Source organism: Lynx rufus, unplaced genomic scaffold (assembly GCF_022079265.1).
Source record: "Lynx rufus isolate CCGP_SWC_20201006 ecotype Redwood Valley unplaced genomic scaffold, mLynRuf1.p SCAF_17, whole genome shotgun sequence".
Taxonomy (NCBI): Eukaryota; Metazoa; Chordata; class Mammalia; order Carnivora; family Felidae; genus Lynx; species Lynx rufus.
Window position 1 is genome coordinate 3,517,958 of NW_025814831.1, and position 121,896 is coordinate 3,639,853.

General features: G+C 51.4%; 1 protein-coding gene across 2 annotated transcripts; it reads left to right on the forward strand.

Moving 5' to 3' along the window:
* Positions 1–19,072: 19,072 nt before the first annotated feature.
* On the forward strand, positions 19,073–121,379 carry CDC42BPB (CDC42 binding protein kinase beta). Of its 2 annotated transcripts, XM_047080036.1 has the most exons (38): positions 19,073–19,453; positions 60,947–61,038; positions 66,134–66,217; positions 69,257–69,352; positions 71,996–72,144; positions 76,620–76,713; positions 78,323–78,523; positions 80,062–80,310; positions 82,640–82,719; positions 84,403–84,569; positions 84,931–85,050; positions 85,829–85,962; positions 87,325–87,567; positions 89,236–89,346; positions 90,675–90,919; positions 91,026–91,131; positions 91,488–91,612; positions 92,027–92,132; positions 94,532–94,680; positions 96,077–96,171; positions 97,902–97,981; positions 101,623–101,712; positions 102,074–102,151; positions 103,416–103,521; positions 104,377–104,513; positions 105,100–105,239; positions 106,269–106,350; positions 107,852–108,068; positions 108,276–108,338; positions 109,435–109,784; positions 109,887–110,031; positions 113,216–113,313; positions 113,414–113,498; positions 113,603–113,720; positions 113,819–113,936; positions 114,473–114,578; positions 114,662–114,732; positions 121,066–121,379. In XM_047080036.1, the coding sequence occupies exons 1-38, from the start codon at positions 19,279–19,281 to the stop codon at positions 121,195–121,197; spliced, it is 5,037 nt and encodes a 1,678-aa protein (XP_046935992.1). In that variant the 5' UTR covers positions 19,073–19,278; the 3' UTR covers positions 121,198–121,379. The 2 variants fall into 2 exon arrangements, with proteins under 2 accessions (XP_046935992.1, XP_046935991.1); XM_047080035.1 differs by having other exon boundaries at positions 109,435–110,031.
* The last annotated feature ends 517 nt before the right edge of the window (positions 121,380–121,896 follow it).

Genomic DNA, 121,896 nt, shown 5'->3' on the forward strand with positions numbered 1-121,896 from the left:
GCCAGCCCCGCTTCGCCCGCCCTCCCCCGCGCTCTCCGCCCACACGCGCTCGCCCGGCCCCCATTCACACTCAGGCCCCCGGGCGCTTCCGCCAGGCCCGGCCCCAGCTCCCAGGTAGCACCTCGGCCTCACCCTCCCTTTGACAAAACCGTGCCCCCCACAGCCTGAACCCGCTTGAGACCCCAAGCCTCAGGTTGGAGGTTCAGGGATTTGGGGGGGGGGGTCAGAAATCGGTGGGGCCAGATCCATGGAAAGAGGATACCCTCCAGTTTGAAGGAGGAGCTAAGAGAAGGAAAACACCCAGGTAGGATGGCCAACGTGGTGGGGGAGGGGTACGTCCCAGCACCACTTCCCTCTCACCGTCGTCCCCCAGGCTATTCCCAAAAGGGAACAAAACTGGCCTGGGACAATCAGTTTCATTCAGCCTGGAGTGCAGACCTGATACCTGGGGCCAAGGTGCAAAACTTCTAAGCCACACGATGCCCCACCCTTCCACCATCCAGCAAATGACATCCAACCCCTAGCCAGCAGCCACGGCCCACCATTCCGCACCCTCTTATCCAGCCATCATCTACCACCCACCACCTATTCATGTATTTTCTACCATCCAGTCACGGCCAAACCACCATCCAACATTCATTAACCATTCAACCCCAATGGTCAAACCGATCCACCATCCCACATCATTAGCCATCCAACCCCAATCACCACCCACTATCCAACCACCTTGCACCAACCATGCATCCATCCATTCCACCCATACCCACCATGTGCCAAGCATGAACACACCATGAAAATACCCATCAGTCCAACATTAATTCACCATCTACTCACCCACTACCTATCTACCCATCATTCACATTCTAACAGCTTTCCATCAGTACTTAACTACTAGCCATCTACCATTCATTCACCCATCCGCCATATATCTGGTTGTCGTTACTCAATCTATCATCTGTCTACTGCCCATTTATCTGGATTTATCCACCATCCATCCACTAGCCTCCATCTATCCAATCAGCCACGAACGCATCCATCTACAATTCAGTTACCAATCAATTGCCATCACCCCTCCATTCATATTTCTATGAACTACAACATGCCATCCACCCACTCACCAACCACCTACCATCCACCCAACTCTTATCCCTATCCACCGCATATCTGTCCATTCATTGTCCACCTCACAATATCCTCTATCCATCTACTCATCGTCCAGCCATAATACACTATTCATCTAAAACCCATTTGGGGCACCTGGGTGGTTCAGTCGGTTAAGCAGCCAACTTTGGTTCAGGTCATGATCTCACGGTGTGGGAGTTTGAGCCCCACATCAGGCTCTGTGCCGAGAGCTCAGAGCCTGGAGCCTGCTTCGGATTCTGTGTCTCCCTCTCTCTCTGCCCTCTCCTGCTCTCTCTCTCTCTCTCAAAAATAAATAAACATTAAAAAAATTAAAAAAATAAAACCCATTAAACTATCATCTACCATCCATCCGTATTCATCCATTCTGGAAAAATTTATTGAGTGCCTTCTATGTGCCAGCTATTGTTCTAGGTGCTGGAGATAGAGTGGAGAGATAGCAGCGAGCATTCATCCACCATAGTCTGTCCACCATTATAATGCATCTATGATCCATCCATTTATCATCTATACATCAGCTCCCATCCATTATTCACTATCCATTCAATATCCATCTTCATTCATTATCCGATCACCATCCACTTGCCATCTGTCCATCTTCGTCCATCTCTACATTAAATCCTCCATTTACCATTCACCACTCACCACCTACAATCCATCCACCATCTCTCCAACATCTTCCCCTTCACTGTTCACCTTTCCTTCATCCATTTTCCAAGATGTAGCCGCCTGTCATTTAATCATCATCCATTCATTACCTCATCATCGTGTATCCATCAGAATCCAACCATTCATTATCTATCCACCATCCACCTTCCATCTGCACTTCCATAGTTCACAAACCATTGTCCATTGGCCTAGCACCTGTTCATTTATCATCTGTTTCTCCATTCGTGCACCTTTCAGCCTCCTCTACACCAGTCAGGATCCCTCCATCGGTCCCACATCCATTCACATTTACCTGCCATTTATCCATCCCTCCTCTATGGATAGATGCATCAAACCATCCACTCACTATTTATCCACCATCCACCCCCCAAGCATCCACTAGCCACCACCTATTACCTACAATTCACCCTCTGTCTGTACATTCTCTTGGTGCCCATCAATCTGTCAATTTAGTGTCCACATCCATCCACCCTCCACCTATCAATCTCCAGCCTATTTATCTGCTTATCACCTAACCGATTACCATTAGATAAATGCATCTCTATCTCTCCATCACCTGGCATCTCCATCTACTATGCTTCCAGCACTTACTCAACCATTATCTACACACCCACCCACGTCACACACACACATTCTGCCATTGTATCCATCTTTCCTCCATTAGTTCACCTCTCCATCCAGCTCTTCGTCCTCTACCAGCCAGCCAGCTGTCTCATTCATAATTCACCCATCCATCGTCCCGCCATGCATTTATCCATCGTTCTTATATCCTCGTGTTACCCATACACATAAACGTCAGCTGACCTTTCCCACTTCTCTCTAGCACCATCTCCGTCCTTCATCTACCCACCCATCTTCTCACCATTCTGTCACCCATTCACTCATAAACTAAACATTCATTAATAAATACTAATACCAAACATTTATTACTCAGTGTTAGTGCTGGGTTCCAGGATGAATAAGATCCCATCCAAAATTCACGGACTGATGCATTCACAATCTGATGACCCAGAAAGGGGAAACAAGTCCGACAGAGAAGCGGCATTGTAAAGATTCACGTTGTGTCTGAAGCTCAGTGCCTCCACCTTCTGGCCACAGGACGGCTGGCGCTCTGTGTGCAAGTTCCCCTGGAGAAGGATGGTGGGAGGGGGGAGACGTCACGGCAGGACAGCAGTGGCCTGAACTGGGCACGGTGGCTGCAGTTTGGGAGACCCGATGATGTGGGTATAAAGAGGGGTAAGACAGGAAAAAGAGGTTGGCAGGGGTCGTGCAAGGCTACGAATACCCGGCTAAGGGATAGGTGCCCGGTGATGGGTCCCTGGTAACAACAGGGACCTCTGGGAGGGTTTCAGGCAGGTGCCCCGGTCAGCTAAGTTCTGCGAAAGGAGCCCCCCCACCCATCCCCATACCCTTCTCCACTGAAGATACTTGAACCGGAAGGACAGGGGCTTGCCTTCGGGTCACACAGCAATGCCAGAGTGGCCCCTGTGGCTGCACCTGTACCGTCTCCACACACAGACACCCTTGTGTCAGGAAAGTGTGTGCTGGCATGCTCCCATTTCCACCCCTCACCCCCCAAAAGGCCACCCTACCTCCTTTCCACCTGGGCAGGAATTGCTCTCCCTACTTGTTAACGAGGGTGCTAGCTGTCACCTGGGGCGTTGGTTATCGTCCAAGGCGCTAGCTGACGAGGGCCTCACGGCTCCTGGGACTTGCTCCTAACAGGGTTCTCAGGAGGTGCTCGAGGCCTTTGAGGCTCACAGCTCTGGCTGTCTTTAAAGACGAGAGGGGCCCGTATCTGAGCCTACAGAGTCAGCCCAGGGGCCCATCTATGCCTCCGGCCTCTGATTGTGCTTCTCCCCCTCCTGCCTGCCCTCCATCCTGCGCACTTCTCCACAGGAGACGGGCAGGTCTGGAGGCAGGGGCTTTGTGTCCTGGCCACACCCAGCCTTTGCTGTGTGTCCTTGGGAGGCCCTGCCCCTCTCTGGGCCTGTAACTCCTGCCAATGTAGCAGGGTAGAACGGACTACGTGAGAGTAAGGACCCACCATCTCTGATGTTCCCACGGTGATGGCCGCGGTGAGACTAGAATTATCCCCTTAACACCCCCCTTGCCACGCGCACCATCCGAGGCTTGAACGGGGGTGAGGGCAGCCTGCCTAGGCTTGGGAGACTCCGGGTGGGCGGAGTCCTGGGCCTGGTCCAGGAAGGTTTGCTCTGCGCGCCCTCGTGCGGCCACTCTGGGGTAAAACAGCCCAGACTCCCGGATCGCCGCCGCGAAGCAGGGACAACGCAACCAACATTTGGGTGTTAATCCGAAGCATTTAATATTTTGAAACGCGACTTGAGCACCATGTTCCTATGCTTTGTCCTCACGTGTTGATCCGTTAGGAGAAGCAGGTCCAGGACTGAGCCCCTACGGCCCCTGGTCCTAAGGGTCCTAAGTAAATGACCCCGGGAGAGGAGAGGACCTGCCAGGGGGTGGGTTGACGATGATGGAAGAAGGAAGGTCTGGCTAGAGAAAGCCCCCTTCTAATGACTGTCTCAGCTCGATAAAATTTTCACCTGTCTTGCACCAACACTGAATCTTCAGCCCTTAAAGACTGATTGACTACACCAAGTTTCTGGGCATTTCTCTCGAATGCAAATAATCAGATTTCAGAGTTTTTTAAATGCCATCTTAAGAGAATCACACCGACAGAGGCAGATCCAGGGAGGAGGGTGAGCAGGTGGGCGGGCACAGGGCACAGCGTCTGTAGGACCCACGAACCACCAGCCGCCACCACAGCTGGCCATCGGTGTGCCTGGGGCAAGTTGGTGGGACAGGTCCCCTGGGGTGGGGGTGGGGCGGAATCTGTCCTCCCTGGGAGGCTGGAATGAGGATAGGAGGAGGACCCAGGCCTGTCTTCCAGACCTGAACCGCCCCCCTTGGGGAAGGGGGGGGTCGGGGTGAATGGGGACCCCAGGCGACGTGTCACCAGGGATGCCAGACCCACTGCTTTGGGGCTCCAGGGGTCTGGGCCACAGAGCTTAGTTTGAGCACCCCTCCCAGCCTGAGAGACAAGCTGCGATGGCAGGGGAGGGAGGGGGTGACCACGCTCAGACCCAGAGCCTGGGGGCGCCCACCCCTATGCCTCCCCCTCGGAGCTTAGAGTCTGTCCGCTGGTCTCAGTTTCTCTGAGCCCGGGGTCCTCCCCTTCTCCCCGCGGGGGTGGGCGCAGATTCAGGTTGCGGGAGCCAGAGGGGATCTGGTTGACATTCTCTCCCCACTCAGCGCTGCCCCCAGTAGCCTCTACCCCCAGCACAGAGGGTAAAACAGGCTCGAAAGGGTGGGTGGGCGGGCGAGAGACAGAGACGTCCAGGATCCGGGGCACTGGGGAGAGGAAGGGGCTTGCTCCCCATTTCACAGGCCCCAGGCGCCCGCTGGTCCCCTGCGCTGGGAGCTCGACTCAGGAGGCGAGGGCAGCAGGGGGACTCGGGTTCCAGCCCGGCCGGGTCCGATCTGTAGCCCTGTGGTCTGAGAGGAGCTGACGGTGCTTGATTTCCAGCTTGAAGGACAGGTGACCTTGGACAGGTGGGGATGGAAGCAAGAGAGGCAGCCCAAGTGTGGAGGCCCCGGCTAGAGCAGGTGAGGGTGGGGAGGCTGCTGGGACCTGAGGCTGGTCCCACGGCAAGGTTGAATGAGGCAGCAGGGGCGGGGGTGGGATGCGGTGGGGGGGACGAGAGCTGTCCAAGGTCATGCCGCCTGCTGAGGTCCTCCCACCTGAACCTTGCTAGCAGAGAGCTGCACACATCCAGCCCTGGGCCACCCACCACTGGGGACAGTGCTGTCCCCAGCCCTTTCTGCTTCCTCGCCCCAACCCATTCTGAGAAACTGCGGGTGGGCAGGACACCTGGTGGTGAGGTGGGGTGGGGTGTCAGGGGGTTAATCTCTAGAGCCTCCAGAGGTTGGCCCACTGCCAGGAGCAAAGGGCAGGACCCAGCTGGCCGTCCTGGGAGATACCCCAGGTCTCAGCACATATGGCCACCCATCCCCACCCCCACTAAGCTGCGGCTCCTGGTCACAAAGATGGTGACAGTTCCTTCTCCTGGAAGCATTGGTAAATGAGCAGAGCCTGCCGTGAGCCACCCTTGTATAACAAATATAGAGTTTAAAATAGGTGCCCCTGTAATGCACATGGATGTTTGTATAGCATGGGATGTTCTGGAACGATACACTGTAATTCTAGCAGAGTTTATACAGCACTTCCTGTGTACAAGGCACTGTCTGCATGCTTTGCCTAGCTGATTTAACCGTGGGAACCCTGGAAGGATGGTATATTATTATCCCATTCTATGGAGGAGACCAAGGCACAGAGGGGAGGAACCTGCCCAGGGTCACAGGGCTGAGTGAGAGGCGAGGCTGGGATCTGGAGGCGGGATAGGGACTGCTCAGCACGGGGCTGGGCTGCCGCTGTGGGGTGCTGGGGCTAGAGGGGTGAGGGGGCACACCTCTGCCCGTGCCTCCATTTAATACTGGCCACATCCCAGCTGGTCCTCCAGCCCTCACGGCAGCCCTGGGGAGGGGGGCTGTCAACCTCTGTTCCCTGACACAGACTCCGAGAGGAAGCGGCTTGCCCCAGGGCTCACGCAGCGCTGAACTGAGCTCAGGAATCCTGCCTTCCAAGACCTGGGGCCGCAGGCGAACCCTAGAGTCGTCCCTCTCCTGATGCCTGGGGGTCACCGCGTGGGTGTTAGGCCCCGGGGGGGGGCGCAGAAACTGCCCATCCCCCCCCCCCCCCGCAGCCTCCCGTTTAATCATTCGGGCGGTGGGAGCTGGGCTCTAAAACCCCTCGTGTGAACCCCCTGCGTGCTGGGGGACAAAGCCCTGCTGGTGGGCCTGGGGAGGGGCCGGGCAGGAGCCAGATGGCGCCGGGGCAGGAAGGACAGCTCTTGTCCCCCAGCCCCAACTGCAGGGGTCAAGGCCTGGAGCCCGAGCAGGCTTAGAAGCGGGGCCCAGCACCACCACCCCCCCACCCCCCCATCCGGCCCGGCCCTGTGTGCGCTCGGGGAGCAGCCGGGAGAGTGCACGCCCAGGCCCAGGTACTCCCCTGCCATCTGGCACCCCCATCCTGTCCCCTCTGTCCCAGGCGGTCCCCTCCCACCCCACCCCACCCCTGGCAGGTCATTCCACGGCGCCAGACCCCACCAGATGCACGTCGTGAGAGTTGCGAGCAGAGGCCCCCAAACCCTGCACCTCCAGGGTGTGCGCCCTGAGTGGCGCAGGGGTGGGGTGGGCAGGTAGGGAAAGGCTGGAAGAACTCGTGCAGGGGGCAGCCCGGGCTGCAGGCCCTGGGGGGAGCAGACCTTCCCCCCCCCCCCCAGTCAGCAGGGACACCAATGAGGGTCTTGAAGGCCCATTTCAGGAGACTAACCTCTGAGCTCTGCGAGGGGCAGGTGAGACCTGTGATAATAGCAATTCTGGTGATGAGAGAGAAGCGAGTTATGAAGTGCCCTTTAGGCCCACACTGCCCTCTTCTTGCTTCATCCTCAGAAGTGGCGGGCATTATAGCCCTTCAGCAGGTAAGGGGCAATTTGCTGGTTGGTAATCTCCCCCCTGGACCCCGTCAGATGAAGCAGCGGACTGCCCACTGGCGGTGTCCGTAGTAGATGTCACCCAGAAGGTGACCGCGCCCTGGGTTCCCACCCTCTGCTCCCAGGGTGGAGGGGGGGTTAGTGCCACCATGGCCCACCACAGAGGCTCTGGACGGAAACTGGGCATCAGTCTGGAGCTGCCGCTGGGGTTCTCCACGCTGGGCAGACAGCAGAATTGCAGGGAGGCCCCCGCCCCGGTGGTTCTGAGTCAGTGAGTCCGGGGCGCCTTTCCAACGGTCCCGGGGGCTGAGGCTGCTAGTTGGGTCCGGGGACCACACTTTGAGCACCACAAGGCGGAAGGGGCGGCCAGAGGGACAGGAGTGTCCTCAGACTGACCCTCCCAGGCCTCCACGGTCCACGTCTCAGGCAGGACACGTCAGCCTTGCAGCCTGGGGACGTCCCTGTGCTCAGGGGCAACGTTCAGGCCTCTGCTGGCCACACAGACTCAGACCAAGCCCCGACGCCTCCAGTGACTCCCTGGGTGCCCCGTGGGTGGGTCTCTTAGCTACTCGGAGCCTCGGTTTCCTTACCTGCTCGATGGGGAGGGGCACGAGACCGTGTGCAGATAAGCAAGAGCCTACGTGGAAAGCGCTCGACAGATAGAAGTCTCCGGGGTTATTCTTTCCCAGGAGGGGACATCAGCCTGGCGTGGAAGGAGGCCCGTGCTGCACTGACAGCGAGGGGACCAGGGCACCTGAGATCAGGGGACCAGATCAGGGGACCAGAGCAGCAGGCTCTGCCACTCACCAGCAGCCACCTCACTTCCCGAGCCTCAGTTGGCTCTTGTGAAACAGGGGCCGTCCCCGTCCCTGCTTCAGCGGGTTCTCAGCGGGTTGGTCTACACAGTGCCATGCACACAGCGCACAGTGTTTTCAGTCTTTGCTGGGAAGCCTTGGTGTCCTCCCCCAAGCTGCCGCCAACACATGTGCATTCTGATGCCTCCCCCCGACCCCTCGGTCCAGCCTGCAGGCCTGGGGCTTCCGGGAAGCGAGTAGTTCTGTCAGTGTTGCTGCTGAAGGCTCTGGAGCAGAGATCCTAGACCAGGATTTCTCCAAAGGACCCCGTTTATCCCTGAGGCAGTGGGGAGCCACGGAAGGCTTCTGAGCAGGAGAGACGTGGTCAGGGCCAGCCTTTGGGAAGATGCCCCTGGCCATGGAGGAGAGTGGGTGAGGCGGCCAGGTAGGGAGTCCAGCCGCAGTCCAGGTAGGGCAGAGGTGTGCCCAGGGACAGGCCGTGCCGATCACCGCCTCGTCTCACTGTCCATCATCATCGCCGATAGCAGCTACTACCGTTAGTAACCACTGCAGGACCATCCGCGTATAACGTACCCAGTGTGACTGCGGGCTGCGCCCGTGACCTCACTGAAGTCACAGATGCTGCACCGGAGGGTCTCCGTGCCCCTTTCGGATGAGCAGCTGGGGGTCACGGAGTCAGTCTGCCGCCTCTGGTCCGGTCCTCGCACCCAGCCTGCGGAGCATCCCACATGGGCGGCTGCTGGGATGCTCAGTGCTTGCGACGCAGGAAACACTCCCGGAGGCATTGGGGCGTCTCTGACATGCATGGTGGGGGGCGGATCACCAGGGCAAGCTTGCAAACTCACAGTCAGGTCTAGGTCAAGATACCAGGGGAACGGGAAGTAGGGCACCCGAGAGAAGGCTGTCTGGTCCTCCCTCCTGGCCTGCCACCCTCACTGGGCTCGCGGCCTCCATCCTTCATGCACAGACATCCCCACGGGCACTTTCCTGGAGTTCGATCCTGCCGGGGTGCTGGCTCATGCAGCTGACCTTCTAGGTCCTACACGCTGTCAGCCGGGAGGTGAGAAAGGAAGAAGGCGAACCCCCTGCAGGAAGAGCTGTGGCCCAGGGACTCGGGTGGCAGGAAACCTCCGGAACCGCCACCAGGGTCACGGCAGGACCCGGGCGGCGACCGGCAGGGAAAGTGGAACCTCTGCAGGGAGTCCCATCGGCCGCCGCCCCCCCCACGCGTGTCCAGACCTGCCCCCTCTCTGGCGTCTCACACTGGCCACCTCTGCCCTCACTCTGTGCTGGGGGTTTGTCTCCCTGGAAAGCCTCACAGGGCTGCTTTCTTCCGGCTCCCATCTGAGCTGCAGAGGGGCCCCCCTGAGCCCCCCATCTGTAAGGCAGGCAGCCCCTCCCTCTCCACCACCTTGCCGTGTCTGCTCTCCTTGAAACCATCATCACTCTTCAAAATTCTTTCTACTCTTGTGTGCACGGGTCTGTGGTCTGTCCCGGGACTGGAGTGGACGCTCAGGTGTAGTAGGTATTCAGCAGCTTTGGGTCAGTTGAATGAATACTTCTACGTAATTAAAAAAAATGTTTATTTATTTTGAGAGAGAGAGAGCCAAGCAGGGGAGCGGCAGAGAGAGAGGGAGAGAAAGATTCCCAAGCAGCGTTGTCAGCGCAGAGCCTGGCACGGGGCTCAAACCCACGAACTATTGAGATCATGACCTGAACTGAAACCAAGCGTCGGACGCTTAACCAGACGCCCTGGACCTACGTAATTTTTTAAATGGCTACATGGACCGTGATTTATCTATTTGTCTGGTGATGGAGATTCAGGTTTTCATCATTTTAACTGGAAGTAACTGGTAACGACTATTACTGCACACGTGACTGCACCATCAGAGTCCCAGCAGGGGCACAAGAGAGCAGGGAAATCAAGGGCAGCAGAAAAAATGACCTATTCACCAACGTGTGGGCAGGGCCTGGGACCACTGGGGAAGCGTGGGCAAGCTCCCCGGGGCGGCAGTGGTGGGGAGCTTTTACTACCTCTGGGTCCTCCAGGGGCAGCAGGAAAGAGGCTGGCTGGAGCCCGGGGGCAGAGGCAGCAGGAAAGAGGGGTGGCTGGAGGCTGGGGACAGCTGCTCCAAAGGCTGTGGCCGCAGCAACGCGGGAGGGGGAGGAGGGGAATCGATGGCCGTCTGACTCTGCGCCGAGCTCCCCATCCTATGGGTACAGGCCACTTGGAGCACAAAGCAGGAGGGCAGAGCAGACCTGTAGAGGCAGAGGCACACTACCCACCCTCGTGCCCTTTGGCGTCCACGCTGGTCCTACGGGGGAAACGTGTCCTCCACTGATCGTTCTGGGTGATGACGACTGGGGAGTGAGCCATCCTGAGCCTTAGGCTTTGGGCATCAACAGCGCTCTTCGTGTAAGGGGGGAGGGGGAAGACAGGCAGGCAGGAAACAGTCACCAAGGGGCACGCCTGCCGTAGCACCTGCTTCCAGGCACGTTCTTCAACCACTGACCCGCGTCCCTCCCCCTTCCGCAGGCCCGTCAGCAGCACTGTTCTTTTAGTCTTGGCTGGGTGACCCAGACTTTTGTTCCTTCAGGAGCCAAGTCCTTTATGGGCCTGTCATTAAGGAGCTCCCTTCCCTATCCCAGTAAGAACCCTGAATCACCACGGGGACACCTCCGGGCTCCGGACATAGTCCCCCTGGCCCAGCGTGTGGAACAAATTCCAATTCCCTCTGACGCTTGGGTTCGATATCCCAGGCAGCCAGTGACCACTCTTCTGCTGCTGGTTCCGTGGCATGAGGAACCAGAAAGAGCCAGTGGGGGGAGGGGGCGGCCTCGGCTTTAATTCACTGGAAGCATGACTGAGTTTCCTGATAAAGGCATTCCTCTCTTGGACACTAGCCCAAGGTCACAGGAAGGAAAGCAAAAATTCCTCCAGTGTTATTTGGTTGTAGTGAGAGGGGGCACTCTCACCTCCAGCGCGAGGCTCCTGGACCCAGGCGTGCAGGCTGTGGAGGGAGGGTGCCATGTATTGCCTTGGGGGTCAAGGCATACGCCACAGTCTGCAGGACAACGGTGTAACCTTGCAGGGCATTGGCGGTCAGCCAGCACCATAACTAGTCTTCTGCAGACCTTTCTCCCATTCTCGGAAGCCAGCTCCTTTGGGGTGTTGGGGCACATGGTAAGTTCAGGGAGTTTCATGGGCATGGGCTTTCTCTGCCTTACTTCCTTCACCATATAATGAAGCCTTTGGTCTAGGGTGATGTTGCTTGAGTTGCCATGGTGACGGATAAATAAAACATGCTCCCAGTCTACAAATGGCGGTGCCGGTAGACGTGATGTGGCTGTAAAGGCAAGTACTGACCTGAAATATGCAAGGGCAAGTCACTGCCCATTCCGAGATGGAAGGGGTCTAATGTCGTCAACCTGGCCACAGGTTGTGGCCAGTGCCTGGTCCTCCTGGGGAATGGCACCATATTAAGAGCCCCCTGTGAGTCCCTAATGTTGACAAGGGGGGCACTAGCTTGACGGGAGTCAAGTCAGCCTTGGTGAGGGAAGTCCATGTGCCTGAGCCCCTGCAAAGCCTCTATACCTGCCTCCTTGGCCACTTGTTCATGGGCCTGTGATAGGGGAGGAATGAGGCTGATGTCCTCAGAATGGATCATCTTGTCCATTTGGCCTATAAGAGCCTCTTCCACAATAGATGCCTTTTTTAAAAAGACTTTTTTTGTTTATTTATGTATTTTGAGAGACAGAGAGAGAGAGCGAGGACATGTGTGTGCAGAGGTTGGTAGGGGCGGAGAGAGAGAATCCCAAATAGGCTCCATGCTGTCAGCACAGAGCCCCATGTGAGGCTCAAACCCTTGAACTGTGAGGTCATGACCTGAGCCAAAAGCAAGAATTGAACGCTCCAGTAGATGCCCTTTGATGAGCATTCTGTGCCCATCCCAAGAGATCCATCCACTTGCATTTCCCCTAGATCTCCTAGAAGAAGTTTATTCTTTCCAAGTCTCTGATTGGCAGGCCAACCCATTAGCCACTGCCCACGGATCAACACAGAAGTTTTGCCTTCTGGGGGAATTTCTCTTCACCACTGCCTTTCAGGGCTTCCCCTGAGTGTGTCTGTAAAGCAGCAGCCATCCTCCTCTAGCTAGAGCCGGGCAGACCAATCTTTAAATCTGGCCCGTGCCTTTTCAATCCTTTTTTTGATCGGCCACAGCACTTCCCATGAGGGTGTAGCTGTGGATTAAGAAGAGTTGGTAAAACAGTAGGAACAAATACGACAGAGGCTAAGCCACCTACTTATTCATAAAGTTTACTCGTTCTTTCCAGGTCTGCGTGGGCCCAGTCTCATTTTATAATGGACTACTACATGCACATACAATTTTATGTTTTGGTGGATAAGATAACATCTATTTAGTAAAGGACAGCTTGGGTGGCATTGTTTCTTGGTGTCCATGGCCAAGTTTTAAGTCTGTGTAAAGATCCAGCAGCAAGCCAGGAGCTGCCTTTGAACTGGAGAAGAGCTCTTGGCAGAAGAAGGCATGAATTTACTCCAAAACCCTGGGTGTATACACAGTGACTTTCCTATTGGGACTTTCCCCGCCAAGAGTCTCTGCCACTCACACTCAAAACAGGGTCTGCTGGGTCATAAGGCTCAAGTGGCAGGGCGGCTTGCACCAAAGCCTGGACCTGGTAGAAAGCTCATTTGTTCTTTGGGTTCCATTCAAAATTGGCAGTCTTAGAGGGTACCCAGTAATTAATCAGAGAAGCTCACCCGGGCAGTAAATGTGTCCATAAAATCAAACAAGCCCAATCAGGCATGTGCCTCTGTCTTCATGGCAGGCCTTGTTATGTCTGAAAATGTCTTCATCTTTTGCAAGCTATTTTTGCTGGGTATAGAATTCTAGGCTGGCAGTTTTTCTTTTCTTTCTGCATTTTAAAGATGTCGTTCCAAAGTCTTCACATTTACACAATTTCCAATAAGAAATTTGATGTCACCTTTATTTTGTTCTTCTGCTTGTGTCTTTATTCCCTGTTTTTGTTTGTTTGTTTGTTTGTTTTAAGTAACTGGTTTTGAGGAACTCAATTATGATGTGGCCTTATTATAGTTTTCTCCCGCCATGTTTCTTATGCTTGGGGTTTATTGAAATTCTTGGGTGTGTGAGCTTATAGTTTTCATTGACTTTGGAAAATTTTAAGCTATTAGTTTTTCAATTTTTTTTTTTTGTCTCTCCTCTTTTTTGTTCTCCTTCAGGACCCCAATTATCCATGTATTGGGCCACAGTTCACTCATGCTATTCACTTTTCTTGATTCCTTTTTCTCACTGTTTTATTTTAAATAAATTCTATTGCTATGCTTTCAAATTCACTAATATTTTCCTATGTAACGTCTAATCTGCCATTAATCCCATACTGTATGTTTTCAAGAAGTTGTAGGTTTCATTTCTAAAAGCTCTATTACATTAAAAGTTTTTTTTTAAATTTATTTTGAGAGAGAGCACAGTGTGGTAGGGGCAGAGAGAGAGGGAGAGAGAATTCCAAGCAGGCTCCATGCTGTCAGCGCAGAGCCCAATGTGGAGCTCGAACTCACAAACCGTGAGGTCATGACCTGAGCTGAGATCAAGAGTTGGACGCTTAACTGAGTGAGCCACCTAGGTGGCCCCTCTGTTACAGTTTTAAAAATATGTATTTTATGTAATATGGTTATATCAACTGTTTTAATGTCCTTCTCTGCTAATTCTAACATCTGTGTAAGTTCTGGGTTCGTTTATTTAATTGATTATTCTCCTCATTATGGGTTGTGTTTTCTCGCCTATTTGCGTGGTAATATATATATTTTTTTAAGATTTTATTTTTAAGTAATCTCTACCCCTAACATGGGGCTCAAACCCACAACCCCAAGATCGAGTCACATCCTCCCCCAACTGAGCCAGGCAGGTGCCCCAAATGCCTGGAAATCTTTGATTAGATGCCAGACAGTGTGATTTTATATTTTGGGGGATGGATATTTTTGTGATCCTATAAAATTTCCTGAGCTTTATTCTGGGATGCAGTTAAATTTCTTGGAAACACTTTGGTATTTGGGGGTTTTGTTTTTATGACTTGTTAGGCAGATCTGGAGCAGTGTTCAGTCTAGATAGAGCTAATTCCCATGTCCGAGTCACAGCCTTCTTGAGAATTTTTTTTTTGAGGGGGTGGGGTGGGTGGGGAGGAAGCAGAGGGAGAATCTAAGCAGGCTCCATGCTTAGTGTGGAGCCTGATGCGGGGCTCAATCCCACAACCCCGGAATCATAACCTGAGCTGAAACAAAGAGTCAGACGTTCAACTGGCTGAGCCACCCAGGTGCCAAAACCTTCTCGAGAATTCTACCCCATGCTGGTGAATTGAGTTTTTCAAGTCTGGCTGGTGGAAAACAACACCATTCTCAATCTGTGTGAGTACCAGGCACTATTCTCTCTAATCTTCTTGAATGTTCTTTCTCCAGCCTTGGGCAGTGTTCCTCCCACACAAGTGCTAGTCAGTATGCCGCCGGATACTCACTCAAGGGGGACCCTCCGCAGATCTCCAGCGTTCTTTCTCTGTGTAAAGTTCGGGTTTCGAGGGGGTAACAGGTGGAGAAACACAAGGACTGCCCTGCTAAAGGAACAATGACCTTTTCCAGTGTGCATGTTATAAATTTATCGAACACTGAACTGAAATTTTGAGGGGCATCAAGAGACAACAAATGTAGAGCTCTCAAATGAGGTGGAAGATCACCACATGTAGCCTGTCAACGGAAAAGCATGGGAACCTGCCCCACACCCTGGAATAAAATGTGTATTTGACGATGTGGTCCTGCTGGGCCGCGGAGCATGGGGCACAACTCTCTCCTTTACCTGAAGCCCAGTGAGGGTGGCCTCCGGGGGATTTCTCGGAGAGCTTCAAGATGCGGCCCTCCATTTGGGGGCCTTGTGGACTAGGGATGGACTCCCAGCCAGGAAGGGAGGGCTCATGAACTGCTTTGGAGGCGGAGCCCGAAGTGTGCCGCCGTGTTGGGACCTGCCCACTCCTGAGTGTTTGTCAGAGCAAGGGAGGCAAGAGTGTCTCCTGTGGACAGATATGAGCTGTAGGGATGGGTCACCACCTGTCTAGTGGTCCCCATAGAAGGGCAAAGGGTCCCCTGCAGCCACCGGGTAAACACCCACCCAGAAAAGTGACACATTGCTCAGGAGAGGGAGGAAGCAGCAGGAGTCCGTGAATAGTCCCTGGGGCACAAGGAGGAGGGGTCATCAACTCTGCCAGATCAGAGGGGACACTGTAGCTTCCCTCCTCCCTGGTAGTTGCCCACGTGGTCGGAAGCAGGGCCAGGCTGGCTGAGGCTCAACAAGGAGCAAAAATGGCACCAAGCACAGCCCCCGTCCCCAGTTCTTATCTCAGGCCCCCAAGCTGGGTGTGAGGGGAAGCTGTTAAATTAAGTTCCAAGGTTTCACTCTGCAGGCTGGGGCACTGTGATTTCTGACTCAAGACCCCGCGGCTTAAAGTCACCATAAGCCGTGCACATTTCAGGGAACTGGGCGTAAGGCTCTGCTTAGTCTGACTTGCTGTGCTGTGAAGACCAGAACCCGCCCCCCCCCCACCCCCCCACCGGAGCCCAAGCAGGAGTTTATTGTAAGGATACTGCTACGGGCTCAATGTTTGTGTCCCCAAAACGCTTATGCTGAAATGCTAACCCCCAATGTGATATGTTAGGAGGTGGGGCCCTAGGGAGGTGATTAGGTCATGAGGGTCGAGCCTCCACTAATGGGATTGTTGTCTTGTAGGAGGGCAAGGAGCTACCTCTTTCTACCACGTGAGAATACAGCAAGACAGCCCTCTATAAACAGGAATAGGGCAACTCACTCAGAACCTGATTGTGCCGGCACCCTGACCTGAGACTTGGAGCCTCCAGAACCGTTTATAAGCCACCCAGTCTACGGTATTTTGTGATAGCAGACAGAAATGATTAAGACATATACAGCGGAACCTCAAGGGTGCCCAAAGACACTGGAATTCCTTGGTCTGGGGGACCCAAGACTGCTCGATCCATCACCTGGTCACAGAGTCCCCAGTCTCTGAAAAAAGAGCTCCAATGCATACCAGCTACCAATGTGAGCATTTACTATGAGCCAGGCACTGTTCAAAGTGCTCTACGGGGGTTAACTCATTAAAATTGTTTTTTAAGACACAGACAGAGAACGCGAGCAGGGGAGAGGGGCAGAGGGAGAGAGAGAGAGAGAGAAAGAAAATCTCAAGTAGTCTTCATGCCCAGCGTGGAGCCCGACGCAGGGCTCAATCCCACAAAAGTGAGATCATGACCTGAACTGAAATTGAATCAGGCACTTAACTGACTGAGCCATGCAGGTGCCCCTTGTTTAATCCTTTCAGAGACTCACTGAAATACTGGGTAGGTCTTATTGTTATTCTTGTACTTCTGAGGGAACTGAGGCACAGAAAGATTTCTAGTTTTCTGAGAAGTAAGACCCATAAGTACTCACTGTCTCAAGTACTAACGAAAACTACAGGGTGAATCTGAGACCTGATTCAGCCCGGGGGGGGGGGGGGGGTTAGGCAAAGCTGTCCTGGAACGGGCAATGCTGAAATGGCTTTAGGTTGAGCAGACAAAATGAAGGTGGTCCAGGAGGAGCATCCAAGGTAGATGTCTTGGTAAGTGCAAAGGCCCTGAGGCAGGAGGGGGGCAGAATCAGTTGAGGGGCAGCAAGGTCAGTGAGACTGGAGTCAGAGAGTAAAGAGAGTAAGAATAGGGGTAGAGGGTGGAGCAGGGCCAGACAGCCTGCTGAGTCTGGAGACCAGAGAATACACAGTCCAAATAGGGACCCTAGGGGAATGGATACTGTTCTACTTCCACTGGGACAAAGACAAAGAATGGTGACTGTCCCAGACAAATTCAGCCTCATCACCCTACTTAAAAGCCACGGTAGAGGAGCCTAGGTGGCTGGGTCAGTTAAGCGTCTGCCTCCCTCTCAAAAAACCAAAAAACCAAGGTAAAGAATTTGGTCTTTAGCTTAAAACCAGTGGGAAACCTTTGGGTTTGAGCCAGGTGGTCTGCTCAGTCCCACCTCCTCCCTTATAATTTGTACGTTGAAGTATCATACATATGAAGTGCACAAATATTTAGAACGCGGTTTAATTTATATTAATTTATATTAATTTATATACATATTTATATATGTATAGATCTGTGTTACAAGATGGGTCTGGTCAAGACACAAAATGTTCCTAGCCTCCAGTTCATAACGTCTACTCTGAACTCTAACACCAAAAGATGGTTTTTGCCTGACTTTTAAAAATTAAGGGACCGGGTTCCTAGGTGGTTCAGTCCATTGAGCAGCCAACTCTTGATTCTGGCTCAGGTCATGATCCCAGGGTCCTCAGATCAAGCCCCGAGGCCAGCTCTGCGCTGGGTGTGTAGCCTGCTTAGGATTCTCTCTCCCTCTCTGCCGCTCCCCTGCTCGCACACTGTCTCTCAAAAAATTAAATAAAGGTGTAACGTATACAGTGATGCGTACGGTTTGAAGAATGTTACTTATATGTAGTGCTGTATAACCAACACCTCAATATAATTACAGAACACTTCCAGCAGCCAGGATGGCTCCCTCCTACCCCTTCGCAGTCAATACTTCCTCCACAGGGGTAGCCACGATTCTGATTTGTCTCCCCACATTAGTTTTGCCTTCAGTTTTGCGCCTTCAAAGCTCTACCTGCTCTACCTCCGTGCCCCGGATCCACCTAAGCCCCCCACCCACTTCCTCGGGTCAGGGTTCCCACGGCCCTGCACCCTCGCTCCGGCTCTCACCCAGCCCGTGGCCTGTGCCCTCGCACGAGCTCCAGGCGGCCCCTGCTGTCCTGACGCCAAGGGTGTTTGGGTGGGGGAATGCTCCATCACCTTCCTTCTTCCCCCAGCCACCCAAATGCACCAACAATCTCAGGGAAGCAGAGACTCTCCCGGGACACCCAGCCTGGAGACAGCCGGCCCCTTCCTACCCAAGTGTCAGGCTAAGACATTTGTTTGCGGTTGGGGTAGGCTGGACGGCGGAATCTGAAGTGGCCACTGCGGGGGCACCACGAATTCACGAGGTGCAGGGTGGCCCGCTGGGTCGCCGCTCTGCAGGGGCCTCCGCCCAGTCCGGGCCGCGCGGACTCGCGTGCAAGTCAGGCAGGCCCCCGCTTTCCAGGGCCGCTCCGAGCCCGGCCGCGTCCAGGTTTTAAACCAGCGGGTCACTCCGCCGAAGCCCCCTCCGCCCCAGCAAGCAAGGGGTTTCCCCTTCGGGGCCCGAGACGCGCGCGTGCGCGAGCACAGACCCCGCACACCCGGGACCCGTCCACGAAGCGCTGGCGCACGCCTCCCGGGCGCCGTCGGCGCACGCGCGGGCGCGCAATCTCGGCGGCGCACTGGCTCGGCGCTCGCCCCGCCCCCGCCGCCTGGCCTTCCCAGCATCCCGGCCGCCCTACGGCAAGCGGCGAGGTCCCATCCCGCCGGGAGCCGGAGCCGGGAGCCGGGAGCGCAGGGGCGGGGCGGCGCGCTGAGGTCAGCGCGGCGGCGGCCGGCCCCGCCGTGGTTGGCTGCGCCCGCGCTGGCCGCGCCCTGGTTGGCTGCGGGCCGCGGGGCTGGGCCGCCGGGTCGGGGCTGGGGTCGGGGCTCGGGCGCCGGCCGGGCTTGCGCTGCGCTCCGCTCCGCGGCGCTCCAGGTCGGCGGACGGCGGCGAAGGCGAGGAGGGCGCGGCCGCGGGCGGGGCTGAAGGGCGCGCGGCGGGCGGCAGGGCGAGGCGAGGGCGGGCCGCGGCGGGCGGGGCGGGCGGCGGCGCCGAGGGGAGGAGACCGGCCCATGGACCCGCGGGGCCCGGCGCCCCAGACGCTGCGCCGCCGGGACCGAGCCCAAGATGTCGGCCTAGGCCGGGGCGCGACGACGCGGACGGGGCGGCAACGAGGCGCCGCTGCTGCCGGGACTCGCGGCTACCGGGCCCCCGAGGGCTCGCCCTGACGGACTGGCCGAGCGGGCAGCGAGAGTCCGGCGCGTTGGGAGCGGGCCGCGCGGCACCATGTCGGCCAAGGTGCGGCTCAAGAAGCTGGAGCAGCTGCTCCTGGACGGGCCCTGGCGCAACGAGAGCGCCCTGAGTGTGGAGACGCTGCTCGACGTGCTCGTCTGTCTGTACACCGAGTGCAGCCACTCGGCCCTGCGGCGCGACAAGTATGTGGCCGAGTTCCTCGAGTGGGGTAAGTGCGCGCGGGGCTCCGGCCTGCCCTTCCGCCCCTCCGACCCCGGCCCGCTCCTCCTCCCCGCCCTCGGGCTTCCGCTCCGGCCTCTCCAAGCCCCCAGCCCCGCCGCCCCCTTCCTCTAAGGCCGCTCCTCGCGCCCTCGCCCCTCAGCGGCTGCCGATCCCCTCCCTGCCCTCCTCCTCGGCCCTGGCGCACCCGCGTTCGGCCGTCCCGCCCCCTCATCCTGCCCCTGGGAGCCACATCCTCCGTTCCCACCCCCACTCGCTCCCCGCCGCCGGCCATCGCCCGGGCCGCTTCCTAGATCCACCCTCCGAGTCTGGATATCATTTCCTGCAGCACTCCCCGGGAAATCCGCCCCCGCCCCTCGCTCTGGGGTCCGGAGTCGGCGTGGAGGCCCCCTCCCCGCCTCCGCCCCCGCCCCCGCACGCCCTGCTGGCTTGCGGGGGCAGCCGCGCGTGATTTTTGCGTCTGCCTCCTACACCGCCCGGTGGGCCCCCTACTCGCATGTGCATTTCCGGGGAGACCAATTCTAAGGGTGACAGCCAGCCTACACCCCCTTGACGTCCAGGGCCTGGACACCCTTTACTGTGGCACCTCCAAGGGAGTTTTCAGGTTAAAAGCCTTATTTTGCGAGAGCAAATTGATTTTTTTTTTTCATCGTGATTGTGCTAGATTCTTGTAATACGTTGGGCGTAGCTGCAACTGTCAGTATACGGAAGACGTTTAAAAACTTTCTTCCTCAGATCTCTGCGTGCTTTCTGTAGTTTATTCAAGGAAGTCAGGACTGTAATCATTGATCAAATAACGTACTTAACTTTAGTAGGATAAACGTTCGATTAGGCCGTTTGACGATCATAAGAATCCCGAAGATAGCTACAAGCGTCAAGTAAAACCCTTTCACTTCCTCTCTAACGTGGACATCCTGTCAAGACCCTCAGACTCCCCTGGAACGACCTGGTAGGAAGATGCAGTGCTCACGTTCAGGGCAGACCATGCAGACCCTCCCCTTGGGTCACTTGCGTCATTGGGTTGGGGCTGTGCAGTTTGAGCCGGTGATTTCTAATCTTTGGGCCTGACGAAGCTGATAGTTACGTGAAGAAACAAATGTGTTCTCAGGTGAGGCCTCCTACTCTGCCAGAATGGCAACTGGAATTTGGGGTTTTGTTTACTCACAGTACTCAAGTTGAGATATTCTCTAGGCGGCTTCTGTGTTTTGCCCTATAGTGAAACGATGTTTTGTGAGAGCAGAGGCAGAAAGGAGGTCCAGAGCCCCAAGACAGCCCCTTATGCTTTATTTCGGTGGGGACCACCATTCTTGGTTATTTACAACATCAGTGAAATGAGAGTATTTACTTTCCGGGGTCCTTTGTCAGTGACCTGGTTTCCAACCAAATAACTCACTTTCACAGTCTGGCGCTTGGTACATCTGAGCCTTCTGAATATTGTATTTGCCTTGCCTTTCTGAGGCATTTGATCTTGACATCCAGACAGATCGACCGTCAGGTCGACTCGGTGCCGGTGTGTGAGTAAAAGTGGGACTGAAAGAAGGAAGCAGAGGGAGGGCAGTGCTAGTGGAAATGTGTGCTGCAGCTGGCCTCTGGCCTGCGAGCTGAGTAGCGCCCCTGTGGGGCTTCGTCTGAGAGCTGGACAGCCTATACATCCGGGGTTCTTGCCTAGTCTGCACACCACCCGACGGTACCAGCCCCTCCGAGAGCTGGTGGACTTCGCACGAGCAGGCTCTTCTCAGCATGTGGGGAGGTGTTATGAGATTTGACCTTTCCAAATCTGGACAGAAGCCGTGTGCTAGAATTTAGAAATATTTTCAAAATTGGATTCTGGCTTTTTGGAAATTATGATTGCAAATAAACTACATCGTCCTAACAACTCAGCTTGCACAGAAGTGTAAAGCTGAAATTACAGGGAAGAAAAATGGTCTTAAGTTTAAGGTGGCATTTTAATGAATTACTAATACTACTAAACACTACTTCTAGAATAGAAGTATTGAATTTCATGCACGTTAACATCATACACCATTGTAACTCCACAGAGGTGCGTTACCGGTTAAGATTATGTGCAGCCATACTTTAGTGTACTTAGGACGCCTGGTAACTGCCTTTGGAAGGTGAAAAATGGTCCATCAGGTGGAACTGTGGAGCCTTAGTAGGCACCCTGACTTCCAAGAGGAATTACTTCTCCTCTGGAAACAGATAGAAGCTATCCATCCGCCTGGGGGTTGTTGAGTCGTTGGAGTCACCCCCTGCATGATGTTTGAAACTTCCAGTGTGTGGAGTCCTGTTCTGCAGAGGGCCAGCCTCTGCCCACCTCCCAAATCTTGCTAGGTAGGTGTGTCTAATGACAATTAGGTAGAAATCTTGAAACTTAATGAAGAAACACAGCTTATTCAGCCCAGATTTTGACACTTAGGGAGGAATCTTTGGGGAAATTTGGAAAGTACAGGTATTCAAGTTTTTAAGGTTTTTTTTTTTAATTTTTTTAAACATTTATTTCATTTTTGAGGGACAGAGAGAGTGTGTGAGTGGACGAGGGGCAGAGAGAGAGAGAGAGAGAGAGAGGAGACACAGAATCCGAAGCAGGCACCTGGCTCTGAGCTGTCAGCACAGAGCCCGGTGCAGGGCTGGAACCCACAAACCACGAGATTACGACCCCAGTGGAAGTCAGACGCTTAACCGGTTGAGCCACCCAGGGACCCCTCAAGTTCTTAAGTTTTAAAAGCAGACTTCCTGGCTCTTATTTTCTTATTGCCACAGTGGTTGCACGGGACCAGAGTCCTCTTGGCCTTCATTGCAGGTCTTTAATTTTCCCTTGATTATGTTTATAGTTTGATTAGTTTTCCTCTCTGAAATCCTGGACCTTAATTTAAACTTGGAAATACCTTGCTTTGCCTGTGTATTTCTTTAAACTATATTTTAATGCAAATTGGATACCATTTAAAATAGAACACTATGAAGCACTTCGAAATTTCTACAAGTAAACAGCACAAATACGAGTAAAGGAGGTGAAGTTGTTATCTGTTAACTTTTATCTTTGTTATATAAAAATATTTTCACGTGTTAAATTTTTTTTTTTCATGGCTTAAGTATAATGGCTCGTGTTGCAGCTAGATGAAGATGATGTTTGAAGTCCCCGCCTGTTGGCATTGGCTGGACCACAGGGGCCTGTGCTCTGGCTCTCGTGTGGCCTGCAGACCAGGTGGGAAGCCTAGAGCCCACGTCTGGTGCAGGCACGCCTTGTGGGTGCACACCTCAGTGTGGGTTTCCCGATTTGTGGTCCGGGCCACCTTCCTTTACCCTGCCACTGTACTTCCTCTAAAGGAATGGAATTAATCTTTGCTAGCCCTCTTTAATTTCCTCATTTGTGGCTTTTCTCGTTACGAATGCAGCAGTACCTTCCGAGAGCTCTCTGTCGTCCATGTGAATTCCTGTAGCTGTTGGCATGGGGTCCCCAGCCCCAGCTGTGAGTGGGATGGCTCTCCCCAAATTTTATACCAGTAGGCTTAACGGGTGGTGCTAAACATCTCAGGGTACATTTTAGTCTCACTGGTTTCTTCAGGTAGAATGTGCATTGCGTGGGAACGCCTTGAGAAGTAGGTCTCGTGAATAAGATCTGAATTCGAGGGAGTCAAACCCAAATGTTGGGTTTGCATGATAAAAATTAATGTAACTTGTAAGTAGCTATTTGAAACGCACGGTGTTTGACCACACGGCATGTGATGAGGCGCTTGAAACCATTAAACGTTCACAAGCCAGCCTTCCCTTTTTTTCTCCTAAAACCTCATCCACGAATTGGGTGTTGCGGTAAACAGCAGTGTCTGTTGTACGTGTAGGCCTTAAATAAACACACTGGAATTGGAGTGAATTGCTCTCAAACAGGATACCACTGCGTGAGCCCCTTGAGAAAGTCGATGATGTGCAGCCGGTTGCTGGGCAAGCAGACAACCCAAGCGCACCCGAGGCAAAATAATCCACTAGGACGGGCTTGCTGGGGTGGCTCCTCCTGCCTCTGCCCCCTTCATGTTGCAGCGCCTGCTGCCCTCAGAAGTCTGCCGTGTGTGCTGACGTCTGTGATGCCGGATGAACACATGAGCGAACAGGGCTGTTCATTCCAAACTATATTAAGTCCGGCGAAACCGTTGAGTGCTTTTCTTGGTAAAGAGACAAAAAGTATTTTTTGAGACTAATAAGGTAAAAGGATCTTGCTGGAAGAAACCAGATAGAGATTTTTACCTCTTTTTTTTTTAATCAAAAAGGAGAAAAAGTAAAATTAAAGAAATTTTGAAAGAGTTTTTTAAAAACCCACGAAAACTCTAATCACAACATCTAACGAATCCCCGTAACATAACACCTTTTAGTGCCTGTCCCGAGTTTGATTCTTAGCTTCTTAGAACGGTCCAGAATGACAGTATGGTAAGGTTACCTTAAATTTGTGTGAAAAGCTCACACAAATACTCTCTTATCTCTTAGTGAGAGATGGATGAGAGGAAAATAACACTTTCCTTAGATTTAAAATCGAAGGTGTTTTGACCATCTGAATTTTATATATACGGACTTAAAAATCTGCCAGAGACAACTATTTTTTTTGAGGACAGATGGATACTAACTATGAAATAAAGGTCGTACTTTACAGCATGATTTGAACAATCTGTGTTGTATATTAGGTTTTGGGTCAGTTTCACTGACCGGTAGGTAACTGGCAACAAAATTGTTCTCAGATTAAAATTTTGCAAAAAGGATCAGTTGTATCATAAGAGACTTTGGATTTTGTTATCTTTCGTAAAGAATTAGAAACTCAGAGAGAAATTGGAATCGAATCATGTTTCAGTCCAATCCTGTCTTTGTATTGGAGCTGCTTTGGAGACAGACGAACTTACTGTAAGGTTACTCCTAATGTCACTGGGACGCAGTGATTTCTCCAGCCTCCACAGTCAGAGTCCTGGGTTCAAACACTGTTAGGGATTTGAGCGATCACCTGATCTGCCCTCCACCCCTGTCCCTGCTGCCCTTGGGTAACCGAGGCTCTTGACATTTTCCCTGATCATTTCAGAGCCAGCTTCTGGTGGGGGTTCTCTTCTCCACGGGACCACCATTAGCCTGGGACTGCCTCTCAGACACCTGCTTTGAAAACCCTATTTTATCGTAGCTTTCCCCTCGTTCCCATCAGCACCTGCCTCGCTGAAGCTCTCAAGCCCACAGACCCAAATGAATTCCTTTCTTGCTGTAGGATTTAACTCCCTCCACCAGGCATCCTAAAATCCTGCTGTTGGGATGCCCTGGGTGGTTCAGTCGGTTAAGCGTCCGACTTCCGCTCAGGTCATGATCTCGGGGTCCATGAGTTCAAGCCCTGTGTCGGGCTCTGTGCTGACAGCTCAGAACCTGGAGCCTGCTTCGTATTCTGTCTCCCTCTCCCTGCCCCTCCCCCGATCACGCTCTGTCTCCCTCAAAAATAAACAAACATTAAAACAACAAAACAGAACAAAAAACCCGGCTGTTCATTCCATCATTCCCTCGTTTTAATACTTCATACTCTGTTGCATTTAATAAATCAGGTAAAATTGACCAAGAAAGACCCACCTAACCTTAGTTGTAGAAGTTGAGATTGACGGCACTTCCGACCATAGTGTGGAGTGATTTTCTCCAAATATAACGTTACCTTTATTAAAGTAACGCATTTACTTAGTAACTCTGGGTTCGGACTTTCACAAGCAGCCACTTCCAGCCCCTCTGTTTCTGTTTAATAATCCCCTGTCTCAGATCACATTCAGCGGCCAGTGACAACCAAATAACGGCAACTGAACCCAAATCAGGGTGACTTCTATCTCGTGTGGAATTGGCCTGTGGGCAGTGCAGGGTAAGGCAGCAGCCCGTGCCAGGAAGTCTTCAGGGACCAGGGCCTTCTGCCCTCAGCCCAGCATCTCCATCCTAGGCAGTAGGTGCCATGTTCCTGTGGGAGAGAGCAAGCATCTTGGATACTGGTTATTTAGCAAATCTTGCCTCAGATTCCATGCCTCTGTAAAGCGTGCTTGTACTGCTCACTTTCTGACTTCTCCGTTGACTTCTGTTGAGGGAAAGAAGGCTGTAGAACTTTTATATTCCTTCCCTCCCTGCCTGTCCCCTCTCGTCCTTTTTCCAAATATGGTCATATAAGAATTTCTGTTTAAGTTGGTAGTGTTTATGTTATCATTAGGCAAATAAATACCTTAACAACTGAGCCACATGGGGTGCAGTTAGTGCCCTGTCTTGACCGAGACGGAATTATTTCTGTGTTGATTGGAATGCGTTACGTTTTCTCCCTTTAGCTTAGATGCCCGTGTACAGTGCTCAGTACAGGCCCAGCTTTGTAACTGGAGCGCCTCGTCCCCCGCCTCGCCTGTCACCTTCCACCCCTCAAAGCCTTTTGTTTTCCTCTTGTCTAGGCCCATTGCGCTCTGAGCCCGCTGCTTAGCAGTATTCCTAGGACTTCTCTTCATTCCTTATGGGGACTTTTTTGGTGTCTTTCTGTTGAATTCCCCTTTCTGGATTTCATACCCTTTTCCTTTTGGTAGAGCTAGAAGAAGGGCTTCCCTGAGAAAAGGTTCATCAAGAGATCATTTTTTGAGACCTGAAAAGGTCTGCCTGAAAAGGCTTCTTCCTTACACGTGAATGACAGTCTGCCTGGGTGTTGAATTCTAGGGTAGAAGTAATTTTTCCCCAGGAGTGTGAAAGCGTTTCTCCATTACTGTCCACCTTCTGCTGTTGGTAATGAGCAGCCCGACCCCATTGTGATCCCCCAGACTTTGTGTGCCTTGTCTGGAAACTCTCGGTCTTCTTTTCACCAACCTTAGCGCTCTTTGGTGGGTCTTTCGGGTGGGGACACTGGGTCCTATGGCTCTGGAAGCTTTCCATACTGTCTCTTGATGGTTTCTTCTCTGATTTCTCCATTGTAGCCTTTGTGATCTCCTATTATTCAGGTGTTGGACCTTCTAGAGTGTGCTGCTAATTTCCTTTTCCTGCGTTTTTCCATTCATTTATCTGCTTGTTCTGATTTTTTGGGAAGAGGTCCTCAACTGTGTCTTCTAGTCCTTACATTGCTCTTTTATTTCTGCTGTGATATTTTTCACTTTTGCTCTCAGCATTCCTTTTTATAACATCCTGTTTTTGTTTCGTGAAAGGGATGCACTTTTTTTAAACATTTCTTTTTGTTCATTTTGTGTTGATTTCTGTGCACACGTAGATGTTATGTCGACATTTTCTTCTCTTTCCTGCGTTGTCTCTTTCTTCTGAGTTTTCCTTCTCTTTTCTGCTTTGCTCCTTGTCTTTGATGTCAGAACCCTTTCTCTGAATGTCTGCTGATTGTTGGCTGTCTTTTCGTAATTGCGAGTGGGCCGATTGAAAACTCCCCGTGTGCGTGGACAAACTTTAAGTGTGGAGTCTCACCATTAGGAGATAGGACAGGGGCCCACCAATTTGAGAGGTACTACCAGAAGTTGCTAATTTTTTCTCTGGACCTGTCAGTTCCCGCAGAGTGGTGTTTCTGGTCCTGTCTGGGTACTGGGGGGTATTGTGGATATGCCGGCTTTTGGGGAAGGTGGGATAAGGTGGAGAGTTGATGGGGAAGGGACAGAAGGAGTTCTGGGGTGTAGCTGCTGCTCCTATAGATTTGAAGCCAGTCCCGTTTTCTTTCTGTTACCGTTTGGACCCCCAGAGATCCCGGTGCTTCTAATCATTCCTGAGCCGCCTAACCCCTACCTCACGTGCAATAACTTTTGGTTTTCTAGCTTTGCTAAATTAGTTACCACTTGGCCACTTTCTTTTCCCACTGTGCAAGATTACGTTAACATTTCTAGGCTGCTGTCATCTGTCATTCATTCAACAAGTATTTTTTTAAGGACCTGAAAAGTGCCAGGCACTGCCGTGGTTAACGGAATACCTGTTCTCCTGGAGCTCATGTTATCCATGAAGCTGTGTCCCGTTGTAGTCATACGCTGTCATTCTGCTAGGGTTTCCAGATGGTGTAAAGATAAGGTAGGTTTTCTGAAAGGTACCCTATTTTTCATTTCTGTACGAAGTCAGGATAGACTTGGATGTATTGGCATTTCTATTCCTGTACTTACTCATTTATTAGAAAGCTTCTCCCCTAAGTAGAAGGAAGACATGGAAATGTGGGAGGGCAGGTTTTTCTCTAGGAACTGCATTCTAGTGGGACAGGGAGAGGAAGAGGGAAAAGGGATGTGAAGAAACGGGAGTTACATGATGGGGGTGCACTGAAAACAGAAAGAGGGGTGCCTGGAAAATGCTTCTTCAGATTGCTGCTAACCGGCTACTCTACGGTGGGCGCAGGGGTGAAGCCAGGAGGGACCTCTGGAGACCATAGCGCGGAGATGTTTGCAGTTGGGTGTTTGTGACTCGGGCCATGTGCGTAAACTTTGACCTTTCTTTACGTGACACAGAGGTGATTCTGTTTAGCTCCAGGTTCTTGGTCTGTAGGAAGATATCACCAATTTAAAATCAAGAGCAGAAGGAGAAATGTTCTTGCCACTCATAATTTTCTAAAAACATAAATAACAGAAATGAAATCCAAAGGTAAATAGACCTCCTTTACCGTGACACCCAAATTCCATTTTAAGGCTGTTGTACTTTACCCTTTTCCTGTGAAAGAATTAAACTGAAATCATTGGATTTCTCTCTTTTTGTTTAAAAGAAGTAAAATCAGGAAGTTGAATTTATTTTTCAACTTATATATTAAGTATATTATAAAAATATATTTTTAACTGGAAATAGTATTATTTATTTATTTTTAATTTTTTTTTTTTTTTAAAGTAGGCTCCACGCTCAAGGTGGGGCTTGAACTCATGACCCCAGGATCAGGAGTTGCATGCTCTACCGACTGAGCCAGCCAGGCACCCCTGGAAATAGTATTTCTGTTTTTCACTGTTGAGAAAGATGTTGATTTCATAATTAATGGGTATACAGCAATCCTTTAAAAATAATTTTGCAGCTCTGTCACAAATGGATTTGCTCCGTTTTTTAACTCTAAGTATTTGAGATCAGATTGTTGAAAAGTCTGTAAGTGTATTAACAAACCACCTTTTTGATGTGCCTTTATTTTTTTTTTAATGTTTATTTATTTATTTTGAGAGAGAGTGAGGGAGCAGGGGAGGGGCAGAGAGACGGAGAGAGAGAGAGAATCCTAATACCGGACTTGAACCCACCAACCATGAGATCATGACCTGAGCCAAAACCAAGAGTTGGATGCTTAACTGACTGAGCCACCCAGGTGCCCCTCTGATGTACCTTTAAAGTTAATCTGGGAAAATGTCGATGAAACACTGCTTTCGGGTATGTGGGATATATTGTCTAATTAGCAGCAAATTGGGAAATTACCGGGAGTGCTCTATTCCCAGTTTTAGCAGTTAATTCAAGTGTCAGGAATGGCATTTTTATATTAGACTGTATCAGGACAAGAAATGTTTCTGAAAACATCAGCATTGTTATGGTTTTATGTAACCAAAGTGATAAGGCTGGATATGTTTTTTTCTAGAAATATTTATTTTTTTAAAAAGCAAGGTTTGCATTTATGAAGTTTTGATAATCCTTGTGAAATAATATGTTAAGATGGTTACTGAAACAAAAGCTGCTGTCTATCAGCAATATGAGAGAAATTTAAATTACATAGCTGATTAAGCTTACTTTAGTTGGAAAGAAACATTTCTCTGCCTTTTACAATTACCAGATGATTTATTTACTTTTTCTTTCTTTTTTTGGTAACAGCTTTATTGAGATATATATAATTCACATACATTTTACCTGTTTAAATGGTACAGTCCAGTAGACTATATTAATAGAGTTGTGCAATCATCTCTACTCTGTAATTGCAAACATTTTCATCACCTCTGAAAGAAGCCCTGTACCCTTTAGCTGTCACCCCACCTCCCTCCTTTCCGCTGATCTCATCTCATTATATATTAACCTGTTATGGACATTTCACATAAAAATTTTTTTTTAATCATTATTTATTCTTGAGAGAGTGAGAGAGAGACAGAGTGAGAGCAGGGGAGGAGCAGAGAGAGAGAGGGAGATACAGAATCCGAAGCAACTCCAGGCCCCGAGCTGTCAGCACAGAGCCCGACATGGGGCTCAAACCCATGAACCGTGAGATCATGACCTGAGCCGAAGTCGGATGCCCGACCGACTGAGCCACCCAAGCGCCCCCTGGACATTTCACATAAATGGAGTCTTAAATGGAGTATGTGGTCTTAAAAAATTTTTTTTACCTATTTTGAGAGAGAGAGAGAACACGAGCAGGGGAGGGACAGAGAGAGGGAGAGAGAGAATCCCAAGCAGGCTCTGTGCTTTCAGAGATGTGTCTCAGTCTCATGCACTGTCAGATCATGACATGAGCCAAAATCAAGAGTCAGAGGCTTTACCGACTGAGCCACCCAGGCGCCCCAATATGTGGTCTTTTGTGACTGGATTCCTTTTGCTTAGCATCGTGTATTTCGGGGTGTCTCTGTATTTCGTTCCTTTCTGTTCCAGATAACATTCTGTGACACGGATAGTCCACTTGTTTATTCACTCAGCAGTTGATGGATGCGTGGGTTGTTTCCACCCTTTGGCCGTTGTGAAGAATGCTGCTGTGAACATTAATGCACCAACTTTTGCGTGGACATACGTTTTTCATTTCCCTTGGGTGTATGCCTGGGAGTAGAATTGCTGGATCATTCGGTAACTCCGTGCTTAACATTTTGAGGAACTGCCGGATTGTTTTCCATAGAAGCACGTAAAGGTTCCAGTTTCTCCATATCCTTACCAACAGTTGGTACTGTTTGTCTCTTAAATTCTAGTCGTCCTAGTTGGCATGAAGTGGTCTCTCATTTTAGTGCAAGTGAGCAAGGAGCAGAGCGAGAGAGAGAGAAGTGGGGTTCATCTGGGGCTTGTGATCTTTACCCGATGCGGGGCTCGAGCTCACCAGCTGTGAGATTGTGACCTGAGCTGAAGTCAGAGGCTTAATGGCTGAGCCACCCAGGCGCCCTCTCATTTTAGTTTTGATTTACTTTTTTCCCAAAGGCCAATGGTGTTGAGCATCCTTTCTTGTGTTTGTTGGCCATTTCTATGTCTTCTTCGGAGAAATATCTGTTCTTTTGCCCATTTTTAAATCGTGTTGTCTTTGTTGTTGAGTTGTAAGAGTTCTTTGTATATTCTGGATATTGAGCCTTTATCAAATGTATAATTTGCAAATAGTTTCCTTTTTACTGTGGGTTGTCATTTCACATTCTTGAGTTTCCTTTGAGGCACAGAAGTTTTTTTTTTTTAATTTTTTTTTAAATGTTTATTTATTTTTGAGAGACAGAGAGAGAGAGAGAGAGAGACAAAGCATGAGTGGGGGAGGAGCAGAGAGAGAGGGAGACACAGAATCCGAAGCAGGCTCCAGGCTCCGAGCTGTCAGCACACAGCCCATCACGGGGCTTGAACCCGCCAGCTGTGAGATCATGACCCAAACTGAAGTCGGACACCCAACCAGGACCGAGCCACCCAGGCGCCCCATGGCACAAAAGTTTTTAATTTTGATGAAGTTTAGTTTAACTTCCCTTTCGTTGCTTTTGGTGTCATAACCAAGAATCCATTGCCAAATCCAAGGTCACAAAGATTTATACCTGTGTTTTCTTCTAAGAGATTTGTAGCTTCAGATCTTACCTTTAGGTCTTTGATCCATTTTGAGTCAATTTTTGTATATGGTATGAGATAGGGGACCACATTCTTTCTCTTGCATGTTGGTGTCCTGTTTTCTCAGCACCATTTGTTGAAGAGTCTGTTCTTTCCCCCCATGGAATAGTCTTGTCTTCTTGTCACAATCATTTGATAAATGTATTGGTTTAATTCTGGGCTCTCAGTTGTGTCCTGTTGATATTTATGCCTATCCTTATGCCAGTACCAACTGTGTCTTGATTACTGTTGCTTTGTAGTAAGTTTTGAATTCAGGAAGTATGATGCCTCCAACTTTGTTCTTTTTCAAGATTGTTTTGACTCTTTTGGGTTCCTTGAATTTCCATTTGAATTTTAGCATCAACTTGTCAATTTCTATAAAGAAGCCATCTGGGATTCTGATAGGGATTGCGTCAAATCTGTAGATTAATTTGGGGAGTATTGCTGTTTTAACAATATTAAGTCTTCTATCTATGAACATAATGTTTTTCCATTTATCTAGATCTTTTAAATTTTTTTTCAAAAATATTTTGTAGTTTTCATGGGGCATCTGGCTGGCTCAGTCAGAAGAGCATGCGGGTCTTGATCTCAGGGTCGTGAGTTCAAGTAGAGACTACTTAAGTAAATAAACTTAAAAAAATTTTTGTAGTTTTCAGAGTTTAACCTTTTCATATTGGTAAAATACATAAGATAAAATTTTCCATTTTAACATTTTAAATGTTTATTTGGTTGCATTAATTATATTCACAAAACAAAATATAAGGTTTGCACTTATTTTGTTAAATTATTCCTAAGTTTTTTTTAATGCTATTGTAAATGGAATTGTTTTCTTAATCTCATTTTCAGATTGTTCATTGTAAACGTATACAGATACAATTGAACTTTTTATATCGAGCCCATATCCTGCAAAATTGCTGAACTCATTTATTCTAATAGTTTTTAGTGGATTCCTTAGGATTTTTATACATAAAATCATGTCACTTGTGAATAGAGATAGTTTTGCTTCTTCCTTTCCAGGCTGGATGTTACTTCTTTCTGTTGCCTAATTGCCCTGGCTAGAACCTCCAGCATGATGTAGAATAGAAGTGGTAAGAGTGGACATTCTTTTTTTTTTTTTTTTTTCAACGTTTATTTATTTTTGGGACAGAGAGAGACAGAGCATGAACGGGGGAGGGGCAGAGAGAGAGGGAGACACAGAATCGGAAACAGGCTCCAGGCTCTGAGCCATCAGCCCAGAGCCTGACGCGGGGCTCGAACTCACGGACCGCGAGATCGTGACCTGGCTGAAGTCGGACGCTTAACCGACTGCGCCACCCAGGTGCCCCAAGAGTGGACATTCTTGACAAAACGTCTGAGTCTTTCTCCATTAAGTTTGGTTTTAGCTGTGAGGTTTTTTTTTTTCTTTTAGGTTTATTTATTTTGAGAGAGAAAGAGCGCACACACACACACACACACACACACACGCACGCACGCACGCATGCATGGGGGAGGGGCAGAGAGAGCGAGAGGGAGAGAGACAATCCCAAGCAGGCTCTGTGCTATCAGTGCAGAGCCCGACATGAGGCTCAGTCTCCCAAACCACGAGATCATGACCTGAGCCGAAATCAAGAGTCAGATGCTTACTTGCTTGAGCCACCCAGGGGCCCCGAACTGTGAGTTTTCATAAATGCCCTTTATCAGGTGGAGGAAGTTTCCTTGTATTCTAGTTTGTTGAGTGTTTTTTCCATAAAAGGGTGTTGGATTTTGTCAATTACTTTTTCTGGGTCCATTGAGATAATAAGGTGGCTTTTGTTTCTCATTCTGTTGATATATAGTGTATTACATTAACTGATTTTTGTATGTTGAACCAACCTTATGTGCTTGGGATAAATTCCACTTGGTCATGGTGCATGATTCTTTTTCAGTGTTGGCTGGATTTGGTTTACTAGTAGTTTGTTGAGGATCTTTACGTGAATAATCAAAAGAAATACTGGTTTGTAGTTTTTTTCTTTCCTTGAATGTCTTTGGTTTTGCTATCAGGGTAATACCGGCCTTATAGAATGAGTTAGGAAGTATTCTCTCTTCAGGTTTTTTTTTTTTTTTTTGGTGAGAGTTTGTGAAAATTTTGTATTAATTCTTTAAATGTTTGATAGAATTCACCTGGAAATCTATCTGAGCTTTTCTTTGTGGTTAGTTTTTTGACTATTGATTCAACCCCTGTACTTGGTATAGATCTATTCACACTTTCTCTTTCTTCATGAGTCAGTTTGGTAATTTGTATCTTTTTCAGGAATTTGTCCATTTTATCTAGATTAAATTTGTTGGCATAGAGTCTGTTCATAGCATTTCTTAATCCTTTTATTTCTCTAAGATTTGTAGTAATGCCTCCTCTTTCATTTCAATTTTAGCAATTTGAGTCTTCTCTTTTTTCTTGGCCATCCTTAAAAATGGTTAAAATGGCAAGTTTCAGGTTTCACCAACAATAAAAAAGTAACTGCAAGTAAAAGTAATTTAGATCCATCTATGCTGTTAGTTTTTTCTGCGCCCTGTACGGTATTTTATTCATGTATCACAGTTTATTCGTTCACTCTGGATGGCCATCTGGGTTGGCCAGTTTTGGGGCTATTAATGAAGAGTTCTACTGGAAACTGCTTTGGTTTTTAAATTCCCCAGAGAGTTTCTTTGACTCCAATGCATCTATCATAAGTCAGTTTTTCTTTAAAAATTCCTTTACGAACATTTTTTTTGTTACTTTTTGGTAACCTTGAACTCTAATAGTTTGTGGAGGGTGGTCATGGATGTTCCAAGTTACAGTTCTTTGTGATTTAGGATTGCCCCTGATGCCAAGTATTAAAAATCTCAGAACATAAATCACGAAACTTATATTAGGCCAGTGCTATTATTATTTGAAATAGTTTTAAAATTATAAAAATAACATGTGTTCATGATTTAATAAATTGAAACAGTGCAGAATGGTATGCCATAGAAAGTAAAAGTCTTTCTCCTCCTAATTTATATGTTTTTAAAATTTACTTTTAAATTTTAGAGCATATTTTAGACTTCCCACTAAAATTGAATATTGATTTGAAAGGATTTTTAATATCAGAATATATTTCTATTCATAGTTTTAAAATTTTCATGAGAAATTAATGTTGAAATACGGTAATTACATATATCAAGAGGGTTGTGAGTTTTGTCTTAGATAGGCTTAGTTTTTATTGTTTATATTAATATATCTAACGCTAGTGAATCATTCATGCATTCCCAGGATGGAGTAAAGTACACTTAGCCATGGCGTTTTTTTTTTTCCCATAACCGCACAGCCGAACCTGTCGTGTTCGTGTTTTATTAGTTTTAAATTTATATTCCCAGTTGTAAGGGGGGGAATCTGTAGTTAGTGGACTCATGTATAAAATAACTTAATTGCTTTCATTTTCTTTTATCTGTGACATCATTTTGAAATTAATTTTCACTAAAGAGTTAATTAGGGGAATTACCAGTTTTATGTTGTCAAAGCTTATGGCATTTATGTCCTGTTCTGTGACTATGATGAAGTCTTCCTTGTTTTGTCTAAGTTGGTTCTAAGAATTGGAAGCTAATAAATGGCATTTACAGTACAGGCATACCTTATTTTATTGCACTTCACTTTATTACGCTTCGCAGATACTGCATTTTTTACAAATTGAAGGTTCGTGGCAGCCCTGTGTCAAACTAGTCCGTCAGCACCATTTTGTTACAGCATTTGCTCACTTCATGCCTCTGTCACATTTTGCTAATTCCTGCAGTGTTTCAAACTTTTTCATGATTATTATATTTGAGTTACTGCCGTTGCATGGTAAAACTTTAACGGATGAGGAGTTGCTTCTGATGGGTGAGCAAAGAACGTGGAACGTGGACTCTTGAGATGGAATCTATTGCTGGTGGAGATGCCACGAAGATTGTTGACATGACAACAGAGGACGTAGACGATCACATAAACTTAGCTTGATGACGCGGCTGCAGGGTTTGAGAGGATGGGCTCCCATTTTCAAAGAAGTTCTACTGCGGGCCAGATGCTATCAGAGACCATCGCAGGCTACAGATAAGTCGTTCGTGACCGAGAGTCCATCCCTGCGGCAGACTTCATTGTTGCCTTGTTTTCCGAAGTCCCCACGGCCTCCCCAGCCTCCACCCACCGCCTGCCAGGTCAGCAGCCAGGACCGTCGAGGCAGGCCCTCCACCAGCAAAAAGATGACCGACTGAGAGCTCAGATGACGGTTAGCATTTTTTTAGCAACAGAGTATTTTTAAATTGAGGTATAAACACTGACTTTTGAGACATAATGCTAGCGTACATTTAACAGACTACAGTATAGTATAAACGTAACTTTTACGTGTACTGGGAAACCAAAAAGTTCATTTGATCCCTTCGTTGCAATATTCACTTTATTGTGTTAGTCTGGATACCTGCAGTATCTCCGAGGTACACCTGTAATTATGGTTATGTAACTTTTATTCACTGTGAAACCGAGTTGTGTGACTGGACCCAGAGAGAAAGTGCCTGTCTGTGCCTTGAGCAGGAGAATCTAACTTCCTTTGCTGCTGCTGAGTCATATTCTACGATTGTTTATGTTCACCATCACTCTTCATTGGATTCTTTTTTTTTGGTGATTTGCTAGAGACTTTTCATGGTGAGGAGAGGATACATGTGTTATACATAGATGCTCAGTATAGTATGTGTATGTAACATTTTTCTCCCACGTAAGGATCGGGGTGGTGATCTTTCCAAATTATCGAATGTCTAAAAATGTCTTACTGTCTCCTCATTTTATTGGTGGTCTGCCTGAGTATGGAATTCTAGGTTCACAGCGTCTCCCTCTTGAAGAAGATACTGTGTTGTTATGATGAGGTGTTCTGTGGTGGGTGGCTGTGATTTCATCTCTTTTTGAGGCCACTACTTAGAATGTTTTAAAGCTGTCTTCTCTGATTTATCTGTTTCTTGTGGAGTCAGTGCTTTGTTCATCTTGGAACTTTTCCTTTAAATACAGGTAGTCCTTGGATATCCGTTTGTCGTGGATTTTTCCCTAAAAATAATACAGAATTATTAGTCCCTATTGAATGGTGATATTTTTGAGTACTGCTAGATCCTTAGTTGATCAGATTTTATATTTTTTCTTCTCCAGTAGCATTTTTATCACAATTGGTTTGTAATATAACTTCATTGAATACTAAGACTAAAACCTCAAAACACTTACGCCATTCTCAGTTAATATCCACTCCATAGCACCACCCACATCCGTTCTCTTACGGTTTATTTTTTCCCTGCCACCCCAATTCTTGTTGATTGTATTGCAAATTTAATGATGCTGAAAATACTACCTTTATTATCTGAGAAGAATATTTTCCGTTAATGAGCTGTAGGTGTTTTTAAAAATAAACGTTGGGGGGCGCCTGGGTGACTCAGTCGGTTAGGCGTCTGACTTCGGCTCAGGTCATGATCTCGCGGTCCGTGAGTTCGAGCCCCACGTCGGGCTCTGTGCTGACAGATCAGAGCCTGGAGCCTGCTTCAGATTCTGTGTCTCCCTCTCTCCTGACCCTCCCCCACTTGCACCCTGTCTCTTCCTGTCTCTAAAAAATGAATAAACATTAAAAAAATGAAAAAAAAAATAAAGGTTGGTGTGGAGAAATAAACCTTTTTCATTTTGCACGAAGTGTCCTCTAGTGGCGCCATTGGGGCGGAGTCTGTAGGTCAACACTTAGCAATAGGAGGATCTCAATAGGCCTTTTGAAAGCAGAGTCCAAAGTATTGCTCTGCAGTGTGGGTCAGGTTCAGGGTGAGCATCTGTTATGCTCAGTACTGAGACCATTAGTCACGTCAGCTTTGCAGAGTTGGTACAAAATTTTTACCAGCTCGTAAAACTGTTTTACGACCAGAAGGAATGCCAGCAATAAAACAAACGAACTCCTAACAAATCAACTGGGCCCGTAGCAATTTTCAGGTTCGGATATGCTTCCAGTGAGGAAAACTCCCGTGTCGTTGGTGATGAGCTTGTAGTGATTTGGATTTGGTCATTCTGATTTGAGTATTTGTAAATGGAGACTAATTTTTCACAAATGTCTAGCCTGATATCCCACGTCAAGCCTTTGACTGTACTCTGTTTAGATACCATGAAATACTGGATGACCCCTGTATGAAAATGTCACTCCTTTTTTGGAGTGGCTTGAATTTTTCATATGTTGATTGGTTGATTATTTATTTGTTTATTTATTTGTTTGTTTGTTTATTATTGAGAGAGAGAGAGAGGATGAACAGTTGGGGAGAGGCAGAGAGAGAGGGAGACACAAAATCCGAAGCAGGCTCCAGGCCCTGAGCTGTCAGCACAGAGCCCGACGCGGGGCTCCAACTCAACAACAGTGAGAGCGTGACCTGAGCCGACATCGGACACTTCACCTGCTGAGCCACCCAGGCGCCCCTCATGTGTTGATCTTCTTTATTTTCATGATCAGTGTTCATAAAAGTGGTAGCAGTTGGCAGTATTTCCTACTCCAAATTTAAACTTCTTTTATTTTGGGAAATTTCAGGCATAAAGAAGTAGACACTGGGATGATGAACCCCAGTTGAATCACCTGTCAAATCCTGGCCAGTCTACTTCATTTTTATCCCCCTGTTCCCCAAAAGGATTATTTTGAGGCAAATGCAAGACATTTGTGGTTTTAGTTGTAAATACCCCTGTATATACTTTAAGAAGATAAAGACTTTCTTTAAAAACATAATCATAATGACATTATGACATTGAAAAACTAACAGCGAAGTTCTCAGTGTCGTGCAATATTCAGTCATGGTTTATTTATTTACTTTACTTAAAAAAAAAATATTTAGTTTTGAGAGGGAGAGAACATGCGAGTGGAGGAAGGGCAGAGAGGGAGAGAGAGATTCCCAAGCGGTCTCTGTGCTGTCAGCCCAGAGCCCATCACGGGGCTTAACTCACGAACCCGTGAGATCATGACCTGAGGCCAAATCAAGTGTTGAGCCACCTGGGTGCCCCTCAGTCATGGTTTAAATTTCCTTTTTGGTGGTGTATTCAGTTGTTTTACAGGAGCTCAAACCAAGTCTGCATGCGGTGTTTGGGCTGCGCTCATCCTAAATCTTTTGCCCTGGAGGCTCCACCTCCCTCCCCACCCCCCTTTTCAGTTCCTTTGTTGAAGGAACCCGGCCAATTTGCCCTGTCCTGCTTGCACCATTCGAGTGTTTTCCTTACTGGACAAATACAGCTTTTGACAAATCATTATCATACTGTTGGTCCAGTATATTTTGTGGGAAATAGAGCTATTTGGCGTTTATAAATTGTTGTAAAAAATGTGATATTTCTTATTTTATTTGAAATGTTTTTTGTTTTGTTTTGTTTTTGTTTTTTACTGTTGTGAAGTACATTTTTCATCAGTGGCTGACGTGGCTATGATCCTGAGTGTGAGCCGGGTGTTGGGTTAGCTGTGACCGAGGTTGGTGGTTAATGTTCCCAGTGGTGATGCAGGGGCTGGGGTGGGGCGGCGGGGCGGTGGGGTGGCAGGGTGGGCATCGATGGCCTCTCTTCTCAGCCTTGTGGACGTTCTTGTGGACTCCTGAGTGTGGCTGCAGGGATGCCTCTCCTCCCCCAGCCTGCAGGTCTGATTCCCCTCCCCCAGTGTTTCCCCCGTAGGGCATCTTAATGAACCCCAAGCATTTAAAGGGTTGATTAATGTTTAGCTAAAATCCTTCCCTTTTCCCCATACTTCACATCGACTTGTTCAGCTTTTTCCTATTAGTTTCTTTTTTTTTTTTTTAAGTTTATTTATTTTGAGAGAGAGCATGCGTGCCTGCATGAGCACGATGGGGGGGGAGGGGCAGAGAGCGAGGGAGAGAGAGAATCCTAAGCACGTAGTCTGATTCAGGGCTCCATTTCAGGAACTGTGAGATCATGACCTGAGCCGAAACCAAGAGTTGGATGCTTAACCGACTGAGCCACCCAGAGGCCCTTTTCCTATTAGTTTCTTACAGCGCTTTATATTAGGGAAATTAACAACCCCTTTTCTTATATATGTTTTTCTTTGCCTTTTGTGAGCACTTGCCCGTGTTTTGTTCTGAGTTTATGACTACAAGGTGAAGTATAGGGTGCTGGGGTCCGAGCTCTCAAGTGCTGTCCTCCTTTCTAGCTGGATGTCTCCCCTTCTTGGGATGGGTGTCCCCCTACTTCCTGTGCTGGAGAGAATGCTGCGTGGCCCTGGGGTGGCAAGGCAGGGCCTTTGGTTTTCATGGAGTCTGGGTGTGTGAGAACCTCCAGGAGCACGCGGTTCCCCATCCCCAGGGGTGGCATGTGTCTGGCTGGAGTGCCTCCGGGTTGGGGAGAGGGGGCACCTCCAGTGCCTGGGGGTTCAGGGTAGCGCACAGGGACCTGCGTGCAGGATGTGGGTGAGCGGGCCCCGGGGATGCAGTGGTCGGGGGTGGTGAGAGCGAGGACTCTGAACCGTCATCTCGGGCCCTCTGGTTCTGTAACTGAACTTGTGAAAAGTTAGCTCCCTGTACTGACTGGGTGTCTGTGGGTGATGCTGTGCTTTTACTGGTCCCTGCAGTCCAGCTCCCAGACACCTGGTGGGGTGGGCTGTCCAAAAAACACCTGTAGCGTGGCTGAGCCGGGCTGTGCTGGGGGGTGGGGGGGGAGCAGCGGCCGGGCGAGCGCCGAGGCCAGGAGCTGAGTGCAGGTGTGGGTACGTATTCAGTTCGCTCAGAAGCACCAGAGATTCTGGAAAAGTGTGGTTGTGGTCAGATATCGTAGTAGAATTCACTTTCACTGAAGGACTGGTTTAAGGAGAATGCAGTTTTGACCAACCCTTTATCGTGCAGATGCAGACTGCACAAAGCCAGGCATCCTTTTTTGAAGTGTCAAACATTTGCCAGCCTTCCAATAAAGTTTTACTGATTTACAGAAAGCTTCTGTCATTTGCCTTGTTTTTAGTGTGTTTCATCTCTGGCTTACCAGAGGCTTACCAAAGGCCACATGGAACCAGCGTAATTCTTTAAAAAGCCTTGGATAAAAGCAGCTTTCTTCCTATTTATTTATTCTGGGGACAGTGAGTTGAAAGATTCAGGAGGGCATCTACCCTTTCTTCTCTACTAAGTGTCTCAATTATAGTCCTATGTGTCTTATTTCTTTTATGCCCTCATTTTTATATTCCTGAAAAAGTATCAAGCACAGAGGGTTTGTTTTTTATTTTATTTTGACGTTTATTTATTTTTGAGAGACAGAGAGAGATAGAGCATAAGTGGGGGAGGGGCAGAGAGAGAGGGAGACACAGAATCCAAAGCAGGCTCCAGGCTCTGAGCTGGTAGCACAGAGTCTGACATGGGGCTCGAACTCATGAACCGTGAGATCATGACCTGAGCCGAAGTCAGGCACTTAACCAACTGAGCCACCCAGGCTCCCCTTGCTTTCTTATTTTAAAAATGTATCTTAGAAATGCTTGGGTTCAGTTGGATAATGTGACATACCATGTAATGTAGGTAGTGTGGCATCCAACCTGACAGATTTAATTGTTGATGTTTAATTAATTAGCATTTAAATTTTTTTTTTTTAACATTTATTTATTTTTGAGACAGAGAGAGACAGAGCATGAACGGGGGAGGGTCAGAGAGAGAGGGAGACACAGAATCTGAAACAGGCTCCAGGCTCTGAGCAGTGAGCACAGAGCCCGATGCAGGACTCGAACCCACAGACTATGAGATCATGACCTGAGCCGAAGCTGGACGCTTAACCGACTGAGCCACCCAGGCGCCCCCAAGTAATTAGCATTTAAAACGAGGGAAGCCATTTTTATCACATCTAAAGTATTACTGTTCAAACTGTTCAAACAATTTTTATAAGCCTCTTTTTAGGGGAAAAAACCCCCACACAAGCAGGTTCTTCTACACGTTTAGAAGCATTTTTTTTTTTTAAAGGCTAATCTCCATTTATTTTTTTTTTTCAACGTTTATTTATTTTTTTGGGACAGAGAGAGACAGCATTTTTTTTTTTTAAAGGCTAATCTCCATTTATTTTTTTTTTTTCAACGTTTATTTTTTTGGGACAGAGAGAGACAGAGCATGAACGGGGGCATGAACGCGGGAGGGGCAGAGAGAGAGGGAGACACAGAATCGGAAACAGGCTCAAGGTTCTGAGCCATCAGCCCAGAGCCTGACGCGGGGCTCGGACTCCCGGACCACGAGATCGTGACCTGGCTGAAGTCGGACGCTTAACCGACTGCGCCACCCAGGCGCCCCAAGAAGCATTTTGATGAAGCACTGTTTCCACCTTAGCCTTGTTGCCTTGGTCAAGGGCTTTGGAACAATGTGCCTGGAGCACCCGGAAGCATGAGCTTTGAGACTACAGTGGGTGACAGCTGGTGGAAGGTGGTAGCTGGCCCTGGAATAGGGGGTGAGGCTAGGCAGAGAAGCTGGCCTTTCTCCATGGCTCCTTTTTGGAAGGAAACAGGGTATCACTTTGTTTTTAATGGTTTTTTTTCTTTGTCTTTTTGAGACCGAGAGAGCGAGCGAGCCCAGGAGGGGCAGAGACAGAGGGAGACATGGAATCCGAAGCAGGCTTCAGACTCTGAGCTGTCAGCACAGAGCCTGATGCGGGGCTCGAACTCATGAACCATGAGATCATGACCTGAACCCGAGTCGGGCGCTTAACCACCTGAGCCACCCAGGCGCCCCAGGGTATCACTCTCGAGAGCAGCCTGCTGGGTTCTTTCCCCTGGGTCAGAAGCAGTGGCCTGGAAAGTCAGCGAACTGTTTACTGGAATTGCTGGATGCGTTGCCCTTTTGAATCTTCCTTTCCTGCTTGTTTTCATGTCTGGCCACTGGAAACTGAGGACCAGGTTCCAGAAGATTCATGTAATTTTTGTAGAGACAGTCTTTTCCCTTCCAGAGACTTCTATTCCTCATATAAAAATACAGAGCTAGTGGCTAAAGAAAGTAAAATCTAGAATGGATTTTAGGTAAAGGGAAGATTACCTGTAAAAAGGATTACTTTTAACCTTTTTTTTTTTTTTCCCCTTTACACCATAGTATTCCTGGTATATTGACCATCCAGTTCAGTGTGATCAGTGATTGCCACGTGGACTTGGATCGTTGAATATTTAGCTCTGGGTGGCTATTGTGAACATTGGAGAAAATGGTTTTTATACAGAAGGTTTATACGTAGAAGCTTACGTAGGACTCTTCTGGTCTCAGGATGTATGCTAGAATTTTTTAAAAAACATATCTCTGGCATTAATTTGTTTTTCTAGTGTTTTCCAGTCCAGTGAATTTAAATAACAGTCCTTTAAAACAAGAATTCCATATATAGTACTCAGATGAAAGAGTGCTCCGTATGTAAAGGTCATGAGCATGCAGTCATAAGGAAGGGCTTAGATGACGTCGAAGGAGGGTGGGGCTGGGAGGTCAGGGGTTCTTACTCAGTATCCTTAGGGCCAGGCAGGGAGTGTCCCTTCCGCTAAGTGCTGGTGAAAGCAAGTGATGACGACAGGGGCGGGAAGGACTGGAGCAAATGGTAGGCAGCACGGTAGTGGTGGTTTCCGGGCAAGGCCCCGAAGAGGGAAGGCCTGTGTCCTGGGAGAGCCCCAGAGGTGTGGGGTGAGGGACCAGGTGCTGTCTGCCTGAGCACAGGCTAACACCTGAGGCTGCTGGCACTGCAGACGGCTGTCTGTCTGTCCCTGTTTGTTTCTGTGGGAAAGAGAATGGGGGTGAGAAGGGGAGCAGTGAGTTTTCCTGTGATGAGCCGATGATCACAACACGATTCTAACGGCTCTGTGTATTGATGCAGTGAGCACTGTGCTCATGGTTCACGTCCACAGTCTCATTTCGTTCTCCCAGTGGCCCTCAGTCCAGGGTTCTCTCTCATTTCCTGGAGGCTAGACTGGAGCTCAGATGAACTGTCTTGTAACACCAGTGGGGTGGCCGAGTCTAACTCAGGTGCCTGCTCCCAGCCACTGTGTTTGTTGCTTCATTTCAGTAACTTCTTTAAATATTCTTCATACCATTTTTTAAGTATTTATTTTGAGAGAGTGAGCAGGTGAGGGGCAGAGAGAAAGAATCCCAAGCAGAGTCCACACTGTCGGTGCAGAGCCCATTGCAGGGCTCGATCTTACGACCCTCAGATCAAGACCTGAGCCGAAATCAAGAGCTTAACTGACTGAGCCACCCAGCGCCCCACTAAATGTTCTTAAAACCTCTTAAATAAATGAATCATGTACCCAAGTAGGCTCTGTGGTGACCCCCCCCCCCCCACCCCCAGGTATAACCCCTTCTTCTAGTAGTAGCCATTGCTGTGACCAATATCACAGGTTAGTTATGCCTGTTTTTCAAAAAGTTTATTATTGTTTTAAGTGTGCAGAGAAGTGATTCTGATATCACAGATTTGTACAGCCATTACCACTATCTAGTTCTACAACATTTTCACCACCCGTGAAAGAAACCCTATACCCATTAGTAGTCACCATCCCCCTCCCCCAGCCCCTGACATCCTACTTTATGTCTCCATGGATTTGCCTATTCTGGACATTTCATATAAATGCAGTCATAAAATATTTGGCCTTTGTGATGGCTTCTTCATTTAGCAAAATGTTTTTAAGCTTTATCCATGTTGTAGCATGTATCGGTATTTTAATAGTGCTTCATTGTGTGGATAGACAACATTTTGTTTATCCGTTCATCAGTTGATAGGCAGTTGGGTGGTATCTCATTTTTGGCTGCTGTGAATAATGCTGTGAATATTTGTATGCAAGTTTTTGTGTAGACATATTTTCATTTCTGTTGAGTAGATAAGTAGGAATGGAATTGCTGGGTTTGGGGATAAACTCCATGTTTAGCATTTTGTGCAACTACAAGACTGTTTTCCAAAGTGAGCACATCATTGTACAGTCCTCTTAGCAGTGTAGGAGGGTTTCTGTTTTTCCACATCCAGCCAACACTTGTTACTGTTTTTTCTTTTTTATTCTAGCCATGCAAGTGGGTGTGAAGTGACCCATTGTGATTTTGATTTGTATTTCCCTGATGGCTAATCATGTTGAGCATCTTTTCATGTGTTTATTAGACATTTGTGTATCTTCTTTGGAGAAATGTCTGTTCACATCCTTTGCCCATTTTTAAGTTGGCTGATTTGTCTTTTTGGTGAGTTGTAATAGTGTTGTGGTATATTTTGGATATAAGTTCCTTATCAGACATACAAATTTGTGCATACTTGAAAATTTGCACATATTGTCTCCATTCTATAGTTTGTCATTTCATTTTCATTGGTGTCCTTTGAAGTACAAACGTTTTTAGTTTTGCTGAAGTCCAATTTATGTTTAGAAATTTTCTTGCTTGGGTTTTGGTTTCATGTTTCAGAAACTTGCCTAGTCCAGGGTCACAGAGATTTATTTGCGTGCTTTCTTCTAAGGGTTTTATGGTTTTAGCTCTTTTTAGGTCTTTGATCCTTTCTGGGTTACTTTTTGTGTATGGTGTGAGGTAGAGGCTCATATCTATTCTTTTGCATGTGAGTATTAAAGAGTTTATTAAAGAGACTGTTTTTTCCTCATGAATTGTCTTGGAGTTGTGTCTGTTTCAGAGTTTCAGACAGTGGAATCACATAGGATTGTGTAAGTGCTCTCTTTAGCTTCACGCTCTATCTTTGACATTCATCAGTGTTGCGTGCAGCAGTTCCTTCTTTTTTTGTTGATATGCGGTGCCCGTTGCACCAATACTGCAGATTTGTCTGCTCTCCTGGGCATTGGGTTGTTAGCGCTTATGGCGGTTTGAATTAAGCTGCTCTGAACATTCTTGTGTCTTTTTGGTAGACATAGCTGGATCACAGGGTGTGCACGTATGGTAGCTCAAGAGATAACAAATACAAATGGGGAGAATGTAAGGATGATAAATAATCTGTTAGAAGGGTGTGAAAGGATTGTTTACTTTGATTACCAGCTTTTAAAGAATTTGCATGATACGCTTCACCTTTAACCAGAACGATACTGGCTACCAGTGACTGTTCGTGCCGCAGAAGATGTACTGACCATGAAAGCAGGAGCAGCTGTTACCTTACCATGCAGAAGGAAAGCCAGACTTCCCTGATTTGCAGCAGTGGCACACACAGAAAATCTGATAATATACTCCGCCTGGAGGATTCTGTTAAGAACACTAAGAAAAATAAGGGAAGTTATTTTTTCCTCTCATTTTAAAATTGGAAAATTTGTTCTGAGAAATATGAATAATCATATATGTGAGAAATAAAGATAAAAAGAGAATAAAAATACCAGCCATTTATATGAACTTGGGCTTTGTGTTTTCTTAGCTTACTTTATCAAAAGCAGGTAATGATCTCTATCCTGCAGGTTTTAGAGATTGTTTGATGACATCCGTGACGCGTATGAAAACGTTGAGCAACGCGTGGCTGCCGTTAGCAATGGAGTGGATTTAATATTTTATCAAATATTTGGGGTGGAAGAAAGAGTAAAAGACTAATTTACTCAGCCAGGATCTCACTTAAATAGGACCGTGGCATAAGTTTGAATGAAATGGTAACGGAAGGTTGGTGGATATTGTCTGGTTGCTGAAAATTCCCTCAAATGACTGATTACTGAAATTCGGTCACCTTTATTTTGAATGTGTTGATTTGCTGACGGACGCTCTGCAGACTTCCCACTTTGTGATTTTACTCTCCCCACTGCTTGACTCTCAGGTGCAGTGTCCTTCCTGTATACCATGTTTTTACTGTCCTTTGTCTCGAGCCCTGTGACTGTGTCTTCAGGAAATGTGCCAGCCAGGCTCGAGCACGAGATGAGAACCAGGAGGAGCAGGTTAGGACCTACTCTGACAGACTGGTGGCAGGAACTTTGGAGCCCCTCTTCTTCCCTTCCCTTCCACCACACAGAGGTGGTGTAGACACGCCCCCTTCTGGGTTCCCGTCCTTGCCCTTGCCGTTACTCATGCCCTGCTTCCTGCCCCGCTGGTCACAGCCCAGTTGTAAGTGTCTGCGCAGGATGGCTCTGGCCTTGTGCTGGGTAGGGGGGAGGGGTCCGTCCTTGGTTTTCCATCCCCCGGCCCCTTCCTCGTCCTGGTGAGGGCCGAATGACCTGTGGGGCACCACCGTCTGTAGCCATAGAATGCTGAAGGTGAACTTTGTCAGTTATGATGATTCCTGGCTGCCTAGTTAACAAAGTAAGATTTGGGATTACAAAACCATCTTTAGAGCGGCTGTGATACTTACTGCTGAGCTAACAGACTGCACACTGTGATTGTAGGTGGCCTTGCATACCTCTCTTTGGCACACTGTGAAGTCTTTATTATAATGTGTATATATGTATATACACACACACACATATATACTTATAATCTCAGGTGTTGACTTGATAAAGCAGTATGTATGTTCCTAACTTTATTTTCTTTAGCAATATTAAAATTTTTTACTCAGAATTCAATAAAGATCAAGAAAGAAAAGAAAAGCCAGTGAGTAAAATCATTAATTTCTACCAAAAATAAAATAAAATAAAATAACCGCAGAGCGCTGGTGCGGGTACGTGTGGTCGGAGCCCCGTGCGGGTGAGAGGGCAGTCCCGGGAGACACCGCTGAGGTCCCGGCACCGGCCTTGGAAAATGGAGTGTCGTTAACATTCATTGTAAGGAAATGGCTGTATTCTGTGGATTGCTGGTTGAAGCTTGAGACATTTAATTGATAACCCCGGGATTATGGTTTGCTGTTACCATCTAAACCAGTGAAAATGAGCTTTTTGTTGATAACATCTGTGATGTCAGTAACACAGACTCCTCTCCATCCCCGCCCCCATCCAGGAGCCTGATGGGGTTAGTTGATCAGTGAGATGTTACCAGTTTCAGAACGGATCACCTTTACCTCTACCAAGATGAGTAGTCTTCTGTTTTTTGTTTGGTGAAAATGATTTCAGGCATCTAGTCCATGCATTTTTTTGTTTAGCAGCGAAACTCTTCAGAATGGTGCGTTCGTTCTCCCTGTGTTCACTACCTCCTCTCCCGTTCTCAAACTCACTGTCATCAGGCTTTTGTCCCTCAGCGTTCCCTGAGCTGCTGCTGTGTCAGGGCCACCGTGATGTCCACATGGCAGAAAACAGTAGTTAATTCCCAGCTTGTCGCGCGTCTCGATCTGGTTCCTCTTCGAGGCGCCTGGCTGGTTCCTTCTCTTCCCCCCCAGCCTCCTGATATCCAAAGGGCCCGTCCTCACGTCCCCTCCTCTGTCTCTGCTAACCCCCAGGGATCTCATCCACGCCCGTGACTCTGATGCCAGCTGTACACCGAGTACCCACATTCACAGCTCACGGCCGGGCTCGGGTGTCCCGCCGCCTCCCGGCAGACAGGTGCAGCTCACCCCACAGTCCGCTCCATCCCCCCGCCATCTCACTCACTGGCGGCTCCCAGCAAACACCCCAACACCTCGGATAATTCGGATAATGCGCACACTGCATATGCAGCCCTGCAGGAGGTCCTGTGGGCTCCACCTTCAGACTAGAGTCAGGATCCAGCCCCACCAACTTTGCAGCTTCTGTCCAGACCGCTGGCACTGTATAAACTCTCCTTCCTTGCTCTACAACATTCCCAGTTTCCCTGCCCTTTTTCCTTTTTTCTGAAGGATTTACTGTTTTCCACATAACTGCCTGTTCTTCATACGTATGAGGAAGGTAGGGATTTTTGTTCCCAGACCTAGCCACGCTGCCTAGAACAGTTCCTGGCAAACAGAAGGTGCTTAATAAGTATTTGTTTAATTGATTCTGATATATTTTAGAACTTGTAGATAAAACCTTTTGGGTTCTCACCGGTTAGGTAGTGGTCATTACGTCAGGGACGACAAGCGTTTTTATACAGTACTGTGGTTTACGAAATGCTTTCACGTGTTAACCTCATGTCTTCATTTATTCAGTCAACACAGACTTCAGTCAGCGTAACCTCCCCCCTACGGGATCCTGGGGTCCTCGCTGTGGCTTCCGAGTGAGATAAACGAGCCAGGTCTGTGTTCATGCTGGCCCCCCTCGCTTGCTCAGCCAGGTCCTTCTGCCCCTGCAGGTTCTTCCAGATGGAGACAGCTGGTCCCCTTCTCCATACCTTTGCTCACACCGCCCCTCTCAGGCTCACGGCTGCGCGCTCTCACGCACACAGATGCTCCTGTGTCTAATACAAAAGCGGGACTTCAAGGATGACTTAACTTTGACTCATTTTTCCCTCTGTCTTCCACAACCCCCTTCAAAAAATACATTGTCATGTTTTCTCCCTTGTGCCCTCACAGCTGGTTTCTTTTCTTTGTTTTCTCTTTCACTCATACAGCTTGTTCCTTAAAATTCTTTGTAGCCCTCCCCTTGCTTCCCCATGTGCCGTGTTCAGTGTGTTTCTGTCCCTGCTCTCTGCTAAGCCCAGAGGACCCCGAACGACAGGGACGTGGCCTCGGGAGGTGGCCCTGCAGAGGGGGTCCGGTCGCAGTCAGGCTTTCCTTAATAAATAGGGTTTGAATTGAATTTGGGCCAGAGGTCTGCATTGCTCAGATCTTGCAGGGCGTGTCTGAGATGGATAAGAAGCAGGTCCTTACCTAGGACTGAGAACTCTGGGACAAAGCCAGAGGGTCACCGCGCCATGATGCTGTTTACAGCAAAGGTGCGTGGTCAGCTGGTAGGTGCCCATGACCAGCAGCGGTCCACATGGCTGAAGCGGAGGCCTGCAGCCGGCCTCAACCTCTGCTCACCTAGCTGGGCCTTTTGAATTCACCCTCCTGGTGAATAGTTGCGATGTTAAAGCAAAATACCTTCAGATCTGTGGCATTTGAAGATGGTCGCAGGTAAAGGAAGGGTGTGGAGGACTTAGAGCTCGAAGAAAAACTACAGAGGTGGTTGGAAGGCCCTAGGGGGCTGAACAGGACAGAAAGGAACGAGAAGCTGTGCCCGTTCCTGGCGAGGATGAGATGCAGTTTCCCCAAATCTTTGCACTCCATGGTTGGGTTCTTCACCAGCACCTGAGTGAAAGAAATAGACGAGCCACCGCATTAAATTACGATTTTTCTGACTTAAGTTTTGGGATGGGGTACATCAGAGGGTAACAGAAACCGGAAACATTTCTTCTGTCCGTGTCAGCTCGAGTAATCCCAGAGCGAGGAGGTGGCTTAAGGGTCCTTGGGGAGGGGCACTAGAGGGGCGCTTCCGACCAGGCCTCCACTCCATTATCTCAGGCTGCCAGAGGGCGGAACGGCTGCCCCACCGGGACTCAGGACCCTGACCCTAGTGCCCTGAAAAGACACAGACTGGACCTGGCATCAGCCCTGGGTTCAAGGCCTGCAATCAGGGGCGCAGATCCAGAGTTTCTTGCAAGACGAGGATAATGCCACCTCCCACCTGGCAGGGTTGCTGGGTCGGGTGGGCAGTAGTAACATGCATTTGGTGCCAACTCACAGCCATTTTGTGGCCACTCAGATGCTGTGGGTGGCTTCATAGCAGGTGCACCAGGAAATGCTCTAAATTAATGGCTGACTGTTTGACATGCACGCACTGTGCCCTGTACCTGTTTTATTGAGATGAAGTCAAACAGACAAAATAGCTAGAACTCCTATGTTAAATGTTCTACTTAACCACAGGAAAAAAAAAAAAATGAATCCTTCGGAAGGGTTTTGTCCCATTTCGCCCCAAAGGTGGTAACCTGACTGTGCCCTTTCGAGCATGTCTTCAGCTCCTGCGTTTCCCAGTCGCTGCACCGCAGTTAATGACGAGCCTTTGAACAGGTTTGTGGAGCAGCCCCGTCCGGCCTGGCGGGTGTCTGTCACAGGCTGTGCCCGAGGCAGAATTTCCTTCCCCCTCATGTTTTGCACTTATGAAGACATCCTCAATCTGGGTGTCACCGAAGAAAAGGCGCAGGTCAGGTGGGAATGTGAAGGTCACTGAAACGATTCGAGTGCACTTCGCCGCCTGGCGGAGAGTTCCTTGACGGCGAGTCCGGAGACACGCGGCTTCAGTCAGGGATCAGAGGCGCCTCATCCACCGGGGGCGGGGCGGTCCTGAGTGCAGACTGTCTGGGGTGGTTTGGACTCTGCAGGCAAACTTTTCCTTCTCCCCTAATCTAGCATGTCCAGGAGCCTCTGCCTGGGGCAGCCCTGACGTTTAAGGTGTGCTCCTCAAAATAGACCACCCTCTAGGGCTGTATAGGGCCCCTTTTGGCACTTGGTTTGCAAGGCTGCTTAGTGGCGATTATTGGGTACTATTTAGGTGTCATCCGTGTGTAATCGGCCTGGCGAAACTGTTTTGTAACAAGTCTTTATCTTCTTGGTAATTTTGCTGGATTCTAGGATCATTTTGGTGGTAGGTTTGTTTACTTATTGTTAAATATGACATATAAGTAATACTAATGTAATTGATAAGAAAACTATGTCACCCAATAGCCGTAGCTACTGTTTGATGAGAATTTACTATAGGCTAGACAGAGCTAAGTGCTTTGGTGGGGGATGGGGTGTTCTAACACGGTAATTTATAGCATATATAATATAATTCAGCAGTCTCAGTCACTTTTCGGGTAGGCACCATTCATCTCAGCAGGTGAGCAGACAGCCTTAGAGAAGCCAAGTAGCTCTGCCGGGTTCACGCAGGGGCCCAGCGGGTTTGGGTCTAACACCGGGCCCTGGGGTAGTTTGCCCGGTCGCAGGCCCCTTCTGCTCAGTCCTGGAATGGTGATCTTGGAGGAGGTCACCCCAGCCTCGGCCCCTGCCATGTGGTAACCAGCACACGGTCTGTACTTTTGATTTTCCTGTTTCTTAACTTTAGAGTGTACATATACAGCATGCTTCTAGTGACTCACGGAAGAAATGGCCTGAAACTGGCTTTCTTTCTGGTGTAGGCACCAAGGCACAATGCAGTCTTCTGTTTGTGCGTTTGTTGCATTTGTGTGACTTGTGTATATGCCTCACTCAGTTGGCTCTGCTTTTTATATCGTTCCATTGTACCCTAGGATTTTTTTTAAGTAGGCTTCGTGCCCAGTGCGGAGCCCCAGGTGGGGTTTGAACTCATGACCCTGAGATCAAGACCTGAGCTGAGATAAGAGTTGGATGTTGAACCGACTGAGCCACCCAGGTGCCCCACTAGGGTATTATTTTTTATTTAAATGTGTATTTGTATTCGTATCAGTAGGGTAGTTGGCTTTAGAAATCAGACATCTGTTGTGACGACTGCTCACTTTGCATAGGCTCTTTGCCCCAGCAGTTTGTGGGGGAGACTTGTGCTGCTCTCAGGTCGAAAAGACAGTTGCTTCTAAGTTGACACACAGCAGTGAGGCAGTGGGGTTTTAGGTCGGTAATTTACAAAGCAGGGCGGGCCAAAATTACAGTGGTTTGAGAAAAGCAGTCAATCAACAACCGAGTGGATGCAGAGACGAAGGAATGCGTGGCTGACCCAGGAGTCCTTGAACTAGGTCTGAGCAAGGTTAGCCGAGGTGGGGCCAGCCAGCGTTAGTGTGACAGCAGGCTGTTGGAATGAGATCTTTCCTGGTTTATTGTTGACTCCCTGCTACCTCCCCACCCATCTCCCCACCCTGACTTCTCCAATTTCCACTGACTCTGTCTGTGCCTTCCGGGCGTGAGTCAGAGGAGGGGTAAGGGGCTTCTCTTTCAATTCTCAGAAGTCTGAGATTGCGTTAAGTTAAAATGTGATGTTTGTTCATGTTACCACACTGTAATTCCTGATTATCAGCCTACCTGGGTGAGTTCATATTTAGAGGACTTTATCTACAGGGTTCCTTGGAAGATTCAGAACTGGCAATTTATAACCAGAAGGGTTTGTGACGGACTCCCGATGAAGGAAAGTGTTCTGTCATTTAACAAAATTAGGTATTAAAACAAGTAAACCCCATTCGATGTAAGTTAAGCACATTTTTCAGAAACCTTATGATAGGTGTGTCAGCGGTCTGAACTGTGAGAATGAATTTGAAGCAGTTTTGAAACTGACTAAGCTGGTACTTGGAGGAAAGTGTCTGCTTTTCCTGCCCCTTGTTAGATGACAGCCTCAGCCTGACTCTCCGTCCTGCCCTGCTCTCCAGTTCCCCTGTGTGGGCTCATTGGGGTCAAAGTCATGCCTTGCCCACTTACCGTCCCGCCTGTGGCCATACTCCCAGTCCTTGGGGTGTTGTTCTGGCTGGCCCTTTCTCCTCTGTGAGAAACGAGGCCCGTAGAGCACGGGCATGTTCCTGGGACTCCAGTGCCATTCCTGGGCTCCTCCCAGAGCTGCCCCTGTCCTGTACCCAGCCAGCGGTGGGGCCGCCGCTGTGTGCAGCAGCAGGTGTTTGACCTGTGGTCCCTGGATGCGACCTGAGCAGTAGCTGGCAGTTGCTGGGGGAGGACTTCCAGGAGCGGAGCCCCACACCACAGAGTGGAGTGGACTGGCACTGGGGAGGGAGGGGAGCTGTTCCTCGTGTCCCCTTGTCACTTGGCTTTGGGGGCTCCTGTTTCTTCAGTAGCAAATGTATTATGTGCGCTGGGTAATCTGTACGACCGGTTCCAGATGCCTGACCACTGAGTGGCTGAAGCTGCCACAGTGGAGCGGGCGGGTGACGGGGGCGGGCAGTGCGGGTCGAGTCCAGAGGGAGGTCATGGTGCGAGCTAGAAGGGGGCAGAGGGGGACTTCCCGTGTGCCTTCCTGTGGGCTGCTGCTCTGTGACACAGTCCTCTTTCCTCTGACTGTCCCTCCCTGACACTCCTTCCAGCCAGTCTGATCTTATTTCCTCTCCTGATAAACAAACCAAAGGCAGGGTGGGGGGGGGGGGCATTGGTTTCTCATTTCACAATGATTTTCTGTCCGTTTCAGCCAAAGATCCTCCCTCCACCCCCAGTTCTTCCTGGCAAAGTGCTTTCCTGCTTAAAGGGAACCCTGGACTCCAGTTTTTCCTTATAGATGGGATCTCCTGTTGGCTAGCGCTTGCCTTTGGTTGATTAATTCATTGCCTTTTAGGGCAGTAAGAGAGTTCTTTTGGGGACAGTCTTGGGTTGTGGAAGAATGAAGAGATTAGGAAAAGAAAAATCTCTGAATAAACATTTAGCGCTCTAAGGGCTAAAGCTTTGTTCAGTCTTTTTTGGAGGAAGATATCCTAGGTTGTTGAATATACTTTTACCTTAGGAAATATGACACCACTCCCCCCCCCCCCCCCCGCCACCGGAGGAGGTGACCTTTTTCTGACATCGCATCGTCAGGTGGGCATCCAGTCTGCTGTGGCACTGCATCCCCACCGTGGTGCTAGGGCCTTGGGCAGTGGCGGGTAACAGGGCGGAAGTAGCCCTGCCTTCCCGGGCCTTCCGGGCCAGTGGGGAAGACGTCAGTGAGCTGGTGTGGCTCCGAGGCCTACTTCCTGGAGGACTGATGGGCTCCTGACCCGGTCAGCCGGCTGGAGTTGGGGCCACCTCCCACCTCAGGGGTCCCAAGGACGAGCAGGAGCCTGTGGGGGTGAGGGTTCTGCTTAGGAAGACCCAGGCTTGCCTGAGGGCCTGAGCAGCAGAAGGACCTGAGGTGTGGCGGGACCGGGGTGGGGGACGGGGGCGTAGGGGGGCCCCCCGGACGGCCCACACGTGCAGCAGGCTCTGAGCACGCAGGTCTTAGCCCGGAGCCATGCCCAGCTGTGAGGACCCCGAACCGGGGAGGTGACGCGACTGTGTCGGCTTTGGCACAGGTGGTGCCGTGGCCGGAGAGGCTGGAGAGTGGGTGCGAGGGCACAGGCGAGCTGTGAGGTCCCTGCAGAGGGGCGGGGGCACCAGGGAGTGGTCCGAGATGGTGCGCAGGTGCAGTGACGGCAGGCGCAGGGGGAGGTGTGGGCGGTGCACGACCCTGAGCAACCCCACCCCTGCAGTTGCTGGAGCCAGAGTCCCGCGGGGGGCCTCCGGCAGCCGGGCCCACTTCTCTGTCCTGGTGCCAGCACATGGGCGCCCAGCGAGTCATTGCTGAGCTGTCACCTTTTGGTGTTGGCTCATGGGATGTGGAGGAGAGGTAATTTCACCCTTTCCAAAATGTATAATAGTTATGTTTCTCTTACTTCAAAATCTACAGGTTCATTATCACCGTGAAAATCAAACATTTTAAACATTATAGCTGATCTGTTTTCTTCAGGTTACCTGAGATGTCTGTCTTCTCGGAGAACCTTAGCATAAATGATATTTAAAGTGAATCCCAGGGGCGCCTGGGTGGCTCAGTTGAGCATCTGACTCTTGATTTTGGCTCAGGTCATGATCTCCCGGTTCGTGGGTTGGAGCCCCGCATCGGGCTCTGTACCGACGGCACGCAGCCTGTGTGGGATTCTCTCTCTCCCTCTCTCTCTGCCCCTCCCCTGCTCACGCTTTATGTCTTTCTCTCTAAATAAAAATAAAATAAACATTAAAAAAAATAAAAAATAAAGTTTTCATCTTATTTTTTTTTTTTCAACGTTTATTTATTTTTGGGACAGAGAGAGACAGAGCATGCACGGGCGAGGGGCAGAGAGAGAGGGAGACACAGAATCGGAAACAGGCTCCAGGCTCCGAGCCGTCAGCCCAGAGCCCGACGCGGGGCTCGAACTCACGGACCGCGAGATCGTGACCTGGGCTGAAGTCGGATGCTTAACCGACTGTGCCACCCAGGCGCCCCAAAGTTTTCATCTTAAAACAGTTTTTTTAAATGAGCCCCAAATGGTGTTTTAATTGTTGTGGTTTTGCTCTGCATCCTGCATACTTTGAATGGGTGACAAGCTGGGTCCCACCCCAGTGCGCATAATTTCGTAAAATTTTTCCTGGGACATTCTGTATCCCGAAGAGCATCCCAAGCTCTAGATTAAGTCAGTGAAGTAACATTGGCAGACTGAAAAAAGGCTTAAGAAATGCCAGTGCCCGGGCTCCTCCAGGTCGGTGGTCTCCAGATTCCTGGCAGTAGACTGTCCTCCCCTCCCGGCCCCACCTCTCCTCCACCCCCCCGCGTCACCTGGTGCTTCTGAGGTGGTGAGTTTTTGCACGTGGGAAACAGCAGTCGAGTTTTACAAGGTTGGCGTCCTCGCTGCCTTGGGCCCCGCAGCAGAAACAGGGAACGTGTTGATTGCACGCTGCCGTCATTGCTCCCTTCCCCCCCAAACCTCACCCTGGGTCTGTCCCACGGGAGTCAGTGCACCGTCCATGGCCGTCCCCTCAAGTTCTTCCCCCCACGTCGCAGGCCACTGCGCTTCCACAGCCTAACCTGGGTGCGGCCGCTTCCTCCTCCTCTCCCGCCGTGTGGGTGTCGTGTGTTGTCGTCGTCATGTGTCGTTGTCGGCGGTGGGAGGCGGCACCCTCAGCTCTCTCTGCTTCCACACCTGTCCCTACGTTCACCTCCTGTCTCCTCGTGATTACACTCAGGTTATGTAACTTGGGCAGGAAAGTCACAGAAGTGATGCTGCATTTTCTCACTGGGTCCCGTCGGGTGACGGCACAATTTCATTTTGTCACACGGCTGGTGGTAGTGTTCGCTCTGATCCCCTGATTTAGGTAGTGGTGTTCTCCAGACCTCGCTGTAAAGTCACCTATTTCCCTTTGTTGGTAACTATTGTGTTTGGATTTACTTTGAAATTATATAAATACCTCGTTTCTCGTTAGATTTTTAAACTTTCAGATCAGTATGGACTCCTGGTTTCCTCCTTAATGTATGTAGTCTGTGACCATTGGTGTTGATTTTGAGTACCCATGACTCTTCGAGCCCTTCTTTGCTTTCTGGCACAGAATGTTCTAGCGCCAGCTCTGGGAGGGCCCGAGGCGTCCTGGCTCCTTTGCCGGAGGCTGGTATTTAGAAACCGAGCTCGGGCGCTGGATGCGCTCGTTGTTGGATGTTGCTGCCTCCTGGCCTGTCAGTGGACAGAACGAGGACCCTGTGTACGTACCCAGCCGTTCAGGTCTGTGTTTTTGATGTCCCTGTATATCATCATGAGGTCACACTGACACCCCCGATTCTGATCCAGTCCTGCAGGGTTTATTCTCCCTTACTCGTTTTTGTTTTTAATTTTTTTTAATGTTTATTATTTTTGAGAGACAGAGCGTGAGTGGGGGAGGGGCAGAGAGAGGGGGAGACAGAATCCGAAGCAGAGCTGTGAGCACAGAGTCCGATGTGGGGCTCGAACTCACGAGCCATGAGACCGTGACCTGAGTTGAAGTCGGACGCTCAAGCGACTGAGCCGCCCAGGCTCCCCAATTCTCCCTTATTGGTAACTCCCTTCCCTGACAGTGAGGACCCTGGCTCCCGTTATCCTGAGTTTGTTCATTTATTTGATCAGTCCTCCTGGTTACGACCCATCTCCCATCCCGTTGCCCTGCAGGAGCGTCCTCTTGACCCAGCGTCTCCCTGTTGGGGCTCTGACCCCGCTCCCTGTTGGGCTCTGCCTTAAGGGCTCCAGAAGGAGACTGGAGGGGGGTGGAGGAGGGAGAGGGGACCGGGGACTTCCTGCCTGCTCCTCTTTGAGTGACGCCCCTGTAACCCTTCTTCCTCCAGGCCAAAGTGCCTGCCAGTAGTAGCTGCTCAGGACATCCGGGCGTCAGGTGGGCTTCTCTCCCTCTCAGCTTCTTGGGTCCCCGCCTGTGAGCACAGAGACCCCAGTGGCAGCAGCAGCCCACGCTCAGCTGTGCGGAGCCCTTTGCCTAGTTTCCGGAATTCCCTCCTTCGGTTCCCTGACCCCACGGGTAGTCGTGTTGCTTCCTGCGTGTGCGCCTGCTGTGTCCGTGGCGAGTTAGCGCTCCTAACAGTTCTTTACGTGAAACTTTGGTGCTCACAGAGCTGGTGTGCTTCTGTCTCTGGGCTCCGCCCGACCCGGATGACAGGGTCACCCTGGTTTTGCATTGACTCTGGTTGACAGCCCCGTCTCTGCCGTTCACCTGAGAAGTCCCGTGGGATCAGCGTGACTCGGTGGCCCTGCGCGGTGGACAGGGCGGTCTGCCGCCGTGCGTGCTTGTCTTCGTGATTGGTACACGCCAGTGTCACGTTTTCACTGCGTCCTCAGAACTCTTGGGTCTTTTCAAGCATTCATCCCATTTTCCCTGGTTTTCCCGTTCATCTGACTGGCCTGGTGAATTCATGCCCATCCAGTTCGGGGAAATTTGCGCAGAACTGTGTACAAGGCAGAAGCAACAAGACCGTTTGTATCAAAGAGGAGGAGGGAACTCGACGAGGAGGATAAGGTGATCGATGTGGAAAGAACAGGGATGGCCGCGAGGCACTTCGCTCCTACCTGCCTCGGTCCTCAGGGTCAGTGGGCCCCTGAGGTGGGTGAGGAGTCCCGGAGGACGAAGTGGCTTCTCTGGCACGGCTGGCTACCAGGTGGTACACGGAGGAGCTGAAGCTCCAGAATGGGCGCTGGGCCGCTCGCCCCCGACCCCCCTGCACCGTCAGGCCACGCCAACGCGTAGAGATGGTTACAGCTGGAAGTTACGACAAACACTGTATGTTGTCAACGACAGACGAATAATGGGTTATCTATTTTTATTTATTTATTTATTTATTTATTTATTTATTTATTTATTTATTTTTTTTTTTAACATTTATTTATTTTTGAGACAGAGAGAGACAGAGCATGAACGGGGGAGGGTCAGAGAGAGGGAGACACAGAATCTGAAACAGGCTCCAGGCTCTGAGCTGTCAGCACAGAGCCCGACGCGGGGCTCGAACTCACAGCCCTCACAGACCGCGAGATCATGACCTGAGCTGAAGTCGGCCGCTTAACCAACTGAGCCACCCAGGCGCCCCGGGTTATCTATTTTTAAAAGCCGTTTAGCAGAAAGTAGGATTGAAGGTTAGATCTTTAAAGAGTGGATAACTTTGTAGGCTCTAATAGTGAAATGACGAAGGAAAAAAATGAATCAGTTCCGTTTTGTTGAAAATATTTTTATGAAAAGTAATTTCTGTAAAGTAAAAATAGCATAATTGAGATGAAAAGCAGGAACCGAGCGGAGGCGTGGCGTTTACAGGTAGCATGTTTCACAAAGTCAGAGTAAAGCACTTATGCAGTAGGTTAAACAAGATTAAGACGTGATCGGTGAGCAATTGTGATGAGTGGGTAGTCCTCCCCGTAGGGCTTACGAGTAGACTCGCCAGGCCTCAGGGACAGTTCAAAGGCAGGTGAACCATCCGTGTATGGTGTTGGGGGGCGGGGTGTGGTGACAGATTAGGAACCACAAAAAAAGTTAGTGCCTTTTGGAGAATCCTGGAATTTCATCCTAAAATTACTTTAAAATAGTAAAAAAGCTTCTGTGCATGCAAAGGTTCATTGCAGATTTATTCACCATAAAGAAGGTACTGATTTTCAAAATTAAAAGTTTAACTTGTCTGTTCAGTAGACACATGATTTACAATTGTTGGTGCACCAACTTAGTGAAATAGTATGTGCATCTGTTAAAATGATAATTGAGTGGTACAGAAACATGAGACATCTAAAAAGTAAAAGAATACAGACGATATGAAACATGGAATATGCCTATGAGCAAGAATGGCACGGGGTCACGGGCAAATTAAAAGTGGCTCATTACGGGTAGGATTCTCTTTGATTTTCATGAATATGTGTTTGGGTTGTACATTGAAAACAGTGACTGCCACCTCTCGTGAGTCTTGGGGTTTTGTGGAACAGTCCAGAATGTTGCATTATGCCCCTGCCAGAGCGAGCATCTCTGCGGTGTGCACTCGAGTGTGCTCTGTGCCACAGTTTGTTCGTAGCGGGTCAGCTCTCTTTCCTCTCCTACGCTCTCCCTTCTGGTGGTAAAATACAACAGATGAGATTTGCTGGGATCGTTTTTTTTCATTGTACAATGAACGGTACCATGCGGTTCCCCTAGAAGGTACCAGGAGAGGTTGAGGTTTTTGGTGGCTGTTTGAAGTACAGATATCTATTAGGAGTTTTGGGAATGGTTGTTTGGGGGTGATATGTGAAAGAACTAAAAAGCCGTAGATAACCTTTCAAGTGCTAGCCCAAGGGTTTTCTGTAGCCTGGCCTTTTGTTTTTTGTGGTTTTTTTTGTTAAATCAGTCCCCATGTGTCCTATTTCCTGATCTCTGTGCTGATGGGCATTTGCACTGATAGTGGTAACAATTCACTGTCCTTAGGCACCAAGAACCTTGTGGTGCTCTGGCTTTTGTTCCCGTGATCACTGAACCATGGTGACCAAACCTTAATGGTATTTATTAAGCAGCTATTTAAGGAGAAAAACTGCAGAATTCAGTTAATAATATGGAGCTCAATTAGAAATCCGGAAAACGTCAGATGGCAGGTTTTGGCTGCAGACCGTTGGCTGTTTTTGGAGACGATTGCAGATGCACATGTAGTTGCAAGAAATAACACAGAGCCTTGTACATTTTGCCCAATGGAAACGTTTTGCAAAACTAGTAGTGGGGAATTTGAAAGAGAACTGTGTGAAGGTCAGTGTAAAACGTGGATTGGGGCCTGAAGGTGAAAATGAGAACAGCTGTAAGAGATGTGACGCATGGTGGTCAGGAGTGCACGGTCCCTGGAGTCGAACTGCGGGACTTCTGTCCTGGTGCTGCCTCTCGCTCCGCTCCTGGAACGAAATTACCCGCGGTCTCTGGAAAGGTTTCCTGGGCCGCGGTAACAAATTACCATAAACTGGGGGGGCTTAAGACCACAGATATTTTCCTCTCACAGTTGGGGAAGCCAAGTCCAAAGTCAAGGTGTGAGCAGGGCTGTGCTCCCTCTAGAGGCCCCCGGGAGGACCCCTGTCTCTTCCAGCCTCTGGCGCAGTTGGTGTCCCGTGGCTTATGACTGCATCACTCCAGTCCCTGCCTCCCATCTTCCTGGGGCTGTTTCCCTTCTGTGTCCAGATTCCCTTCTCTTAATAAGGACACCAGTCCTTTTGTGTTTAGGCCCCATCTCATTCGTGTTTGTGACCTCAACTTGACTACATTTGGAAAGACCCCGCTTCCAAATAAGGCCACAGTCACAGATGCTGGGTGGACACTACTGATTTGGGGAGGGGGGAGGAGACCCTGTTCAGCCCAGCACGCTGTACACAGAAACCTGGCTCAGTTTTCTCCTCCCTACAACGTGGATAACAAAAGGATGATTATTCTGTTACCTGTGCGTGCGTGCATGGAACACGTGAGTGCTGTGTAAAGTGCTTCTGCCCGTTTCTTACCGAGGTCACTGCTAGAGTCCCCACGTGATTAGCAAGGATGGTTACGATGTCCGGGAGCACCGCCTGCACTTCAGAGATGGCCGCCGTTCTGCGAGAATTTTCTGTCTCGTGTTCCCCCCACCCCACCCCACCCCGGGCTGCCCTGTGGCTCCACGGAGCCTACTCACCTCCAGTGTACCTGCTGCTTGTGTTCACGACCAGCGGCAGCGGACCTCTGTGTGGCAGCATCTGTCACAGCAGATGCTGAAGGACAGGGGCTAAGGATGAACATCTGCGTAGTTGAGCGCAGACACAGACTTCCCAACACCTGTCAGATACCAAGCATTTTAAAAAGTAAACCTTTGGGGGGCCTGGGTGGCGCAGTCGGTTAAGCGTCCGACTTCAGCCAGGTCACGATCTCGCGGTCCGTGAGTTCGAGCCCCGCGTCGGGCTCTGGGCTGATGGCTCAGAGCCTGGAGCCTGTTTCCGATTCTGTGTCTCCCTCTGTCTCTGCCCCTCCCCCGTTCATGCTCTGTCTCTCTCTGTCCTAAAAATAAATAAAAACGTTGAAAAAAAATTTTTTTAAAAAGTAAACCTTTGTTTCCTGAAAAAGCTGTGTCATGTAGTGGAATGCCCCAGTCAGGTTGTTGAATTTTTATGTAGTACCAACTTACTAGAGTAAATTGTTGATTTCCTTTTTTTGAATTTATAGCCAAGCCGTTTACACAGCTGGTCAAGGAGATGCAGCTTCATCGAGAAGACTTCGAAATAATTAAAGTAATCGGAAGAGGTGCTTTCGGTGAGGTAAGATGAACTTGTGTTTTGCTCATTTTGCCTAGAACGGGAGAGCAGCCGCCGCCACCAGGCGTCTATAGGACCCTGTGCATCGATCTGGGGGACGGGTCGTTGTCACTGTCACTTGGAGAGTAGTTCTTGGTGGGCGGAACCTGCGGGGTACAATTAAGAGGAGAAAAATAAAAACAAAAGCTGGTGGCCGGTGAGTTACCCTGAATATTGTCTGGACCAAAATCGTCTCTTTGAGACAAAGAAGTTTATTAAAAGTCCACTTGTTAATTGAAAACATCCCGGCAGTCACCTTCTGCAGAATGCGGGGAGGCCACAGCGGCCGCGCCCGTCACCAGCAGCCTGCCCGCCGTCGGTGCTCGAGCTGTGCCTGGGCGCGGCCTCATCCCGCCTCCGGCCTGGCCTCTGCAGGGGGCGGCCCGTCCAGGCTCCGTGTGTGCAGCGGGCGTCGTGCCCCCGCCGAGGCTCCGGCCGCGGCTCCCCCCGCAGACTGGGATCGGTGGGTGTACGCTTAGCACCGAAGAGCCGAGCCTCCTAAGCTTCTGGATGCGCTGACCCCTCCGCTTAAGCTTTCCCCTTAGCTCTGCTGCTGGAGTGTCACATGTGGGGCCCAGCGGTGACCCGCCCTGTCCCGTCACGCATGCTCTGCCTGACAGTGACCCGACCTGCCGTGACGAGAAGGTGCTCCAGAATACTTGGGACTTGTGTGCAAGGCGTACGTTTCCTCCCGTGTCCAGGTCTGGTTTTGTTGTCTAGTGAGGAGAAAGAGACCTTTCAAAATTGAAACCCGATTCAGCGCAGCATGTACTTTTGCCGACTGTCTCCCTGGCAGCAGGACCGGGCCCGGGCCCTCGCGGGGATCTGCGGGGACGCCGCACCCCTAGCACCGGGTTGGGGAGGCGCAGGGGTGCCGCGGGGCAGGGGAGGGTCGCTCTCCAGAAGAGGGGGAGACAACGGTGTTGTGCCACAATAGGCTACGGTGATTTTCACTGCTCTTCTTTGCAAAGAACTTAACTGCACGGCTCGGATTTCTGAGCTTCAGAGAAGGGGCCTGTGTCACCTTTTAAGTTCCTCCCAAACTCAGGAAATCCGTCCTTGCCCAGGCCTTCCCGAAAGTCCTTGGGTTCTCTCCCCTACCTTTGCTCCCTCTCCAGGCCTTCTCGGCCTGTGTAAGTCCCTCCCCCACCCCGGGGCCCCATGGCCTGGGCTCGGATCGCCATCGGGCTCCTCCGGCCACCCGGCCATCCTGCGACCCGTCTGGGTTCCCTGCACGTGCTCACCAGTCCTCCCCCGCTGCAGAAAGAATCTTGGATTCTGTGGCTAAGGTCACTGCCACTGTCTGGTAATGGTGGCATCACTGCCGTTGCCTCCCCGGGGTGTTCTTGCAACCCTGCACCTCATCTGCTGTCTTCCACCAGGTTTCTCAGTTGGCCCAGCGATGTTCTTCGTGGCGGTTTGTTTTGGTTCCTCCAGTACTGGATCGGGGCTGGCATCAGGTGTCCCACTGAGTTGTCATGTCCCCAGATATGTTGTTAATGTTGTGTAAGATCACTTCTGTTGGTTTTCTTTACGGAAGCGTCTCATTTTGGAGATGCTTGTATAGCATCAGCTCTCCTTGATGCAATTAAGACTGAGTTTTGGGCCAAGAAGTTGTTTCTGGTAAACTAAACAAGATTTTTACAGATTGTTTATTTTATAAGTTGTGCAATTAGAGAAAGCTTGTTCAATATACAGGAGTTTTTGTTTTTACATTAAATTTTATTCCTGCATTTCACTTCTACGTGTTCTTGGTTTGACAGGTGTTTTTCTGTGGACAGATGTATTCTTTTTCCTTCCGGGTATTTTATCAAAGGCACTGGCGTATTTTCTGGACATGGCCTGTGCCCAGACAGGCCTCTTCTAAAGAAGTAAGCGTCTAGTAAAAGATCAGAGTGCTCTGTGTCTCATTTTCAGCAAGGTCTGGATTGTTCAAAAGTTATCAGCTCTACCGTTTCTTCCAAGTGAGGCCATTTCTGTAGTAAATACTAAGTAGCCTTTTCTCCCCTGTTTCACCCCTCTGGTAGCCACCAGATTGTTCTCTGCATCGATGAGTCTGCTTCTGTTTTGTTTTGTTTTGTTTTGTTTTTCAGATTCTACATAAAAGGGAAATCATTTGGTATTGGTCTTTCTCTGTTTGAACTTACTTTACTTAGCATTATACCTTCTAGATCCATCCATGTTATTGCCGATGGCGAGATCTCTTCCTTTTTGCGGCTGCGTAGTATGCCATTGTAGGTATATATGACGTCTTCTTTATCCATTCATCAGGCAGTGGACACGTAGGTTATTGCCACATCTTGGCCATTGTAAATAATGCTGCAGTAAACGTAGGGATGCATCTGTCTTTTTGAGTTAGTGCTTTTGTTTTCTTTGGATAAATACCCAGAAGTGAAATTGCTGGATCAGAAGGTAGTTATATTTCAAACTTTTTGAGGAACCTCCATACTGTTTTCCACAGTGGCTGCATCAATTTGTATTCCCACCATAGTGCACGAGTCTTTTCTCCAGATCCTTGCAGACACTTACTTATTTTTTTTTTTGTCTTCTTGATAATGGCATTCTGACGGGTATGAGGTGTGATACCTTGTTGTGGTTTTGATTTGCATTTCCCTGATGATAAGTGATGTGGAGCATCTTTTCATGTGTCTTGTTGACCATCTGTATGTCTTCTTTGGAGAAATGTCTGCTTAAGTTTTCCGCCTATTTTTAAAATTGGATCATTTGCTTTTTTGATACTGAGTTGTGTGTGTTCATTATCTATTCTAGATACAGCCCCTTATGGGATATATCTTTTGCAAATATCTTCTCCCATTCCATAGGTTACCTTTTGTTTGTTGATGGTCTCCACTCATGTGCAGAAGCTCTTTAGTTTGATGTCCCAGTAGTTTATTTTTGCTTTTGTTTTCCTTGGAGAGAGATCCAGAAAAGTATTGCTAAGGCCAACGTCCAAGAGGTTACTGCCTATGTTTTCTTGTAGGATTTTTATGGTTTCAGGTGTTATATTTTATTTAAATCTTTAATCCATTTTGAGGGTTCTTTTTTGTTTTTGTTTTTTTTTTTGCATGCTATAAGAAAATGGTTCCATTTCATTCTTTTGCATGTAGCTGTCCAGTTTTCTGAGCACTGTTGAAGAGATGGTCTTTTCCCATTGTATATTCCTGCCTCCTTTGTCCGTTAATTGATCTGTGTGTCTGTTTTTGTGCCAGCACCGTACTGTTTTGATCACTACAGCCTTGTAGTAGTGTGAAATCCGGGCACGTGATACCTCCAGCTTTGTTCTTTCTCAAGATTGTTTTGACTCTTTGGGGCCTTTGTGGGTCCATACAAATTTTAGGATTATTTGTTCTAATTCTGTGAAAAATGCCGTTGATATTTTGATAGGGATTACATTATGGTAGCTTTTGTTTTTAACACTAACATTTCACCTATTGATTGTAGCCGATTTCTAGGAAGAAATCGACACTTCTAATGTGATGACATCACGTGTGCCCAGATTGCATGTTCTGGGACACGTGGGAGAACTCACCGAACCTTTGTTCGGCATTCTTTGTTCTTTATTCAGAATCGGAGCGAGCTTGGTTAGTGGTTCTAAGACCACAGCTAGTAAACAGCAGCTTAAACAGGTGTGACGAGAAGAGCCACCACCGCGAGCACTGGGGTGGCAGTGAGAGAGATGACCGAAGGAGGTGACTTGAGGACGACTTCCACATGGTGGGCTGCGGGAAGCCGCGTGCTGTGGGAGGGGCCTCTGACCCTCACCAGACTCTAGGGTTCCATCAAGGCATGTTCTTTGTGGACCCCCCGCCCTATCGTCAGACCCAGGGAAGATAATATTTAATCATAACTGTCTTTATAATCCTTAACGTGCATGCACTTGAGGGTGAGACTCTGCTACTTGTTAGCATGTTATTTAAACCTCTCAGCCTCAGGTTCCATATCTGTAGAATATGGATGTAAAAAATAGCCACCATCGAGGACTGTGGTGAGGGTTACCTGAGAGGGTGCAGGTCAATTAGTGAGCAGAGTTCCTGGCATGGGGAAAGTGCCTGGTGCATGTTAGCTTGTGTGGTTACTTTGACGATGTTACTGTACGACATGCATCGTTTAGAAAGCAAGGAGGTAAATAATTGTTTATGCCTGCCGTGTGGCTGTCTGCCATTGGCAGCAAAAAGGGACAGCCATACGTAAGTAGCTTATGATTTTGTGATGGGGACTTAGGCCAGTGAATGATTTTTGCAGGGTAGAATGTGCCGTATGCTGGCACAGGCATCACATCTGGTATTGGTAAGTGATGTCAGAGCGCGTCTGAGATTTGGCAGGGACTGGGAAATCCAGTAGGACTTCCTGCAAGAGGTGGCATTTGAATTGTACCTTGAAGAACATGGCCGCCAGCCAACATGCCGAGTGCCCACTATATGCCTAACCCCGTTCGAAGCGCATTTAGGTGTATTCGCTGGTTTGTCCTCATAGCAGTCTGGGGCCAGTACTGCTATTACCCCTTTTCTAGTTGTAGAAACCGAGGCACAAAGAAGAGGATTTGCCCAAGTCCCACTCCAGAGCCCACGCCGGCACTCAGTGCCCCTTGAGAACAGATCGCAGAGGCAAGAGCTGGCATGTCAAGGCCGGTGGTGGGAGGAGGAGGTAGACGTAGCGCCAGTGGGGCAGGTGGCAGGAGCGTGGGGATGGAACCCTTGAACACGGGGAGGAAAGGTTGGGAGCAGTGAGCGGATTTTTAAAGTTTTTATGGTGAAAGTCCCAGGTGCGTGTCCCAGGCTCGCCCAGGGCGGCCAGCCCCGCTGTGCGCCCACCGCCCACCACGGAAGTTTTTGGAACTGAGCAGGGATATATATGCACGTTGTGGTGTGGCAAATGGCAAGGTTCGATGCTTAGCAGGACGGATCTGCATTTACGTGAAGAACTTGTGTCTCCTCAGCAGCTCGTTTTCCAGGGTTTCATTTCTCCGGGCACTTGAGACGTCACTGTAGTTACGTGACAACGTGTGCTGGCTTTTGGTTCCTTCAGCTACGTTTTTGTTAAACTCCTGTTTGTGTTCCAGGTTGCTGTTGTCAGAATGAAGAACACTGAGCGAATTTATGCGATGAAAATCCTCAACAAGTGGGAAATGCTTAAAAGAGCAGAGGTAAGCGTGGAGTAGTAAAGAGAAACAGGAGAAGGGGGTTGTGAGGGGCATGTGCTGGGTCCCCACCACAGTCCTCGCAGAGCTGGGCCTCCCCCCTCCCTCCTTGATAAGAGTGACCTGTGTCTTGTCGCCACCGTCTCCGCCCCTCCCGGCGCGCAAGCCTCTCTGCGCCAGACACCCCCCCCCCTCCCCCCCCCCCCGGCCCGGCCAAGGGCTGCTCACTGTAAGGACCAATCAAAACCTTTGCGGGAACTCTGGGCATTTATCTCAGCTCTGCTTCACGTGAACAAGGCATTACTGGATCTGGAACCCGTGTAAGCACAGAGATGCGTGTGTACGCCCTCCCAGAGGGAGGACGGAGATCGTAAGCAGAAGTAGGTGGTCACTGCTTGGCAGGTCTAGATGCGCTTTTCCTTACTTCGGTGTCCCTCCCTCTGGGGCCTGTTTCACGGTCCCCACCCTGGCCGCTCCGGCCCCCGATGGAGTCGGTGAGGCTGCTGGGCCAGCCCGAGCTCTTCCTCTGGTCCTACCAGACTCACCCCCGGTCTGCCTTCCCCCCCCCATCCTCTGTGGTCCTCCACTTTGCGTCAGGGAGCCAAGCATCCTTCCTTTCCAAGGCTCTGTCACTTACCCTGTGTCCTCTCGCTGGGCTCCCCCAGGCTGAACGCCCTCAGCGCCACCCTCTGCTGCCCCAGCTGTGAAGCAAGCTCACCCTGGGACTGAGCGCCCCTGGGATTAGCCACCTCCTCCTCCGGAAACTGCTTCTCTGGCTTCTGGCCTCTCTTGTCGTGTCACTCTGAACCTTCCTTGTAATTTTAGGTGGCCCTTCCTGTGCTCGGTAGTTCTTCCCTGGGATGATGATGCCACTTGGGCAGATACCAGTACAAACGTCTGTTCTGGTCAGATCCCTCCCCTGAGCTCAGGTTGTCGTCAGCTTGGTGGGTGGGCGTTCTCACTCAGTATCCTCAGTGCGTCCTACCTGTCCGTCACGGCCTGTTCTCCTTCCCCGTCCCTACCCTCCTCCTTCCCACCGTGGTGCCCAGCACCGGGCCTCTGCCGGATGAATGCAGGCTGGTTAACTGAAGCATCGCTGTGTTTGTGGTCACCTGGGCCTGGGGACTCTGCCTCAGGCGGTACCGCGGTGGCCGTGCCTTGGCCCCAGCAGCCCTTCGTGGCACCGTCAGCGCTCTGGGGGTCAAGGGAAATCGCTGGAGTGACTCTTCCGTGGGAACAGGGTAGCTGGTGGTGCATAAGAGTTTGGGGGAGGAATAAGCAGGGAAATAAAGGCTAGTAGCAAATTCATTTAAGTTTATATTTTTAGAGGAGTGATTGGTTGTTCAGTGTCAGCCTCCAGACCGGGGTGTGTGTGTGTGTGTGTGTGTGTGTGTGTGTGTGTGTGTGTGTGTTTAAAAGTCCCAAGGTTGGGGAGAGGTGATTCTCACCTTATCATAACTAGTTAGTATTTACCCAGATGTCATGGTGAGTACATTCTGAAATTATGAAATTTAAATCTGGTTACAGAGATCCTACCTAATTGGCATAGTCGGAAAAGTCCAAGGATGTCTGCTAATTATTACGATTATCCCAGGGTACATGTCATGGGATATATGTGTGTGTGTGTGTGATACATATAAAAACATAACAATATTGATATAACAGGGTTAAAGTGATTTATCTTTTTATTCCTAATAAATTAGTTTATTGTGAACACTAATCTTTGAAAGCATGACGTCACCAAGAGGGGGCGGTGGAAAAGTCGCTAAGCTGTGAATTCATAACTTTGTGGGTCGTGCTGTGCTTTCTAGCTCATCTGTTTTGCTCATTAAAAAAGTACTGAAAGTTCTCAAAACAAAATTGCTGAATAATACATATATTTCCTGTCTGTGGGTCATCATGCTGGTGGCCCTGAGTTTAAGAATGGCTTTTATTCTAAATGTAGATGGGTAGACCCTTGAGAACGTGGAGCCCCGGCCCTGGGGCTTCCTTGCAGCTGCCCTGTGCCAGGCCCTGTGGGCTGGGGGGCCGTGGGCTGGGGGGCATAGCACTGGTCTCTGCACATTTGGACATCGTAAGCTGATTGCTGGTCCATTTGAGTTGTTTTATCTGCTTTTAATTAGTAGAATTGGGGCACATCTACTTCAGTCATTTTTTTTTTCGAAATAAAAAATTTTAAAAACAAGTTTAGAATAGAAAGCTCATAAGACAAAACAAGTTCCAGAGGTCACTGTGAGTCTCATGAGAGAGCAGGTGGGACTCCCCGGTGCCTTGTGGACCAAGGGCTCCCATCAGTGCCACTGTCATTTTTGTTAAGCTGTGCAAGTTTCAGATCTAGAGGGAGTTAAAATCTTAGGTGATCAACAAAGAGAAAGTTTTATTATGATTATGCCAAAATACCTGGTCACTTTTAAATCTAGGTACCACCTGTGAAATAAAGCTCTTAGAAAAAAATAAACCGTAACAGCCTAAAAGACAGCCTTTTACCTATGTGCTGCAGACCATACTTCTTCACAGAATCCTGTTATGACCGTGGCACCAGTTACCGTGATTAAATCACTTTCCGGCGCTCAGCTCAGTAAGCAGGTGTGTGCCGTTTCCCGCCAGCCATGTGGCTGCTAGACTGTAGGTGTGTGACAGCAAGGGGCAGACGCGGGGCGGCCACGTCCCAGGCTGTCGAGAGGAAGCCGGTCTGGTCCAGAGAGGTCGGGCCGTGCTGGGTGGGAGGGGCCCCCCCAGGAGAGTGTTGCTGAGATCCACCTGTGAGCCGGGCCGACTCGCCTCTGTCGGCTGCAGAGGTGGCGTGTGTGGAAGGGGCAGGGGCCGGGCCCGGCCCGAGGAAGCGAGCTCTCCGACGCCCTGGTGCAGGAGAGGCCTGGGGGAGGCGAGGATGCGTCCGGTTCCAGGTGAGTGAGGGAGGCCGAGCTTCCTGCAGCCTGGGAGGCAGGTGACGCGTCTCCAGAGCCTGTCGCGGCAGGGACCCCTCTGTTCAGGACCGTACTCCTCGGACGGGCCCGGACCGACTCTCCCCCTGATTCTTTACAGACCGCTTGTTTCCGAGAAGAGCGCGACGTGCTGGTGAACGGCGACTGCCAGTGGATCACCACTCTGCACTACGCCTTTCAGGACGAAAACCACCTGGTACGTCTGGGTCTCAGGCGCCGCAAGGGTCCGTCACACGGCATGTGGGCGAAATGGGTTGATTTCGTTTGTGCTGCTGCTAAAAACCTAACGAGGCGGTTTGGAATTGACAGTGTTTATATGTGCTCGGAGAGAACGAAGGGGTTGGTTTAAGGTAGTAACTGGGTGGGGTTTTTTAAAGGCAGACAATTCTCATCACGAGATAACCTGGTTAGTTTTGTGCCCCGGGTTTATTACATTTAAATAAACTGGGGCTTCAAGACATTTTCCATCTTGGATCATGTTTGAAGAGAGAGGGCCGCGAGGACCCACAGTGGCTCAGCCTTTGGCGCTGAGCGGGTAATCGTGTCACCCACGATGCCTGACGCCGTCCGAGGACACTGCTGGTGTGCAGTCCTCCCCGAACGAGCTGGGCTCGCTGAGGTCTTCTGACGTGGGTTTTGGGGGGACTCTTGTTATCTGTTTCTTCCGACCTAAGTGGGGGCTTTCAGTCTTGACCGGTCAGTCCGCTGTGCGATTGACACGTGTGCCCCGAGGTCAGCGTAGATGCCTGTAAAACAGACCCAAAACAGCGGCTCACAAGGGAAAAGAAGCCAAACCTTTGCCCTCAGCTGCTCTTAATTCCAGAGTGACCGTGTGACCGAAGGTTTGCCTAAACCTAAAAAGGTCCTCACGTGGAGCTCTGGGTGTGTGGGGCAAGCACCGTCCTTGGAGAAGCTGGTCTCTGCCCGGCTCCTCCTGCCTGCGCAGCCCCAGTGGTGGCCGCAGGGGCTTCGAAGGTCTGCACAGCCTCGGGCCAGGGACCTGAGCTCGATCTCCCTGAGCTCACCCGCACTTCTGTGCTCCGTTCCTACAGCAAGAGGGACATAGGGTCTCTTTTATTCATCTTACAACCGTCTCTTTCCCACGTCAAAGACATCCGTCAGTTTTGAATGTCCAGAATTAGGTAACATGGTTTGTTACACTGTTTATTTAGAATTTACAACATACATGTTTATGTCTACAGAGGGACCGTTGTGTTTATCAAGCAGGGGCGCGTGGGTTAGCTCCGTCTCCCCAGGGACCCCGTGCCTTAGGCCCTGAAGGTTGTCACCACGTTTTAAATGGGGCATCTTGGGGCGCCTGGGTGGCGCAGTCGGTTAAGCGTCCGACTTCAGCCAGGTCACGATCTCGCGGTCCGTGAGTTCAAGCCCCGCGTCGGGCTCTGGGCTGATGGCTCAGAGCCTGGAGCCTGTTTCCGATTCTGTGTCTCCCTCTCTCTCTGCCCCTCCCCCGTTCATGCTCTGTCTCTCTCTGTCCCAAAAATAAATAAAAACGTTGGGGGAAAAAAAAATAAATAAATAAATGGGGCATCTGGAGCAGGAGGGGACGTAGCCACTTGTCCAAGCGTGTGACGGGAGGTGGTGCTCAGGGCCCTTCCCCAGCAGACCGCCGAGTGCACATCACCCCCGCTCAGAGGCGACCATCTCGGGTCCATTTCCGAGGAGTTCAGGCGCAGATCTGTACAGAAGGAAAACAACATATTTTGTTTAATTTTTCCTGAAGTCAGCGTAGTGTCTTGCAGTCTGAAATGTCTGATGGAAGATGGTCAGTTAGCAATCGCAGCCAAGAAGGCATCTTCTTGAGTGTCTGGAGTTGCACAAATAGAGGTACAGTGAAAATCAAGAAGGAAGGCAGGGGCTCTGGGCTTTCTAGTGTGTGAACCTGGGCCCTGGTACTGGGGTTCGCAGACCCGTGGCTGGCTGCTGTCTCTGCCGCCCCTGAGTGGTGCTGTCGGGCAGGTTCCTTCTCTCTGGGACCCCGGCAGTTTCTGCCTTTGTGGGGTGGTGGAGAAGCAGGCCTGGAGAGCGGGGCAGGCCGCGTCAGGCCTCCTTCCTCGTGCGGAGTCATTGGGCTGCCCCACAGAGCCCATTCTCGTTGTTCCTTCTGTTGGAGGCATCTAAACTTGGCGTGTCCTAAAAATTAAACCTGTTTCTCCAGCGACTAGAAGGGTGTTGCCTTGTTGACTTAGAATCCCTGTGTTTCATGACAGAGGAAATAATTGGTCTGGTTCTTACTCTAAAAGTAAGTTTCTGCCTTATGGCCCCTTAGTTTACTTTCTTACGGATTCCTTACAGTTCTCCAGGAGCCTGTCGATCATGTTCAGTGCTGCTGTAGAGCATTTTCATTTTTCTGTTTAGAATTCTAGGCCAGCATGGAAACCGTTGAGACTCGGCTAGATGGGTGCTTGACTTACTCCTACCGCTTTCTTAGGGGCCGGAGAACTTCTCCCTCCGCCCCGCACGCCCGCCAGCCTGTGGTCTGGCCTCTGCCTCCACATAGTACTCCCCGGTGCCTGTCACCCTCCTCTCCTTCCAGGACCACGTCCTGGCCTCCCAGCCCCTCTCCTGCCCTGCTCTCGGCCCCCATCCTCTGCGCTGTTGTTCCTGAAATTCGTTCTCCGTCAGATGCCTAACTGAAAGTACGACATATATGGTGCGGGAGGTACTGAGTGGGGAAATCCTGGATGACACAGGAGCAGCTCGGAAGCCAGCGCTCCAGACTGGAAGAGCCAGAGGACTTCGTGGTAGAACTTCGGCCTTTCGTTGTCAGGCCTCGCGCTGACCGAATGTTCTGTTCTCTCCCACCTCTTCCCACCTGTAGTACTTAGTCATGGATTACTACGTGGGTGGTGATTTACTGACCCTGCTCAGTAAATTCGAAGACAAGCTTCCAGAAGATATGGCAAGATTCTACATCGGTGAAATGGTGTTGGCCATCGATTCCATCCATCAGCTTCACTACGTGCACAGGTACGCACCTTTTGTGTTTTATGGGAACGGCATTGAATACGTGAAGATGCCCTTTCGGGGCCCCGAGACTCTGTCGAAGGCTCCAGGCCGTCCAGAGAGGCCACGCAGTTCGCAGACCCTGGGCCGCCCCAGCGCCTGGCACCAGCAGGTCCCAGCGTTACTGTGACGATGAGGATGCTCGAGCGCGGGTCCCCCAGAGCCGCCTTGTCTTTAGATGTTTTGCTGACCTCAGCTCATCCTCCCGCTGCTGATCCCTCCTCCCTGGGGTGCCCGCCCCCTAGTTCACGGGTTCCCTGACCGTCTGCTGTCCCAGCCACAACACCTTCCCTGGTGCACGGCCCCCATCATGGCACTCACAGAAGAGGACTGGGCTGGGGAGAGGGGCTCAGCACAGCACCTCGAGCGAGAATAACTGGCTCTGTGTGGCCGTGTGCCTCCCGCCCTCCCGGGCGCGCTGCGGGCCCACCCTGCATCCTGCGCGGGCGCCACCTCTGTGTCTTTCTGCTGCTTAAGACAGCAAGTTCGTCCCGTGGGGTTGGCTGTTTATTTTAATAATTTTTATCAAATATGTTCATGGTAACGGTTTTTTCAAGTCAGGTAGCGCTACAGGGCTTAAGAGAAAGCACGCGTCTCCTGCCCTGCCCGGATTCCACTGGCCACAGGTAGCTCGTCGGCTTTTTACGCTGTTTCTTGCGGCATTTGCCTCATATTCCTAACTGACCGGCTTCTCTCGCCATTCTCTTTTTTGCAGAGGAGGGAGAGTCAGATCACATCTGTTAAGATGCAGTTTACCCTTTCCAGAAGTAGCTCTCTCCCTCAGCCCTCTCCCACGCACACTCTCAGACCCCCCCTCCCACAGCGTCCCAGTTCCTGAGCGATAACTGTTGGTTAAATCCCCGTCAGGTCCATCGTGGAACACCTGTGTGAGTGTGACAGATGAGCCTGGCGGTTCCCGCATTTCCACTTGCATAAGTCGTTTCCTCTGGGGGTGGCAATGGTCCTGAGTCTTCACTTGCGGGCTTTTCCGTGGCAGCCGTCACCGGTTGCCCCAAACCGGCTAGTCATCCCCTGTGCTGAATTACAGAGCTCTGCGCACACAGGCGTGTCGGGTAGCATAGGTCTGATTTTTCTTGGAACCGCTGCTCCTCCTTTCCCGCTCCCTTCTGCCCTGGGTGCCTCTGCCAGCATCCTGAGAGTTCTTTCCCCGGAGACGCTCCCGTCCCGTCTCCCCGGATTGGATCCCTTGCTGTCCAAGTGACATATCTTCCTTTCTTGGTCTATTCTTTTGATTAGGTAGCATGGATTGTCTGTAGTTTCTGGATCAAGGTGGCTTGTGAGATCATGTTTTTGAGATCAGTATCTTAACTCCATCCACTTGTGTGACTGAGGGATGATCTAGTAAGAATTTTAGATTGGAAATCCCCTTCCTCGGGACTGTGAGGGCATTACCGTCCTCCGTTGGGAGGCTCACGGCCACCACGATCCCCCTGGCGTCACATCGGGCCCCGCTGCCGCCTCGCCCAGGGCCCGGCCTCTGCTGCCCGTCAGGAGGTTTTCCTGAGCAGACACAGCTCCTGCTGCAAGGGTGGCCACGGCACGGGGTGTCACAAGAACAGCCCTTCAGGTCTCGCCGTGAGTCGTACCTCACTGCTCGGTGGGGAAATTGAGGCGCGGGGGCCACGTGCCCCTGCCCAGGGCACTGCCCTGTGGGTCCAGGTATCACAGAGTAAGCAGAGGGCGCGGCTCCCAAAGAACCTTCACTTCTTTTAGGGCATTTTCTCTTTTTTCATGGATTCTTTAATGTCGCTGTGCTTGCTTTTCTAACAGTTACTATGGTTGTTTTCAACATTCGATTTTATATTCTGACAGAAATTTGACTAATTCATACCAGAGCTAAATGTCTTTGTATTTGTCACCGATCTCCAGGGAAATTAATCTGACCACTTTTTCAGTGGTTTATTCTTTCTCTGTTTTCCCTCATTAGAAAGCTTTTCCCTTATTTTCTTAATTAGCTATGTAGAAGCTTCACTCTGTCATTTGATCTCCAGACATAGTAGGAGAATGAAATGTGTGTGTGATTAACCGCCCTCCCCCGTCAACTCAGTATTCAGACTTAGCACTTGAACGACCCAGTCTGAAAACCGAAAGCTTGCATTTTTGATAGAAAGGCTACAAAGCCAGGTTTGATAGGAAGTCAGTCCTGCCCCGGCCGCAGGTGGTAGGTTCGCTGTGGGTCGAAGCAGCATTCGACGGGGCCGGAAATGAGTGTGTGTCGTCAGCACAGCAGCCGTGTCCCTGCTGGATTTAAGAAGCAGGACTCAGACCCTGTGCTACAGCTGTGGGGCCTTTTCTGTGGCCGGATGTGGGCCGTGGGGACTCGGGCCGTGCCCACCGCCCTCCGGCCGGGCTGCTGCAGGCAGAGCGGGTGCTCCCTGGCTTTGGCAGCGTGGGAAGCGGTGGGCAGCCGGGACCAGGGAGCAGGGCACACAGGCGGGTACAGCCCCTTCTGGAGCGGTCAGCCCCAGATCACAGCAGAGGCAGAAACGAAGAGTGACAGTCACTTGCCTTCGAGGACATGACATCCCCAGAGAGAACGGAGAGTGCAGCTCAGAAACAAAGTCAGAACGGTGCAGTTTTAAGAGAAGGAATATCCAGAGAACGAAAACAAAAACTGGAGCAAATAGAAAGCTGCGCGGGAGAGATGCAGGATGAAGCAGAGGGATCTGACGAAGGTAGCCGGGGGCAGGCCGGGTGGCCGCTGTGGTTCTGGAGCGGGTCTGATTTTATCTTTAGGAGGCCCTCCTGTTGTCCCAAGACCAGCTCACTTAGGAAGTGTGTCTTTGCCCCAGTGAGGTGAGATGACATCTTTATCACGCACTCACTCCCCATGGCGTTCTGTCCTGTCGTCTTTCTGTCTGTCTGTGCACCAGGGCCGTACCGCTTTAATTTTGGAGGCAGAAGCCGTGTCGGACTAGTTCCCCCATCAGACCCCTTTCTTTCTCTCCAGGGTTTTTCTAGCTGTCCTCACGCATTAATTGATCCATGTGAACTTTAGTATCAGGTTGGCTCCAAGAAACAGGACATGGGAAAATTTTTAATTTGATGGGCCCATCAGTCTATAATGCAGTCCCCCCCCTTTTTTTTTTTTTTTTAACTTCTGGAAGGTTCTCTCAGATTGTAGATTCAAATATTATGTTTTATTCTTTTATTCTTTCAATTTCTTTGGGGACTCCAGTTATTTGTATGTGTCGTCTATTTTCATTCCTCTAGATCTTTCCCTCCCTTTCTTCAGTGCCCTTTCATTAGATTTTTACTGGAATTTGTTCTATGGGCATCTTATAATTTAGTCACCATTCCTGATAAGATTTTGTCTTCTGTTTCTTCCTTGAGTTAAATCTCTTCATTTCTTCCTGCTTTTGTCTGGTTCTGTTCTTAATTTTTTATTTTTCTGACTCATTGAGGGTTTGCTTTGTTTTTCCTCTTTATTTCGGTTTGGGGTGCTGCGCTAGTTTCTTTTGCTTTGTGGATCTTTCTTTGGGTAAGAATTGTCGTCGTCTTCTCACCTTTGTTTGTGAGATGCGTCCCTGATGTTGGGAGTAGCTGAGGTGTGGTGTTCTGTCGTGTGAGCACATACCTGAGCTCCTCTCGGTGAACATCTGCCTTTCCTCCTGAAGTCTGTTCCCTTTTGTGCGGTCCAGTCACATGAACTTGTTTGACCAGGAGGGAGAGCTTGTTCTTTAAAGGCCGTCCGCCTCCCCAGGGGCCCCATGTTTGCAAGTCCACAGAGCAGCAGGTCGGCCGTGGACCTACCTTCCTGCCATGAACTTGCTGCTGACAGCTGGACAGATGGCTTAGGTCTTCAGCCCCCGGGTCTTTGTCCACCAGATACAGCGTGGGGTACGTGGGGGGCTGTTGGCCTGCTGTGGTCTTGCCCCAGAACCTCACCTGTCTCTTGCTCTCATCACGTCTGTGCTCAGACACCCTTTGCCCCGTTGTCTGCTGCTTCTGGTTTCTTCCCAGCGCTTATCGTGGGCATCATACCCTGGTGCTGACTGAGACCACGTGCGTGTTCGTGCGTTCGCACGTTCATTTTCTGCCCTCTCAGCTGGTGGAAGTTTCGTGATGGCAGGGGCTGTGGGGTCTGGTTACTGTCATAGACCTGGGGTCAAGCACAGCACCGGGCATCAAGGAGACACTCAGGAAGCATGGTCAGCTGTGCGGTGGGAACAAGATGGTGTGTCGTCGGATTGACTGGGGATTAGCTCATGCACAGGAGTGAGCGGTAGTGGTGGTGACTGCCCCCTCCGTACGCGTGTGCGAGTAGAGTGCCATGGAGAGACATTTTCCCAAGATTGCCACAGCTGTCCTGAAATGGCATTAGCATTTCCTCGGCGGGTACGCCACTGGTGACAGGCTTTGACCTGCCTAATGTGTGGCGTGGAAATGGTTGACTCACTGATTTGTTTTACTCACAGAGACATTAAACCTGACAATGTCCTTTTGGACGTGAATGGTCACATCCGCCTGGCCGACTTTGGATCCTGTTTGAAGATGAGTGACGATGGAACTGTAGGTATTTCTGTTGGAGATTTTTCATTTGGTTCTGGGTTTTGCTTGTAGTTAGAAGGGACTTAACATTTCAATTTGAGATCCAATTAAGAAACCAAGTTTATGAATGTGAATTAAAAAGATTCACATTTGGGGGACAGTTTAAATTTTCTAAATAAGTTGGAAACCTCGGTTTTGATGTCCATGTCTCATCAGTAGTACGTGTGCCTTCTAAGTTGGGGGTCGTCCCTTTCCTCACGTGGCGAGGTGGCTGAGCACGCCGTTGCCACAGTGACACGCAGGCCCCCTCGGTCCTTTCTTGAAACGTCTGGTGCGGGCCGGTCAGGCGCTCAGACGTCGACTGTGTTAGCGACTCCTCATTTCTGTGTGCGGGCAGGTAACTTCCTGTCAGGCGGGGCTTTTCTCTCTGTGGGTGTTGTCCATCTAGAAACAGGGATCCTTGATACTAGGGTCACTCTCTTCCCACCAGATCAGTCTCTTATTTCCCCAGTCTTGACCACGTGTTGCTTAGTTGAGATTGGTGCTGCCCTCAAATCCAGCCTTCCGACGACAAGCGTGGTGGTCTCGGACTGAGCTCGAGTGTCGGTTCCCTTTCCTGCCCGCACGTCCCCTCACCCTTCCCGTGCTGCCACCTCACGCCGGTCTCCCCACTGTCTACCGTACGGTTCCTGCAGCCAGGCAGCCGAGCGGGGAAGTGACTCTGGTCACATGACGGAGGCCGACCTCCCCGCGGTCCAGTCTGACCCGGGTGCTGCTCGTACCCCTTGGCCCCTCCTCAGACATGACCCGAGGGAGAGTCTGTCTGGCCTTCCTGGGCCAGGCCTTCTGTTACGGTTGCTCCCTCAGTCTAATGGACTTTGTTCTCCATGCGCTCCAAGACCAGTCTGGTTCCTCAGCTGACCCGCTGCCCCCTTGTTTTCTCACGACGCTCACTGCCCTCGCTGGCCACGGCTTTCCGGAGCGATGGCCCCACGTCAAGCCTGTTACTGCTAACGTCAGTGGCTGAGGAACTGTCCTTTCCCTTGTAGAGGCCTGAGCCTCCTGGTTCCCCATCTGGAGAATTCCTGAGTACCCAGCCAGTGCCTGGACTATTTCCAGATGTTCCCATTTGGGAGATGGAAGGGTAGGCCCTGGGGGAGCAGCCTTAGCGTCTGTGGAAACAGACATTCAGTGTCTTGGGCCCCACCCTAGAATTTCTGTTTCACAAGAGCCCGGGTGGCCTGTATGCACACGGAAGTTTGCGAAGGGTTGGCCTGAACACACATGGCTTCTGGACCGCACTTTGGGCAGTGACAGAGGATGTGGGAAATGCCACCCCTTGAGGGACCACAGTGCCCTCTGGGGGCTGTGCTGGGCATGCGGGCAAGGAGAGACCAGGCATGCGAGGCCATCTCACACGTTCTGGAAACTGCCTCACGTTTATTGCTGCAGGAGAGCATTCATTCATTTGCAGTGAATTTTGAATTACTAGGGTTTCAAATCATGCTCGTGTGCTAGTTTTATTCCACGATTATTTCATCATTTGCTATCAGTGTTTTAGAGGGAGTAGTTGGGAATTTGGAATCGGAGCTGCCCCAGGATTTCCCTCCAACACCCCCTCTCCTTCAAGGTCCAGTCCTCTGTGGCCGTGGGCACTCCTGACTACATCTCGCCGGAGATCCTGCAGGCCATGGAGGACGGCATGGGCAAGTACGGCCCCGAGTGTGACTGGTGGTCTCTGGGCGTCTGCATGTACGAGATGCTGTATGGGGAGACGCCCTTCTACGCAGAGTCCCTCGTGGAGACCTACGGAAAGATCATGAACCACGAAGTAAGATGTCGCATCTCCACGTCCTGTTTGTTCGAGTCCCGAGGCAGGGGCCCGGGGGCGGGAGGGCTGCTGGGAAGCTGTCCGCGTCTTTGGGGAGGAGACGATAGGGTTGGAGCAGGCTGCTGGCCTCCGGACAGGAGCAGAGATTTGCGGGTGGAGTCGGCACAAGCTGCCCGCACGGGAGGTGTGGGCGTGGGGGGAGAGAGAGAGCTTCGAGCTGGAGTGGCGGTGTTCGGGGCAGGGCCCCGGAGAGGCGGGCCTCCGCGGGGCTGTGCCGGGTGTGGCCTCGGGATGGCGGGGGGCGGGGGCCCGTTGGGCTCTTCCACCTGTGGGTCTGGATTCATCAGTGTGACCACGGCTGCTCTTCTCCAGTCTGCTTCCCGGAGATTACTTGTCCGGACCAGGCCAGGCGCCTGTGCGTAGCACTCTTCCACCTCCTTGACCCGGCTTCCTTTTCCCTGTCCAGCTGTGCCTTTCCCCCCCTTGACCTCGCCTCCCGTCGGCCTCGCCTTCATTTCTTGTTCGTTTTCCCATTGCTCTTCCACTTCCTGTTTTGTCACCTGTTTCCCTTAGTCACATGTGTCCTCATGCCGCTCCCACCCTGTGGCCGTGTGCTCACCGCCTCCTTCCCCAGTCTGTCACCCGCACCCCCCAAGTGAGCTTCTCTCTGCTGACCGGTCCCCAGCCCCGTCCCCCAGCAACTCTTTGTGTTGGGGGCCCGTGAACACTAACGTGGTGGGTGGTCTGCCATGTAACTCCCAATCAGGGCAAGCCATGGTTTTTAAAGACACTTTCCCAGAATAGAGATGATTGTTTTCACTTGGAAGTTAGCTCAGCCTTACCAGAAAAACAGCACAAAAGTGCATAGCGTAGACGGCGGAAATCACCCCCTCCGCGTCTTGGCGATAAATGCCGTCACGGTACCGAACAGGACTCCGTGGATTCTAAAGAGCCTGCTGGCAAGGAGCACGTGCCCCTGTGGGGCCTGGTCCGGCGCTTCCTGTGCGCCCGCCGGTCTGATCTTCGGTAGCGTTCCTGCCCTCCCTCTTTCTGGATGATAGGGGTGGGGCCTGGGCCTCAGCGCTCGGGCCCGCTGCCGTGCTGGGTGTGTGTTTGTGGGGCCGCGTCTGAGCGAATGGCATCACGTCACATACGACCAGGTGTTTCGTCATCCTTCTGTCCAGCGCACGACGCTTTTCTGTAGAACAAAATCTTAGGAGTAGACTTGCGCCAGATGCTGGCAGACGCACTGCGGAAGAGCTCCGTGCCAGCCGGTTCCGCCACAGCGTGTGGTCGGCGCCCTTTGCCACTTTGATGGGTGAAAATTTATCGTTAATTTACATGTAACATGGTAACGAGTAACCAGCACGACTAAGGATTTTCTCATTAGAATCAAATGTCGTTAGCTTTGGTTTGCATTTAGCTACCGTGAAATTAGAAAGGACTGTTGACTCTGTTTTGTTTCCTGTGATGTCTGTACATCTTGGGTTTTTCTGAATAAGTTTTCATCTCATGTCCACCGGCCGCTTGCCCCCCAGGAGCGATTTCAGTTTCCGTCCCACGTCACGGATGTGTCTGAAGAAGCCAAAGACCTCATCCAAAGACTCATCTGCAGCAGAGAGCGCCGGCTGGGCCAGAATGGGATAGAAGACTTCAAAAAGCATGCGTTCTTTGAAGGTCTGAATTGGGAAAATATACGAAACCTGGAAGCACCTTATATTCCTGATGTGAGCAGTCCTTCTGACACCTCCAACTTCGACGTGGACGACGACGTGCTGAGAAACACCGTAAGTGTGAACGAGCACCTCCGTCCCCGTGGCGTCCTGGCGGGTCTGAAGCCAGCAGTGGTCTGTTGGAGGGTGTGGATTGTCAGCAGGATCTTAGAGCCGTGTTGGTTCTTTTTAAAAGTGTGGCGTTGTGTTTCCAGAAGATACACCTTTTATTCCAGCCTTCAGCTTGGTAGTAATGTCCCCTTTAAAACACAGAGACCACAGCCACCTCCTTTCATTGTGCTTTGCAGATACTGGGTTTTTACAGATTAAAGATTCGTGGCAAGGCTGCCCCCAGCAAGTCTTCTGGTGCCATTTTTCCAACAGTATTTGCTTACTTCATCTCCCGTGTCACGTTTTGGTGATTGTCACAGTATTCCAAACTTTTTCATTATTACTGCATTTGTTGCAGCGATCTGTGGTCAGTGCTTATGACTTGCTGAAAGCTCAGATGATGGTTAGCATCTCTTAGCACTGTTTCTGTTTAAGTTCATTTATTTATTTTGAGAGAGAGTGTGTGTGTGAGTGCACAAGTTGGGGAGGAGTGGGGAGAGAGAATCCCAGGCTCTGTGCTCTGTGTGGAGCTTGGCGTAGGACCCCATCCCACAACGGTGAGATCATGACGCGGGCTGAAATCAAGAGTCAGATGCTTCACTGACTGAGCCACCCAGGTGCTCCCCTCCTTCCCCCAGTAAACTATTTTGTTTTTAACTTGTTTTAATGTTTATTTATTTTTGAGAGACACACACACACACAGACAGAGCACCAGTAGGGGAGGAGCAAAGAGAGAGGGAGACACAGAATCCAAAGCAGACTCCAGGCTCCGAGCTGTCGTCACAGAGCCCGATGCGGGGCTCAAGCTCACGAGCTGTGAGATCATGACCTGAGCTGAAGTTGGACGCTTAACCAGCTGAGCCACTCAGGTGCCCCCTCTGTTTTTAAATTAAGTTATGAAATTTATTTGTTCAGACATAATGCTGTTGCACACTCAGTAGACTATAGCATAGTGGAAACTTTCACATACACTGGGAAACCAAAAATACACTTGACTCGCTCTGTTGTGATACTTTATTGTGGTGTCTGGAACCACGCCCAATATTTTTCCGAGGTCCCCCTGTACTCCGCTTGAGTAAAATGGAGTTAAATGGCTGTTCTCCTTTAGACTCACCAGAAACACTTACGCTGTATTTTCATGGCACTCAGCAGTGTCGGAGATGTTACCGTCCTGGAGCTTCACCTCAGCCCTGTCACCACTTGCAGACTTCGAGGCCCTGAGCTGGCGAGGGGCTCGGCCTGCAGCCCCACGGCGGACTTGGAGCCCCTGGGACTCTGGTCCCCCCGCATGAGCGCCTAGCGCTCCGGCCGTCACGGTTCTGTGTCTGCACGTGTGTTTCTTTACACGGCCGGGCTTTGGGAGCAACCAAGACTGTGTGTGGCTTCTGAGTCCTCCCACTGACGCCTGACGTCGTGGATCCTCCAGATTGGGCCCTGGCTCTGGGGCCGTCCGGTGCGGGGCTGGTCCGACGGCCTCTGGTGCGTGAGTCGGCACCGTCTTGTCTTTGCTCAGAGGCTCTAAGGCTATTTCGATCTCCTCAAATCCAGCCGTTTAAGTCCATACAGGGGACTTGTTTTGGGGATAGAAGAAGTGAGGTTTGACCAAGTAGAAGAAAAGTCTTGATCACTCCCTAGGGAATTTCTCTGACTGAAGAGCTGAACCATAGACCTCCTGGAGAAAAGACAGAGAAAAGTAGTGTCATCGTGGAAAGGGTTTTCTTAGACTGCAAAGAAACTATTTCTACAATGACATTTCCCAGATAAAGTATAACTTTGGTTTCATGTTTAATAAAGAAAGATCCTGACACTGAAAACCAGAGTCTGTAACACATTAATCTAAAATAAATAAACCTAATCGAAGATAAATCTAAAATAATCTAAAATAAACCCATCTACCTTGGGTTCCAAGCCTACCTCTGCCGTTGGCCTCTGTTTCTCCCAAGAGCCTGAGAGCCCCCAGCCTCTGCCTCACAACCCTCCCGGGGCTGCGCCAGCGCCCGCCAGCTCGCCTCTGCTCAGGGCCGAGGAGTGTGGCACCAGGGTGCCATCCGAGTGTGGCCTGGGTCATTAACCGTCCTCTGAAGCAGTGTGTTTGTTCTCTTAACTGCATCGTGGGCACAGCCAGGACTGAAAATACAAGTCTGCCAGTGCTGTGCCCCCTCGCGGGGACGCTGGGCTCGGTGTCCTAAAAGGCCACGTGATTCTCTCTAGTGCACGCAGTTTCACCCGTTGCTAATGTTCTTTCCCTTTGTTCGAACATGGATTTCATGTTGTTGTATGTGTTCTCATGCAGGAAATATTACCTCCTGGTTCTCACACAGGCTTCTCTGGGCTCCATTTGCCATTCATCGGCTTTACATTTACAACGGAAAGGTGGGTCCAGCTCTGTGGTTCCCCAGGCGGAGGCTTCCCTTGGGCGAGATGGCAGTTGATGGGCGAGCTCCGGGCGGGTGGGTGCTGCGTCAGCCCTGGGACAGCCGCGCCCCAGGGAGCTGTGGGCAGGTTTGTCCTTGAAAAAGGACACCTGATGAAAACACACAGTGACCTGTAGCAGGGTCGGCCGGCTTCTCCACAAAGGGTGGTCTCTGTCAGGTAGTCGTCTTTTTTTTTTAACAACCCTTTAAAATGTGAAACCCATTCTTAGCTCATGGGAGGTGCGGTCAGCTGACTTCTGACTTACAGGCCGTCAGTGTTGTCAGGATTCATTCTGGTAGACTTTCAGAGGCTCCTGGTCAGGCCCAGCTTTCGTTACGGCACCGTGCTAGCTTCTGTGAGGATCTTATTACAGCTCTGTAGCTCCCCCCTGGGGGGCTGGAGCACGGTCCCAGACAGGCTGGCAGTCTGGAGAGCCGGGAGGGCTCCAGCCCTGAGCGCCGCGGTGACTGTACCTGTCGGCATCTGTCTTGAATGGGCCTCTTTGCCAAGTTGTTGCCTTAGGGTTGTACCTGCTTTGAACAGGAAACTGGGCCAGGAGGGGAGGGGAGGGAGGGCAAAATGAAACAGACGGAACCTCGAAGCGCCTGAAGGAGGGCTACGTGGCCTTCTAGCGGCTCATACCTCAGTGGACGGGAACTCCTTCCGGAGAGGACGGTTTCTGCTCAAGCCTGCAGAAACTCTCCTGGTGTAAGGTGCCAGGGCTCAACAGCACTTCAGCCAGAGTGACGGCAGACGCCTTGTAGCCCGCAGGAAGGGGTCTTAGATCTGGGAGGCGCGATGACCTCTTAATCCCTCATGCAGAAGTTCTGGATTTTTCTGATCCGTTCCAACTCAGTGGGCGCTTGTTAAACCTGCAGGTCCCAGGCCCACCCGCCAAGGCTCCAGTTTGGCGGGTCAGGCCCAGGGCCGCCGTCCTGGGACAGACCCCGTGGTGCTGGCACTGCGTTCTCGGGCCACCTTTGAGAAACACTGGCCAGGCCCTTGCATACACGTGTGCCCGGTACCTTTGCTGCACTCCGGGCGGCAGGACTCGGAGAAGGCTCCCTGGCATCGCTGTCGTGTTCAGAGCGGGAGGAACTAAGTAACTGGTGGCCTGGTTTTGAGGGAGAGAACCACTTCGGGTCTCAGTCTGGGTGCGTGCAGGCTGCGGACTGGCTCTGGCGAGTGGCCGTGCCGCCCCGAGTGCTAGCGGCCGTCGAGTCTGCAGGGGAAGGCGAGCCCTGTCCTCAGACTGCTCAGGAAGCCCTCGGCGGCAGGACTGCCCAGGGCCGTCCAGCGAGGGCTTGGCGAGGCCCCCCGCGCCCAGCTCCTCACACGGATGTCTCCTGTGGCGTTTCTGGGCGCGCGTAAGCGATGACGCAGAAAGTACGCTTGCCTCCTTGGCAGAGGCCTTTTCCTTGACCCCTTCTGAGGGCACGGCCTTGTCCGCCACCCCCCCGTCATCCCATCACTTGCTGTAAGGAGGTCTCCCTTCTGAATGTTGGCTCCGTCCACGACGGTCTGGCCACGGGCCTTCGTCTGCCTGTTCAAAAGACTTCTCTTGGGCCCCCGCGAGTCTCCAGATGCCGAAGAAGTCGCTGTACGCTCCGTGGATCAGAAACCCCGTTGCTTTCTTTGCAGCTGCTTTTCTGACCGAGGCTCCCTAAAGAGCATAATGCAGTCCAACACGCTGAGCAAAGACGAGGGCGTGCAGCGGGACCTGGAGAACAGCCTGCAGGTGGAAGCGTACGAGAGGAGGATCCGGAGGCTGGAGCAGGAGAAGCTGGAGCTGAGCAGGAAGCTGCAAGGTGAGCGCCGGCCTCCGCTCGCCCCGTCCTCCCGCTCGCGCCCCCGTCCCCCCCCGTCTCCCCCCCCCCCCGTCTCCCTTCCACTCATCCCACCCCCCTCCGCTCACTCCGTCCCCCTGCTCGTGCCTGCGTCCCCCTCCCCCCGTCCCCCTCTGCTCACTCCGTCCTCCTGCTCGCGCCCCCGTCCCCCCCCCCCGTCTCCCTTCCACTCACCCCATCCCCCTCCGCTCACCCCGTCCCCCCGCTCGCGCCCCCGTCCCCCTCCGCTCACTCCATCCCCCCGCTCGCGCCCCAGTCCCCCGCTCGCGCCCGCGTCCCACTCACCCTGTCCCCTTCTCTCACGCCTGTCTCCCTGCCGTAGAGTCCACCCAGACGGTGCAGTCTCTGCACGGCTCCACCCGGGCCCTGGGCGGCTCAGCCCGCGATAAGGAAATCAAAAAGCTAAATGAGGAGATAGAGCGTCTGAAGAATAAAATAGCAGGTAGGTGTCTTAAAGAGGCTGCTTCCTCTGTGTTCTTGGGCATTAATCCCGTCCAAGAAGATTTTCAGAGTCCTTTTCGCAGGGTGGAAAAGGAGAACAGCGTTGGCTTCTGTAACCTGTTGACAGGTCTCCCGTTTCTTTCCGTCCGTTCACCTGACGTTCTCTCTCCAACTTGCTTGGCCCACAAATGAGAGACTTTTACAGTTGCAGCTAGAATCACTTCTTAGCATTTTACCCGTAAAGTCTCAGAAATGTTTACGTTTCTCTGTCTCATTCTCCCCTTGGTGGCCCTGAGGCACCAGTGCCACAGCGTATTTCCCCCCGAAGCGTCCTCAGTGGCTGTGCCTGCCGTTTGCAGTATTTTAGGGGCTGGCTCCGTCGTCACCGTCTGTCCTCTGAGGCTCCTAGATTATCACAGCTTCCTGAAGATTCACATCGCTTTCGAGTCTTAATCCTCAGCTCTCCATTTTCTCTCTGGAACCCCAGCATCCTGGTGCTGAGAGGGGCCCCGAGTGAGCCCATGATAAGCCTTACTGCGCACCTCGGTTGCCCTGTGCCCGCGCACACGGGCTCACGCGGTCCCCGGTCCCCAGGGGAGAGCGATTACCCCGTCAGTCCACGCGGGGGGCTGCATACGTGACTCTTCCATGTGTGAGAAAGCAAGAAGGTTACTAAGCGATAAAGCGAGTGAAGAATCCTTAACGAATTCACTATCAGGAAGTCAGCTGACGTGAATTTTTCCTGTAAGGGAACGCGGTTTATTTTCTCTCCTGTTCAGACTCCAGTAGGCTCGAGCGACAGCTGGAGGACACGGTGACCCTTCGCCAGGAGCATGAGGATTCCACACAGCGGCTGAAAGGCCTGGAGAAGCAGTACCGCGTGGTGCGGCAGGAAAAGGAGGATTTTCACAAGGTAGTTGGGGGTGATTTCACGTGAGACAGGTTTCAGCGATGTGCAGTTGTGACCTTGAAGTTGTGTGGGGGTCTGAGCCCTCCTCGGCCCTCGTCTGCGCCCTGGGCTGTGTTGCGTGCAGTCCACGAGGGGCCAGACTGCCTCAGGGTCATGCCGTGCCGCCGACCACGCAGCCTGCCGGGTGGCTGGCCGTGAAGTGGGCGGCCTCAGCACCGGTCACCGCATCGGTCCTCGCCACAGGCCTGCTGGGCGGGCTGTGCACCAGGACCCGGCGATGCCCAGGGCCTGAGGGTCCCCACGTCCCCACAGCAGCTGACCCAGCTGGGTTCACACGCTGGTATCCGGTGCCAGAGTCCTCCCCCTTCCAGCGGCCTCCTCCCCTTCTTTCAGCAGGGGCTCTTTGTATGACAGGGCCTTGCAAAAGAAACCGTTTGTTAAAATTCGGGTGATTCCCCCCAAAACCCCTTTGTAAATTTGATTTTCAGTAAAATATATCAGATTGTATGTTCAGTCGGTAGTGTATTCATACCAGGATTGTTTTCTAAAGTACATTCGTTTATACACTTAAGTCATTAAACCTGCAGTTTGCTATGTGTTCTCTAAAACGTGCAGGATTTCAGACCAGATTGTTCAGTCTGTCGTGGTGTCCTAACCACGGCGCTTTGGCAAGAAGTGCACAGGGGACAGGAGACTCCTCGGTGCTCTAGTGTAGGCTCAGCAGCTCACTGAGCCCGGCCCGGCCCGGCCCTGGTGGAGTCCCCCCTTCCCCCCAGATCCAGCTACTTCCGATATCAGACCAATAGGTGCCACCGTGACTGTGCCACCCAGTCGTAGACGAATTGGCTGCGGGAAGGTGAGGCCACGGGTGCAGCCAGAGGGGCCACCATAACCTCACTCTCATGAGGGGCTAGCTGTCCAACAGTCGTTTTTATGTGGTTCTTTAAGCTTTTTTGTACGTAACGTGTTCTTTCCCAGTTCTGCTGTTTCAATAACTGGGTTGGTGACCACATTCACGCTCCGTCCACCTTTATGGCCTTGTGGACGGCATAGGGGAGAGGTTGAAACACGTGAGCCTGTGCTGTGAGCAGGCCTTCCGGCTGGCTGGCAGAGCTCGGGCTTCTGGTCGCCGCGTAATTGGGGGTCTTTCCCGGAGCGAGTTCGATCTTAGCACCTCTGCTCAGGTGGGTCTTCTTCCAGGCTGCTCGTAGCTGTGCTGGGGCCTAGCAAAGGGCTTTTTCACAGAGGTGAGCCCTTGGCTCTCGGCCGTGGCCTGTAAGCAGCATTTGCTGGAGAGGATTGAACGGCCAGCCTTCCGCGTCTCTGCGGAGCAAACGTAAAACCTCTGTCATTCTTTCTGTTCAGCAACTGATTGAAGCTTCCGAGCGATTGAAGTCCCAGGCCAGAGAGCTCAAAGACGCCCACCAGCAACGCAAGCTGGCCCTGCAGGAGTTCTCCGAGCTGAACGAGCGCATGGCAGAACTCCGCTCCCAGAAGCAAAAGGCATCCCGGCAGCTGCGGGACAAAGAGGAAGAGGTAGAGGTAGCCATGCAGAAGATCGACTCCATGCGGCAGGAAATCCGCAAGTCGGAGAAGTTGAGGAAAGAGGTAGCTTCGTAGCCGTTTCGGGGATTGTACTGTTCGGGCTTTTGTATGCTGCTACTAGAACGCCTTCGAGAACGTGGGCTAAATTACATGAGTTACTTTAAAACGGATCTTAAATTTTATGAGAAGCCAAGTAAGTTGACCTGCCAAGTATTTCCTTTGTACTTCTCAGCCCCCGATACCTATTGGTGAAATTATTAAAAGACATTTCTTAGGGCATTAGTTTGTAAAAATTCCCTTTTAGTTAGGGGCGCCTGGGTGGCGCAGTCGGTTAAGCGTCCAACTTCAGCCAGGTCACGATCTCGTGGTCCGTGAGTTCGAGCCCCGCGTCAGGCTCTGGGCTGATGGCTCAGAGCCTGGAGCCTGTTTCCGATTCTGTGTCTCCCTCTCTCTCTGCCCCTCCCCCGTTCATGCTCTGCCTCTCTCTGTCCCAAAAATAAAATAAACGTTGAAAAAAAAAATAAAATAAAATAAAAAATAAAAACTCCCTTTTAAAGCAAATAGAGGGTATTTCTGCCTAACAAACAGAACGTAAACGTGTCGGGACGTAGTGGGCACAGCACAGCCTACGTGAATACGAGTCCTATGTCCATAAGGGGCGGCCAGGAGGACGACCAGGCTCAGCCTGGCGCCCCCAGTCAGCCCAGTGGCTCTGAAACTTCAGGTTTGTTTCGGGACTACATCATGCTCTTAAGAACCGTTGAGGCCCCCAAAGAGCTTTCATTTGTGGTGGTTACAGCTCCTCATACTTACCAGGTTAGAGATTAAAACACTTTTTTCAGTTTAACAGTAAACCCGTTACATGTTAACTGACGGTTTTTGTGAAAAGTAACTCCCTTCCCCCATCTGGTGAGAAGAATGGCATTTTTACATTTTTGTGCTTTTCTTTAATAAGTGGCTTGATAAACTATTTCTGCATTCGTTCTGTTGTGTTACGCTGTTTTGGATAAAGTATTTGAAGAAAACCCAGATAATTAGAAAAAGAAGGGCCTTTTTTAGAAAGGGCCCCAGGATGCTGCTTTGAGAACTGGCTGCCCTAGACACTCCAAATGCTCTTCCATTAACGAGTGACATATTTTAAGCAGCCCTTAGGATTGAATTCTGTTACAACTTGCTTGGTAAAAAATCGGATGCTCTATAAGTACATGCTCTTTGTCAGTCGGTCTCAAAACACCTACTTGTTTTTTTTCCGTTTATTTTGCAACCCAGATGCATTTGTAGCTATAGCATCAGTGGAACCCCTAGCGAAGCATTAGTGTCCACACTCCGGGCAGGTCACTGCAGCATCTGAGGTCTGCTTTAAAGTAAAGGGAGAGGGCACTCAGCCGGCCGAGGTGCAGGGGGTCCTTTCCGCTGCTCCCTGCTTGGGCACGTGCGCATGACCTTCACCAGTCGATAGATGGATTTGTGATCTGCAGACATCCCAATTGCCTGTGTCACCAGTCCGTCTCCTGTCCGAAACTATATGCCAAGTTGTTGGTTTACATTAGAATTTAAACTTGGTTTATTACTAACCAGCTGTTCCAGTCGAGCCTTAAAGTGTCTTTCTCTGCCGTTAACTGGGCCTGGGATCGGGTGCGGAGGTAGGAGCGACAGGCCCTCAGGGCCGTCCGCAGAGAGCCCCAGGGCAGGGCCGGCTTCGTGCTGGTGAACACTGTGCCCCTCTTGCAGCTGGAAGCCCGCCTGGAGGACACCGTCGCCGAGGCCTCCCGGGAGCGCAAGCTTCGCGAGCACAGCGAGAACTTCTCCAAGCAAGTGGAGAGTGAGCTCGAGGCCCTCAAGGTAGTACCTGTAGGAGACCCGCCCGTCCTCCTTCCTAACTGTCGTGCTGGGAGTCCTCCCGCACGGTGGGCTTGTCCGGAAGGACGGGGTGTGGAGAGGTGACAGGTCACAAACGTGCCTTAGTGACAGCCTTCTTTCCATTTAGAACCTGAGTTCCTTCGCTGTTTTCCTTCCTTAAAGTGTCAGGCAGTGTCTCGTAAGTCCTGGTAAACTGACACCTGACACCTGCTGTGTATTCAGTGAGACCATTTCTGAAAAAGTTCCTTAAAGCCCGTGTCCTGCCACTGAAGTTGAAGACAGGCCAGTGGCCTGGGGCCAAGGGCAGCCAGGCACCTCGGGAGGGAGTGAGCGAGCGAGCGAGCAGAGAGGTGCCAGGGGCCAGAACAGGGGTGAGGAGGTGGGGGAGGGGGGGGCTCTTTGTTAGCCTGGCGTGACCTCAGGGGCACGAGTCCCCTTTCTGAGCCTGAGTTTCCTCATCTGCCGGTGGAGACGATAGGCCCGCTCTCTCCCCAGCATGTACCCCGGGCGGGCCTGTTTCCCTCCATCGTCCTTGCTGCCGTCTAGGCCTGTGGGCGGCAGTCCCGGGGCCTGGACTTCTGCCCGCTCGTGCCTGAGTCTGCTCGTCGCCGCCGGTGCTGACAGTCCACCCGCCTCCCCCCCCCCCCCCCCCCCGCAACCAGGGCGTGTCCTGTCCTCAGTGCCCCCAGCAGCTCCGAGTGACTCGGGCCCTGACAGAGCCCCTCCCAGCGTTTCCCGCCCAGCTCACTGCATTCACCTTGCTGTTTGTCACCGTGCTGAAGAACCTTCCGCCTGATGTGGCACTTCACGTGTCCCCGCGTCAACGGCTCCTTTAACTGTCCGCTGGGCACCACACCCCCACGCTTCACCGCGTTGCCCTGTGTCGGTGTCTCGTTGCTCATTTGCTGCTTGGCCGTCGGTCTTTCCCTGTCTGCCCCACAAGAGCAGGGACCTCGATGTGACCCTCTTAACCACAAAGGTGCCTGACACATAGTTGCCCGAATGAACAAACTGTGAGGAGGCTTTGGGGACCGATTGTGTCAGGGTGTAGACAGAGCTTCCGGGGTCCTGGGCAGATCTGGGCACGTCCCTTGTGCAAGGTAGGTGCTGTCAGCCCCTCAAATCTGCCTGACGGTTGTTAGAAGGACCTCGCGACCGTGGCCAGCTGCGTCGGGCGCAGTGTCTGCCATTGGTGGAGAGGGGACAGAAGAAGCCGCGTGTACGGGTGCCCGCACAGGGTGTGGGTGGAGGGCCGTGTGGCCCTCGAGGGGAAGACAGGGACCTGTAATTTATTTTACCTTTCTCTTCAGATGAAGCAAGGAGGCCGGGGCCCGGGGGCCACCTTAGAACATCAGCAGGAGATTTCCAAAATCAAATCTGAACTTGAGAAGAAAGTCCTGTTCTATGAAGAGGAGTTGGTCAGGCGTGAGGCCTCCCATGTGCTGGAAGTAAAAAATGTGAAAAAGGAGGTACACGATTCGGAAAGCCACCAGCTGGCCCTGCAGAAGGAAGTTCTCATGCTGAAAGACAAATTGGAAAAGTCGAAGCGAGAACGGTAGGTTTTCATGCGCCCTTCGGTGCTGTGAGCGCGGGCTTGTGCCCCCGCCACCGAGAGGATTGGCTCACGGAGCTTCTGAACCGCCGCTCTCGCACCTTCCCAGGCACGCCGAAATGGAGGAAGCAGTCGGCACGATAAGAGACAAATACGAGCGCGAAAGGGCGATGCTGTTTGAGGAAAACAAGAAGCTGACAGCTGAGAACGAGCGGGTAATCTAGTCCATGCCACCGCTCGGGGCTCTAGTTCCCGGTCGCGGGTCCTGGGAGTCGGGTGGTTTATGCAGCTTGCTTCCTACGTGAAGTAACACGTTTCCATTGGGTTAGAAGCTGCTAATTTCCTGAAATCCCCTGCTCTTGTCATTTGTCTGCTCAGATTTGGGTTGAAATGTGACCAAAGTTAGATACATTTGAAAAGTCTGTATCTGAGATGAAGTTTGGAGCAAAATCTCACAACGATTTAAGAAAACTTTCAAAATCTTCCAAAGAACGTGTAGCTTTAATAACGCTAAGGTCACGTTTAAAGGACACCAAATAACGAGTTATGTGGTACAATTGTTTAATTTCAGCTTTGTTCCTTTGTGGATAAACTCACAGCTCAAAATAGACAGCTGGAGGATGAACTACAGGACCTGGCGGCCAAGAAGGAGTCGGTGGCCCACTGGGAAGCCCAGATCGCAGAGATCATTCAGTGGTACGTGTGCCCGCCCACCCTTCCCCAGCCCTGCCACACTGCTCGCGCTCCCTCCACCCGTGCCGCTGCCCCGAGGCCTCGGCACGGACCCGCCGCCCTCTCCCGAATCGCCGCTGTCGAGGGGCCGCACTTCTGTCCGGTGTTCTTCACATTGGACTATAGGTGGAGAAAGTGCACCAGGTCCCTGGAGGCGTGGGTCAGGCTGGCACACCCCACACATTCTAGCGAAAGGGAGGCCGGGCCCCCGCGCAACACGGCAGAGAGGGACTGGGGTGGCCCTTGCTAGCGGAGCCGTTCGTTGGTCGTGGGCGACCGCTCCGGCTGATGGGACGTTATGTCACTTTGTCCCACGGGGGGCGGGAACCTGTCCTCGTTTTCGGCTCCTCTCACTGGGTCTCTATGGTCCTCCTCTAGGGTCAGTGACGAGAAAGACGCCCGAGGTTACCTTCAGGCTCTTGCTTCCAAGATGACCGAAGAGCTCGAGACACTGAGGAGCTCCAGTCTGGGGTCGAGAGCACTGGTAGGCTTTGTTCTGAACCGTGTCTTTTTATGATGATGGGACTCCCCAGTGGCTTTACCTTGAACACGAGTGTAGAAACTCAGTGCCGGGCAAGTAACTCGGGTGATGCGGGCCTCCGTGTGGCCAGGGACGCCCCCCAGGTGCAGAGCGCTGCTGTCTGAACTACTGGGAGACCACAGCCACTCTGTGGAGGGACCGCAGTTCGCGCGATGGGCTCCTGCCCTCAAGGAGATGGGTTTTGTCCATTCTCTCGCTCCCACCCCGACCCCCCCCCCCCTCCCCCCAGTCAGTGGTCCGTGTGTTTGGAGTGCCGAGTTTGGCGAGCCGTCTCCACCCAGGCTCACTTCTGGGCGCAGCCCCATGTGTCCCTCCTTCTGTCTGCCTTTCTTACAATATGTGTGTGTAAGTTATTCTGTAAGTGACGAACACTAGTAACAATAAAGTTGTAGGGGAACTGTTTCATTAGCGTTTTAGTTAGAACTTCACAAACCCAGATTTTTATTCCCTGTTTTGCTGGTTTGAAGATCTGTTTGCCCCAAAGGGGTGTTGTTATGTCGAATGTCATTACTCCTCATCCTGTCACCTGAGCACCTGGCACATATACCATCTTGTCGAAGAATACACCTGTGTTCTTCGCTCTGTAATTGGAGAACATATTCATTTTTTGATTTTAGATTTAGAAGTACCAATTCAAACGATCAAGTTTTTTTCATTTCTGCGTTTTCTCTTCCAGTCATATCTACGGGTGTACTCGCGCTTGTGAACTGCATTAAATAAACCTAGAGCATAACCTTATGAAAGATGAAAGAATATAGCTCTAGGTCCTTTTAGCAAAATGGGATGATTGAGATTCTCGTTGCAGAATTCTGTGTGAACAGTCCTTCCTGTTGAAGGACTGACTGATGAAAGTGTATTTCCTTCCTGTCCGTAGAAGTGTATTGTTCACTCGTTGATTCTTGAGGAAATCCGTGTGGGCCATGGTCATCTGAAGACTCGGGCTTCTGACATTCACTGGGTTCATCACAGTCGTTGGCGTCCAATAAAGCGCCCGTTTCTCTGTCCCTGCAAACCCCTAGTCAGTTCCCTTTTCTTCTCTTTATGGACGGAAAACGAAAAATTCTCAGCTGTGTGGACTGAAAGCTTTTAAAAAAGTCTAATAAAGCGGAATCTCCAGATTCCTTCTGTCCCTCTCGAGAGCGGATGGAACACGGGCAGCATCTCGGTGGGAGAAGGGGAGCACGCTGCCACCCAGCTGGTCTCGGTCACTGTTAACCTCACCCTGCTGAGCCCTCCATCCTTGCTCTTCCTGCCACTTCAGGCTTCCGTTGTGGGCAGGGATGATTGATGAGTAATGACGTAATTGCTCGGATAGTGAAATAGGAGATGTTTCAAGATAAAGGAAGAGTAAGATAACGGAGACCCCCACAATATATCATATGTTTGTAAGAGAGTCTAACGGGCCCAAATAGAAATTGCACTCCTGGTTGAGTTTTATTCTTTAAAAAAAATTTTTTTAAGCTGCAGCTCATTCTTTTGAAGATCTCTAATAAAGAATAAAAGTCATAAAAAGCCCAGACTGAAATTGGGTCTGATGGACTTTGATGATATCTAATATTATCAAATTAATATTTAAGTTAATTAAGTTAATATTTAAACGTGATAATAAAAGTTTAAGATTAGAAGAAGATGAATTATGTGTCAACATTTTTTTAAACAAGTAAATATCTTAAAAATATACCTTTAAAGGGGCACCTGGGTGGCTCAGGTTATGGTCTCACGGTTCGTGAGTTCGAGCCCCACATCAGGCTCTGTGCCGACAGCTCAGAGCCTGGAGCCTGCTTTGGATTCTGTCTTCCTCTCTCTGCCCCATCCCTGTTCATGCTCTTTCTCTCTGTCTCTCAAAAATGAATAAATGTTAAAAAAAATGTAGAAACATATGTATCTTTATGAGTGCCTGGGTGACTCAGTTAAGCATCAGCTCAGGTCATGATCTCACGGTTCATGAGTTTGAGCCCGCATCAGGCTATCTTTCAGCGTAGAGCCTGCTTCAGACCCTCTGTCTCCTTCTCTCTCTTCTCCCCGGCTCACATGCACACACATGTTCTCTCTCTCAATAAATAAATAAAGTCAATAAATTATATCTTAGAGCACTTGGGTGGTTCAGTTAGTTAAGCTGACTTCATCTTAGGTCGTGATCTCACAGTTTATGGATTCGAGCTCCACATCAGGCTCTGTGCTGACAGCTCAGAGGCTGGAACCTTCAGATTCTGTGTCTCCATTGCCCTCTGCCCCTCCCCTGCTTGCACTATTCCTGTCTTTCAAAAATAGATAAATGTTAAAAAATTAAAATATATATATATATATATGTATATCTTTAATATCTGAACCATTGTCTCCAGGACCCCCTTTGGAAAGTGCGCCGTAGTCAGAAGCTAGACATGTCTGCACGGCTAGAGTTGCAATCTGCTCTTGAGGCGGAGATCCGGGCCAAACAGCTTGTTCAAGAGGAGCTGAGGAAAGTCAAAGACGCGAATCTCTCCTTTGAAAGGTACCTGGTACTGTGTTCTGACTCGATAGGGGACTATGTGACCTTGGGCACACCCCTGCTCTGTGACATCAGTTGACTGGAAGGAGCTTTGCACGGTGGACCGTTTCTGGCCCCTAGTAGGTGCTCAGTGAGAATCGATGGGGTGGATGTGCAAATGCCCTGCGCGCATCGGAGGGCTGTGCTTATTTTCTCAGGAAGCAGTGAAGCGATGGGAGTCTGCGGTTTTGAAGTGCCAACATCTGTGTGTGTAAGAGGCAGATGCTGGTCCTCCCTGTGCTGGGTGACAAGACACGGCCACATGTCTGAGGGACAGTTCTGGCCTGCTTGTTCCCTAAGTGCTGTTTGTTTCATCAACTTCGAGTTTTCCCTTTTAACCTAAAACTAATATTGTAAATACAGGTTGAAGATGGTATGCCTATCTCAAAACTTTTTTCTGACCCTCAAACACCATTTTTACACAACAGTAAATTCAGTGAATGTTTGATGAGAGGCCGCTGCTGGCAGGCTTACATGCCCAGGAGATGGTCGTGAACTGCTCTGTCGTAAAACCCCGGCCGCCCTACCTGTAGTAGCTGTTGATGTGGAAGGTGGGGACCTGGATGTCACGAACAGGGTCACTGATGGGATTACCGAGTCACACATCTTGTTAGTTTGGGGCTAAAAGAGTAAGAGTAGCGATGGCTACCGTTCAGGTACGCTCCCTGTAAGAGGTTGATCCTATTAATCACGTGACTGTCACGGTGTTCCCAGGAGGCCAGCACTCTTGAGCCCCATTTTACAGATGAGGACAGCGAGATGCAGAGAGGTGTAGGTCAGCCAGCATCACCTGCTAATTCGGCGCAGAACCCCCACTCAGCTGCTGGACTGCACCGCTCGCCTCCTGGCCAGGTCACTGCAGTGGCCTGACTGCTCTGTCCCTGCAGGAAAGCGTAGGAACCAAGGCCCGCCCCACCCCCCGCAGCTGTGCTCAGGCGGTGGTCGTGGCCTCGTGCCGCCCGCCGTCACGCTGGTTGTGGGAACGACGTTTGGAGGTCTGATGGCTGAGTAATCTGGGTGGCGTGTCCTCGGAAGACAAAGGACTCATTTGGAAAGAGACTGGGAGGGTCGGAAACTCCACGAGGGCCTCCAGATACACCTTCATTAACCATGATTTTGAAAATCCATGTCTGTTTATAATTCTGAAATATCTGTAATCTCTGTAACATGCTCAGCGGACTCACCCATGCCAAGAGTGGATTTGTGTTTCCGTTCGCAGCGGGGAGCCTGCCATGTTCCGGCACTTTCCCAGGCGCTGGAAATTAACCCCTGCCCTCACATTTTGACACTCACTGAATCAACGTGTAGATATCTGTTCTCAGGGTACTTAAAGCCTTCTATTTTTTATTTTTTGTTTTAGTAAACTAAAGGATTCCGAAGCCAAAAATAGAGAATTATTAGAAGAAATGGAAATTTTGAAGAAAAAGATGGAAGAAAAATTTAGAGCAGATACTGGTAAATTATAAGCTTCTGAAGTATTTAAATATAAGTTTTTTTTTTAACAGCATGGTTTTATTTTAGATTTAATAGTTTTTAGTTATATAAAGAAAGCACTTAACATGATTTTGAAGCCAGTATTTTGAGGTAGCGTATGTTCAAATATGCCTTTCTTGAAGGTAACCAGAGTTTGTGGCTTATCCTTCCTGTTTCCTCTTGGAAGTGCAAAGCAAATACACGTGTACGTAGAGTCACCTATCCGTGTCCCCCTGATCACACGAGGCAGCCTGCTGGGGCCTCCGATCTGTGAGTGGGTAGGGCCGTGGCATGAGAGGTGGCCCGGTCCCGTCCCGGCGGCACCGCACCCTGCTGGGGGCTATGGACGGGGGTCGGGCTGTTCCCTCGCTGTCACAGCAGGTGCTGTAAGGAGTAGCCGTGTGTGGGTAACATGTCCTGTTCCTGTGGGGTACGTGGGGGTAGATTTTTGGAAGTGGGAGTGCCGGTTAAGGAGTAAGCATGCTTGCACTGATGCTGGCAGTGACGGCGGCCGCCCCAGAGGCTTGTGCACATGTGTCCCTGCCCGCGCGCAGGCGACGGCTGCTGCCCCACAGCCGCGTGCACACAGTGTGAGCACACAGCGAACAGGTGGGAAGGAGCATTAGAATACAGATTGTGCTTGCGTCCCTCTTACGAGCAAGATTGAGCACCTTTTGTGTGTTTAAGGGCTATTTGTGTTTCTTTTCTTTTTTTCTTTAATGTTTACTTGTGAGCAGGGGAGGGGCAGAGAGAGAAGGAGAGAGAGAATCCCAAGCAGGCTCTGCACTGTCAGCGCAGAGCCCAACTCGGGGCTCAGTCCCACAAAGCGCAAGGTCATGACCTGAGCTGAAATCAAGGGTTGGACGCTTAACTGCCTGGGCCACCCACGCGCCTTGAGATTTTCTTATTCTGTGATTTTTATGTATTTGTATCTTTTGCTCACTTTTTAAAATTCAGAGTAAGTTTTTTTTCTAGAAACTTTTTGTAGATGGAGGATAGAATATATAGAGCCTTTTGTTTGTGATGAAAGTTGCAAATATTTTCCCAGTTTGTCTTTTGTCATTTTTATTTTGCTTATATTTTTTACCAAGCATAAGGTTTTTTGTTTTTTGTTTTTTGTTTTTATTTTTTTTGTGCATCGCATTTGTCATTTTTTTCCCTTTTTTCAGTTACAGGGGAATATTTCTGAGTCCCCAGGTACTCAGATAATTCACTCATATTTTCTAATACTTGTATACAGGTTTCATTTTTTAAATGTGCATTACTGGTCCATTTGAAATTTACTCTGATGTGCATTTTGAGTTGTGGATCTAGTTTTTAGTTTTATCTTTTTCCTGTGGCTGGTCATCTAATACCAGTTATTGAGAAGTTCCTCTCCCTACTGATTTTGTATGTGACTCTTACCACATGAGGTCACCATGGGCACTTGAGTCTGTTTCTGGATTTCCTGCCCTGTTCACTCTTCACTGGCAGGAACCACTGGATTGCGATGAAAGAGGTTTCAGTAAATCTGATTTAGTATCTGGTAGATCTCCTCCCCCAACCCCTTTTTTAAGGACTTCTGAGACACTCTCCAAATGAACTTAACTAGAATCACATCAGATTTATCCGTTAGGTTAAGGAGAATTGACATGTTGGTGGTGCTGAGTCTCCCCATGGGAGCACAGATGGTCTTTTAAATTTGCCTTGACTAGTCTGTTTCTTTTTTATAGGATTGAAACTTCCAGATTTTCAGGATTCTATTTTTGAGTATTTCAACACTGCACCTCTTGGACACGATCTGACATTTAGAGTAAGTAGTTATTCTAAAAAGTGACAAATGAATTTGTGATAAGTTAGAGTTGGTAGGACATGCTCTGACCACCGGTGGGGCCACAAACACACTAGTAAATTGACACCTGACAGTTTTCTCTGTCGTGCTGACCTAGGAGTGACCCAGGGTGTCAAATGGGTGAGGTTAGAGACATTTAAGGTACCGGAAATGCTCGCAGAGATGCTTCCCCAGACTTAAGTGGAAGCTAAGAAAGTGCTCAGCATCTTCAGGGAAGAATCGGCACTGGCTTCTGGCTGTGTGGTAAGCGTCTCAGACGGGTTTTTATTTTTATTTTTTTTATTAAAAAAAATTTTTTTTTAATGTTTATTTTTGAGACGGAGACAGAGCGCGAGTGGGGAGGGGCAGAGAGAGAGGGAGACACAGAATCCGAAGCAGGCGCCAGACTCTGAGCTGTCAGCACAGGGGCTCGAACCCTCGTGAGATCATGGCCTGAGCCAAAGTCGTTCACTTAACCTACTAAGCCACCCAGGCACCCCTCAGGCGGGTTTCTAAATACACATTCCCAACCTGCCGCGAATGAAGACTAAGCCAGTCTCGTTACCACTTCAGTGACTTCTGTATGGCCGTCCGGTTTGGTCTCCGGTGGCCCCCGTGGGGTGGGCGGACGGGTGGTTGGGGAGAATCGTTGCCGTGGCCCGCCCCTGCTCAGCGACCCGCACTGGGTAGGCGGGGCGGCCCGAGGGAGCCACTCCGAGTGAGTCCCATCTCTCCCTTTGTGCGCTGCCCGCGGACCCAGTGCCTCCTTTACCGCTTCTCTCCAGACGATAGGGGTGGACCCTTGCTAGCAACCCTTGAAGTAAGCCAGAAAGTAAAAATAGCGAAAACAAATCTCATTAACGGGACTTCTGATGGCATGTCGTCGTTTTCATTGATTTCCAGCATTTTTTTTTTTTAAGAAAACGTTAAGCCTGCGGGCAAGTTGAAAGAATAGTATAGTAAACACATAGGTATCTCTCCCTGCCATTTTCTCCTAACGCACCAGTGTTTGTTTCCTAAGATGAAGGATGTTCTCCTAACACAACCATAATGTCATTGTCCTGCACGAGACCTTTGCACTGATGCTGTAGTAGAGCACGCATGTTTTACATGTCCCTTGTCCCTGAGTGTCCTTTACGGCTGGTTTGCCTCCCCTTGTCAGGGTCCAAGCAGAGCTCCTAAGTCGCATTTAGTCTTTGATCTGGAACAGTGTCCCAGTTTCTCCCCCACCCCGACCCCCACCCCCACCCTTTATAACATTGGTATTTTTGTGGTGTCTGTACCAGTCGTCTCACTGAGTGTCCTACGCTCCGGATTTGTCTGATGGCTGATTTGACGTGGGTTGGACATTGTGGCAGGGATGCCGCACGGGATGTGGACGTCCCGAGTGTGTAGGCTTCGTGATGCTTTCGGCGTCAGGCGGAGGTGGCGTCTGCCAGGCCCCGCCCCGCCCCCTCGTAAGCGTCGAGCCGTCGGGAAGGCTGCCGGGTGCCCGTCCGCCAGCAGCCTTGCGCCCACGGGTTGGTGAAGGCCAGCAGCCCGTGCCTGGCAGCGGTTCTTACAGAATCAAGTAGGTTTCGTGGGTCCTGCTGCTCTGGCCCACACCTGCTCATGTTCACCTGTCAGAATGGTTTCTTGTCAATTGGTGATGCTCGTCTCTTCCCTGAAGGCCTGAGTTTTAAGCAGCAGATAGGTTTACCTGGTCCTCACACGGCGGTTCTTTCAGAAACATCCTGCTTCGTAAGTCTCATGCCTCTCTCACTGCTGGAGCGCTAGACACATCGCGGCAACCCGAGGGCTGCCGTTGTTAAAGGGATGGAGGCGGCCAGGAGAGCGGCGTTAGACACAGAATTAGAGCAAGAGTAGCGATCCCTGGGGCACGTGGCTTCAGCCCGAGCTCGGCGCCATTGTAGACAGCCAGTCGGGAGGTTTTGTCACGGAGCTAGATGGAGGCCGTAATCTTGGTACCGTGTCCGGGGAGTCAGCACTCCTGCCGTCTTCGTGTTTGGTCTCAGTCCCTCCTTACCTCTGTGGTTTAAGTAGCAAATCCTTGGTCAGAGTCTGGGTTTGTCAGGAGGTGTTTCCAGACCTGAGAATCGTCTTTTAGAAGCTTCTACCCTGCTTTCTCCCTATTAAACATGTTGTTAACTATTAGAATGATTGGCCACAGTGATGGAATCACTGTATTTTTATGCAAGTTTTCATTGGTTGGGGAGTGACGGTTCTGTTCCTCGCTTCTGTCACCATCAACGACGCTGCCTCCCCCACATCTTCTCTGCTAGCCTCTTGGGAAGCAGCAGTCGCTGCTGAGGTTGGCCCCCACGTCCTCCCTGTGTCCCTAGCAGCCCTCAGTCGTGGACGACTCCTTGCCCTTAATTCCCATCCTTGGACCAACCAAGTGAAACCAGTCAGGTTTCTTAATATTCTCTTGCTCCTCGTTCATGGAGAGATGGAACGCTAACGCGTGTAACATACCGTATTTATGGGAGAAATTTGCTTACTGTTGTAGCTTTGATAATTAGCTAATTGGTATAGCATTTCCCTTGTGAAATTAACAAATTCACAAACTGCGGTGTTTATGTGCTGTGCTACCTTCCCAGCTGAATTTGGCTCCTTCTACAGGAACCTTGTTAATTACAACTTTTGGAAAGTGTTTCTCTGATTTGCTTGATTGGGATTTCAGTGTGGAACACAGGGTAACAGCTGCAAACTGCCCCTGTAGGAACCTAGCCCAGCTACTTCTGTGTCCCAGCGCTCGCTCCCGCTCACTGCACACACGCATGGTTTATGTGTGTCTGTTTAAATAGCAATAGCCTTTCATCAGGAAATAATAACACTCCAAATGAGGTCATTTAAAAAAAATTTTTTTTTAATGTTTATTTATTTTTGAGAGAGAGAGACAGTTGTCAGCACAGAGCCTGATGCAGGGCTTGAATTCACGAACCATGAGATCATGACCTGAGCTGAAGTTGGGTGCTTCACCGACTGAGCCACCCAGGGGCCCCCAAATGAGGTCATTTTTAAGTGGTTTAGAATTCAAATTAGATTCAAAGCTTTAGCTTCAATTTCAAACTGAAATTAATTTGGGAATCTTGAGTGCTTAGAACAAAACATTGCTTCCCCGTGTCATAAGGCTTTCAGGGAAATTCTTGCTTCTGGCCATAGGCCCACAGACCCCGATTGATCTCACAATTTCTTCTTGATCCCTGAAATGAGGTCAAAAACATTTGACTCCTTTATCTCAACGATACCAGGTACGGATGAAATCATTTCTGAACGACAACAGTGGCTTGGTGGTTTCCAGTTTCTGCCCCTTACACAGGGCCGTGGGGAGAATGTGAGCAAGGGCTTTGGTTGGAGGGGGAGGCTTGGAGCTTCTGGCCTTCGGTAACAGCTGTGACTTGACAGACCCCACAGTCCTCACTCTGGTCTTAGAATGCCATGGGCAGTGGTCCTCAGGGAAGGCAGGCTGGCTGTGAGTGAGGTGGGGTCAGATGGGAGCCAGAGCCGGGGCCGGGACCTTGGGTCCCCGGTGGAACACTCTCTAAACACAGACCACGGAATCGGAGTGTGACTTCTGCAGTTCTCTCCTTCCCACTGTTTCTTTGCCTTTATTTTCACAGAGCAGCTCCACTGGAGAGCAGGAAACACAAGCCCCGAAGCCAGAGGTGTCCCCGTCGGTGTCTGTGGCTGCAAGCACAGAGCAGCAAGAAGTAAGCAGTGTCATACCATATACTACCCTGTGAGAACCTCGGGACCCACCGCCCCCATGCCCGTGTGCCACATGCTGCCCTCGGTGAACAGAGGCTGCCCTCATGCCAAGGTGGCCCCCCTGGTCCTGCCTCACACCTTGTAGCCAGATCCCATCGCCAGCTGCTGGGCCTGACTTGTATCTCCGAGGGACTGCCCGTGCATCGGCTGCATGAGCGCAGACAGATGTCTCAACAATGTAGTAAATTAAAAATGCAGTTCATTATTAATCAGTTCTAGGGAGAAATGAATCCCAAGCAGGGTCTGACATGTTAGAGCAGTACTGAGCTAAGAGGATGCTCACCTGTGCCTGCTTGTTCCCAGGACATGGCTCGGGCCCCACAGAGGCCGCCCACCGTGCCGCTGCCCACCACGCAGCCCCTCGCTCTGGCTGGACCAAAGGTAGGGCCCTTGCTTTTACCCGTGGCACCTTCTCTATTTTAGAAGGTAACTGTATGAATAAGATAGGCTCATTGGTTTTGTAGACACGGTGAGACCCTTGTGTCCTGTTAATGGTTTGCTATGAACAGTGTGTGGCCCACGAAGTGTCTGGACCCTGTGTTTCCTTAATTAAATCAATGACAAGTCGTCACATTCTAATTGGGAAATTTCAGAACTCCTCTCGTTTTCCTTCATTTTCTGGATCACGTTCCCTTCTCTGATGGTGACCACTCTGTGTTCTGTATCTACTGTGTTCCTTCTGCAAACTTACTTCCGCTTACCTGTCTGCACTTCCGGCAGTAGAGAACCCTGTGGCTCGTGGGAAGGTGTGTCCCCAGAGTAGGGGGGCTTCACCAAATGTGCAGTTTTCTCACCTGTCTTTTCCAGAAGCACATCTGGAGAGCCAGGCGCCAGCGCAGAAGGTCCGGCACTGACCGCAGAGCTCCAGTTGTGTTTCCAGGCTTAGCGTTTGGCTTCACACATTTAGATGCGTTTTGTTTTCCTTTTCATGCAGACGTGGCCTCAACCGTAGGCAGCCGTGCCAGCTAGGGACAAGACCTTGATTTTGTTGGGCTTTGGACTTAGCTTCTTGCACAGTCAGGGGTCAGGTGGACTGCTGTCTGCATCTCGTGTTCACTGCTCCCTTGCTTCTTACAAATGGTTTTATAGTTTTTGCGTCCCCGAGTAACAGTCCTTTCGTTTTGCTGTGTCGGAGCTGTGTAGACTCCCCGTCCTTCGTGTCTGCGGCTTGTTCCTCTGCTCAGCCTCCCGTGATTGTGTCCTCGTGTCTGGCCTCCCAACGGGACGAGGGTCTGTCCAGGCCTTTGCTCTCCAGAACAGGGCTGCCATCCATTCCTTGCTTGTCTTTCGGTCTCATGTGCAAGGGCAGCTGTGGGGGCGGTCCCCCCCCCCCCCGGGGCCTCCAGGAGGCACGGAGCTTGCTCCAGAGTCGGTGGCAGCCGTGGTACCACAGCGGCCCTACCCATCCCCCTGTGGTGTTTTGGTAGCAAGACCAAAGCTCACGGAAGGAAACGCGTTGACTTATTTTCAGGCTCCAGCTCTGTAGATGGGTGTTAAGCACTCCTCTCTGGTTAGCACGTACATCTCAAAGTGAAACTGCACCTTTTCGACCTTTCAAGGCCATGGCCGAGTTTATAAACTTGACCATAAACAGATGGTCTCTGCTCAGAGCCTGGGTCTCACCTTCTCGATATTCTTCCTCCAGCCAAAAGCTCACCAGTTCAGCATCAAGTCCTTCTCCAGCCCCACGCAGTGCAGCCACTGCACCTCCCTGATGGTGGGGCTGGTCCGCCAGGGCTACGCCTGCGAGGGTGAGTGTGGGCCCTGCGCCTTGAGGCCGGGGCTGGGGGGCGGGGAGGGGGGGGGCCTGTCCCGGGAGGGAATTACTCCAAGGTCAGGTGCAGCTGAAGGGAAGCCTATTTGTGAGCCAGTCGAGGGCGGGTCCTCTCTCTGTAGCTTTGTGAACACTCAGGAGGGGTCCTCGCTGCACTGGGAGAGCCGAGGATTGTTTGCCATAATACGAAACATGCAGGGTCCTGGAAAATCAGGAAGAGCAGAGAGTAAACGGGACTTTAAGCTTCTCCGTTATCACGGCGTCTGAGGATAAGCCGGTATTTTGTGTCTCCCCTGCTGCGCTCCCGCCGGGCCGGGCGCTGCACTCGCATTGGGCAGCAAGACCGGTTCAGGGCATTTGATCACCCGTCTCACAGATGAGCCGCCTGCCGAAGTCACACAAGCGACAGCAGCTGGGCGGGGGGTGCTCTGCAAAACAGCTTTGTGTTCTACCTGGTAGCAGCAGCCTTTCCCTTTGTTACTGGCAGGCCTTTTGATCGGCTGCCAGGACACCTGTGTGTCCTTGAAGCCACTGCCCTGTCACACGCCTGTGGCAGCGAGGCGCGGCTTCCCGGGAGAGCAGTGTGGCTCTGCGGCCGCGCCCCCAACGCCAGCCCTCGCCTCCCCGCGAGGGCCCCGCCAGCTTGCCGGAGAGCTGCTTGGTGCCAGAGTCCCGGGGCTCTGTGGGGCCTGTGTTCCAGAATGTGCTGGCTGCACTGGGTGTCTGGACCCTTCCTGCGACTCTGGGAGGTGATTACTGAGCCTCGTCCTGCCCCGGAGGAGGCGGGCTCTGACGGCCGTGCCCCCCCACCCCCACCCCTGCGCTTTTCCAGTGTGCTCCTTCGCTTGCCACGTGGCCTGCAGAGACAGCGCTCCCCAGGTGTGCCCCATCCCTCCTGAGCAGTCCAAGCGGCCGCTCGGCGTGGACGTGCAGAGAGGCATAGGGACGGCCTACAAAGGCTACGTCAAGGTAGGACGCGCGGAGACCCGGGTTCCGCCGCCTCAGCTCTCCTGGCCTCGGGCGCCATGACACGAGAGCCACACCCCACTGCTCCCGAGGGCTGCCCTTGGTTGCTTTGTGAAGTGACCTTCGCGCTGCTCCTGGGAGGCCTCCCCTCCTGGGCGCTAAGGCACTGGGGCCCCGGTTCCGAGGACCCCACAGAAACATCTCCGTCTGCCAGAGCCCCTTGTCCCCGCCTTCTGGGCCGTGCATTTAAAGACAGGGCTCCGTGGCCAAGTGCCGCCTGAAAACCACTGTGTCCGGACAGCCTCCGGCCGCAGCCTCGCAGCTGTGTGTGCTGTGAACACGCCTGTCTGCTGACTCGTCCGCCTTGGCCCGTGCATCACCTTGTATCACGTGTGGATCCCTCCCCAGTAGTGCCTGGGTCTGCCCGGGCCCGGACCCGGCCCTGGCACCAGCCTGGGAAGGGCGCGAGGGGACTGTCCCCGGAGGAGCGGGCCAGCCGTTCGGCAGCTGGAAGGAAACCACGGTCGGGACGTCTCCCGGGGCCGCGCCTCCGCTGCGTGGACTGGAATGTGGCCACTGTTCCCTGTAGGTCCCAAAGCCTACCGGGGTGAAGAAGGGGTGGCAGCGGGCTTACGCGGTGGTCTGTGACTGCAAGCTCTTCCTCTACGACCTGCCTGAAGGAAAATCCACCCAGCCTGGCGTTGTCGCCAGCCAGGTCCTGGACCTCAGGTGCGTGTTCTGTGTGGTCTGTCCTATCGTGTGAGTTCCGACTTTGCTGCTTGGTGATCTTTAACCCCGTCACACCTTCGCATCCGTGCACGTTGTACGCACGTAGAGTGCGTGCTGTAGCAGCCTGGGTATTTTTGCACACTACGGTTTGCCAGGGAGGCATTTGTAAAACATAAGAAAATGACACGTCCCAAGAGCAGGGAGAACATACCCCAGAGACACACTGTGCAGCCTAAGGTGTCAGAACCCGAGAGTACCCTTTGTGACAGCGATCTAGAGCCCTGGGCTTTGCCGCACGACACCCTCTCCTACACCTCATCTCATCACGGGCCCTCCTGGCATCAGACCTGGGAGGCCGGCGGGGCGGAGTCAGCACAAGGGACGCGCTCAGCCCAGGGCCCGGAGTCCCCTCCGCCCGTTGGCACCCACCCTGGGCTAGGGCCCGGCACCTCTGTCCCCAGCTGTTCTTGGGGACAGCGGGCTGCGGCAGGCGCCCTGACGACGGCTTCAGGGACAGAAGCGTAGCGGGGTCACCTCCGTGGCGGCCCCCACTGCACATCCGTCACTGGGCTCAGGTGGGCCCCAGCCTCGTGACGAAGAGGACTCTGGCTGGCAGGCGGCACGGGGACTTGGTGTTAGATGTGGAGCCCAGGACTCGGAGGGTATCGGACACGGGCCTCCCGCAGTCACTTTGGCACATTGCACCCCCTTCCTTAGGGGCCATCACCAAGCAGCCATCTGATTGTAGCCAGGTAGGGGCCAGTTCGGTGACGTGTCTGTGACTGGAGGCGTCTGACACAGATGAGAACAGTGTGACCCAGGGAAGGAGCTTCTGTTCTCCCACGTCCCTAACCACTGAAACGCGTGCAGGGTCCTTGAGTCATCTGTTGGCTTTGTCAGCGTGCTTTCTTACCCAGGTGGAGGCAAGGGGCCCGCCTCACGTTCTGTATCCTTTCCCATAAGTGGGGCGGAGGACCGGCCCGCGTGCACGTTTCTTTCTGATATTCCGAGTGTTCTATTTCTTACCAGGGACGAGGAGTTCTCGGTGAGCTCGGTCCTGGCCTCAGATGTCATACATGCTTCTCGCCGAGATGTCCCGTGTATATTCAGGGTATGCTTTTTTTTCTGTTTCTTAGAGATGTTTTACTAATCGTAAGAAAGAACTCCCGTGGTTAAAATAACAGTTCTTTTTCGGAGCATTTCGATGTGCCATAGCAAGGGGCTAGCCGGTCCAGGGTGGACCTCCTCTTCCTCTACCTCCTGCCCCCCTGATTCATTCCCTCGTGTTGGGGTCCCTCCTTCCTAGGCCCCGTCTCCCCCACCTCACTGGCACTGCCTTCCGTCCTGTACCTCAGCTACTGTGTATGTCTGTGACTCGGGTCACGACGTGCCTGACGCTGGGAGCCGCCACGTCGCCCTTCACGGGTGCAGTGTGCCGCTGCAGCTTTCCTTCCTGGGACTCAGTGGCCACTACCTGGAGCGAAACAACACTGTTGTTGGCTGAGATGGAGAGGCCCCTCCCCCCCACCCCCACTGAGTTTACGTTAGACGGTGCGCCGTTAGGAAGCTTCTGAGAGATTGTGGGATGGGGAAAGAATCCCCCCAACCCCTCCACTGGGGATTTTTTTGAAGATTATTTTTTTTTTAAGTTACTTATTTTGAAAGAGAGAGAGAGACAGAGAATCCCAAGCAGGCTCCACACTGTCAGCACGGAGCCTGATGCGGGGCTCAAACTCACAAAACTGTTAAATCGGGACCTGAGCCAAAACCAAGAGTCAGACGCTTAACCGACTGAGCCCCCCAGGTACCCACATTGGGGATATTTTATAAATACGGTAGAAGTTTGGCTGACCACCAAATGGAATCCAGGAAGCCTCTTTCATTAAGTCTCCTTTCAATTCAGAAACTGCCTCTTCCGTACAACACAGAAAGCTGCCACCGTTGCTTACAAGGTGATCCTTCTGTAGGAGCTTCAACTGCCCAGGGATTCTCACAGGGAGGCATGTTTGGGCAAAGCACTTTTGTTGGAGATTCTGTTTTTCCTGTACACATTCTGAGAATCTGCTTTTAATTATAACAGGGGCATTCAAGAAATCAGTTTCTGTTTTATTCGATGTTTTTATTTATTTTTGAGGAAAAAAGAAACCGTGTGTGAGTAGGGGCAGGGCAGAGAGAGAGGGAGACAGAGAATCCAAACGAGGCTCCAGGCCCTCCTGAGCTGGCAGCACAAGCCCGTCGCGGGGCTAGGACTTGTGAAACAAAAACTGCGAGATCATGACCTAAGCTGCAGCCCGACACTCGACGGACTGAGCCCCCCAGCCGCCCCGACAAATCAGTTTTTAAATGGGACGACTACATGACGGTTTTGGCAAGAGTGGAGTTAACTAGAACCTGACAAGGAAGGGACGCGGGGTGCCTGTTTATCGCTGTGCCCCTGCCCGTGTCCAGCCGCAGAGCCCCTCACACCCTCCGCGGGCGCCCGAGTCACGGTGCTGGGAAGCACGCCCTCCTGTTGCCCACCTCCGGTGCGAGGTGGTGGCCGGGCCAGGCTGGGGGCGTCTGTTTGCTGTGGTTTCGTTGTCTTATGGCTCTTCTCTTTGTCTGTCATGAAGGTGACAGCCTCTCTCTTAGGGACACCTTCTAAGACCAGCTCACTGCTCATTCTGACAGAAAATGAGAACGAAAAGAGGAAGTGGGTTGGGATTCTAGAAGGACTGCAGTCGATCCTCCACAAGAACCGCTTGAGGAACCAGATCGTGCACGTCCCGCAGGAGGCCTACGACAGCACGCTGCCTCTCATCAAGGCCGTCCTGAGCGCCGCCGTCGTGGGTGCGTGCCGGGGGCCGCGTGGGGCCGCGCTCTCCCAGCACGGACGGCAGCGCATCTGGGGGGTGCTGCGGGGCCGGACCTGAGCGCGCCAGCACACGAAGGCCACGGCCGCGTCGTCCGTTCGAATGTAGTCCCGCACCTGCTCCGAGAAGCGAATGGCGCGCCTGTAGCGCTGACTTTGTGTTTTTACCTCTCCTGCCTTGACAGATGGGGACAGGATCGTGGTCGGCCTGGAAGAAGGGCTCTATGTCATAGAGGTGACCCGTGATGGTGAGTGCACAGGGGCTCCTGTCCGTCCTGGGCTCGCGCAGACGGGAGCAGGATGCGTGGCGGGAACCCGCGAGGGCTGGGACGCGTTTGGTGGTGTGGGAAGCGCGCAAAGGAAAGGAAGGGCGGACAGCTGAGAAGAGCAGTTTGCGACAAATAAGACAGACGTTAGTAGCCGTGGAACGTTCACCGGTGCCTCCGAGCGCAGAGTGCAGCTCGGGGCAGAGAGCAGCCCCAGGGGCCGGGGGTGAGCTGCTCACGGCCCTCACCGAGCTCGTCTAGGAGAGGACTGCATAGGCAGCTGGGGGCGGGGGAGCTTCCTAGAAGGAAGAACGTTTCCTGAATTCCTCCGTGTGCTGAGACCTGACAGGAACTTCCCTTCTGTTGCTTCAGATTTTTGACATTTCGTTCTGCCCGGCAGGAGAATGCAGAATATCTCCTGTCTCCCCCTCCTCACTGCCCTGTGTCCGGGGACAGACATACAAGGAGACCAGCACTGGCCTGGGCCCTGGGCCAGGGTCTGGGCACCGCCCCTAGAAATGAGGGGCTGCTCCCGGGTGGGCAGCGTTCCCTTCCTGCCGAGCCCGGAGCGAACGCACGTCACCTGCTGCCGGCCTGCCGGGGCCCGTTGGTCCCTCAGGGTCCAGATCCAGGGCCCTGCTCAGAGAGCCCTTAGTGCAGGTCCTACATCCAATACCCCTGATGTTATGGGCCCGGTGGGGTTGGCAGCTGCTTGCAGAGCTTGAGGGTCCAGTGAGGTTGGAGACAAGTCTTTGTTCCCTAAATGCAACCCGAGGGTTCTTGGCCTCAGGGATGAGCTGGAAGGACGTCCAGCGCCACCTCCAGGCCGGGGCCCTGGTGCTGGGGCGGGCAGGGCAGGGCAGGGGTCTTAGAATGGTGGACCCCGGGGGCCGCTCAAGGAGGGCGCTGCCCTGGCGTCTGCAGGGCAGTGAGGTTGGTGGGGGTGGAGGCACGTTCTAGAGCACGATGGGGCCGTCCCTCCACGCCGACTGCGGGGAAGGGAGCGGTGGGGAGGTTCCTGGCACCCTCGAGCGGCTGCCCTCGAGCGGCTCTGAGACCCGACGTTGCATCCCCGCAGTGATCGTCCGCGTTGCCGACTACAAGAAAGTGTACCAGATCGAGCTCGCTCCCAAAGAGAAAATCGCCGTCCTCCTCTGCGGCCGCAACCACCACGTCCATCTCTGCCCGTGGTCTGCCTTTGATGGGGCGGAGAGCAATGTCGACATCAAGCTTCCGGAAACAAAAGGCTGCCAGCTCATAGCGACTGCAACCTTGAAGAAGAGCTCTTCCACCTGCCTGTTCGCGGCCGTGAAGCGGCTGGTCCTCTGCTATGAGGTCCAGAGAACTAGGCCTTTCCACAGGAAGTTCAATGAGCTGGTGGCCCCCGGCCCCGTGCAGTGGATGGCCGCGATCAAAGACAAGCTCTGTGTGGGCTACCCTTCTGGGTTCTGTGTGCTGAGCCCCCAGGGGGACGGGCAGGCTCTAACCCTGGTAAATCCCAGTGACCCCTCGCTCACGTTCCTCTCACAGCAGTCTTTTGATGCCCTTTGTGCTGTGGAGCTCAAAAGCGAGGAGTACCTGCTTTGCTTCAGCCACATGGGACTGTACGTGGACCCGCAAGGCCGGAGGTCACGCATGCAGGAGCTCATGTGGCCTGCGGCGCCTGTTGCCTGTAGTATGTATATGTTTTCTGTTGCCATATCTCTGTTGCCGCTTTTCACATCGACAGCGAGCACGTGTCCTGTTTCGCTTTGGTCTGTCTCTCGGTTCCCTTAGCTGAGCAGTCAGGCGCTGGAGCGGCGGGCTCCGTGGGTTTCTTCAGGGGAAGGTGTGGTCCTGACACCGCGTCTCAGACCGGCCGGCGGGCGGGCTGCAGGCGGGCTTGCCTCTCGAGCCGGCCTCCAGCCCACGGCACCTTTCTGTCCCCGAGCGCCAGGGCCTTGTGGGAGCCCCGCAGCCGGAGAACCCCAACAGGGATGGTTTATAAGCTCACACGGTAATAAAAACAAGTTACAGGTTTCTGGCAGCCAGAAAAAGTTGAGCTCCAGTGTCCGGTAAAGCTCCCGGAGGGACGTTTTCCGGAAGTGCTAGGAGCTGCATTCCTGTGTTTGCTCAGTTGCAGTGGCTTTCTGTGGAACGCAGTCCCTGGACACGAGTCATTGAGGCCTGAGCCTGGTGAGCAAGGACCTGGAGTGGGTTCCACGGGGCCACGCCCCGCCCAGCCGCTGTCTGATCGCTCAGGCTGGACTCTCAGCCTCAGATCCCACCTGTTCCGTGTATCCTGGTCACCCGGGTCATCCAAGCAGCGGGTCGCACAGAGAGCAGGGAGTAATTAGACTAGACACAGGGTGCACGTGGATTTTGGGCTGGTGGGGGTGGGGTGGGGTCACAGGTCTTAATTATCTAAAAGGACAGCCTTTTTTGGTGGCTGGTTGATGGCCGTGCCAAGCTGGCAGTGTACCCAAGGGTGCTAGAACCAGGATGTCAGGCCCTTGGGGCAATCGATGTGCCAGCCTTTGGCTCTCCCGCCTCGCTGGCTGATTCCTGACCTGCTTAGCCCCCAGCCAAGGGCGCCAGTGCAGCAGACAGGCAGGCAGGTGCTGGCGGCCCAGGGCCAGCAGGGAAGGAGGCAAGGCCTGTTGCCATGACACTTCTCCGGTCCCTTCCTTGCCGCCTCCCGTCCTCCTCGTGGGAGACTGCATAGGAATGGCCCCAGAGCCACGTAGGATCCCTGCCAATCAGAGTCTTTTCCTTTAGAATCCTAAGGTTGGTGTTTGTTTATTTTTGAGAGAGAGAGAGAGAGAGGGGCAGACTGCAAGCAGGGGAGAGGCAGAGAGGGAGACACAGAATCCAAAGCAGGCTCCAGGCTCTGAGCTGTCAGCACAGAGCCAAACGTGGGGCTCGAACTCACAAACTGAGATTATGACCTGAGCCAAAGTCGGACACTCAACCAGGCGCCCCTAGAATCCTAAGTTTTTGAACAGTTTATTGTAGAAAGGTCACTGAGCGTGAGGAGTTTGGAGTCCTGGCTGTGTGACTGGCATGGACACCTGGTGCCCCTGTTCTTCCCTTTCCAGGTCTTACTCCACCTTTGTGGCCTTTTTGTCCCACGTGCACATTATAGACACCGAATCAGTTTGAGTTGACCAAAAATAAGTATATAACGTGCAGGCTGGAGAGCTATTAACTCTCTTGCCTCTATGTTCCAGGCCCTGAGCTGAGCATTCTTGGGTGTTCTCACCTGTCGCCTGTCACGTAGGGAGGGCACAGTCTGTCCCATCTTGCCAAGGAGGACACTGAGGGCCACAGAGGAGAGGTAGCTTGCATAGGGCGCAGAGCAGAACCGGGCTCAAATGGAGGCCGGTCAGTCTCCGAGGCCCATGCCCCTCCTGTTGACTTTCTTTTTTTAAAGTTTATTGATCTATCTTGAGAGTGAAAGGGAGTGAGCATGGAAGGGGCAGAGAGAATCCCAAGCGGGCTCTGTGCTGTCGACTCAGGGCTCAGACCCACGAACCGTGGGATCGTGACCTGAGCCGAAATGAAGAGCCGGACGCTGAACCAGCTGAGCCACCCAGGCGCCCCTGGTGTTGACTTTTTAATTTAAATTTCTCTTGAGATTGGACACTTCAGTCTGTCACTAGAGGTCACACACACAGGTCTCTTCCTGGCTCCTTGCAAACGAAGCCCCACATATTCCCCCGTGAGAGGAGCTGCCCCAGACGCCTGCGGGTGGAGTGGTCCTCTGAAAGTTACCTCAAAGTTTGCTGACCTGTCCCCTCTGAGACGGTCTGGCGGCGAGTCCCGGCGTCTTGCCTGCTTCCTGAACCCTGTTTCGTGGTTTCCTTTTTGCATCGGAAAGAGAAGGGCCGACCACGTAGCCCGTTGGGAATTGGCAGCCACACGGCAGAGCTCTTTTAAAAATTCAGCTTCGGCAAGTGTCGCGTGACACGAGGGAGTTCAACTCCACCCCGAAGGCAGAGGGGCCGGGAACAGAGACCGAGCCGTGCATTTCTGCAGGGTGGCACTGGGGACTCGGGGGAGGCAGAGTGACGACAGGGTACCTCCCGCCTGCCCCGCCGTCCCTGGCAGCCCGGCCGCGGCTCCCTCTCTTCGCGACAGTTCTAAATGTGGGGAATGTCCCCTCCGCTTCGAACGCCAGCTGGGCCAACGCTTACCGGTGTGTGATGTTCGGTGCCCTAGGCGGGCTTGCCGTCACCAGGACGACCCCCGGGGGGTCCCTGTCCCTTAGGGAAAGAGCCCCCTCCGGGGTTCACGGCAGGCGGGTCCTCACGGCCAGGCGTGTGCAGACCTCCCCGGAAGGACCGGTGGGTGAGCCGGGTGCGTGGGGGCGCGGGACTGTCGCCCCGGAGCGAAGCAGTTCTGTTTGGAGACCTTAAACGCTTACTCGGAAACTGGACTCCTCGGTGTCTCTTAACAGAACTTGCCTCAGAAAAGAGAGCGCTCCGCCCCTCCCTAAATAGCAGCCGCGTTGGGCCTCAAGTCCCTGTGTTTGCAATAACCGTATAGAAAGCTAAGTACGAAAGCCAGCTTTGTGAGCAAATCCCCTCCAGCCTCTGTGCTGTGGTAAAAAGCTGTGCGGTCACACACGTGACGGTAGAGCGTTGAAACATCCGGTTGAGTCGGCGCGAGTCCGAAGGGAAGGATGGTTCTAGAGCGGGACCGGGAACGCTCCTAAGCCCAACCGGCCGTGAGCCCGCCGCTGAGGGCGGCGGGGCCTCCTGGGCGCTCCCCGAAGGTCGCGGGGGTCGGGGCCCGGCCGCTGCCCGTGGGGGGCCGCGGGGGCGGCGGAGGGCGCGGGGGCCCACGCCCGCTCACGCAGCCCCGCTCGTCTGCGCTAGGTTGCAGCCCCTCCCACGTCACGGTGTACAGCGAGTACGGCGTGGACGTGTTCGACGTGCGCACCATGGAGTGGGTGCAGACCATCGGCCTGCGCAGGGTAAGGCCGCGGGGCGGGGTGGGGTGGGATGGGGTGGGGCGGGGCCGGCGTCCTCCCGTCCGGCGCCCCGGCTACCGCCCCTCTCTGCTTTCCGACGCAGATAAGGCCGCTCAACTCCGAGGGCACCCTCAATCTGCTCAGCTGCGAGCCCCCCCGCTTGATCTACTTCAAGAGCGAGAACTCGGGTAAGACGCCCGCGGCAGGTGTCGCGCGGAGGGAAGGAGGGGCCCCGCGTGTCAGCAGCACGAGGGCCACGCGTGACCGGCGGCGGCGTTCTGCGTTCCCGCAGGAACGGTCCTCAACGTGCCCGACACGTCCGACGGCAGCAAGAAGCAGATGCTGCGGACCAGGAGCAAGAGGCGGTTTGTGTTCAAGGTGCCGGAGGAGGAGCGGCTGCAGCAGCGGCGGTAAGAGCTGGGTCGTGGCCCGGCCTCGCCGAGGCGGGAGGAGGGGAGCCAGGAGGACTTCGACGTCTTTGAGCCCCAGAAACACTTTCTTTCCCCAGAGAGATGCTCAGAGACCCAGAATTGAGGTCCAAAATGATCTCCAACCCGACCAACTTCAACCACGTGGCCCACATGGGCCCGGGCGACGGGATGCAGGTGCTCATGGACTTGCCTCTGGTGAGCTCGCGGGACGGGGCGGGCCGGGCGAGGGAGCCACATCCGCGCCTGCCTGTGTCACCGGCCCCGGCCCTGGTGCTCGGCAGACCCGGGGCACCTGGCACATGGGTCTGTTCCCACCCTCAGCTGGCCCTGCAGCCGCCCCAGGGGCTGCGTGTGTGTGCGTGCGTGTGTGTGAACGCTGGCGCGTTTACACGCGTTTGGTGTCTGTCACGGGTTCGGGCTGCTAGCGTTTCGCGAGAAACTAGCTATCAAAAATGATTTCTCAAGAACGTCTCGATAGGAGCAGGTAGCGTAGTTTTTCATTTAAAACCACAAAACGGGGTTGGGCTCAGCCTAAAACAGCTATTCCCAGTTCTTAGCTCGGCATTGGCCCGGCGCCACCGTCCGTTTTGCTCACGGGGTCCCCGGGATCCCGGCGGCGTCTGTACGCTCTGTGGCCGGGGTACCTGCTGGGCCGCGGTTCCGCCCCGGCGGTCTGCCTGCACCCTGGCGAGGGCGCCCCGAGCGTGCTCACTGCTGTTCTCTCCACCCAGAGCGCCGTGCCCCCCTCCCAGGAGGAAAGGCCTGGCCCTGCTCCCCCCGGCCTGTCCCGGCAGCCTCCCCCGAGGAACAAGCCCTACATCTCGTGGCCCTCGTCAGGTACCAGAGGTGCCCAAGGGCGGGGGCCTGCGTGGGGGAGCTCCAGGCTTTCAGTCCAGGTGACGGCTGTCCTCGTTCCATAGGTGGGTCGGAGCCCGGAGTGGCTGTGCCCCTTAGGAGTATGTCCGACCCCGACCAGGACTTTGACAAAGAGGTAAGACTCGCCTCGTTACAGGGACGCCCCCCGAGTGTCTGCATCTCCGCACGTGGAGGCAAATCCGCGGTGACGGAGGCTTCGCCCCACCCGGCCCAGCCACAGGGGCCCGGCGGGCTCGGGAAGCGGGGCGGGAGCGCAGGAGGAGGAGCAGCCTGGTGACAGGCCGGCCTGAGCGCTCGTCACCTCCTCGGGGGCTCCCCACCGACGACTTCTCAGGGGCTGTGCTCAGGAGGGGGGGCAGGACGGCACCGGCTCCGGGACCCTGAGCCCGTCGGGAGAAAGATGGAGGTTCCCCTCTCCGGGTAGTGGCCTGAGCGGCACGTTCCTCCGTCAGACCAAGGCCTCGGGAGCCAGGCACCGGTGGCTGCCCCGGGCACGGGGTGGCGGGGCAGTGGGCTCCTGGGCACTGACGAGTCGGCGCCTCCCTGCCGTGTGACCGAGAGACGAACGCCTTCCCGTAAGAAGTCCAGCCAACTTCTTCCTTCTAGACCTCTCTGTGTCGTCTTACTGGGACGTAGCATACTGGTAGCTGCACAGGTGGCCTTCTGCGTCTTCCACGTCGGTCTTCTCTCTGTCCTGGCCCTCTGATGGCCGCTCAGGATCAGAGCGTGCACACCAGGGTGCTCCCGTGGGAGATGGCAGTGAGGGCCGTGGGGCTCTCGCCGGTCTCTCTGCCCTCAGTAGCTTGTCCGTAGGAGGCCAGGAGCCGGACAGCCTGCCCTGTCGCTGTCCGAAAACACAGCCCCGGGGCTGGGCGTGCTCACACTGGCTGCCACACCGATCAGGCAAAGACAGCAGGTCTAGGTCTCCATTCACACGTTTCTCATTCTCACTGACTGAGGTCACTGCTTTCCACACGTGCGTTGGCCATTTCTTCCTCCGGGGCTCGCCTGCACACCTTCACCCCTCGTCCTGATTTCCAGAAGCTCTTCACTCATCGTCCATATTCCCTGTTGCAAGTACTCTGGCCGGTATCACTAATCCTTCGATTGTGCCTCGATTCTAAGGGTGTTCTGTCTTAACACAGATGAATTCTCGCGCAGTCCAGTCTGCCTCACCTAGGATAAACGTTCTCTCGTGGTGCCTGCAGGAGTCTGGCAGGGGGTCTCTGCTGTCGTGCCGTCACGACAACGTCTGAGAGAGGGAGTGTGTGATGGCTGCGTGCACGTGTAGGCAAGGGCCTGAGTTCATTTCTTTCGAAAGTGGATGGCATGCTGGCCCCGTGCCACCGATTTCCCTCCAACTCGAAATGTCTTTGTTATAGTCAGATTCCTTTGTTTACACGTTGCTGTCAGTGGACAGGCCGTCCCCCAGTGCACCCGCTGGGTTCCCTTCCTCTGTCAGCACCACCTGTAACAGGAGACTGGGCAGAGCAAATCTCTTTGTTCCCCCGTTAGAACAATTTCTTAGCTGTTTTTTTCTCCAAATATATTCTCTTAATTTATTTACTTACATAATCTCTGCACCCAACGCGAGGCTTGAACCCACGACCCCGGGATCAAGAGTCGCACGCTCTTCCGACTGAGCCAGCCGGGCACCCCACTCCAAAGAAGTTTTAAAACCAGCCTGTTGCCTCCACAGTAAAAAAGTAAAACTTGCGTTGAGCTTTTCATTGGGATTACGTTGTGAATTCATAGATTAATCTGGGGGATGCCCTCCATCTTGACCTTTCCTGTGTGGGAACGTTGAGCATCTCTCCAGTTAATGGTTCCCCTCTTACAGGCCATGCATGTTTGTGGTTAGTAAGTTTACTCTTAAAAATTTGAAGGTTTGGGGGCGCCTGGGTGGCTCAGTCGGTTAAGCGTCCGACTTCAGCTCAGGTCGCGATCTCGCGGTCCGTGAGTTCGAGCCCCGCGTCAGGCTCTGGGCTGATGGCTCAGAGCCTGGAGCCTGCTTCCGATTCTGTGTCTCCCTCTCTCTCTGCCCCTCCCCCATTCATGCTCTGTCTCTGTCTCAAAAATAAACATTTAAAAAAAATTTTTTTTTAAAAAAATTTGAAGGTTTGGTTGCCATCGTGAATGGACTGTAATCTTCCATTACGGAGTTGGTGGTTACTCCTGGCGTCTTTGGAATGTTCAGTGTCCAGTCACCTTGCTCCATTCTCATTGGCATTTGTGTTTGGTCGATGGCCTTGGAATTTTGGCTCTCTGGCCCTGGGCAGGGCAGATGGTGGGAACGAAGAGGTGGGCGCTGCCTCTCTCCGTGCACTGGCCGGGGCTCCTGAGCGCCTAGGTTTGGATTCCTACACCACTGGCTCTGTGCCCCTGCCCGCGTCTCACTAAGACTTTACCCTCCCCCGCCCCCGCCCGTCCTTTGTGGGGGGCATCTTTCACTTGGCTAAAGAAGTGGTTTTCTCCTCCTAGCTTCGGAAGAGTTTGTTTTATCAATAAGGAAGGGACGATGGATATTAATCAAGATGCTTCTATCAAAGTTTTCCAAAGTGACCACCTTCATGGTTCTCTCCCTAGCCTGTTAACGTCAGAACGGACGTCCTTGTGTTCTGAGGCTAAATCCTCCTCGGTCACGATGTGTTGTTCTTATTTTGTACGCTAACAGATTCAGTCTGATTGTTTGGTTGACTACGCCTATCGGTAAAGTTGACCTGTGGCTCTCATGTTGTGTGTGTGTGCTTGGCCAGCTTTGTTTCAGAGCTGTGCTGGCCTCAACACCGAGGAAGCCCGTAACTCTCAGTGGCCATAATATATGGAATTTCTTTCCCAGAAGGCTTCATAGAACTCCCTTGAAATTGCCCACGATTAATGGCTCTGGAGGTAGGTCTTGTTTTTTTTCTCTTATTTTCCTTTTTTCCCCTAAACTGTCTATGTTGAAAAATTTCAAACCTCCAGAAACGTTGCAAGAATAGTAGACCTTTACATAGTCCGCTTTTCCCTGTTTGACGTTTTGGGGCCGAACCAGCAGAAAGTAAGTTGGAACATCACGACAGCCCTGGTCCAGTTCTGCACGTGGCTCCCGGGCTCGCAGCACCTCCTCCCTCCCCGGTCGTGGGGCTCAAATCGCCCCTCTGCACCCTCCCGGTGCAGTGACGGCCCCTACAGCTTGCTGAGACCCATGCCCCAGTGAAGGATTACACGTTGCATATGTAGTCCCGTCTGTAATCTGGGTCTGGCCTTTTTTTTTTTTTTTTCTTTTTTTTTTTCTTTCATGGCATTGATTTGTTATCACTACGGTCCTGTTGCAGAATGTCCCTCAGTCAAGGCTTCTCTGACGTTTTGAGTTGGGTAACAGTGGAAAGTCCCCATAACTCTCTCCCTGCCACCCAGATCTCCCGGGGACCAGCAAATAAGTGCGTGTAAGCACGCGTGCCCGCCACTTCCTGAACTGTATCCAGAGGTGGGACAGACCACGCCCCCCCCAGGACCGGGAGTCCTTCTCTTGTGTAACCACAGTGCCGGCCGTGGTCTGCCTGGGCCACAGTGTCCGCAAGCACCGTTTCCTGGTACGGACCCTGTCTCTGGTCACACAAGACATTCAGCTGCCTCAGATCTTCAGCCACCCCCCACCCCCCACCCCGGAGCACAGCTTCCGTCTTTGCCGTAACATTTTGCGGAGAACACGCCCCTTACTTTCTGGAGCGCTCCTCAGTTCGGGTGCGTCCCTCATTTCCTGAGATTCCAGTTGTATGTCCCAGGCTGGAATACCACACGGAGGACATGGTGTCCTCGACGTGTCCCGTCCTGAGGCACGGAGCCCCTGTTTGTCCTGCACTGACCTCGTTTGTTCCTCTTTGACATTGCAAGTGACGTTCACGTGACACGAAGCAGCCATTTGAAAGTGAACGACTCGGTGGTTGTGTAAGGCATGTCCAGAGTCGTGCAACCACGAGCTAAATCAAGGGTCAAAACATTTACATCGCCCCAGCCCCTTCCCCCGACCCCCGACTAAGCAGCCTCTCCCCGTCCCATCCTTCCCCCAGCCTGTGACAGCCACGAATCTTCGTTCTGTCTCTGTGGAGTCACCTGTTGTGGACATTTCGTATGAACAGAATCGTGTACTACATGGCCTTTCATGTCTGGCTTATTTCACGGAGCAAGAGGTCTTCAAGATTCGTTGTAGCAGGTGTCAGCGGGTTGTTCCTTTTTGTTGCCAAATACTCCATCGTACAGCTGTACCGTGTTTCATGTACTCCTTGGTCCACTGATGGACATCTGGGCTGTGTTCACCTTTCGGCTGTTAAGAATAGGGGCGCCTGGATGGCTCAGTCGGTTGAGCGTCTGACTTCCGCTCAGGTCATGATCTCGGGGTCCATGAGTTCAAGCCCTGTGTCGGGCTCTGTGCTGACAGCTCGGAGCCTGGAGCCTGCTTCGGATTCTATCTCCCTTTCTCTGCCCCTCCCCCACTCATGCTCTCTTTCAAAAATAAACATTAAAAATTTAAAAAAAATACTGCAGATATGAACGTGTGTGTACACGGATTCGTGCAAGTGCCTACGTAGCAGTGGAAAATGTTTAGCTTTTTGAGGAACCATCAAATTGTTTTCCACAGCAACTGTATGCCATTTCACACTCCCACCAGCAGCGTATGAAAGTTAAGATTTCTCCACATCCTTGTCGCTACTTTCCTGGTTTTGTTTTGTTTTGTTTTTTAAAAGCCATCCTAGTGGGTGTGAAGTTACTTTACCTCACTGTGGTTTTAATTTGCATTTCCCTAATGAGTAGTGATGTCAGCATCTTTTTTGTGTACTTGTTGGCTACTTCTATACCTTTGGAAGAAGGTCTGTTCAAGTCTTTTGCCCATTTTTAAAAATTGAGTTGGCTTTTCACTGTGGGGTTGAAGAACTCTTTATGTAATCTGGATACTAGACCCTTATATGATTTTGAAATACTTTTTTCCATTCTGTGGGTTGTGTTTTCACATTCTTGATAATGTCCTTTGATACTTCTAATTTTGGTGATACCCAATTTTTTGTTTTGTTTTGTTTTGTTGGTTGTGCTTTTGAGGTCCTAAGAATTCATTGCTGAATCCAAAGTCTTGAAGATTTAATAGTGTTTTCTTCTAAGAGTTTTATGCTTTGAGCTTTTGTATTTAGGTCATTGATCTATTTTGAATTAATTTTCTGTATGTTGGAGGTAGGGGGTCCAGCTTCATCCTTTCATATGTGAATATCCAGCACTATTTGTTGTAGAGACTTTTCTTTCCCTCATTGAATGGGCTTGGCACCCTGCTCAAAAACCAGTTTGCTGTGGCTGGATAGATTTATTTCTAGACTCTCAGTTCTATTCCACTGTTCTCTGTGCTGATACACACCACAGTGCATTACTGTTGTATTACGTTTTGAAGAAGTTTGGGAAGTGTGATTCCTCCCATTTTTTCCTTAGTATTGACTACTCTGGGCCCCTTGCAATTCCGTATGAATTTGAGGACTGGCTTTTCCATTTCTGGAAAAAAGGAGAGAGCGCCATTGGAATTTCAGCAGGGATTGCCCTGAATCTGTGGATCACTATGGGGGAGTATTGCCATCTTAATGATGTTCAGTCTTCCTGTCCATGAATGTGGAATGTTGTTCCATTTATTTAGGTCATCTTTTAATTTTGGGGAATATTTTGTAGCCAACAGTTTCAGTGTAGAAATCTTTCACCTCTTTAAGTTTATTCGTAGTTAGGTGTTATTGCTTTGGATGCTATTTTGAATATAATGGTTTTCTTAATTTCCTTTTCACATTGTTCATTGCGGGTGTGTAGAAACACAACTGATTTTTTGTGTGTTGATCTTGTACCCTGCAGCTTTGCTGAATTGGTTTGGGTTGGGTGGGAGAGTTGTGAGTTCCTCGGGATTTTCTGTATGTAGATTCATCTGTGAACAGAGATGTTTAACTTCTTCCTTTCCAGCTTGGGTGCCTTTTTCTTTTTCCTGCCTAATTGCTCTGGCGAGAACTTCTAGTACAATGTTGAACGGCAGTGGTGAATGCAGGCGTCCTTGCTTGTTCCTCACCTTGGGGGGGGGGGGGAAGTTTTTGACTTGCACCATTTAGTATGAAGTGAGCTGTGGGTTTTTCATGGACATTCTTTATCATGTTGAGAAAGTTTATCATGAAAGTATGCCTTGTCTGACTTCAGACCGTCTGGTTTCTTCACTGTGGAGTTGCTCATTCCTCCGTAATTACTGAATTACTTGTGGGGTTATGATCTCTTACCAGCAACCTTAAGGACCGTGTGACGCGCTGGTAAAGAGGGTGTGTTGTCCTAAGAAGAAAGGGGACAGCAGCTGCCACATCTTGGCACCACAAATGGCCACATCTGGCTGGGCGGCACACAGCCTCCACAGGCCCAGGGCGATTGGTTCTTATGCCGACCCCCTCCTTTGTGTCAACAGCCCGACTCGGATTCGACCAAACACTCGACTCCGTCGAACAGCTCCAACCCCAGTGGCCCCCCGAGCCCCAACTCCCCGCACAGGAGCCAGCTCCCCCTGGAAGGCCTGGAGCAGCCGGCCTCCGACGCCTGAAACCGCCAGCCTGCCGCCTCACCACCGTGGGGCCCGGGAGCTGGGGGTGGTCTCCACTGTCAGTGCCAAGACTGAGCTGACTCTCCAGTGTTGTCCGAGGAAACACAGACTCAATTTGTAGATATGGAGATAAAGATCTTTATTATAGTAATGATCAGTTACACGCCGCATGGGCTGTGGCGGTAGACCGCATCCACTCATCTGCACAGCTGTGAGGAAACACTGTTCCGTTTGCACACGAAGGACCAGCACCCAGCCCAGAACAAGCTGAGAAGGCGCACAGGGCCCCGCAGACAGCCAGTGGGCCCAGCGCAGCCCTGCTGAGGAAGTAGCTCGGAACGCAGCTTCAGTGACGAGCCTGTTCCCTATTTCCTGAAACTTTCCTAGGACCTTAGGAGAATAGTAGGAAGTTGTGTGTCGTTCCCAGTGTCACTAGAATTGTGAAGACAGGAAAGTGGGGGTTAGCTGGTGGCCTTTTTATTCATTTAGCCATCACAGTCAGCTGCAGACGACCTTCCGCCGACCTCGTAGCCATGGACACGGGCCCCTGGTGAGCGACACCTGCCCTGGGTCCCTTGTGTGTGTGAGTCCATTCCCGGTCACAACCGTCAAGCGTCACCTGTATCTGCTACTGTGAAGTCAGCTCACTTCCACAGCTTCTGCCTCACCGCAAAACCGGGGGGCGTCGAGCAGCATTCC

Excerpts from the sequence above, each read along its gene's own strand:
- CDC42BPB (XM_047080035.1), top strand. The coding sequence starts at position 19,279 with ATGTCGGCCAAGGTGCGGCTCAAGAAGCTGGAGCAGCTGCTCCTGGAC. Across the intron at positions 19,454-60,946 it reads GGCCGAGTTCCTCGAGTGGG|CCAAGCCGTTTACACAGCTG; the intron begins GTAAGTGCGCGC and ends TTGAATTTATAG. Across the intron at positions 105,240-106,268 it reads AGCCAGGTCCTGGACCTCAG|GGACGAGGAGTTCTCGGTGA; the intron begins GTGCGTGTTCTG and ends ATTTCTTACCAG.